The sequence below is a fragment of the Borostomias antarcticus genome (assembly GCF_949987555.1).
Source record: "Borostomias antarcticus genome assembly, contig: scaffold_69, whole genome shotgun sequence".
Taxonomy (NCBI): Eukaryota; Metazoa; Chordata; class Actinopteri; order Stomiiformes; family Stomiidae; genus Borostomias; species Borostomias antarcticus.
Window position 1 is genome coordinate 867,556 of NW_028176120.1, and position 144,179 is coordinate 1,011,734.

Sequence of the window (144,179 nt, forward strand, 5' to 3'; positions counted from 1 at the left end):
TTTCACTTCACATGACTGTAGTAGGCCATGTCCCCGCTCTGTGTGTGAAATATGGGATCTCTGAGGCTTCAGAAAGTCCTGTAATGTAATATTTAATGTACACAAAACTGTTCCCTAATGGACACAGTGTCATTTTGGGAAACCTGGCGACCTTGCAAACTTTGAGGCTCATTGTCAGTGTCTTGCCATGCACCGATGGGCACAAAAATCATGTCACACATTGTCCTCGAAGCCAACTTTAAAGCAGAAAAGGAATCAAGTGTCTAGTTGTAGCAGAAAGGTCATGACCACCATGAAATGTTGTAAAGGTCAACTGTCCACGAGGGAAGCATCGGTCCACTTGGCAAGCAATCGTCCACCCGGGAAGCATTTGTCACTTCGGGGCCCCCAGGGGGCTGTCCGCGAGGGAAGCATCTGTCCACTTGGCAAGCATCGTCCGTCCACGAGGGAAGCATTGGTCCACTTGGCAAGCAATCGTCCACGAGGGAAGCATTGGTCCACTTGGCAAGCAATCGACTGGCCACGAGGGACACATTTGTCCACTTGGCAAGCATCGTCTGTCCACGAGGGAAGCATCGGTCCACTTGGCAGGCAATCGACTGGCCACGAGGGACACATTCGTCCACTTGGCAAGCATCGTCTGTCCACGAGGGAAGCATTGGTCCACTTGGCATGCAATCGACTGTCCACGAGGGAAGCATTGGTCCACTTGGCAAGCAATCAACTGTCCACGAGGGAAGCATTGGTCCACTTGGCATGCAATCGACTGTCCACGAGGGAAGCATTGGTCCACTTGGCAAGCAATCAACTGTCCACGAGGGAAGCATTGGTCCACTTGGCAAGCATTGTCTGTCCACGAGGGAAGCATTGGTCAACTTGGCAAGCATCGACTGTCCATGGGGGGGTGCTTATCCTACACCGGGGAAACCTTTTTCCATATGGTGTACAGCAATGCACATTAGTGAGAGGGGGTTTTAGCACACACTTAGAACAGCTACAGTGGTATTGAGTTTAGTGTACCTTTGCAAAACCCAGAACCACACTGGACATCCCAAATTGGATACTTACTATCAATGTACTGAAACAAATCTGAGATATGTTTCATAACAAAAGCTGCTCTACAAGGCTCTCCTTGTCCCATTCTTGAGGGACATTCCTGAAAGGATATAGGAATGCAGAGGGTTTACAGAACCAGTGCTCTACATGCTGAAATCTGTGTTCCGAGTTGAGGGTTTGGTGCAGGTTTCAAGCCATTCTGACAATTTCTACATGAAATATGATCATTTGAAGGGTGTCCATTTGAGAAGCATTTCCCATTGAAAACATTTTCAATGCAAAAGTACCCCAAAATGACAGTTGTGTGGCACTGGCATGCTCGGTCCCAGGAGGTCCAAACCAAGCCTACTGTACTCCACTTGGGTCTGGCAACAACATACTAAAAGATCAGAGCTCACGCATGTTCAGAAAAAAAATGACTCCAATCTGACCAACTATGAAAGAGGGTGTTGCGGGCTATAAGCCTAACAGTGTCTTCGCCTAGATTTCTCAAATAAACAATCTTTTTTCCCCAAGGGACTTGGAGAGTTTTCACTTCACATGACTGTAGTAGGCCATGTCCCCGCTCTGTGTGTGAAATATGGGATCTCTGAGGCTTCAGAAAGTCCTGTAATGTAATATTTAATGTACACAAAACTGTTCCCTAATGGACAGTGTCATTTTGGGAAACCTGGCGACCTTGCAAACTTTGAGGCTCATTTTCAGTGTCTTGCCATGCACCGATGGGCACAAAAATCATGTCACACATTGTCCTCGAAGCCAACTTTAAAGCAGAAAAGGAATCAAGTGTCTAGTTGTAGCAGAAAGGTCATGACCACCATGAAATGTTGTAAAGGTCAACTGTCCACGAGGGAAGCATCGGTCCACTTGGCAAGCAATCGTCCACCCGGGAAGCATTTGTCACTTCGGGGCCCCCAGGGGGCTGTCCGCGAGGGAAGCATCTGTCCACTTGGCAAGCATCGTCCGTCCACGAGGGAAGCATTGGTCCACTTGGCAAGCAATCGTCCACGAGGGAAGCATTGGTCCACTTGGCAAGCAATCGACTGGCCACGAGGGACACATTTGTCCACTTGGCAAGCATCGTCTGTCCACGAGGGAAGCATTGGTCCACTTGGCAAGCAATCGTCTGTCCACGAGGGAAGCATTGGTCCACTTGGCAAGCAATCAACTGTTCACGAGGGAAGCATTGGTCCACTTGGCAAGCAATCGACTGTCCACGAGGGAAGCATTGGTCCACTTGGCAAGCAATCGTCCACGAGGGAAGCATCGGTCCACTTGGCAAGCAATCGACTGGCCACGAGGGAAGCATTGGTCCACTTGGCAAGCAATCGACTGTCCACGAGGGAAGCATTGGTCCACTTGGCAAGCAATCAACTGTCCACGAGGGAAGCATTGGTCCACTTGGCAAGCATTGTCTGTCCACGAGGGAAGCATTGGTCAACTTGGCAAGCATCGACTGTCCATGGGGGGGTGCTTATCCTACACCGGGGAAACCTTTTTCCATATGGTGTACAGCAATGCACATTAGTGAGAGGGGGTTTTAGCACACACTTAGAACAGCTACAGTGGTATTGAGTTTAGTGTACCTTTGCAAAACCCAGAACCACACTGGACATCCCAAATTGGATACTTACTATCAATGTACTGAAACAAATCTGAGATATGTTTCATAACAAAAGCTGCTCTACAAGGCTCTCCTTGTCCCATTCTTGAGGGACATTCCTGAAAGGATATAGGAATGCAGAGGGTTTACAGAACCAGTGCTCTACATGCTAAATCTGTGTTCCGAGTTGAGGGTTTGGTGCAGGTTTCAAGCCATTCTGACAATTTCTACATGAAATATGATCATTTGAAGGGTGTCCATTTGAGAAGCATTTCCCATTGAAAACATTTTCAATGCAAAAGTACCCCAAAATGACAGTTGTGTGGCACTGGCATGCTGGGTCCCAGCAGGTCCAAACCAAGCCTACTGTACTCCACTTGGGTCTGGCAACAACATACTAAAAGATCAGAGCTCACGCATGTTCAGAAAAAAAATGACTCCAATCTGACCAACTATGAAAGAGGGTGTTGCGGGCTATAAGCCTAACAGTGTCTTCGCCTAGATTTCTCAAATAAACAATCTTTTTTCCCCAAGGGACTTGGAGAGTTTTCACTTCACATGACTGTAGTAGGCCATGTCCCCACTCTGTGTGTGAAATATGGGATCTCTGAGGCTTCAGAAAGTCCTGTAATGTCATATTTAATGTACACAAAACTGTTCCCTAATGGACACAGTGTCATTTTGGGAAACATGGCGACCTTGCAAACTTTGAGGCTCATTTTCAGTGTCTTGCCATGCACCGATGGGCACAAAAATCATGTCACACATTGTCCTCGAAGCCAACTTTAAAGCAGAAAAGGAATCAAGTGTCTAGTTGTAGCAGAAAGGTCATGACCACCATGAAATGTTGTAAAGGTCAACCGCAATGTCAATTCGGGAAACAGAAACGCTTCCTAAATTGACGTCAATTCAGGAAACATTAATGCTTCCTTAACTGACATCACCAAATTGGACACTTCCTTTCAAAGTACAGCCTTGCACTTTACTGCGTGAGTGTTTAAGCACACCCTGAGACCAGCTAAGCTGGTCCTGAGTTAATCGGACATCAGGAAGTAACTTAACCTCACCCTGACCATATGGCAAATGGCAGCATCAATTTGGACACTTCTTATTAACTTAGAGTTTTGCACCTTGGTGTGTGGGGGTTCTAGCATACCCTGAGACTAGCTACAGTGGGCTTGAGTGTAGTGTACCTTTGCAAAAACCAGAACCGCAATGTCAATTCAGGAAACAGAAACGCTTCCTAAATTGACGTCAATTCAGGAAACATTAATGCTTCCTTAACTGACATCACCAAATTGGACACTTCCTTTCAAAGTACAGCCTTGCACTTTACTGCGTGAGTGTTTAAGCACACCCTGAGACCAGCTAAGCTGGTCCTGAGTTAATCGGACAACAGGAAGTAACTTAACCTCACCTTGACCATATGGCAAATGGCAGCATCAATTTGGACACTTTTTTATTAACTTAGAGTATTGCACCTTGGTGTGTGGGGGTTCTAGCATACCCAGAGACTAGCTACAGTGGGCTTGAGTGTAGTGTACCTTTGCAAAAACCAGAACCGCAATGTCAATTCGGGAAACAGAAACGCTTCCTAAATTGACGTCATTTCAGGAAACATTAATGCTTCCTTAACTGACATCACCAAATTGGACACTTCCTTTCAAAGTACAGCCTTGCACTTTACTGTGTGAGTGTTTAAGCACACCCTGAGACCAGCTAAGCTGGTCCTGAGTTGATTGGACCTCAGGAAGTACCCAAACCACACCTTGACCATATGGCAAATGGCAGCATCAATTTGGACACTTTTTTATTAACTTAGAGTATTGCACCTTGGTGTGTGGGGGTTCTAGCATACCCTGAGACTAGCTACAGTGGGCTTGAGTGTAGTGTACCTTTGCAAAAACCAGGACCGCAATGTCAATTCGGGAAACAGAAACGCTTCCTAAATTGACGTCAATTCAGGAAACATTAATGCTTCCTAAACTGACCTCACCAAATTGGACACTTCCCCCCTTCCAAAATGAAAACCGCTTGATCTTGGGGGCTGACGCTGAAATATGTTGATCCTTGGACACTCTAGAGCAATCTAAGTTTTGATTCATATCTGTGAGATGTTTGTAGGCCGTACGGGAAAGGCGTACAGTGCCAATAGGTTTATATGGCGGCTGTACATTCCTTTATTTCCACACTTAACGGAGAGCTAGGAGGCTGATATTCCAGTATGTTAGTGTCAACACTTGTTACTTTAACATCACCGAGCAATAGCCTCCTATACCGCACCAGTTTGGAGAAACAGGCGTGTACAGCCGCCATAGGTCGGTGTACAACCGCCATAGGTTTACATGTTAAAATTAATGAAACGTCGTAGAGCTTCACGGATGGTTTCATTTGAAAGCTAGCCTAGGAATTAGTGGGGGGAAGTTGTGGTTCTGAGTAGCTACCAACTTCTACACTGGAGATATAGCCTATCTGGCAAACGGTTATAACTTTGGTTATAACCGTTTGCCAGAAAATGGGCAAAATTAACGGAACGTCGTAGAGCTTCACGGATGGTTTCATTTGAAAGCTAGCCTAGGAATTAGTGGGGGTAGGTGGTGGTTGGGAGAGGCTATGACCTTTCATTCTGGAGATATTGCCAACCTAACCCTAACCTAACCAAAAAGCACCGCATAGACAATGCATTGACATGTATCGAAATTGGAGAAAATTAAAGGAACGTCGTAGAACTTCACGGATGGTCTCATTTGAAAGCTAGCCTAGGAATTAGTGGGATGAGGTGGTGGTTGGGAGAGGCTATGACCTTGCACTCTGGAGATATTGCCAACCTAACCCTAACCTAACCAAAAAGCACCGCATAGACAATGCATTGACATGTATCGAAATTGGAGAAAATTAAAGGAACGTCGTAGAGCTTCACGGATGGTCTCATTTGAAAGCTAGCCAAGGAATTAGTGGGATGAGGTGGTGGTTGGGAGAGGCTATGACCTTGCACTCTGGAGATATTGCCAACCTAACCCTAACCTAACCAAAAAGCACCGCATAGACAATGCATTGACATATATAGACAATGCATTGACATGTATCGAAAAATTTACAGAACGTCGTAGAGCTTCACGGATGGTCTCATTTGAAAGCTAGCCTAGGAATTAGTGGGATGAGGTGGTGGTTGGGAGAGGCTATGACCTTGCACTCTGGAGATATTGCCAACCTAACCCTAACCTAACCAAAAAGCACCGCATAGACAATGCATTGACATGTATAGACAATGCATTGACATGTATCGAGAAATTAACGGAACGTCGTAGAACTTCACGGATGGTCTCATTTGAAAGCTAGCCTAGGAATTAGTGGGATGAGGTGGTGGTTGGGAGAGGCTATGACCTTGCACTTTGGAGATATTGACCCGTACACTCACCATGCAAACCTATTGCGGCTGTACACCGACCTATGGCGGCTGTACACGCCACATTTCTCCAAAGTGGTGGGGGCTAGGAGGCTGTAAAGCGGGGGTCCTCAAGTACCAAAGGGTGGGATGAACATACTCTGAGATCAGCCTCCTAGCCCTAGCCACTTTGGAGATATTGACCTGAGACTGGCGTGTACAGCCGCCATAGGTCGGTGTACAGCCGCAATAGGTTTGCATGGTGAGTGTCCAGGCCAATATCTCCAAAGTGGCTGGGGGTAGGAGGCTCATAATGTAACCTCAGCATCCTCTTACCATAAGGGACAAGCCCTCCGAATACCGTAAGGATTGGAGAAAGTTGAATTTTACCCTCTTGGCTGCTGGAAGTCAATTTTGAGGTTTTGAGATTTTGGTCAAAAATTCAAATTGCTCGGATTGCCTCGAAACACAGCACACTTAAAGAGTACCATGGAGGTATGAACATACTGCCATATCAGCCTCCTAGCCTCTGTCACTTTGGAGATATTGACCCGTACACTCACCATGCAAACCTATTGCGGCTGTACACTGCCCTATGGCGGCTGTACACGCCTGTCTCAGGTCAATATCTCCAAAGTGGCTGGGGGTAGGAGGCTGATCTCAGAGTATGTTCATGCCACTCCTTGGTACTTGAAGACCCCCGCTGTACAGCCTCCTAGCCCCCACCGTTTTGGAGAAATGTGGCGTGTACAGCCGCCATTGCTTTTGTACACAAACCTATGGCGGCGGTACACGCCACATTTCTCCAAAGTGGTGGGGGCTAGGAGGCTAATAAGCGGGGGTCCTCAAGTACCAAAGGGTGGGATGAACATACTCTGAGATCAGCCTCCTACTCCCAACCGATCGTGAGAAACGGCCGCGTACAGCCCCCACATGTCAGTGTACACGGGTCAATATCTCCAAAGATTCTTGGTCTAGGAGGCTGATATGGCAGTATGTTCATGTCTCCATGGTGTACTGTTACTGTGCATAGGTTTCGAGCCAATCCGAGCAATTTTAATTTTAACATGTAAACCTATGGCGGTTGTACACCGACCTATGGCGGCTGTACACGCCTGTTTCTCCAAACTGGTGCATGATAGGAGGCTATCGCTCGGTGGTGTTAAAGTACCAAGTGTTGACACTAACATACTGGAATATCAGCCTCCTAGCTCTCCGTTAAGTGTGGAAATAAAGGAATGTACAGCCGCCATATAAACCTATTGGCACTGTACGCCTTTCCCGTACGGCCTACAAACATCCCACAGATATGAATCAAAACTTAGATTGCTCTAGAGTGTCCAAGGATAAACATATTTCAGCGTCAGCCCCCAAGATTAAGCGGTTTTCTTAATTGATCAAAATGATCAATTCTTGCACAGAAGGGTGTTGTACTCTAAGAGCCTGACAGTGTCCTGGTTCAAATTTGGAGATATGTGAGGATTTTTTTTTTCTAGAGGGGTTAGCTGAAATTTCTCTGCACAGTCTCGATGGACACTCACTCATGACCCACTGACCCGATTTTGAGGCCTCTAGTGCTTTCGGAACCCCCTCTGTACAGAAAAACAATGTGCGTGTACAGGCGCCATAGGAATTCGGCGGCTGTACACATTCTCCCTAAGTCGCTTCCCGTAACCCGACCGAAGGTAGCAGAGACGAAAGCTCTGCACATTCTGCAATGGCAGGGCATGCTGAGTAACTGACCCGAGTACTGTGTCTGTACTGTGCATGTAAAGGTCCTCCAGGGGCTGTGACCTTTGTTTCAAAAGGTCATGTGTACAACGGCAACAGTTTCAATGGTGAGGACATTCCTATGGCGGTTGTACACATCATCTTTTTAATTTTTAAAGGTGTTGTCAAAGCAGTAGGAGGCTGATCTCAGAGTATGTTCATCCCACCCTTTGGTACTTGAGAACCCCCGCTTTATAGCATCCTAGCCCCCACTGCTTCGGAGAAATTGTGCGTGTACAGCCGCCATACATTCCTATGGCGGCTGTACACATCATCTCCAAATTGACAGGGGCTAGGAGGCTGATATGGCAGTATGTTTATGTCTCCATGGTGTACTGTTACTGTGCATAGGTTTCGAGCAAATCGGAGCAATTTTAATTTTTACATGTAAACCTATTGCTGTTGTACACGAAAGCTGTGGCGCCTGTACACGCCTGTGTACTGTAGCGTATTAAAAGAAATCGAGCGGTCCGATCGGTCCGAAACCCGTACGGCCCTTTGTCCTCGAGGTGCCGATCACGCACGCCGGATTTCGTGCCGAACGGACCGCTCTGAATACCCCGTTCTCCGATTGGCCCATATGGGACGCTCCGATTGGTCCGCCGTACAGAGGGCCCATAGGCCCCGAGGGCCTGATCACGCTCACCGAAGGGCGTGCCGATCGGAAAACTTTGAAAATGGAGCTCTCTGATTGGTCCGAAACTCCGCACGCCGTTAGGCCACGGTCGGGCCTCCACCCTGACCGGACGTCAGCCCGATCGGTGGGGGTCAAACTCAAAACCGGCCCGAGACACTTTTGGCCACCAGGGGGCTCATCGGCGCCCTCCGGAGGGCGCACGGTTCGGATTTGGCGAGGCCACGCCCAAAAACGGCGTCCCGAGAGGTCGCGCGGTCTGGGACGCCGTTTTTGAATGAAAAGTGCCTGGGCTGTACACTCGTCCAAGGAACCTGCCTGGGTTGTACACCATTTGGGCCATTGTACTGTAAATCCCACTTCTGGACATGATCGCTACTCAAATGGACAACAAGTGTCCCATTTGGGCCATTGTACTGTAAATCCCACTTCTGGACTGAATCGCTACTCAAATGGACAATACGTTTCCCATTTGGCCCAGTGAAGAGTAAACCTCCCTTCCGGAGAGTTTACTCTTCTAGTCTAAAGTTTCCAACTTGATTAATGATACGTGACTGCCATCAGGTGGACTTAACACGTCGGTACAACAAAATAACCCAATTGGACAAATGTTTCCCAAAGACCCCCATGCAGCGCATGCCAAAGTGACGACCCCAAATCATTTGGGGACACATTTGTCCACCGTCAATGCAAATAGATACCCAAATGGACGGAACGGGGGAAGGGAATCGGTCCACGGACCGATTTTTGTCAATTTGGGAAGCATTTGGGAAGCAGCAATACCGACCGCGCCACCGGAGGGCGCCGTGGACCGTCCACCCGGGAAGCATTTGTCACTTCGGGGGGCTGTCCGCGAGGGAAGCATCTGTCCACTTGGCAAGCATCGTCCGTGCACGAGGGAAGCATTGGTCCACTTGGCAAGCAATCGTCCACGAGGGAAGCATCGGTCCACTTGGCAAGCAATCGTCCACGAGGGAAGCATCGGTCCACTTGGCAAGCAATCGTCCACGAGGGAAGCATCGGTCCACTTGGCAAGCAATCGTCCACCCGGGAAGCATTTGTCACTTCGGGGGGCTGTCCGCGAGGGAAGCATCTGTCCACTTGGCAAGCATCGTCCGTCCACGAGGGAAGCATTGGTCCACTTGGCAAGCAATCGTCCACGAGGGAAGCATCGGTCCACTTGGCAAGCAATCGACTGGCCACGAGGGACACATTCGTCCACTTGGCAAGCATCGTCTGTCCACGAGGGAAGCATTGGTCCACTTGGCATGCAATCGACTGTCCACGAGGGAAGCATTGGTCCACTTGGCAAGCAATCAACTGTCCACGAGGGAAGCATTGGTCCACTTGGCATGCAATCGACTGTCCACGAGGGAAGCATTGGTCCACTTGGCAAGCAATCAACTGTCCACGAGGGAAGCATTGGTCCACTTGGCAAGCATTGTCTGTCCACGAGGGAAGCATTGGTCAACTTGGCAAGCATCGACTGTCCATGGGGGGGTGCTTATCCTACACCGGGGAAACCTTTTTCCATATGGTGTACAGCAATGCACATTAGTGAGAGGGGGTTTTAGCACACCCTTAGAACAGCTACAGTGGTATTGAGTTTAGTGTACCTTTGCAAAACCCAGAACCACACTGGACATCCCAAATTGGATACTTACTATCAATGTACTGAAACAAATCTGAGATATGTTTCATAACAAAAGCTGCTCTACAAGGCTCTCCTTGTCCCATTCTTGAGGGACATTCCTGAAAGGATATAGGAATGCAGAGGGTTTACAGAACCAGTGCTCTACATGCTGAAATCTGTGTTCCGAGTTGAGGGTTTGGTGCAGGTTTCAAGCCATTCTGACAATTTCTACATGAAATATGATCATTTGAAGGGTGTCCATTTGAGAAGCATTTCCCATTGAAAACATTTTCAATGCAAAAGTACCCCAAAATGACAGTTGTGTGGCACTGGCATGCTCGGTCCCAGCAGGTCCAAACCAAGCCTACTGTACTCCACTTGGGTCTGGCAACAACATACTAAAAGATCAGAGCTCACGCATGTTCAGAAAAAAAATGACTCCAATCTGACCAACTATGAAAGAGGGTGTTGCGGGCTATAAGCCTAACAGTGTCTTCGCCTAGATTTCTCAAATAAACAATCTTTTTTTCCCAAGGGACTTGGAGAGTTTTCACTTCACATGACTGTAGTAGGCCATGTCCCCGCTCTGTGTGTGAAATATGGGATCTCTGAGGCTTCAGAAAGTCCTGTAATGTAATATTTAATGTACACAAAACTGTTCCCTAATGGACACAGTGTCATTTTGGGAAACCTGGCGACCTTGCAAACTTTGAGGCTCATTGTCAGTGTCTTGCCATGCACCGATGGGCACAAAAATCATGTCACACATTGTCCTCGAAGCCAACTTTAAAGCAGAAAAGGAATCAAGTGTCTAGTTGTAGCAGAAAGGTCATGACCACCATGAAATGTTGTAAAGGTCAACTGTCCACGAGGGAAGCATCGGTCCACTTGGCAAGCAATCGTCCACCCGGGAAGCATTTGTCACTTCGGGGCCCCCAGGGGGCTGTCCGCGAGGGAAGCATCTGTCCACTTGGCAAGCATCGTCCGTCCACGAGGGAAGCATTGGTCCACTTGGCAAGCAATCGTCCACGAGGGAAGCATTGGTCCACTTGGCAAGCAATCGACTGGCCACGAGGGACACATTTGTCCACTTGGCAAGCATCGTCTGTCCACGAGGGAAGCATTGGTCCACTTGGCAAGCAATCGTCTGTCCACGAGGGAAGCATTGGTCCACTTGGCAAGCAATCAACTGTCCACGAGGGAAGCATTGGTCCACTTGGCAAGCAATCGACTGTCCACGAGGGAAGCATTGGTCCACTTGGCAAGCAATCGTCCACGAGGGAAGCATCGGTCCACTTGGCAAGCAATCGACTGGCCACGAGGGAAGCATTGGTCCACTTGGCAAGCAATCGACTGTCCACAAGGGAAGCATTGGTCCACTTGGCAAGCAATCAACTGTCCACGAGGGAAGCATTGGTCCACTTGGCAAGCATTGTCTGTCCACGAGGGAAGCATTGGTCAACTTGGCAAGCATCGACTGTCCATGGGGGGGTGCTTATCCTACACCGGGGAAACCTTTTTCCATATGGTGTACAGCAATGCACATTAGTGAGAGGGGGTTTTAGCACACACTTAGAACAGCTACAGTGGTATTGAGTTTAGTGTACCTTTGCAAAACCCAGAACCACACTGGACATCCCAAATTGGATACTTACTATCAATGTACTGAAACAAATCTGAGATATGTTTCATAACAAAAGCTGCTCTACAAGGCTCTCCTTGTCCCATTCTTGAGGGACATTCCTGAAAGGATATAGGAATGCAGAGGGTTTACAGAACCAGTGCTCTACATGCTAAATCTGTGTTCCGAGTTGAGGGTTTGGTGCAGGTTTCAAGCCATTCTGACAATTTCTACATGAAATATGATCATTTGAAGGGTGTCCATTTGAGAAGCATTTCCCATTGAAAACATTTTCAATGCAAAAGTACCCCAAAATGACAGTTGTGTGGCACTGGCATGCTGGGTCCCAGCAGGTCCAAACCAAGCCTACTGTACTCCACTTGGGTCTGGCAACAACATACTAAAAGATCAGAGCTCACGCATGTTCAGAAAAAAAATGACTCCAATCTGACCAACTATGAAAGAGGGTGTTGCGGGCTATAAGCCTAACAGTGTCTTCGCCTAGATTTCTCAAATAAACAATCTTTTTTCCCCAAGGGACTTGGAGAGTTTTCACTTCACATGACTGTAGTAGGCCATGTCCCCACTCTGTGTGTGAAATATGGGATCTCTGAGGCTTCAGAAAGTCCTGTAATGTAATATTTAATGTACACAAAACTGTTCCCTAATGGACACAGTGTCATTTTGGGAAACATGGCGACCTTGCAAACTTTGAGGCTCATTTTCAGTGTCTTGCCATGCACCGATGGGCACAAAAATCATGTCACACATTGTCCTCGAAGCCAACTTTAAAGCAGAAAAGGAATCAAGTGTCTAGTTGTAGCAGAAAGGTCATGACCACCATGAAATGTTGTAAAGGTCAACCGCAATGTCAATTCGGGAAACAGAAACGCTTCCTAAATTGATGTCAATTCAGGAAACATTAATGCTTCCTTAACTGACATCACCAAATTGGACACTTCCTTTCAAAGTACAGCCTTGCACTTTACTGCGTGAGTGTTTAAGCACACCCTGAGACCAGCTAAGCTGGTCCTGAGTTAATCGGACATCAGGAAGTAACTTAACCTCACCCTGACCATATGGCAAATGGCAGCATCAATTTGGACACTTCTTATTAACTTAGAGTTTTGCACCTTGGTGTGTGGGGGTTCTAGCATACCCTGAGACTAGCTACAGTGGGCTTGAGTGTAGTGTACCTTTGCAAAAACCAGAACCGCAATGTCAATTCAGGAAACAGAAACGCTTCCTAAATTGACGTCATTTCAGGAAACATTAATGCTTCCTTAACTGACATCACCAAATTGGACACTTCCTTTCAAAGTACAGCCTTGCACTTTACTGTGTGAGTGTTTAAGCACACCCTGAGACCAGCTAAGCTGGTCCTGAGTTGATTGGACATCAGGAAGTACCCAAACCACACCTTGACCATATGGCAAATGGACGCCATCAATTTGGACACTTCTTATTAACTTAGAGTATTTTACCTTGGTGTGTGGGGGTTTTAGCATGCCCTGAGACTAGCTACAGTGGGCTTGAGTGTAGTGTACCTTTGCAAAGACCAGAACCGGAATGTCAATTTGGGAAACAGAAACGCTTCCTAAATAGACGTCAATTCAGGAAACATTAATGCTTCCTGAACTGACATCACCAAATTGGACACTTCCTTTCAAAGTACAGCCTTGCACTTTACTGTGTGAGTGTTTAAGCACACCCTGAGACCAGCTAAGCTGGTCTTGAGTTGATTGGACCTCAGGAAGTACCCAAACCACACCTTGACCATATGGCAAATGGACGCCATCAATTTGGACACTTCTTATTAACTTAGAGTATTTTACCTTGGTGTGTGGGGGTTTTAGCATGCCCTGAGACTAGCTACAGTGGGCTTGAGTGTAGTGTACCTTTGCAAAGACCAGAACCGCAATGTCAATTCGGGAAACAGAAACGCTTCCTAAATCGACGTCAATTCAGGAAACATTAATGCTTCCTTAACTGACATCACCAAATTGGACACTTCCTTTCACAGTACAGCCTTGCACTTTACTGTGTGAGTGTTTAAGCAAACCCTGAGACCAGCTAAGCTGGTCCTGAGTTAATCGGACATCAGGAAGTAACTTAACCTCACCTTGACCATATGGCAAATGGCAGCATCAATTTGGACACTTTTTTATTAACTTAGAGTATTGCACCTTGGTGTGTGGGGGTTCTAGCATACCCAGAGACTAGCTACAGTGGGCTTGAGTGTAGTGTACCTTTGCAAAAACCAGAACCGCAATGTCAATTCGGGAAACAGAAACGCTTCCTAAATTGACGTCATTTCAGGAAACATTAATGCTTCCTTAACTGACATCACCAAATTGGACACTTCCTTTCAAAGTACAGCCTTGCACTTTACTGTGTGAGTGTTTAAGCACACACTGAGATCAGCTAAGCTGGTCCTGAGTTAATCGGACATCAGGAAGTAACTTAACCTCACCTTGACCATATGGCAAATGGCAGCATCAATTTGGACACTTTTTTATTAACTTAGAGTATTGCACCTTGGTGTGTGGGGGTTCTAGCATACCCTGAGACTAGCTACAGTGGGCTTGAGTGTAGTGTACCTTTGCAAAAACCAGGACCGCAATGTCAATTCGGGAAACAGAAACGCTTCCTAAATTGACGTCAATTCAGGAAACATTAATGCTTCCTAAACTGACCTCACCAAATTGGACACTTCCCCCCTTCCAAAATGAAAACCGCTTGATCTTGGGGGCTGACGCTGAAATATGTTGATCCTTGGACACTCTAGAGCAATCTAAGTTTTGATTCATATCTGTGAGATGTTTGTAGGCCGTACGGGAAAGGCGTACAGTGCCAATAGGTTTATATGGCGGCTGTACATTCCTTTATTTCCACACTTAACGGAGAGCTAGGAGGCTGATATTCCAGTATGTTAGTGTCAACACTTGTTACTTTAACATCACCGAGCGATAGCCTCCTATACCGCACCAGTTTGGAGAAACAGGCGTGTACAGCCGCCATAGGTCGGTGTACAACCGCCATAGGTTTACATGTTAAAATTAATGAAACGTCGTAGAGCTTCACGGATGGTTTCATTTGAAAGCTAGCCTAGGAATTAGTGGGGGGAAGTTGTGGTTCTGAGTAGCTACCAACTTCTACACTGGAGATATAGCCTATCTGGCAAACGGTTATAACTTTGGTTATAACCGTTTGCCAGAAAATGGGCAAAATTAACGGAACGTCGTAGAGCTTCACGGATGGTTTCATTTGAAAGCTAGCCTAGGAATTAGTGGGGGTAGGTGGTGGTTGGGAGAGGCTATGACCTTTCATTCTGGAGATATTGCCAACCTAACCCTAACCTAACCAAAAAGCACCGCATAGACAATGCATTGACATGTATCGAAATTGGAGAAAATTAAAGGAACGTCGTAGAACTTCACGGATGGTCTCATTTGAAAGCTAGCCTAGGAATTAGTGGGATGAGGTGGTGGTTGGGAGAGGCTATGACCTTGCACTCTGGAGATATTGCCAACCTAACCCTAACCTAACCAAAAAGCACCGCATAGACAATGCATTGACATGTATCGAAATTGGAGAAAATTAAAGGAACGTCGTAGAGCTTCACGGATGGTCTCATTTGAAAGCTAGCCTAGGAATTAGTGGGATGAGGTGGTGGTTGGGAGAGGCTATGACCTTGCACTCTGGAGATATTGCCAACCTAACCCTAACCTAACCAAAAAGCACCGCATAGACAATGCATTGACATGTATAGACAATGCATTGACATGTATCGAGAAATTAACGGAACGTCGTAGAACTTCACGGATGGTCTCATTTGAAAGCTAGCCTAGGAATTAGTGGGATGAGGTGGTGGTTGGGAGAGGCTATGACCTTGCACTTTGGAGATATTGACCCGTACACTCACCATGCAAACCTATTGCGGCTGTACACCGACCTATGGCGGCTGTACACGCCACATTTCTCCAAAGTGGTGGGGGCTAGGAGGCTGTAAAGCGGGGGTCCTCAAGTACCAAAGGGTGGGATGAACATACTCTGAGATCAGCCTCCTAGCCCTAGCCACTTTGGAGATATTGACCTGAGACTGGCGTGTACAGCCGCCATAGGTCGGTGTACAGCCGCAATAGGTTTGCATGGTGAGTGTCCAGGCCAATATCTCCAAAGTGGCTGGGGGTAGGAGGCTCATAATGTAACCTCAGCATCCTCTTACCATAAGGGACAAGCCCTCCGAATACCGTAAGGATTGGAGAAAGTTGAATTTTACCCTCTTGGCTGCTGGAAGTCAATTTTGAGGTTTTGAGATTTTGGTCAAAAATTCAAATTGCTCGGATTGCCTCGAAACACAGCACACTTAAAGAGTACCATGGAGGTATGAACATACTGCCATATCAGCCTCCTAGCCTCTGTCACTTTGGAGATATTGACCCGTACACTCACCATGCAAACCTATTGCGGCTGTACACTGCCCTATGGCGGCTGTACACGCCTGTCTCAGGTCAATATCTCCAAAGTGGCTGGGGGTAGGAGGCTGATCTCAGAGTATGTTCATGCCACTCCTTGGTACTTGAAGACCCCCGCTGTACAGCCTCCTAGCCCCCACCGTTTTGGAGAAATGTGGCGTGTACAGCCGCCATTGCTTTTGTACACAAACCTATGGCGGCGGTACACGCCACATTTCTCCAAAGTGGTGGGGGCTAGGAGGCTAATAAGCGGGGGTCCTCAAGTACCAAAGGGTGGGATGAACATACTCTGAGATCAGCCTCCTACTCCCAACCGATCGTGAGAAACGGCCGCGTACAGCCCCCACATGTCAGTGTACACGGGTCAATATCTCCAAAGATTCTTGGTCTAGGAGGCTGATATGGCAGTATGTTCATGTCTCCATGGTGTACTGTTACTGTGCATAGGTTTCGAGCCAATCCGAGCAATTTTAATTTTAACATGTAAACCTATGGCGGTTGTACACCGACCTATGGCGGCTGTACACGCCTGTTTCTCCAAACTGGTGCATGATAGGAGGCTATCGCTCGGTGGTGTTAAAGTACCAAGTGTTGACACTAACATACTGGAATATCAGCCTCCTAGCTCTCCGTTAAGTGTGGAAATAAAGGAATGTACAGCCGCCATATAAACCTATTGGCACTGTACGCCTTTCCCGTACGGCCTACAAACATCCCACAGATATGAATCAAAACTTAGATTGCTCTAGAGTGTCCAAGGATAAACATATTTCAGCGTCAGCCCCCAAGATTAAGCGGTTTTCTTAATTGATCAAAATGATCAATTCTTGCACAGAAGGGTGTTGTACTCTAAGAGCCTGACAGTGTCCTGGTTCAAATTTGGAGATATGTGAGGATTTTTTTTTTCTAGAGGGGTTAGCTGAAATTTCTCTGCACAGTCTCGATGGACACTCACTCATGACCCACTGACCCGATTTTGAGGCCTCTAGTGCTTTCGGAACCCCCTCTGTACAGAAAAACAATGTGCGTGTACAGGCGCCATAGGAATTCGGCGGCTGTACACATTCTCCCTAAGTCGCTTCCCGTAACCCGACCGAAGGTAGCAGAGACGAAAGCTCTGCACATTCTGCAATGGCAGGGCATGCTGAGTAACTGACCCGAGTACTGTGTCTGTACTGTGCATGTAAAGGTCCTCCAGGGGCTGTGACCTTTGTTTCAAAAGGTCATGTGTACAACGGCAACAGTTTCAATGGTGAGGACATTCCTATGGCGGTTGTACACATCATCTTTTTAATTTTTAAAGGTGTTGTCAAAGCAGTAGGAGGCTGATCTCAGAGTATGTTCATCCCACCCTTTGGTACTTGAGAACCCCCGCTTTATAGCATCCTAGCCCCCACTGCTTCGGAGAAATTGTGCGTGTACAGCCGCCATACATTCCTATGGCGGCTGTACACATCATCTCCAAATTGACAGGGGCTAGGAGGCTGATATGGCAGTATGTTTATGTCTCCATGGTGTACTGTTACTGTGCATAGGTTTCGAGCAAATCGGAGCAATTTTAATTTTTACATGTAAACCTATTGCTGTTGTACACGAAAGCTGTGGCGCCTGTACACGCCTGTGTACTGTAGCGTATTAAAAGAAATCGAGCGGTCCGATCGGTCCGAAACCCGTACGGCCCTTTGTCCTCGAGGTGCCGATCACGCACGCCGGATTTCGTGCCGAACGGACCGCTCTGAATACCCCGTTCTCCGATTGGCCCATATGGGACGCTCCGATTGGTCCGCCGTACAGAGGGCCCATAGGCCCCGAGGGCCTGATCACGCTCACCGAAGGGCGTGCCGATCGGAAAACTTTGAAAATGGAGCTCTCTGATTGGTCCGAAACTCCGCACGCCGTTAGGCCACGGTCGGGCCTCCACCCTGACCGGACGTCAGCCCGATCGGTGGGGGTCAAACTCAAAACCGGCCCGAGACACTTTTGGCCACCAGGGGGCTCATCGGCGCCCTCCGGAGGGCGCACGGTTCGGATTTGGCGAGGCCACGCCCAAAAACGGCGTCCCGAGAGGTCGCGCGGTCTGGGACGCCGTTTTTGAATGAAAAGTGCCTGGGCTGTACACTCGTCCAAGGAACCTGCCTGGGTTGTACACCATTTGGGCCATTGTACTGTAAATCCCACTTCTGGACATGATCGCTACTCAAATGGACAACAAGTGTCCCATTTGGGCCATTGTACTGTAAATCCCACTTCTGGACTGAATCGCTACTCAAATGGACAATACGTTTCCCATTTGGCCCAGTGAAGAGTAAACCTCCCTTCCGGAGAGTTTACTCTTCTAGTCTAAAGTTTCCAACTTGATTAATGATACGTGACTGCCATCAGGTGGACTTAACACGTCGGTACAACAAAATAACCCAATTGGACAAATGTTTCCCAAAGACCCCCATGCAGCGCATGCCAAAGTGACGACCCCAAATCATTTGGGGACACATTTGTCCACCGTCAATGCAAATAGATACCCAAATGGACGGAACGGGGGAAGGGAATCGGTCCACGGACCGATTTTTGTCAATTTGGGAAGCATTTGGGAAGCAGCAATACCGACCGCGCCACCGGAGGGCGCCGTGGACCGTCCACCCGGGAAGCATTTGTCACTTCGGGGGGCTGTCCGCGAGGGAAGCATCTGTCCACTTGGCAAGCATCGTCCGTGCACGAGGGAAGCATTGGTCCACTTGGCAAGCAATCGTCCACGAGGGAAGCATCGGTCCACTTGGCAAGCAATCGTCCACGAGGGAAGCATCGGTCCACTTGGCAAGCAATCGTCCACGAGGGAAGCATCGGTCCACTTGGCAAGCAATCGTCCACCCGGGAAGCATTTGTCACTTCGGGGGGCTGTCCGCGAGGGAAGCATCTGTCCACTTGGCAAGCATCGTCCGTCCACGAGGGAAGCATTGGTCCACTTGGCAAGCAATCGTCCACGAGGGAAGCATCGGTCCACTTGGCAAGCAATCGACTGGCCACGAGGGACACATTCGTCCACTTGGCAAGCATCGTCTGTCCACGAGGGAAGCATTGGTCCACTTGGCATGCAATCGACTGTCCACGAGGGAAGCATTGGTCCACTTGGCAAGCAATCAACTGTCCACGAGGGAAGCATTGGTCCACTTGGCATGCAATCGACTGTCCACGAGGGAAGCATTGGTCCACTTGGCAAGCAATCAACTGTCCACGAGGGAAGCATTGGTCCACTTGGCAAGCATTGTCTGTCCACGAGGGAAGCATTGGTCAACTTGGCAAGCATCGACTGTCCATGGGGGGGTGCTTATCCTACACCGGGGAAACCTTTTTCCATATGGTGTACAGCAATGCACATTAGTGAGAGGGGGTTTTAGCACACCCTTAGAACAGCTACAGTGGTATTGAGTTTAGTGTACCTTTGCAAAACCCAGAACCACACTGGACATCCCAAATTGGATACTTACTATCAATGTACTGAAACAAATCTGAGATATGTTTCATAACAAAAGCTGCTCTACAAGGCTCTCCTTGTCCCATTCTTGAGGGACATTCCTGAAAGGATATAGGAATGCAGAGGGTTTACAGAACCAGTGCTCTACATGCTGAAATCTGTGTTCCGAGTTGAGGGTTTGGTGCAGGTTTCAAGCCATTCTGACAATTTCTACATGAAATATGATCATTTGAAGGGTGTCCATTTGAGAAGCATTTCCCATTGAAAACATTTTCAATGCAAAAGTACCCCAAAATGACAGTTGTGTGGCACTGGCATGCTCGGTCCCAGCAGGTCCAAACCAAGCCTACTGTACTCCACTTGGGTCTGGCAACAACATACTAAAAGATCAGAGCTCACGCATGTTCAGAAAAAAAATGACTCCAATCTGACCAACTATGAAAGAGGGTGTTGCGGGCTATAAGCCTAACAGTGTCTTCGCCTAGATTTCTCAAATAAACAATCTTTTTTCCCCAAGGGACTTGGAGAGTTTTCACTTCACATGACTGTAGTAGGCCATGTCCCCGCTCTGTGTGTGAAATATGGGATCTCTGAGGCTTCAGAAAGTCCTGTAATGTAATATTTAATGTACACAAAACTGTTCCCTAATGGACACAGTGTCATTTTGGGAAACCTGGCGACCTTGCAAACTTTGAGGCTCATTGTCAGTGTCTTGCCATGCACCGATGGGCACAAAAATCATGTCACACATTGTCCTCGAAGCCAACTTTAAAGCAGAAAAGGAATCAAGTGTCTAGTTGTAGCAGAAAGGTCATGACCACCATGAAATGTTGTAAAGGTCAACTGTCCACGAGGGAAGCATCGGTCCACTTGGCAAGCAATCGTCCACCCGGGAAGCATTTGTCACTTCGGGGCCCCCAGGGGGCTGTCCGCGAGGGAAGCATCTGTCCACTTGGCAAGCATCGTCCGTCCACGAGGGAAGCATTGGTCCACTTGGCAAGCAATCGTCCACGAGGGAAGCATTGGTCCACTTGGCAAGCAATCGACTGGCCACGAGGGACACATTTGTCCACTTGGCAAGCATCGTCTGTCCACGAGGGAAGCATTGGTCCACTTGGCAAGCAATCGTCTGTCCACGAGGGAAGCATTGGTCCACTTGGCAAGCAATCAACTGTCCACGAGGGAAGCATTGGTCCACTTGGCAAGCAATCGACTGTCCACGAGGGAAGCATTGGTCCACTTGGCAAGCAATCGTCCACGAGGGAAGCATCGGTCCACTTGGCAAGCAATCGACTGGCCACGAGGGAAGCATTGGTCCACTTGGCAAGCAATCGACTGTCCACAAGGGAAGCATTGGTCCACTTGGCAAGCAATCAACTGTCCACGAGGGAAGCATTGGTCCACTTGGCAAGCATTGTCTGTCCACGAGGGAAGCATTGGTCAACTTGGCAAGCATCGACTGTCCATGGGGGGGTGCTTATCCTACACCGGGGAAACCTTTTTCCATATGGTGTACAGCAATGCACATTAGTGAGAGGGGGTTTTAGCACACACTTAGAACAGCTACAGTGGTATTGAGTTTAGTGTACCTTTGCAAAACCCAGAACCACACTGGACATCCCAAATTGGATACTTACTATCAATGTACTGAAACAAATCTGAGATATGTTTCATAACAAAAGCTGCTCTACAAGGCTCTCCTTGTCCCATTCTTGAGGGACATTCCTGAAAGGATATAGGAATGCAGAGGGTTTACAGAACCAGTGCTCTACATGCTAAATCTGTGTTCCGAGTTGAGGGTTTGGTGCAGGTTTCAAGCCATTCTGACAATTTCTACATGAAATATGATCATTTGAAGGGTGTCCATTTGAGAAGCATTTCCCATTGAAAACATTTTCAATGCAAAAGTACCCCAAAATGACAGTTGTGTGGCACTGGCATGCTGGGTCCCAGCAGGTCCAAACCAAGCCTACTGTACTCCACTTGGGTCTGGCAACAACATACTAAAAGATCAGAGCTCACGCATGTTCAGAAAAAAAATGACTCCAATCTGACCAACTATGAAAGAGGGTGTTGCGGGCTATAAGCCTAACAGTGTCTTCGCCTAGATTTCTCAAATAAACAATCTTTTTTCCCCAAGGGACTTGGAGAGTTTTCACTTCACATGACTGTAGTAGGCCATGTCCCCACTCTGTGTGTGAAATATGGGATCTCTGAGGCTTCAGAAAGTCCTGTAATGTAATATTTAATGTACACAAAACTGTTCCCTAATGGACACAGTGTCATTTTGGGAAACATGGCGACCTTGCAAACTTTGAGGCTCATTTTCAGTGTCTTGCCATGCACCGATGGGCACAAAAATCATGTCACACATTGTCCTCGAAGCCAACTTTAAAGCAGAAAAGGAATCAAGTGTCTAGTTGTAGCAGAAAGGTCATGACCACCATGAAATGTTGTAAAGGTCAACCGCAATGTCAATTCGGGAAACAGAAACGCTTCCTAAATTGATGTCAATTCAGGAAACATTAATGCTTCCTTAACTGACATCACCAAATTGGACACTTCCTTTCAAAGTACAGCCTTGCACTTTACTGCGTGAGTGTTTAAGCACACCCTGAGACCAGCTAAGCTGGTCCTGAGTTAATCGGACATCAGGAAGTAACTTAACCTCACCCTGACCATATGGCAAATGGCAGCATCAATTTGGACACTTCTTATTAACTTAGAGTTTTGCACCTTGGTGTGTGGGGGTTCTAGCATACCCTGAGACTAGCTACAGTGGGCTTGAGTGTAGTGTACCTTTGCAAAAACCAGAACCGCAATGTCAATTCAGGAAACAGAAACGCTTCCTAAATTGACGTCATTTCAGGAAACATTAATGCTTCCTTAACTGACATCACCAAATTGGACACTTCCTTTCAAAGTACAGCCTTGCACTTTACTGTGTGAGTGTTTAAGCACACCCTGAGACCAGCTAAGCTGGTCCTGAGTTGATTGGACATCAGGAAGTACCCAAACCACACCTTGACCATATGGCAAATGGACGCCATCAATTTGGACACTTCTTATTAACTTAGAGTATTTTACCTTGGTGTGTGGGGGTTTTAGCATGCCCTATGACTAGCTACAGTGGGCTTGAGTGTAGTGTACCTTTGCAAAGACCAGAACCGGAATGTCAATTTGGGAAACAGAAACGCTTCCTAAATAGACGTCAATTCAGGAAACATTAATGCTTCCTGAACTGACATCACCAAATTGGACACTTCCTTTCAAAGTACAGCCTTGCACTTTACTGTGTGAGTGTTTAAGCACACCCTGAGACCAGCTAAGCTGGTCTTGAGTTGATTGGACCTCAGGAAGTACCCAAACCACACCTTGACCATATGGCAAATGGACGCCATCAATTTGGACACTTCTTATTAACTTAGAGTATTTTACCTTGGTGTGTGGGGGTTTTAGCATGCCCTGAGACTAGCTACAGTGGGCTTGAGTGTAGTGTACCTTTGCAAAGACCAGAACCGCAATGTCAATTCGGGAAACAGAAACGCTTCCTAAATCGACGTCAATTCAGGAAACATTAATGCTTCCTTAACTGACATCACCAAATTGGACACTTCCTTTCACAGTACAGCCTTGCACTTTACTGTGTGAGTGTTTAAGCAAACCCTGAGACCAGCTAAGCTGGTCCTGAGTTAATCGGACATCAGGAAGTAACTTAACCTCACCTTGACCATATGGCAAATGGCAGCATCAATTTGGACACTTTTTTATTAACTTAGAGTATTGCACCTTGGTGTGTGGGGGTTCTAGCATACCCAGAGACTAGCTACAGTGGGCTTGAGTGTAGTGTACCTTTGCAAAAACCAGAACCGCAATGTCAATTCGGGAAACAGAAACGCTTCCTAAATTGACGTCATTTCAGGAAACATTAATGCTTCCTTAACTGACATCACCAAATTGGACACTTCCTTTCAAAGTACAGCCTTGCACTTTACTGTGTGAGTGTTTAAGCACACACTGAGATCAGCTAAGCTGGTCCTGAGTTAATCGGACATCAGGAAGTAACTTAACCTCACCTTGACCATATGGCAAATGGCAGCATCAATTTGGACACTTTTTTATTAACTTAGAGTATTGCACCTTGGTGTGTGGGGGTTCTAGCATACCCTGAGACTAGCTACAGTGGGCTTGAGTGTAGTGTACCTTTGCAAAAACCAGGACCGCAATGTCAATTCGGGAAACAGAAACGCTTCCTAAATTGACGTCAATTCAGGAAACATTAATGCTTCCTAAACTGACCTCACCAAATTGGACACTTCCCCCCTTCCAAAATGAAAACCGCTTGATCTTGGGGGCTGACGCTGAAATATGTTGATCCTTGGACACTCTAGAGCAATCTAAGTTTTGATTCATATCTGTGAGATGTTTGTAGGCCGTACGGGAAAGGCGTACAGTGCCAATAGGTTTATATGGCGGCTGTACATTCCTTTATTTCCACACTTAACGGAGAGCTAGGAGGCTGATATTCCAGTATGTTAGTGTCAACACTTGTTACTTTAACATCACCGAGCGATAGCCTCCTATACCGCACCAGTTTGGAGAAACAGGCGTGTACAGCCGCCATAGGTCGGTGTACAACCGCCATAGGTTTACATGTTAAAATTAATGAAACGTCGTAGAGCTTCACGGATGGTTTCATTTGAAAGCTAGCCTAGGAATTAGTGGGGGGAAGTTGTGGTTCTGAGTAGCTACCAACTTCTACACTGGAGATATAGCCTATCTGGCAAACGGTTATAACTTTGGTTATAACCGTTTGCCAGAAAATGGGCAAAATTAACGGAACGTCGTAGAGCTTCACGGATGGTTTCATTTGAAAGCTAGCCTAGGAATTAGTGGGGGTAGGTGGTGGTTGGGAGAGGCTATGACCTTTCATTCTGGAGATATTGCCAACCTAACCCTAACCTAACCAAAAAGCACCGCATAGACAATGCATTGACATGTATCGAAATTGGAGAAAATTAAAGGAACGTCGTAGAACTTCACGGATGGTCTCATTTGAAAGCTAGCCTAGGAATTAGTGGGATGAGGTGGTGGTTGGGAGAGGCTATGACCTTGCACTCTGGAGATATTGCCAACCTAACCCTAACCTAACCAAAAAGCACCGCATAGACAATGCATTGACATGTATCGAAATTGGAGAAAATTAAAGGAACGTCGTAGAGCTTCACGGATAGTCTCATTTGAAAGCTAGCCTAGGAATTAGTGGGATGAGGTGGTGGTTGGGAGAGGCTATGACCTTGCACTCTGGAGATATTGCCAACCTAACCCTAACCTAACCAAAAAGCACCGCATAGACAATGCATTGACATGTATAGACAATGCATTGACATGTATCGAGAAATTAACGGAACGTCGTAGAACTTCACGGATGGTCTCATTTGAAAGCTAGCCTAGGAATTAGTGGGATGAGGTGGTGGTTGGGAGAGGCTATAACCTTGCACTTTGGAGATATTGACCCGTACACTCACCATGCAAACCTATTGCGGCTGTACACCGACCTATGGCGGCTGTACACGCCACATTTCTCCAAAGTGGTGGGGGCTAGGAGGCTGTAAAGCGGGGGTCCTCAAGTACCAAAGGGTGGGATGAACATACTCTGAGATCAGCCTCCTAGCCCTAGCCACTTTGGAGATATTGACCTGAGACTGGCGTGTACAGCCGCCATAGGTCGGTGTACAGCCGCAATAGGTTTGCATGGTGAGTGTCCAGGCCAATATCTCCAAAGTGGCTGGGGGTAGGAGGCTCATAATGTAACCTCAGCATCCTCTTACCATAAGGGACAAGCCCTCCGAATACCGTAAGGATTGGAGAAAGTTGAATTTTACCCTCTTGGCTGCTGGAAGTCAATTTTGAGGTTTTGAGATTTTGGTCAAAAATTCAAATTGCTCGGATTGCCTCGAAACACAGCACACTTAAAGAGTACCATGGAGGTATGAACATACTGCCATATCAGCCTCCTAGCCCCTGTCACTTTGGAGATATTGACCCGTACACTCACCATGCAAACCTATTGCGGCTGTACACTGCCCTATGGCGGCTGTACACGCCTGTCTCAGGTCAATATCTCCAAAGTGGCTGGGAATAGGAGGCTGATCTCAGAGTATGTTCATGCCACTCCTTGGTACTTGAAGACCCCCGCTGTACAGCCTCCTAGCCCCCACCGTTTTGGAGAAATGTGGCGTGTACAGCCGCCATTGCTTTTGTACACAAACCTATGGCGGCGGTACACGCCACATTTCTCCAAAGTGGTGGGGGCTAGGAGGCTAATAAGCGGGGGTCCTCAAGTACCAAAGGGTGGGATGAACATACTCTGAGATCAGCCTCCTACTCCCAACCGATCGTGAGAAACGGCCGCGTACAGCCCCCACATGTCAGTGTACACGGGTCAATATCTCCAAAGATTCTTGGTCTAGGAGGCTGATATGGCAGTATGTTCATGTCTCCATGGTGTACTGTTACTGTGCATAGGTTTCGAGCCAATCCGAGCAATTTTAATTTTAACATGTAAACCTATGGCGGTTGTACACCGACCTATGGCGGCTGTACACGCCTGTTTCTCCAAACTGGTGCATGATAGGAGGCTATCGCTCGGTGGTGTTAAAGTACCAAGTGTTGAAACTAACATACTGGAATATCAGCCTCCTAGCTCTCCGTTAAGTGTGGAAATAAAGGAATGTACAGCCGCCATATAAACCTATTGGCACTGTACGCCTTTCCCGTACGGCCTACAAACATCCCACAGATATGAATCAAAACTTAGATTGCTCTAGAGTGTCCAAGGATAAACATATTTCAGCGTCAGCCCCCAAGATTAAGCGGTTTTCTTAATTGATCAAAATGATCAATTCTTGCACAGAAGGGTGTTGTACTCTAAGAGCCTGACAGTGTCCTGGTTCAAATTTGGAGATATGTGAGGATTTTTTTTTTCTAGAGGGGTTAGCTGAAATTTCTCTGCACAGTCTCGATGGACACTCACTCATGACCCACTGACCCGATTTTGAGGCCTCTAGTGCTTTCGGAACCCCCTCTGTACAGAAAAACAATGTGCGTGTACAGGCGCCATAGGAATTCGGCGGCTGTACACATTCTCCCTAAGTCGCTTCCCGTAACCCGACCGAAGGTAGCAGAGACGAAAGCTCTGCACATTCTGCAATGGCAGGGCATGCTGAGTAACTGACCCGAGTACTGTGTCTGTACTGTGCATGTAAAGGTCCTCCAGGGGCTGTGACCTTTGTTTCAAAAGGTCATGTGTACAACGGCAACAGTTTCAATGGTGAGGACATTCCTATGGCGGTTGTACACATCATCTTTTTAATTTTTAAAGGTGTTGTCAAAGCAGTAGGAGGCTGATCTCAGAGTATGTTCATCCCACCCTTTGGTACTTGAGAACCCCCGCTTTATAGCATCCTAGCCCCCACTGCTTCGGAGAAATTGTGCGTGTACAGCCGCCATACATTCCTATGGCGGCTGTACACATCATCTCCAAATTGACAGGGGCTAGGAGGCTGATATGGCAGTATGTTTATGTCTCCATGGTGTACTGTTACTGTGCATAAGTTTCGAGCAAATCGGAGCAATTTTAATTTTTACATGTAAACCTATTGCTGTTGTACACGAAAGCTGTGGCGCCTGTACACGCCTGTGTACTGTAGCGTATTAAAAGAAATCGAGCGGTCCGATCGGTCCGAAACCCGTACTGCCCTTTGTCCTCGAGGTGCCGATCACGCACGCCGGATTTCGTGCCGAACGGACCGCTCTGAATACCCCGTTCTCCGATTGGCCCATATGGGACGCTCCGATTGGTCCGCCGTACAGAGGGCCCATAGGCCCCGAGGGCCTGATCACGCTCACCGAAGGGCGTGCCGATCGGAAAACTTTGAAAATGGAGCTCTCTGATTGGTCCGAAACTCCGCACGCCGTTAGGCCACGGTCGGGCCTCCACCCTGACCGGACGTCAGCCCGATCGGTGGGGGTCAAACTCAAAACCGGCCCGAGACACTTTTGGCCACCAGGGGGCTCATCGGCGCCCTCCGGAGGGCGCACGGTTCGGATTTGGCGAGGCCACGCCCAAAAACGGCGTCCCGAGAGGTCGCGCGGTCTGGGACGCCGTTTTTGAATGAAAAGTGCCTGGGCTGTACACTCGTCCAAGGAACCTGCCTGGGTTGTACACCATTTGGGCCATTGTACTGTAAATCCCACTTCTGGACATGATCGCTACTCAAATGGACAACAAGTGTCCCATTTGGGCCATTGTACTGTAAATCCCACTTCTGGACTGAATCGCTACTCAAATGGACAATACGTTTCCCATTTGGCCCAGTGAAGAGTAAACCTCCCTTCCGGAGAGTTTACTCTTCTAGTCTAAAGTTTCCAACTTGATTAATGATACGTGACTGCCATCAGGTGGACTTAACACGTCGGTACAACAAAATAACCCAATTGGACAAATGTTTCCCAAAGACCCCCATGCAGCGCATGCCAAAGTGACGACCCCAAATCATTTGGGGACACATTTGTCCACCGTCAATGCAAATAGATACCCAAATGGACGGAACGGGGGAAGGGAATCGGTCCACGGACCGATTTTTGTCAATTTGGGAAGCATTTGGGAAGCAGCAATACCGACCGCGCCACCGGAGGGCGCCGTGGACCGTCCACCCGGGAAGCATTTGTCACTTCGGGGGGCTGTCCGCGAGGGAAGCATCTGTCCACTTGGCAAGCATCGTCCGTGCACGAGGGAAGCATTGGTCCACTTGGCAAGCAATCGTCCACGAGGGAAGCATCGGTCCACTTGGCAAGCAATCGTCCACGAGGGAAGCATCGGTCCACTTGGCAAGCAATCGTCCACGAGGGAAGCATCGGTCCACTTGGCAAGCAATCGTCCACCCGGGAAGCATTTGTCACTTCGGGGGGCTGTCCGCGAGGGAAGCATCTGTCCACTTGGCAAGCATCGTCCGTCCACGAGGGAAGCATTGGTCCACTTGGCAAGCAATCGTCCACGAGGGAAGCATCGGTCCACTTGGCAAGCAATCGACTGGCCACGAGGGACACATTCGTCCACTTGGCAAGCATCGTCTGTCCACGAGGGAAGCATTGGTCCACTTGGCATGCAATCGACTGTCCACGAGGGAAGCATTGGTCCACTTGGCAAGCAATCAACTGTCCACGAGGGAAGCATTGGTCCACTTGGCATGCAATCGACTGTCCACGAGGGAAGCATTGGTCCACTTGGCAAGCAATCAACTGTCCACGAGGGAAGCATTGGTCCACTTGGCAAGCATTGTCTGTCCACGAGGGAAGCATTGGTCAACTTGGCAAGCATCGACTGTCCATGGGGGGGTGCTTATCCTACACCGGGGAAACCTTTTTCCATATGGTGTACAGCAATGCACATTAGTGAGAGGGGGTTTTAGCACACCCTTAGAACAGCTACAGTGGTATTGAGTTTAGTGTACCTTTGCAAAACCCAGAACCACACTGGACATCCCAAATTGGATACTTACTATCAATGTACTGAAACAAATCTGAGATATGTTTCATAACAAAAGCTGCTCTACAAGGCTCTCCTTGTCCCATTCTTGAGGGACATTCCTGAAAGGATATAGGAATGCAGAGGGTTTACAGAACCAGTGCTCTACATGCTGAAATCTGTGTTCCGAGTTGAGGGTTTGGTGCAGGTTTCAAGCCATTCTGACAATTTCTACATGAAATATGATCATTTGAAGGGTGTCCATTTGAGAAGCATTTCCCATTGAAAACATTTTCAATGCAAAAGTACCCCAAAATGACAGTTGTGTGGCACTGGCATGCTCGGTCCCAGCAGGTCCAAACCAAGCCTACTGTACTCCACTTGGGTCTGGCAACAACATACTAAAAGATCAGAGCTCACGCATGTTCAGAAAAAAAATGACTCCAATCTGACCAACTATGAAAGAGGGTGTTGCGGGCTATAAGCCTAACAGTGTCTTCGCCTAGATTTCTCAAATAAACAATCTTTTTTCCCCAAGGGACTTGGAGAGTTTTCACTTCACATGACTGTAGTAGGCCATGTCCCCGCTCTGTGTGTGAAATATGGGATCTCTGAGGCTTCAGAAAGTCCTGTAATGTAATATTTAATGTACACAAAACTGTTCCCTAATGGACACAGTGTCATTTTGGGAAACCTGGCGACCTTGCAAACTTTGAGGCTCATTGTCAGTGTCTTGCCATGCACCGATGGGCACAAAAATCATGTCACACATTGTCCTCGAAGCCAACTTTAAAGCAGAAAAGGAATCAAGTGTCTAGTTGTAGCAGAAAGGTCATGACCACCATGAAATGTTGTAAAGGTCAACTGTCCACGAGGGAAGCATCGGTCCACTTGGCAAGCAATCGTCCACCCGGGAAGCATTTGTCACTTCGGGGCCCCCAGGGGGCTGTCCGCGAGGGAAGCATCTGTCCACTTGGCAAGCATCGTCCGTCCACGAGGGAAGCATTGGTCCACTTGGCAAGCAATCGTCCACGAGGGAAGCATTGGTCCACTTGGCAAGCAATCGACTGGCCACGAGGGACACATTTGTCCACTTGGCAAGCATCGTCTGTCCACGAGGGAAGCATTGGTCCACTTGGCAAGCAATCGTCTGTCCACGAGGGAAGCATTGGTCCACTTGGCAAGCAATCAACTGTCCACGAGGGAAGCATTGGTCCACTTGGCAAGCAATCGACTGTCCACGAGGGAAGCATTGGTCCACTTGGCAAGCAATCGTCCACGAGGGAAGCATCGGTCCACTTGGCAAGCAATCGACTGGCCACGAGGGAAGCATTGGTCCACTTGGCAAGCAATCGACTGTCCACAAGGGAAGCATTGGTCCACTTGGCAAGCAATCAACTGTCCACGAGGGAAGCATTGGTCCACTTGGCAAGCATTGTCTGTCCACGAGGGAAGCATTGGTCAACTTGGCAAGCATCGACTGTCCATGGGGGGGTGCTTATCCTACACCGGGGAAACCTTTTTCCATATGGTGTACAGCAATGCACATTAGTGAGAGGGGGTTTTAGCACACACTTAGAACAGCTACAGTGGTATTGAGTTTAGTGTACCTTTGCAAAACCCAGAACCACACTGGACATCCCAAATTGGATACTTACTATCAATGTACTGAAACAAATCTGAGATATGTTTCATAACAAAAGCTGCTCTACAAGGCTCTCCTTGTCCCATTCTTGAGGGACATTCCTGAAAGGATATAGGAATGCAGAGGGTTTACAGAACCAGTGCTCTACATGCTAAATCTGTGTTCCGAGTTGAGGGTTTGGTGCAGGTTTCAAGCCATTCTGACAATTTCTACATGAAATATGATCATTTGAAGGGTGTCCATTTGAGAAGCATTTCCCATTGAAAACATTTTCAATGCAAAAGTACCCCAAAATGACAGTTGTGTGGCACTGGCATGCTGGGTCCCAGCAGGTCCAAACCAAGCCTACTGTACTCCACTTGGGTCTGGCAACAACATACTAAAAGATCAGAGCTCACGCATGTTCAGAAAAAAAATGACTCCAATCTGACCAACTATGAAAGAGGGTGTTGCGGGCTATAAGCCTAACAGTGTCTTCGCCTAGATTTCTCAAATAAACAATCTTTTTTCCCCAAGGGACTTGGAGAGTTTTCACTTCACATGACTGTAGTAGGCCATGTCCCCACTCTGTGTGTGAAATATGGGATCTCTGAGGCTTCAGAAAGTCCTGTAATGTAATATTTAATGTACACAAAACTGTTCCCTAATGGACACAGTGTCATTTTGGGAAACATGGCGACCTTGCAAACTTTGAGGCTCATTTTCAGTGTCTTGCCATGCACCGATGGGCACAAAAATCATGTCACACATTGTCCTCGAAGCCAACTTTAAAGCAGAAAAGGAATCAAGTGTCTAGTTGTAGCAGAAAGGTCATGACCACCATGAAATGTTGTAAAGGTCAACCGCAATGTCAATTCGGGAAACAGAAACGCTTCCTAAATTGATGTCAATTCAGGAAACATTAATGCTTCCTTAACTGACATCACCAAATTGGACACTTCCTTTCAAAGTACAGCCTTGCACTTTACTGCGTGAGTGTTTAAGCACACCCTGAGACCAGCTAAGCTGGTCCTGAGTTAATCGGACATCAGGAAGTAACTTAACCTCACCCTGACCATATGGCAAATGGCAGCATCAATTTGGACACTTCTTATTAACTTAGAGTTTTGCACCTTGGTGTGTGGGGGTTCTAGCATACCCTGAGACTAGCTACAGTGGGCTTGAGTGTAGTGTACCTTTGCAAAAACCAGAACCGCAATGTCAATTCAGGAAACAGAAACGCTTCCTAAATTGACGTCATTTCAGGAAACATTAATGCTTCCTTAACTGACATCACCAAATTGGACACTTCCTTTCAAAGTACAGCCTTGCACTTTACTGTGTGAGTGTTTAAGCACACCCTGAGACCAGCTAAGCTGGTCCTGAGTTGATTGGACATCAGGAAGTACCCAAACCACACCTTGACCATATGGCAAATGGACGCCATCAATTTGGACACTTCTTATTAACTTAGAGTATTTTACCTTGGTGTGTGGGGGTTTTAGCATGCCCTATGACTAGCTACAGTGGGCTTGAGTGTAGTGTACCTTTGCAAAGACCAGAACCGGAATGTCAATTTGGGAAACAGAAACGCTTCCTAAATAGACGTCAATTCAGGAAACATTAATGCTTCCTGAACTGACATCACCAAATTGGACACTTCCTTTCAAAGTACAGCCTTGCACTTTACTGTGTGAGTGTTTAAGCACACCCTGAGACCAGCTAAGCTGGTCTTGAGTTGATTGGACCTCAGGAAGTACCCAAACCACACCTTGACCATATGGCAAATGGACGCCATCAATTTGGACACTTCTTATTAACTTAGAGTATTTTACCTTGGTGTGTGGGGGTTTTAGCATGCCCTGAGACTAGCTACAGTGGGCTTGAGTGTAGTGTACCTTTGCAAAGACCAGAACCGCAATGTCAATTCGGGAAACAGAAACGCTTCCTAAATCGACGTCAATTCAGGAAACATTAATGCTTCCTTAACTGACATCACCAAATTGGACACTTCCTTTCACAGTACAGCCTTGCACTTTACTGTGTGAGTGTTTAAGCAAACCCTGAGACCAGCTAAGCTGGTCCTGAGTTAATCGGACATCAGGAAGTAACTTAACCTCACCTTGACCATATGGCAAATGGCAGCATCAATTTGGACACTTTTTTATTAACTTAGAGTATTGCACCTTGGTGTGTGGGGGTTCTAGCATACCCAGAGACTAGCTACAGTGGGCTTGAGTGTAGTGTACCTTTGCAAAAACCAGAACCGCAATGTCAATTCGGGAAACAGAAACGCTTCCTAAATTGACGTCATTTCAGGAAACATTAATGCTTCCTTAACTGACATCACCAAATTGGACACTTCCTTTCAAAGTACAGCCTTGCACTTTACTGTGTGAGTGTTTAAGCACACACTGAGATCAGCTAAGCTGGTCCTGAGTTAATCGGACATCAGGAAGTAACTTAACCTCACCTTGACCATATGGCAAATGGCAGCATCAATTTGGACACTTTTTTATTAACTTAGAGTATTGCACCTTGGTGTGTGGGGGTTCTAGCATACCCTGAGACTAGCTACAGTGGGCTTGAGTGTAGTGTACCTTTGCAAAAACCAGGACCGCAATGTCAATTCGGGAAACAGAAACGCTTCCTAAATTGACGTCAATTCAGGAAACATTAATGCTTCCTAAACTGACCTCACCAAATTGGACACTTCCCCCCTTCCAAAATGAAAACCGCTTGATCTTGGGGGCTGACGCTGAAATATGTTGATCCTTGGACACTCTAGAGCAATCTAAGTTTTGATTCATATCTGTGAGATGTTTGTAGGCCGTACGGGAAAGGCGTACAGTGCCAATAGGTTTATATGGCGGCTGTACATTCCTTTATTTCCACACTTAACGGAGAGCTAGGAGGCTGATATTCCAGTATGTTAGTGTCAACACTTGTTACTTTAACATCACCGAGCGATAGCCTCCTATACCGCACCAGTTTGGAGAAACAGGCGTGTACAGCCGCCATAGGTCGGTGTACAACCGCCATAGGTTTACATGTTAAAATTAATGAAACGTCGTAGAGCTTCACGGATGGTTTCATTTGAAAGCTAGCCTAGGAATTAGTGGGGGGAAGTTGTGGTTCTGAGTAGCTACCAACTTCTACACTGGAGATATAGCCTATCTGGCAAACGGTTATAACTTTGGTTATAACCGTTTGCCAGAAAATGGGCAAAATTAACGGAACGTCGTAGAGCTTCACGGATGGTTTCATTTGAAAGCTAGCCTAGGAATTAGTGGGGGTAGGTGGTGGTTGGGAGAGGCTATGACCTTTCATTCTGGAGATATTGCCAACCTAACCCTAACCTAACCAAAAAGCACCGCATAGACAATGCATTGACATGTATCGAAATTGGAGAAAATTAAAGGAACGTCGTAGAACTTCACGGATGGTCTCATTTGAAAGCTAGCCTAGGAATTAGTGGGATGAGGTGGTGGTTGGGAGAGGCTATGACCTTGCACTCTGGAGATATTGCCAACCTAACCCTAACCTAACCAAAAAGCACCGCATAGACAATGCATTGACATGTATCGAAATTGGAGAAAATTAAAGGAACGTCGTAGAGCTTCACGGATAGTCTCATTTGAAAGCTAGCCTAGGAATTAGTGGGATGAGGTGGTGGTTGGGAGAGGCTATGACCTTGCACTCTGGAGATATTGCCAACCTAACCCTAACCTAACCAAAAAGCACCGCATAGACAATGCATTGACATGTATAGACAATGCATTGACATGTATCGAGAAATTAACGGAACGTCGTAGAACTTCACGGATGGTCTCATTTGAAAGCTAGCCTAGGAATTAGTGGGATGAGGTGGTGGTTGGGAGAGGCTATAACCTTGCACTTTGGAGATATTGACCCGTACACTCACCATGCAAACCTATTGCGGCTGTACACCGACCTATGGCGGCTGTACACGCCACATTTCTCCAAAGTGGTGGGGGCTAGGAGGCTGTAAAGCGGGGGTCCTCAAGTACCAAAGGGTGGGATGAACATACTCTGAGATCAGCCTCCTAGCCCTAGCCACTTTGGAGATATTGACCTGAGACTGGCGTGTACAGCCGCCATAGGTCGGTGTACAGCCGCAATAGGTTTGCATGGTGAGTGTCCAGGCCAATATCTCCAAAGTGGCTGGGGGTAGGAGGCTCATAATGTAACCTCAGCATCCTCTTACCATAAGGGACAAGCCCTCCGAATACCGTAAGGATTGGAGAAAGTTGAATTTTACCCTCTTGGCTGCTGGAAGTCAATTTTGAGGTTTTGAGATTTTGGTCAAAAATTCAAATTGCTCGGATTGCCTCGAAACACAGCACACTTAAAGAGTACCATGGAGGTATGAACATACTGCCATATCAGCCTCCTAGCCCCTGTCACTTTGGAGATATTGACCCGTACACTCACCATGCAAACCTATTGCGGCTGTACACTGCCCTATGGCGGCTGTACACGCCTGTCTCAGGTCAATATCTCCAAAGTGGCTGGGAATAGGAGGCTGATCTCAGAGTATGTTCATGCCACTCCTTGGTACTTGAAGACCCCCGCTGTACAGCCTCCTAGCCCCCACCGTTTTGGAGAAATGTGGCGTGTACAGCCGCCATTGCTTTTGTACACAAACCTATGGCGGCGGTACACGCCACATTTCTCCAAAGTGGTGGGGGCTAGGAGGCTAATAAGCGGGGGTCCTCAAGTACCAAAGGGTGGGATGAACATACTCTGAGATCAGCCTCCTACTCCCAACCGATCGTGAGAAACGGCCGCGTACAGCCCCCACATGTCAGTGTACACGGGTCAATATCTCCAAAGATTCTTGGTCTAGGAGGCTGATATGGCAGTATGTTCATGTCTCCATGGTGTACTGTTACTGTGCATAGGTTTCGAGCCAATCCGAGCAATTTTAATTTTAACATGTAAACCTATGGCGGTTGTACACCGACCTATGGCGGCTGTACACGCCTGTTTCTCCAAACTGGTGCATGATAGGAGGCTATCGCTCGGTGGTGTTAAAGTACCAAGTGTTGAAACTAACATACTGGAATATCAGCCTCCTAGCTCTCCGTTAAGTGTGGAAATAAAGGAATGTACAGCCGCCATATAAACCTATTGGCACTGTACGCCTTTCCCGTACGGCCTACAAACATCCCACAGATATGAATCAAAACTTAGATTGCTCTAGAGTGTCCAAGGATAAACATATTTCAGCGTCAGCCCCCAAGATTAAGCGGTTTTCTTAATTGATCAAAATGATCAATTCTTGCACAGAAGGGTGTTGTACTCTAAGAGCCTGACAGTGTCCTGGTTCAAATTTGGAGATATGTGAGGATTTTTTTTTTCTAGAGGGGTTAGCTGAAATTTCTCTGCACAGTCTCGATGGACACTCACTCATGACCCACTGACCCGATTTTGAGGCCTCTAGTGCTTTCGGAACCCCCTCTGTACAGAAAAACAATGTGCGTGTACAGGCGCCATAGGAATTCGGCGGCTGTACACATTCTCCCTAAGTCGCTTCCCGTAACCCGACCGAAGGTAGCAGAGACGAAAGCTCTGCACATTCTGCAATGGCAGGGCATGCTGAGTAACTGACCCGAGTACTGTGTCTGTACTGTGCATGTAAAGGTCCTCCAGGGGCTGTGACCTTTGTTTCAAAAGGTCATGTGTACAACGGCAACAGTTTCAATGGTGAGGACATTCCTATGGCGGTTGTACACATCATCTTTTTAATTTTTAAAGGTGTTGTCAAAGCAGTAGGAGGCTGATCTCAGAGTATGTTCATCCCACCCTTTGGTACTTGAGAACCCCCGCTTTATAGCATCCTAGCCCCCACTGCTTCGGAGAAATTGTGCGTGTACAGCCGCCATACATTCCTATGGCGGCTGTACACATCATCTCCAAATTGACAGGGGCTAGGAGGCTGATATGGCAGTATGTTTATGTCTCCATGGTGTACTGTTACTGTGCATAAGTTTCGAGCAAATCGGAGCAATTTTAATTTTTACATGTAAACCTATTGCTGTTGTACACGAAAGCTGTGGCGCCTGTACACGCCTGTGTACTGTAGCGTATTAAAAGAAATCGAGCGGTCCGATCGGTCCGAAACCCGTACTGCCCTTTGTCCTCGAGGTGCCGATCACGCACGCCGGATTTCGTGCCGAACGGACCGCTCTGAATACCCCGTTCTCCGATTGGCCCATATGGGACGCTCCGATTGGTCCGCCGTACAGAGGGCCCATAGGCCCCGAGGGCCTGATCACGCTCACCGAAGGGCGTGCCGATCGGAAAACTTTGAAAATGGAGCTCTCTGATTGGTCCGAAACTCCGCACGCCGTTAGGCCACGGTCGGGCCTCCACCCTGACCGGACGTCAGCCCGATCGGTGGGGGTCAAACTCAAAACCGGCCCGAGACACTTTTGGCCACCAGGGGGCTCATCGGCGCCCTCCGGAGGGCGCACGGTTCGGATTTGGCGAGGCCACGCCCAAAAACGGCGTCCCGAGAGGTCGCGCGGTCTGGGACGCCGTTTTTGAATGAAAAGTGCCTGGGCTGTACACTCGTCCAAGGAACCTGCCTGGGTTGTACACCATTTGGGCCATTGTACTGTAAATCCCACTTCTGGACATGATCGCTACTCAAATGGACAACAAGTGTCCCATTTGGGCCATTGTACTGTAAATCCCACTTCTGGACTGAATCGCTACTCAAATGGACAATACGTTTCCCATTTGGCCCAGTGAAGAGTAAACCTCCCTTCCGGAGAGTTTACTCTTCTAGTCTAAAGTTTCCAACTTGATTAATGATACGTGACTGCCATCAGGTGGACTTAACACGTCGGTACAACAAAATAACCCAATTGGACAAATGTTTCCCAAAGACCCCCATGCAGCGCATGCCAAAGTGACGACCCCAAATCATTTGGGGACACATTTGTCCACCGTCAATGCAAATAGATACCCAAATGGACGGAACGGGGGAAGGGAATCGGTCCACGGACCGATTTTTGTCAATTTGGGAAGCATTTGGGAAGCAGCAATACCGACCGCGCCACCGGAGGGCGCCGTGGACCGTCCACCCGGGAAGCATTTGTCACTTCGGGGGGCTGTCCGCGAGGGAAGCATCTGTCCACTTGGCAAGCATCGTCCGTCCACGAGGGAAGCATTGGTCCACTTGGCAAGCAATCGTCCACGAGGGAAGCATCGGTCCACTTGGCAAGCAATCGTCCACGAGGGAAGCATCGGTCCACTTGGCAAGCAATCGTCCACGAGGGAAGCATCGGTCCACTTGGCAAGCAATCGTCCACGAGGGAAGCATCGGTCCACTTGGCAAGCAATCGTCCACCCGGGAAGCATTTGTCACTTCGGGGGGCTGTCCGCGAGGGAAGCATCTGTCCACTTGGCAAGCATCGTCCGTCCACGAGGGAAGCATTGGTCCACTTGGCAAGCAATCGTCCACGAGGGAAGCATCGGTCCACTTGGCAAGCAATCGACTGGCCACGAGGGACACATTCGTCCACTTGGCAAGCATCGTCTGTCCACGAGGGAAGCATTGGTCCACTTGGCATGCAATCGACTGTCCACGAGGGAAGCATTGGTCCACTTGGCAAGCAATCAACTGTCCACGAGGGAAGCATTGGTCCACTTGGCATGCAATCGACTGTCCACGAGGGAAGCATTGGTCCACTTGGCAAGCAATCAACTGTCCACGAGGGAAGCATTGGTCCACTTGGCAAGCATTGTCTGTCCACGAGGGAAGCATTGGTCAACTTGGCAAGCATCGACTGTCCATGGGGGGGTGCTTATCCTACACCGGGGAAACCTTTTTCCATATGGTGTACAGCAATGCACATTAGTGAGAGGGGGTTTTAGCACACCCTTAGAACAGCTACAGTGGTATTGAGTTTAGTGTACCTTTGCAAAACCCAGAACCACACTGGACATCCCAAATTGGATACTTACTATCAATGTACTGAAACAAATCTGAGATATGTTTCATAACAAAAGCAGCTCTACAAGGCTCTCCTTGTCCCATTCTTGAGGGACATTCCTGAAAGGATATAGGAATGCAGAGGGTTTACAGAACCAGTGCTCTACATGCTGAAATCTGTGTTCCGAGTTGAGGGTTTGGTGCAGGTTTCAAGCCATTCTGACAATTTCTACATGAAATATGATCATTTGAAGGGTGTCCATTTGAGAAGCATTTCCCATTGAAAACATTTTCAATGCAAAAGTACCCCAAAATGACAGTTGTGTGGCACTGGCATGCTCGGTCCCAGCAGGTCCAAACCAAGCCTACTGTACTCCACTTGGGTCTGGCAACAACATACTAAAAGATCAGAGCTCACGCATGTTCAGAAAAAAAATGACTCCAATCTGACCAACTATGAAAGAGGGTGTTGCGGGCTATAAGCCTAACAGTGTCTTCGCCTAGATTTCTCAAATAAACAATCTTTTTTCCCCAAGGGACTTGGAGAGTTTTCACTTCACATGACTGTAGTAGGCCATGTCCCCGCTCTGTGTGTGAAATATGGGATCTCTGAGGCTTCAGAAAGTCCTGTAATGTAATATTTAATGTACACAAAACTGTTCCCTAATGGACACAGTGTCATTTTGGGAAACCTGGCGACCTTGCAAACTTTGAGGCTCATTGTCAGTGTCTTGCCATGCACCGATGGGCACAAAAATCATGTCACACATTGTCCTCGAAGCCAACTTTAAAGCAGAAAAGGAATCAAGTGTCTAGTTGTAGCAGAAAGGTCATGACCACCATGAAATGTTGTAAAGTTCAACTGTCCACGAGGGAAGCATCGGTCCACTTGGCAAGCAATCGTCCACCCGGGAAGCATTTGTCACTTCGGGGCCCCCAGGGGGCTGTCCGCGAGGGAAGCATCTGTCCACTTGGCAAGCATCGTCCGTCCACGAGGGAAGCATTGGTCCACTTGGCAAGCAATCGTCCACGAGGGAAGCATTGGTCCACTTGGCAAGCAATCGACTGGCCACGAGGGACACATTTGTCCACTTGGCAAGCATCGTCTGTCCACGAGGGAAGCATTGGTCCACTTGGCAAGCAATCGTCTGTCCACGAGGGAAGCATTGGTCCACTTGGCAAGCAATCAACTGTCCACGAGGGAAGCATTGGTCCACTTGGCAAGCAATCGACTGTCCACGAGGGAAGCATTGGTCCACTTGGCAAGCAATCGTCCACGAGGGAAGCATCGGTCCACTTGGCAAGCAATCGACTGGCCACGAGGGAAGCATTGGTCCACTTGGCAAGCAATCGACTGTCCACGAGGGAAGCATTGGTCCACTTGGCAAGCAATCAACTGTCCACGAGGGAAGCATTGGTCCACTTGGCAAGCATTGTCTGTCCACGAGGGAAGCATTGGTCAACTTGGCAAGCATCGACTGTCCATGGGGGGGTGCTTATCCTACACCGGGGAAACCTTTTTCCATATGGTGTACAGCAATGCACATTAGTGAGAGGGGGTTTTAGCACACACTTAGAACAGCTACAGTGGTATTGAGTTTAGTGTACCTTTGCAAAACCCAGAACCACACTGGACATCCCAAATTGGATACTTACTATCAATGTACTGAAACAAATCTGAGATATGTTTCATAACAAAAGCTGCTCTACAAGGCTCTCCTTGTCCCATTCTTGAGGGACATTCCTGAAAGGATATAGGAATGCAGAGGGTTTACAGAACCAGTGCTCTACATGCTAAATCTGTGTTCCGAGTTGAGGGTTTGGTGCAGGTTTCAAGCCATTCTGACAATTTCTACATGAAATATGATCATTTGAAGGGTGTCCATTTGAGAAGCATTTCCCATTGAAAACATTTTCAATGCAAAAGTACCCCAAAATGACAGTTGTGTGGCACTGGCATGCTGGGTCCCAGCAGGTCCAAACCAAGCCTACTGTACTCCACTTGGGTCTGGCAACAACATACTAAAAGATCAGAGCTCACGCATGTTCAGAAAAAAAATGACTCCAATCTGACCAACTATGAAAGAGGGTGTTGCGGGCTATAAGCCTAACAGTGTCTTCGCCTAGATTTCTCAAATAAACAATCTTTTTTCCCCAAGGGACTTGGAGAGTTTTCACTTCACATGACTGTAGTAGGCCATGTCCCCACTCTGTGTGTGAAATATGGGATCTCTGAGGCTTCAGAAAGTCCTGTAATGTAATATTTAATGTACACAAAACTGTTCCCTAATGGACACAGTGTCATTTTGGGAAACATGGCGACCTTGCAAACTTTGAGGCTCATTTTCAGTGTCTTGCCATGCACCGATGGGCACAAAAATCATGTCACACATTGTCCTCGAAGCCAACTTTAAAGCAGAAAAGGAATCAAGTGTCTAGTTGTAGCAGAAAGGTCATGACCATCATGAAATGTTGTAAAGGTCAACCGCAATGTCAATTCGGGAAACAGAAACGCTTCCTAAATTGACGTCAATTCAGGAAACATTAATGCTTCCTTAACTGACATCACCAAATTGGACACTTCCTTTCAAAGTACAGCCTTGCACTTTACTGTGTGAGTGTTTAAGCACACCCTGAGACCAGCTAAGCTGGTCCTGAGTTGATTGGACATCAGGAAGTACCCAAACCACACCTTGACCATATGGCAAATGGACGCCATCAATTTGGACACTTCTTATTAACTTAGAGTATTTTACCTTGGTGTCTGGGGGTTTTAGCATGCCCTGAGACTAGCTACAGTGGGCTTGAGTGTAGTGTACCTTTGCAAAGACCAGAACCGGAATGTCAATTTGGGAAACAGAAACGCTTCCTAAACAGACGTCAATTCAGGAAACATTAATGCTTCCTGAACTGACATCACCAAATTGGACACTTCCTTTCAAAGTACAGCCTTGCACTTTACTGTGTGAGTGTTTAAGCACACCCTGAGACCAGCTAAGCTGGTCCTGAGTTGATTGGACCTCAGGAAGTACCCAAACCACACCTTGACCATATGGCAAATGGACGCCATCAATTTGGACACTTCTTATTAACTTAGAGTATTTTACCTTGGTGTGTGGGGGTTTTAGCATGCCCTGAGACTAGCTACAGTGGGCTTGAGTGTAGTGTACCTTTGCAAAGACCAGAACCGCAATGTCAATTCGGGAAACAGAAACGCTTCCTAAATCGACGTCAATTCAGGAAACATTAATGCTTCCTTAACTGACATCACCAAATTGGACACTTCCTTTCACAGTACAGCCTTGCACTTTACTGTGTGAGTGTTTAAGCAAACCCTGAGACCAGCTAAGCTGGTCCTGAGTTAATCGGACATCAGGAAGTAACTTAACCTCACCTTGACCATATGGCAAATGGCAGCATCAATTTGGACACTTTTTTATTAACTTAGAGTATTGCACCTTGGTGTGTGGGGGTTCTAGAATACCCAGAGACTAGCTACAGTGGGCTTGAGTGTAGTGTACCTTTGCAAAAACCAGAACCGCAATGTCAATTCGGGAAACAGAAACGCTTCCTAAATTGACGTCATTTCAGGAAACATTAATGCTTCCTTAACTGACATCACCAAATTGGACACTTCCTTTCAAAGTACAGCCTTGCACTTTACTGTGTGAGTGTTTAAGCACACCCTGAGATCAGCTAAGCTGGTCCTGAGTTAATCGGACATCAGGAAGTAACTTAACCTCACCTTGACCATATGGCAAATGGCAGCATCAATTTGGACACTTTTTTATTAACTTAGAGTATTGCACCTTGGTGTGTGGGGGTTCTAGCATACCCTGAGACTAGCTACAGTGGGCTTGAGTGTAGTGTACCTTTGCAAAAACCAGGACCGCAATGTCAATTCGGGAAACAGAAACGCTTCCTAAATTGACGTCAATTCAGGAAACATTAATGCTTCCTAAACTGACCTCACCAAATTGGACACTTCCCCCCTTCCAAAATGAAAACCGCTTGATCTTGGGGGTTGACGCTGAAATATGTTGATCCTTGGACACTCTAGAGCAATCTAAGTTTTGATTCATATCTGTGAGATGTTTGTAGGCCGTACGGGAAAGGCGTACAGTGCCAATAGGTTTATATGGCGGCTGTACATTCCTTTATTTCCACACTTAACGGAGAGCTAGGAGGCTGATATTCCAGTATGTTAGTGTCAACACTTGTTACTTTAACATCACCGAGCGATAGCCTCCTATACCGCACCAGTTTGGAGAAACAGGCGTGTACAGCCGCCATAGGTCGGTGTACAACCGCCATAGGTTTACATGTTAAAATTAATGAAACGTCGTAGAGCTTCCAGGTTTCATTTGAAAGCTAGCCTAGGAATTAGTGGGGGGAAGTTGTGGTTCTGAGTAGCTACCAACTTCTACACTGGAGATATAGCCTATCTGGCAAACGGTTATAACTTTGGTTATAACCGTTTGCCAGAAAATTGGCAAAATTAACGGAACGTCGTAGAGCTTCACGGATGGTTTCATTTAAAAGCTAGCCTAGGAATTAGTGGGGGTAGGTGGTGGTTGGGAGAGGCTATGACCTTTCATTCTGGAGATATTGCCAACCTAACCCTAACCTAACCAAAAAGCACCGCATAGACAATGCATTGACATGTATCGAAATTGGAGAAAATTAAAGGAACGTCGTAGAGCTTCACGGATGGTCTCATTTGAAAGCTAGCCTAGGAATTAGTGGGATGAGGTGGTGGTTGGGAGAGGCTATGACCTTGCACTCTGGAGATATTGCCAACCTAACCCTAACCTAACCAAAAAGCACCGCATAGACAATGCATTGACATGTATAGACAATGCATTGACATGTATCGAAAAATTTACGGAACGTCGTAGAGCTTCACGGATGGTCTCATTTGAAAGCTAGCCTAGGAATTAGTGGGATGAGGTGGTGGTTGGGAGAGGCTATGACCTTGCACTCTGGAGATATTGCCAACCTAACCCTAACCTAACCAAAAAGCACCGCATAGACAATGCATTGACATGTATAGACAATGCATTGACATGTATCGAGAAATTAACGGAACGTCGTAGAACTTCACGGATGGTCTCATTTGAAAGCTAGCCTAGGAATTAGTGGGATGAGGTGGTGGTTGGGAGAGGCTATGACCTTGCACTTTGGAGATATTGACCCGTACACTCACCATGCAAACCTATTGCGGCTGTACACCGACCTATGGCGGCTGTACACGCCACATTTCTCCAAAGTGGTGGGGGCTAGGAGGCTGTAAAGCGGGGGTCCTCAAGTACCAAAGGGTGGGATGAACATACTCTGAGATCAGCCTCCTAGCCCTAGCCACTTTGGAGATATTGACCTGAGACTGGCGTGTACAGCCGCCATAGGTCGGTGTACAGCCGCAATAGGTTTGCATGGTGAGTGTCCAGGCCAATATCTCCAAAGTGGCTGGGGGTAGGAGGCTCATAATGTAACCTCAGCATCCTCTTACCATAAGGGACAAGCCCTCCGAATACCGTAAGGATTGGAGAAAGTTGAATTTTACCCTCTTGGCTGCTGGAAGTCAATTTTGAGGTTTTGAGATTTTGGTCAAAAATTCAAATTGCTCGGATTGCCTCGAAACACAGCACACTTAAAGAGTACCATGGAGGTATGAACATACTGCCATATCAGCCTCCTAGCCCCTGTCACTTTGGAGATATTGACCCGTACACTCACCATGCAAACCTATTGCGGCTGTACACTGCCCTATGGCGGCTGTACACGCCTGTCTCAGGTCAATATCTCCAAAGTGGCTGGGGGTAGGAGGCTGATCTCAGATACACAAACCTATGGCGGCGGTACACGCCACATTTCTCCAAAGTGGTGGGGGCTAGGAGGCTAATAAGCGGGGGTCCTCAAGTACCAAAGGGTGGGATGAACATACTCTGAGATCAGCCTCCTACTCCCAACCGATCGTGAGAAACGGCCGCGTACAGCCCCCACATGTCAGTGTACACGGGTCAATATCTCCAAAGATTCTTGGTCTAGGAGGCTGATATGGCAGTATGTTCATGTCTCCATGGTGTACTGTTACTGTGCATAGGTTTCGAGCCAATCCGAGCAATTTTAATTTTAACATGTAAACCTATGGCGGTTGTACACCGACCTATGGCGGCTGTACACGCCTGTTTCTCCAAACTGGTGCATGATAGGAGGCTATCGCTCGGTGGTGTTAAAGTACCAAGTGTTGACACTAACATACTGGAATATCAGCCTCCTAGCTCTCCGTTAAGTGTGGAAATAAAGGAATGTACAGCCGCCATATAAACCTATTGGCACTGTACGCCTTTCCCGTACGGCCTACAAACATCCCACAGATATGAATCAAAACTTATATTGCTCTAGAGTGTCCAAGGATCAACATATTTCAGCGTCAGCCCCCAAGATTAAGCGGTTTTCTTAATTGATCAAAATGATCAATTCTTGCACAGAAGGGTGTTGTACTCTAAGAGCCTGACAGTGTCCTGGTTCAAATTTGGAGATATGTGAGGATTTTTTTTTTCTAGAGGGTTTAGCTGAAATTTCTCTGCACAGTCTCGATGGACACTCACTCATGACCCACTGACCCGATTTTGAGGCCTCTAGTGCTTTCGGAACCCCCTCTGTACAGAAAAACAATGTGCGTGTACAGGCGCCATAGGAATTCGGCGGCTGTACACATTCTCCCTAAGTCGCTTCCCGTAACCCGACCGAAGGTAGCAGAGACGAAAGCTCTGCACATTCTGCAATGGCAGGGCATGCTGAGTAACTGACCCGAGTACTGTGTCTGTACTGTGCATGTAAAGGTCCTCCAGGGGCTGTGACCTTTGTTTCAAAAGGTCATGTGTACAACGGCAACAGTTTCAATGGTGAGGACATTCCTATGGCGGTTGTACACATCATCTTTTTAATTTTTAAAGGTGTTGTCAAAGCAGTAGGAGGCTGATCTCAGAGTATGTTCATCCCACCCTTTGGTACTTGAGAACCCCCGCTTTATAGCATCCTAGCCCCCACTGCTTCGGAGAAATTGTGCGTGTACAGCCGCCATACATTCCTATGGCGGCTGTACACATCATCTCCAAATTGACAGGGGCTAGGAGGCTGATATGGCAGTATGTTTATGTCTCCATGGTGTACTGTTACTGTGCATAGGTTTCGAGCAAATCGGAGCAATTTTAATTTTTACATGTAAACCTATTGCTGTTGTACACGAAAGCTGTGGCGCCTGTACACGCCTGTGTACTGTAGCGTATTAAAAGAAATCGAGCGGTCCGATCGGTCCGAAACCCGTACGGCCCTTTGTCCTCGAGGTGCCGATCACGCACGCCGGATTTCGTGCCGAACGGACCGCTCTGAATACCCCGTTCTCCGATTGGCCCATATGGGACGCTCCGATTGGTCCGCCGTACAGAGGGCCCATAGGCCCCGAGGGCCTGATCACGCTCACCGAAGGGCGTGCCGATCGGAAAACTGTGAAAATGGAGCTCTCTGATTGGTCCGAAACTCCGCACGCCGTTAGGCCACGGTCGGGCCTCCACCCTGACCGGACGTCAGCCCGATCGGTGGGGGTCAAACTCAAAACCGGCCCGAGACACTTTTGGCCACCAGGGGGCTCATCGGCGCCCTCCGGAGGGCGCACGGTTCGGATTTGGCGAGGCCACGCCCAAAAACGGCATCCCGAGAGGTCGCGCGGTCTGGGACGCCGTTTTTGAATGAAAAGTGCCTGGGCTGTACACTCGTCCAAGGAACCTGCCTGGGTTGTACACCATTTGGGCCATTGTACTGTAAATCCCACTTCTGGACATGATCGCTACTCAAATGGACAACAAGTGTCCCATTTGGGCCATTGTACTGTAAATCCCACTTCTGGACTGAATCGCTACTCAAATGAACAATACGTTTCCCATTTGGCCCAGTGAAGAGTAAACCTCCCTTCCGGAGAGTTTACTCTTCTAGTCTAAAGTTTCCAACTTGATTAATGATACGTGACTGCCATCAGGTGGACTTAACACGTCGGTACAACAAAATAACCCAATTGGACAAATGTTTCCCAAAGACCCCCATGCAGCGCATGCCAAAGTGACGACCCCAAATCATTTGGGGACACATTTGTCCACCGTCAATGCAAATAGATACCCAAATGGACGGAACGGGGGAAGGGAATCGGTCCACGGACCGATTTTTGTCAATTTGGGAAGCATTTGGGAAGCAGCAATACCGACCGCGCCACCGGAGGGCGCCGTGGACCGTCCACCCGGGAAGCATTTCTCACTTCGGGGGGCTGTCCGCGAGGGAAGCATCTGTCCACTTGGCAAGCATCGTCCGTCCACGAGGGAAGCATTGGTCCACTTGGCAAGCAATCGTCCACGAGGGAAGCATCGGTCCACTTGGCAAGCAATCGTCCACGAGGGAAGCATCGGTCCACTTGGCAAGCAATCGTCCACGAGGGAAGCATCGGTCCACTTGGCAAGCAATCGTCCACGAGGGAAGCATCGGTCCACTTGGCAAGCAATCAACTGTCCACGAGGGAAGCATTGGTCCACTTGGCAAGCATTGTCTGTCCACGAGGGAAGCATTGGTCAACTTGGCAAGCATCGACTGTCCATGGGGGGGTGCTTATCCTACACCGGGGAAACCTTTTTCCATATGGTGTACAGCAATGCACATTAGTGAGAGGGGGTTTTAGCAAACCCTTAGAACAGCTACAGTGGTATTGAGTTTAGTGTACCTTTGCAAAACCCAGAACCACACTGGACATCCCAAATTGGATACTTACTATCAATGTACTGAAACAAATCTGAGATATGTTTCATAACAAAAGCTGCTCTACAAGGCTCTCCTTGTCCCATTCTTGAGGGACATTCCTGAAAGGATATAGGAATGCAGAGGGTTTACAGAACCAGTGCTCTACATGCTGAAATCTGTGTTCCGAGTTGAGGGTTTGGTGCAGGTTTCAAGCCATTCTGACAATTTCTACATGAAATATGATCATTTGAAGGGTGTCCATTTGAGAAGCATTTCCCATTGAAAACATTTTCAATGCAAAAGTACCCCAAAATGACAGTTGTGTGGCACTGGCATGCTCGGTCCCAGCAGGTCCAAACCAAGCCTACTGTACTCCACTTGGGTCTGGCAACAACATACTAAAAGATCAGAGCTCACGCATGTTCAGAAAAAAAATGACTCCAATCTGACCAACTATGAAAGAGGGTGTTGCGGGCTATAAGCCTAACAGTGTCTTCGCCTAGATTTCTCAAATAAACAATCTTTTTTCCCCAAGGGACTTGGAGAGTTTTCACTTCACATGACTGTAGTAGGCCATGTCCCCGCTCTGTGTGTGAAATATGGGATCTCTGAGGCTTCAGAAAGTCCTGTAATGTAATATTTAATGTACACAAAACTGTTCCCTAATGGACACAGTGTCATTTTGGGAAACCTGGCGACCTTGCAAACTTTGAGGCTCATTGTCAGTGTCTTGCCATGCACCGATGGGCACAAAAATCATGTCACACATTGTCCTCGAAGCCAACTTTAAAGCAGAAAAGGAATCAAGTGTCTAGTTGTAGCAGAAAGGTCATGACCACCATGAAATGTTGTAAAGGTCAACTGTCCACGAGGGAAGCATCGGTCCACTTGGCAAGCAATCGTCCACCCGGGAAGCATTTGTCACTTCGGGGCCCCCAGGGGGCTGTCCGCGAGGGAAGCATCTGTCCACTTGGCAAGCATCGTCCGTCCACGAGGGAAGCATTGGTCCACTTGGCAAGCAATCGTCCACGAGGGAAGCATTGGTCCACTTGGCAAGCAATCGACTGGCCACGAGGGACACATTTGTCCACTTGGCAAGCATCGTCTGTCCACGAGGGAAGCATTGGTCCACTTGGCAAGCAATCGTCTGTCCACGAGGGAAGCATTGGTCCACTTGGCAAGCAATCAACTGTCCACGAGGGAAGCATTGGTCCACTTGGCAAGCAATCGACTGTCCACGAGGGAAGCATTGGTCCACTTGGCAAGCAATCGTCCACGAGGGAAGCATCGGTCCACTTGGCAAGCAATCGACTGGCCACGAGGGAAGCATTGGTCCACTTGGCAAGCAATCGACTGTCCACAAGGGAAGCATTGGTCCACTTGGCAAGCAATCAACTGTCCACGAGGGAAGCATTGGTCCACTTGGCAAGCATTGTCTGTCCACGAGGGAAGCATTGGTCAACTTGGCAAGCATCGACTGTCCATGGGGGGGTGCTTATCCTACACCGGGGAAACCTTTTTCCATATGGTGTACAGCAATGCACATTAGTGAGAGGGGGTTTTAGCACACACTTAGAACAGCTACAGTGGTATTGAGTTTAGTGTACCTTTGCAAAACCCAGAACCACACTGGACATCCCAAATTGGATACTTACTATCAATGTACTGAAACAAATCTGAGATATGTTTCATAACAAAAGCTGCTCTACAAGGCTCTCCTTGTCCCATTCTTGAGGGACATTCCTGAAAGGATATAGGAATGCAGAGGGTTTACAGAACCAGTGCTCTACATGCTAAATCTGTGTTCCGAGTTGAGGGTTTGGTGCAGGTTTCAAGCCATTCTGACAATTTCTACATGAAATATGATCATTTGAAGGGTGTCCATTTGAGAAGCATTTCCCATTGAAAACATTTTCAATGCAAAAGTACCCCAAAATGACAGTTGTGTGGCACTGGCATGCTGGGTCCCAGCAGGTCCAAACCAAGCCTACTGTACTCCACTTGGGTCTGGCAACAACATACTAAAAGATCAGAGCTCACGCATGTTCAGAAAAAAAATGACTCCAATCTGACCAACTATGAAAGAGGGTGTTGCGGGCTATAAGCCTAACAGTGTCTTCGCCTAGATTTCTCAAATAAACAATCTTTTTTCCCCAAGGGACTTGGAGAGTTTTCACTTCACATGACTGTAGTAGGCCATGTCCCCACTCTGTGTGTGAAATATGGGATCTCTGAGGCTTCAGAAAGTCCTGTAATGTAATATTTAATGTACACAAAACTGTTCCCTAATGGACACAGTGTCATTTTGGGAAACATGGCGACCTTGCAAACTTTGAGGCTCATTTTCAGTGTCTTGCCATGCATCGATGGGCACAAAAATCATGTCACACATTGTCCTCGAAGCCAACTTTAAAGCAGAAAAGGAATCAAGTGTCTAGTTGTAGCAGAAAGGTCATGACCACCATGAAATGTTGTAAAGGTCAACCGCAATGTCAATTCGGGAAACAGAAACGCTTCCTAAATTGACGTCAATTCAGGAAACATTAATGCTTCCTTAACTGACATCACCAAATTGGACACTTCCTTTCAAAGTACAGCCTTGCACTTTACTGCGTGAGTGTTTAAGCACACCCTGAGACCAGCTAAGCTGGTCCTGAGTTAATCGGACATCAGGAAGTAACTTAACCTCACCCTGACCATATGGCAAATGGCAGCATCAATTTGGACACTTCTTATTAACTTAGAGTTTTGCACCTTGGTGTGTGGGGGTTCTAGCATACCCTGAGACTAGCTACAGTGGGCTTGAGTGTAGTGTACCTTTGCAAAAACCAGAACCGCAATGTCAATTCAGGAAACAGAAACGCTTCCTAAATTGACGTCATTTCAGGAAACATTAATGCTTCCTTAACTGACATCACCAAATTGGACACTTCCTTTCAAAGTACAGCCTTGCACTTTACTGTGTGAGTGTTTAAGCACACCCTGAGACCAGCTAAGCTGGTCCTGAGTTGATTGGACCTCAGGAAGTACCCAAACCACACCTTGACCATATGGCAAATGGACGCCATCAATTTGGACACTTCTTATTAACTTAGAGTATTTTACCTTGGTGTGTGGGGGTTTTAGCATGCCCTGAGACTAGCTACAGTGGGCTTGAGTGTAGTGTACCTTTGCAAAGACCAGAACCGCAATGTCAATTCGGGAAACAGAAACGCTTCCTAAATCGACGTCAATTCAGGAAACATTAATGCTTCCTTAACTGACATCACCAAATTGGACACTTCCTTTCACAGTACAGCCTTGCACTTTACTGTGTGAGTGTTTAAGCAAACCCTGAGACCAGCTAAGCTGGTCCTGAGTTAATCGGACATCAGGAAGTAACTTAACCTCACCTTGACCATATGGCAAATGGCAGCATCAATTTGGACACTTTTTTATTAACTTAGAGTATTGCACCTTGGTGTGTGGGGGTTCTAGCATACCCAGAGACTAGCTACAGTGGGCTTGAGTGTAGTGTACCTTTGCAAAAACCATAACCGCAATGTCAATTCGGGAAACAGAAACGCTTCCTAAATTGACGTCAATTCAGGAAACATTAATGCTTCCTAAACTGACCTCACCAAATTGGACACTTCCCCCCTTCCAAAATGAAAACCGCTTGATCTTGGGGGCTGACGCTGAAATATGTTGATCCTTGGACACTCTAGAGCAATCTAAGTTTTGATTCATATCTGTGAGATGTTTGTAGGCCGTACGGGAAAGGCGTACAGTGCCAATAGGTTTATATGGCGGCTGTACATTCCTTTATTTCCACACTTAACGGAGAGCTAGGAGGCTGATATTCCAGTATGTTAGTGTCAACACTTGTTACTTTAACATCACCGAGCGATAGCCTCCTATACCGCACCAGTTTGGAGAAACAGGCGTGTACAGCCGCCATAGGTCGGTGTACAACCGCCATAGGTTTACATGTTAAAATTAATGAAACGTCGTAGAGCTTCACGGATGGTTTCATTTGAAAGCTAGCCTAGGAATTAGTGGGGGGAAGTTGTGGTTCTGAGTAGCTACCAACTTCTACACTGGAGATATAGCCTATCTGGCAAACGGTTAAAACTTTGGTTATAACCGTTTGCCAGAAAATGGGCAAAATTAACGGAACGTCGTAGAGCTTCACGGATGGTTTCATTTGAAAGCTAGCCTAGGAATTAGTGGGGGTAGGTGGTGGTTGGGAGAGGCTATGACCTTTCATTCTGGAGATATTGCCAACCTAACCCTAACCTAACCAAAAAGCACCGCATAGACAATGCATTGACATGTATCGAAATTGGAGAAAATTAAAGGAACGTCGTAGAACTTCACGGATGGTCTCATTTGAAAGCTAGCCTAGGAATTAGTGGGATGAGGTGGTGGTTGGGAGAGGCTATGACCTTGCACTCTGGAGATATTGCCAACCTAACCCTAACCTAACCAAAAAGCACCGCATAGACAATGCATTGACATGTATCGAAATTGGAGAAAATTAAAGGAACGTCGTAGAGCTTCACGGATGGTCTCATTTGAAAGCTAGCCTAGGAATTAGTGGGATGAGGTGGTGGTTGGGAGAGGCTATGACCTTGCACTCTGGAGATATTGCCAACCTAACCCTAACCTAACCAAAAAGCACCGCATAGACAATGCATTGACATGTATAGACAATGCATTGACATGTATCGAGAAATTAACGGAACGTCGTAGAACTTCACGGATGGTCTCATTTGAAAGCTAGCCTAGGAATTAGTGGGATGAGGTGGTGGTTGGGAGAGGCTATGACCTTGCACTTTGGAGATATTGACCCGTACACTCACCATGCAAACCTATTGCGGCTGTACACCGACCTATGGCGGCTGTACACGCCACATTTCTCCAAAGTGGTGGGGGCTAGGAGGCTGTAAAGCGGGGGTCCTCAAGTACCAAAGGGTGGGATGAACATACTCTGAGATCAGCCTCCTAGCCCTAGCCACTTTGGAGATATTGACCTGAGACTGGCGTGTACAGCCGCCATAGGTCGGTGTACAGCCGCAATAGGTTTGCATGGTGAGTGTCCAGGCCAATATCTCCAAAGTAGCTGGGGGTAGGAGGCTCATAATGTAACCTCAGCATCCTCTTACCATAAGGGACAAGCCCTCCGAATACCGTAAGGATTGGAGAAAGTTGAATTTTACCCTCTTGGCTGCTGGAAGTCAATTTTGAGGTTTTGAGATTTTGGTCAAAAATTCAAATTGCTCGGATTGCCTCGAAACACAGCACACTTAAAGAGTACCATGGAGGTATGAACATACTGCCATATCAGCCTCCTAGCCCCTGTCACTTTGGAGATATTGACCCGTACACTCACCATGCAAACCTATTGCGGCTGTACACTGCCCTATGGCGGCTGTACACGCCTGTCTCAGGTCAATATCTCCAAAGTGGCTGGGGGTAGGAGGCTGATCTCAGAGTATGTTCATGCCACTCCTTGGTACTTGAAGACCCCCGCTGTACAGCCTCCTAGCCCCCACCGTTTTGGAGAAATGTGGCGTGTACAGCCGCCATTGCTTTTGTACACAAACCTATGGCGGCGGTACACGCCACATTTCTCCAAAGTGGTGGGGGCTAGGAGGCTAATAAGCGGGGGTCCTCAAGTACCAAAGGGTGGGATGAACATACTCTGAGATCAGCCTCCTACTCCCAACCGATCGTGAGAAACGGCCGCGTACAGCCCCCACATGTCAGTGTACACGGGTCAATATCTCCAAAGATTCTTGGTCTAGGAGGCTGATATGGCAGTATGTTCATGTCTCCATGGTGTACTGTTACTGTGCATAGGTTTCGAGCCAATCCGAGCAATTTTAATTTTAACATGTAAACCTATGGCGGTTGTACACCGACCTATGGCGGCTGTACACGCCTGTTTCTCCAAACTGGTGCATGATAGGAGGCTATCGCTCGGTGGTGTTAAAGTACCAAGTGTTGAAACTAACATACTGGAATATCAGCCTCCTAGCTCTCCGTTAAGTGTGGAAATAAAGGAATGTACAGCCGCCATATAAACCTATTGGCACTGTACGCCTTTCCCGTACGGCCTACAAACATCCCACAGATATGAATCAAAACTTAGATTGCTCTAGAGTGTCCAAGGATAAACATATTTCAGCGTCAGCCCCCAAGATTAAGCGGTTTTCTTAATTGATCAAAATGATCAATTCTTGCACAGAAGGGTGTTGTACTCTAAGAGCCTGACAGTGTCCTGGTTCAAATTTGGAGATATGTGAGGATTTTTTTTTTCTAGAGGGGTTAGCTGAAATTTCTCTGCACAGTCTCGATGGACACTCACTCATGACCCACTGACCCGATTTTGAGGCCTCTAGTGCTTTCGGAACCCCCTCTGTACAGAAAAACAATGTGCGTGTACAGGCGCCATAGGAATTCGGCGGCTGTACACATTCTCCCTAAGTCGCTTCCCGTAACCCGACCGAAGGTAGCAGAGACGAAAGCTCTGCACATTCTGCAATGGCAGGGCATGCTGAGTAACTGACCCGAGTACTGTGTCTGTACTGTGCATGTAAAGGTCCTCCAGGGGCTGTGACCTTTGTTTCAAAAGGTCATGTGTACAACGGCAACAGTTTCAATGGTGAGGACATTCCTATGGCGGTTGTACACATCATCTTTTTAATTTTTAAAGGTGTTGTCAAAGCAGTAGGAGGATGATCTCAGAGTATGTTCATCCCACCCTTTGGTACTTGAGAACCCCCGCTTTATAGCATCCTAGCCCCCACTGCTTCGGAGAAATTGTGCGTGTACAGCCGCCATACATTCCTATGGCGGCTGTACACATCATCTCCAAATTGACAGGGGCTAGGAGGCTGATATGGCAGTATGTTTATGTCTCCATGGTGTACTGTTACTGTGCATAGGTTTCGAGCAAATCGGAGCAATTTTAATTTTTACATGTAAACCTATTGCTGTTGTACACGAAAGCTGTGGCGCCTGTACACGCCTGTGTACTGTAGCGTATTAAAAGAAATCGAGCGGTCCGATCGGTCCGAAACCCGTACGGCCCTTTGTCCTCGAGGTGCCGATCACGCACGCCGGATTTCGTGCCGAACGGACCGCTCTGAATACCCCGTTCTCCGATTGGCCCATATGGGACGCTCCGATTGGTCCGCCGTACAGAGGGCCCATAGGCCCCGAGGGCCTGATCACGCTCACCGAAGGGCGTGCCGATCGGAAAACTTTGAAAATGGAGCTCTCTGATTGGTCCGAAACTCCGCACGCCGTTAGGCCACGGTCGGGCCTCCACCCTGACCGGACGTCAGCCCGATCGGTGGGGGTCAAACTCAAAACCGGCCCGAGACACTTTTGGCCACCAGGGGGCTCATCGGCGCCCTCCGGAGGGCGCACGGTTCGGATTTGGCGAGGCCACGCCCAAAAACGGCGTCCCGAGAGGTCGCGCGGTCTGGGACGCCGTTTTTGAATGAAAAGTGCCTGGGCTGTACACTCGTCCAAGGAACCTGCCTGGGTTGTACACCATTTGGGCCATTGTACTGTAAATCCCACTTCTGGACATGATCGCTACTCAAATGGACAACAAGTGTCCCATTTGGGCCATTGTACTGTAAATCCCACTTCTGGACTGAATCGCTACTCAAATGGACAATACGTTTCCCATTTGGCCCAGTGAAGAGTAAACCTCCCTTCCGGAGAGTTTACTCTTCTAGTCTAAAGTTTCCAACTTGATTAATGATACGTGACTGCCATCAGGTGGACTTAACACGTCGGTACAACAAAATAACCCAATTGGACAAATGTTTCCCAAAGACCCCCATGCAGCGCATGCCAAAGTGACGACCCCAAATCATTTGGGGACACATTTGTCCACCGTCAATGCAAATAGATACCCAAATGGACGGAACGGGGGAAGGGAATCGGTCCACGGACCGATTTTTGTCAATTTGGGAAGCATTTGGGAAGCAGCAATACCGACCGCGCCACCGGAGGGCGCCGTGGACCGTCCACCCGGGAAGCATTTGTCACTTCGGGGGGCTGTCCGCGAGGGAAGCATCTGTCCACTTGGCAAGCATCGTCCGTGCACGAGGGAAGCATTGGTCCACTTGGCAAGCAATCGTCCACGAGGGAAGCATCGGTCCACTTGGCAAGCAATCGTCCACGAGGGAAGCATCGGTCCACTTGGCAAGCAATCGTCCACGAGGGAAGCATCGGTCCACTTGGCAAGCAATCGTCCACGAGGGAAGCATCGGTCCACTTGGCAAGCAATCGTCCACCCGGGAAGCATTTGTCACTTCGGGGGGCTGTCCGCGAGGGAAGCATCTGTCCACTTGGCAAGCATCGTCCGTCCACGAGGGAAGCATTGGTCCACTTGGCAAGCAATCGTCCACGAGGGAAGCATCGGTCCACTTGGCAAGCAATCGACTGGCCACGAGGGACACATTCGTCCACTTGGCAAGCATCGTCTGTCCACGAGGGAAGCATTGGTCCACTTGGCATGCAATCGACTGTCCACGAGGGAAGCATTGGTCCACTTGGCAAGCAATCAACTGTCCACGAGGGAAGCATTGGTCCACTTGGCATGCAATCGACTGTCCACGAGGGAAGCATTGGTCCACTTGGCAAGCAATCAACTGTCCACGAGGGAAGCATTGGTCCACTTGGCAAGCATTGTCTGTCCACGAGGGAAGCATTGGTCAACTTGGCAAGCATCGACTGTCCATGGGGGGGTGCTTATCCTACACCGGGGAAACCTTTTTCCATATGGTGTACAGCAATGCACATTAGTGAGAGGGGGTTTTAGCACACCCTTAGAACAGCTACAGTGGTATTGAGTTTAGTGTACCTTTGCAAAACCCAGAACCACACTGGACATCCCAAATTGGATACTTACTATCAATGTACTGAAACAAATCTGAGATATGTTTCATAACAAAAGCTGCTCTACAAGGCTCTCCTTGTCCCATTCTTGAGGGACATTCCTGAAAGGATATAGGAATGCAGAGGGTTTACAGAACCAGTGCTCTACATGCTGAAATCTGTGTTCCGAGTTGAGGGTTTGGTGCAGGTTTCAAGCCATTCTGACAATTTCTACATGAAATATGATCATTTGAAGGGTGTCCATTTGAGAAGCATTTCCCATTGAAAACATTTTCAATGCAAAAGTACCCCAAAATGACAGTTGTGTGGCACTGGCATGCTCGGTCCCAGCAGGTCCAAACCAAGCCTACTGTACTCCACTTGGGTCTGGCAACAACATACTAAAAGATCAGAGCTCACGCATGTTCAGAAAAAAAATGACTCCAATCTGACCAACTATGAAAGAGGGTGTTGCGGGCTATAAGCCTAACAGTGTCTTCGCCTAGATTTCTCAAATAAACAATCTTTTTTCCCCAAGGGACTTGGAGAGTTTTCACTTCACATGACTGTAGTAGGCCATGTCCCCGCTCTGTGTGTGAAATATGGGATCTCTGAGGCTTCAGAAAGTCCTGTAATGTAATATTTAATGTACACAAAACTGTTCCCTAATGGACACAGTGTCATTTTGGGAAACCTGGCGACCTTGCAAACTTTGAGGCTCATTGTCAGTGTCTTGCCATGCACCGATGGGCACAAAAATCATGTCACACATTGTCCTCGAAGCCAACTTTAAAGCAGAAAAGGAATCAAGTGTCTAGTTGTAGCAGAAAGGTCATGACCACCATGAAATGTTGTAAAGGTCAACTGTCCACGAGGGAAGCATCGGTCCACTTGGCAAGCAATCGTCCACCCGGGAAGCATTTGTCACTTCGGGGCCCCCAGGGGGCTGTCCGCGAGGGAAGCATCTGTCCACTTGGCAAGCATCGTCCGTCCACGAGGGAAGCATTGGTCCACTTGGCAAGCAATCGTCCACGAGGGAAGCATTGGTCCACTTGGCAAGCAATCGACTGGCCACGAGGGACACATTTGTCCACTTGGCAAGCATCGTCTGTCCACGAGGGAAGCATTGGTCCACTTGGCAAGCAATCGTCTGTCCACGAGGGAAGCATTGGTCCACTTGGCAAGCAATCAACTGTCCACGAGGGAAGCATTGGTCCACTTGGCAAGCAATCGACTGTCCACGAGGGAAGCATTGGTCCACTTGGCAAGCAATCGTCCACGAGGGAAGCATCGGTCCACTTGGCAAGCAATCGACTGGCCACGAGGGAAGCATTGGTCCACTTGGCAAGCAATCGACTGTCCACAAGGGAAGCATTGGTCCACTTGGCAAGCAATCAACTGTCCACGAGGGAAGCATTGGTCCACTTGGCAAGCATTGTCTGTCCACGAGGGAAGCATTGGTCAACTTGGCAAGCATCGACTGTCCATGGGGGGGTGCTTATCCTACACCGGGGAAACCTTTTTCCATATGGTGTACAGCAATGCACATTAGTGAGAGGGGGTTTTAGCACACACTTAGAACAGCTACAGTGGTATTGAGTTTAGTGTACCTTTGCAAAACCCAGAACCACACTGGACATCCCAAATTGGATACTTACTATCAATGTACTGAAACAAATCTGAGATATGTTTCATAACAAAAGCTGCTCTACAAGGCTCTCCTTGTCCCATTCTTGAGGGACATTCCTGAAAGGATATAGGAATGCAGAGGGTTTACAGAACCAGTGCTCTACATGCTAAATCTGTGTTCCGAGTTGAGGGTTTGGTGCAGGTTTCAAGCCATTCTGACAATTTCTACATGAAATATGATCATTTGAAGGGTGTCCATTTGAGAAGCATTTCCCATTGAAAACATTTTCAATGCAAAAGTACCCCAAAATGACAGTTGTGTGGCACTGGCATGCTGGGTCCCAGCAGGTCCAAACCAAGCCTACTGTACTCCACTTGGGTCTGGCAACAACATACTAAAAGATCAGAGCTCACGCATGTTCAGAAAAAAAATGACTCCAATCTGACCAACTATGAAAGAGGGTGTTGCGGGCTATAAGCCTAACAGTGTCTTCGCCTAGATTTCTCAAATAAACAATCTTTTTTCCCCAAGGGACTTGGAGAGTTTTCACTTCACATGACTGTAGTAGGCCATGTCCCCACTCTGTGTGTGAAATATGGGATCTCTGAGGCTTCAGAAAGTCCTGTAATGTAATATTTAATGTACACAAAACTGTTCCCTAATGGACACAGTGTCATTTTGGGAAACATGGCGACCTTGCAAACTTTGAGGCTCATTTTCAGTGTCTTGCCATGCACCGATGGGCACAAAAATCATGTCACACATTGTCCTCGAAGCCAACTTTAAAGCAGAAAAGGAATCAAGTGTCTAGTTGTAGCAGAAAGGTCATGACCACCATGAAATGTTGTAAAGGTCAACCGCAATGTCAATTCGGGAAACAGAAACGCTTCCTAAATTGACGTCAATTCAGGAAACATTAATGCTTCCTTAACTGACATCACCAAATTGGACACTTCCTTTCAAAGTACAGCCTTGCACTTTACTGCGTGAGTGTTTAAGCACACCCTGAGACCAGCTAAGCTGGTCCTGAGTTAATCGGACATCAGGAAGTAGCTTAACCTCACCCTGACCATATGGCAAATGGCAGCATCAATTTGGACACTTCTTATTAACTTAGAGTTTTGCACCTTGGTGTGTGGGGGTTCTAGCATACCCTGACACTAGCTACAGTGGGCTTGAGTGTAGTGTACCTTTGCAAAAACCAGAACCGCAATGTCAATTCAGGAAACAGAAACGCTTCCTAAATTGACGTCATTTCAGGAAACATTAATGCTTCCTTAACTGACATCACCAAATTGGACACTTCCTTTCAAAGTACAGCCTTGCACTTTACTGTGTGAGTGTTTAAGCACACCCTGAGACCAGCTAAGCTGGTCCTGAGTTGATTGGACATCAGGAAGTACCCAAACCACACCTTGACCATATGGCAAATGGACGCCATCAATTTGGACACTTCTTATTAACTTAGAGTATTTTACCTTGGTGTGTGGGGGTTTTAGCATGCCCTGAGACTAGCTACAGTGGGCTTGAGTGTAGTGTACCTTTGCAAAGACCAGAACCGGAATGTCAATTTGGGAAACAGAAACGCTTCCTAAATAGACGTCAATTCAGGAAACATTAATGCTTCCTGAACTGACATCACCAAATTGGACACTTCCTTTCAAAGTACAGCCTTGCACTTTACTGTGTGAGTGTTTAAGCACACCCTGAGACCAGCTAAGCTGGTCTTGAGTTGATTGGACCTCAGGAAGTACCCAAACCACACCTTGACCATATGGCAAATGGACGCCATCAATTTGGACACTTCTTATTAACTTAGAGTATTTTACCTTGGTGTGTGGGGGTTTTAGCATGCCCTGAGACTAGCTACAGTGGGCTTGAGTGTAGTGTACCTTTGCAAAGACCAGAACCGCAATGTCAATTCGGGAAACAGAAACGCTTCCTAAATCGACGTCAATTCAGGAAACATTAATGCTTCCTTAACTGACATCACCAAATTGGACACTTCCTTTCACAGTACAGCCTTGCACTTTACTGTGTGAGTGTTTAAGCAAACCCTGAGACCAGCTAAGCTGGTCCTGAGTTAATCGGACATCAGGAAGTAACTTAACCTCACCTTGACCATATGGCAAATGGCAGCATCAATTTGGACACTTTTTTATTAACTTAGAGTATTGCACCTTGGTGTGTGGGGGTTCTAGCATACCCAGAGACTAGCTACAGTGGGCTTGAGTGTAGTGTACCTTTGCAAAAACCAGAACCGCAATGTCAATTCGGGAAACAGAAACGCTTCCTAAATTGACGTCATTTCAGGAAACATTAATGCTTCCTTAACTGACATCACCAAATTGGACACTTCCTTTCAAAGTACAGCCTTGCACTTTACTGTGTGAGTGTTTAAGCACACCCTGAGATCAGCTAAGCTGGTCCTGAGTTAATCGGACATCAGGAAGTAACTTAACCTCACCTTGACCATATGGCAAATGGCAGCATCAATTTGGACACTTTTTTATTAACTTAGAGTATTGCACCTTGGTGTGTGGGGGTTCTAGCATACCCTGAGACTAGCTACAGTGGGCTTGAGTGTAGTGTACCTTTGCAAAAACCAGGACCGCAATGTCAATTCGGGAAACAGAAACGCTTCCTAAATTGACGTCAATTCAGGAAACATTAATGCTTCCTAAACTGACCTCACCAAATTGGACACTTCCCCCCTTCCAAAATGAAAACCGCTTGATCTTGGGGGCTGACGCTGAAATATGTTGATCCTTGGACACTCTAGAGCAATCTAAGTTTTGATTCATATCTGTGAGATGTTTGTAGGCCGTACGGGAAAGGCGTACAGTGCCAATAGGTTTATATGGCGGCTGTACATTCCTTTATTTCCACACTTAACGGAGAGCTAGGAGGCTGATATTCCAGTATGTTAGTGTCAACACTTGTTACTTTAACATCACCGAGCGATAGCCTCCTATACCGCACCAGTTTGGAGAAACAGGCGTGTACAGCCGCCATAGGTCGGTGTACAACCGCCATAGGTTTACATGTTAAAATTAATGAAACGTCGTAGAGCTTCACGGATGGTTTCATTTGAAAGCTAGCCTAGGAATTAGTGGGGGGAAGTTGTGGTTCTGAGTAGCTACCAACTTCTACACTGGAGATATAGCCTATCTGGCAAACGGTTATAACTTTGGTTATAACCGTTTGCCAGAAAATGGGCAAAATTAACGGAACGTCGTAGAGCTTCACGGATGGTTTCATTTGAAAGCTAGCCTAGGAATTAGTGGGGGTAGGTGGTGGTTGGGAGAGGCTATGACCTTTCATTCTGGAGATATTGCCAACCTAACCCTAACCTAACCAAAAAGCACCGCATAGACAATGCATTGACATGTATCGAAATTGGAGAAAATTAAAGGAACGTCGTAGAACTTCACGGATGGTCTCATTTGAAAGCTAGCCTAGGAATTAGTGGGATGAGGTGGTGGTTGGGAGAGGCTATGACCTTGCACTCTGGAGATATTGCCAACCTAACCCTAACCTAACCAAAAAGCACCGCATAGACAATGCATTGACATGTATCGAAATTGGAGAAAATTAAAGGAACGTCGTAGAGCTTCACGGATGGTCTCATTTGAAAGCTAGCCTAGGAATTAGTGGGATGAGGTGGTGGTTGGGAGAGGCTATGACCTTGCACTCTGGAGATATTGCCAACCTAACCCTAACCTAACCAAAAAGCACCGCATAGACAATGCATTGACATGTATAGACAATGCATTGACATGTATCGAGAAATTAACGGAACGTCGTAGAACTTCACGGATGGTCTCATTTGAAAGCTAGCCTAGGAATTAGTGGGATGAGGTGGTGGTTGGGAGAGGCTATAACCTTGCACTTTGGAGATATTGACCCGTACACTCACCATGCAAACCTATTGCGGCTGTACACCGACCTATGGCGGCTGTACACGCCACATTTCTCCAAAGTGGTGGGGGCTAGGAGGCTGTAAAGCGGGGGTCCTCAAGTACCAAAGGGTGGGATGAACATACTCTGAGATCAGCCTCCTAGCCCTAGCCACTTTGGAGATATTGACCTGAGACTGGCGTGTACAGCCGCCATAGGTCGGTGTACAGCCGCAATAGGTTTGCATGGTGAGTGTCCAGGCCAATATCTCCAAAGTGGCTGGGGGTAGGAGGCTCATAATGTAACCTCAGCATCCTCTTACCATAAGGGACAAGCCCTCCGAATACCGTAAGGATTGGAGAAAGTTGAATTTTACCCTCTTGGCTGCTGGAAGTCAATTTTGAGGTTTTGAGATTTTGGTCAAAAATTCAAATTGCTCGGATTGCCTCGAAACACAGCACACTTAAAGAGTACCATGGAGGTATGAACATACTGCCATATCAGCCTCCTAGCCCCTGTCACTTTGGAGATATTGACCCGTACACTCACCATGCAAACCTATTGCGGCTGTACACTGCCCTATGGCGGCTGTACACGCCTGTCTCAGGTCAATATCTCCAAAGTGGCTGGGGGTAGGAGGCTGATCTCAGAGTATGTTCATGCCACTCCTTGGTACTTGAAGACCCCCGCTGTACAGCCTCCTAGCCCCCACCGTTTTGGAGAAATGTGGCGTGTACAGCCGCCATTGCTTTTGTACACAAACCTATGGCGGCGGTACACGCCACATTTCTCCAAAGTGGTGGGGGCTAGGAGGCTAATAAGCGGGGGTCCTCAAGTACCAAAGGGTGGGATGAACATACTCTGAGATCAGCCTCCTACTCCCAACCGATCGTGAGAAACGGCCGCGTACAGCCCCCACATGTCAGTGTACACGGGTCAATATCTCCAAAGATTCTTGGTCTAGAAGGCTGATATGGCAGTATGTTCATGTCTCCATGGTGTACTGTTACTGTGCATAGGTTTCGAGCCAATCCGAGCAATTTTAATTTTAACATGTAAACCTATGGCGGTTGTACACCGACCTATGGCGGCTGTACACGCCTGTTTCTCCAAACTGGTGCATGATAGGAGGCTATCGCTTGGTGGTGTTAAAGTACCAAGTGTTGACACTAACATACTGGAATATCAGCCTCCTAGCTCTCCGTTAAGTGTGGAAATAAAGGAATGTACAGCCGCCATATAAACCTATTGGCACTGTACGCCTTTCCCGTACGGCCTACAAACATCCCACAGATATGAATCAAAACTTAGATTGCTCTAGAGTGTCCAAGGATCAACATATTTCAGCGTCAGCCCCCAAGATTAAGCGGTTTTCTTAATTGATCAAAATGATCAATTCTTGCACAAAAGGGTGTTGTACTCTAAGAGCCTGACAGTGTCCTGGTTCAAATTTGGAGATATGTGAGGATTTTTTTTTTCTAGAGGGGTTAGCTGAAATTTCTCTGCACAGTCTCGATGGACACTCACTCATGACCCACTGACCCGATTTTGAGGCCTCTAGTGCTTTCGGAACCCCCTCTGTACAGAAAAACAATGTGCGTGTACAGGCGCCATAGGAATTCGGCGGCTGTACACATTCTCCCTAAGTCGCTTCCCGTAACCCGACCGAAGGTAGCAGAGACGAAAGCTCTGCACATTCTGCAATGGCAGGGCATGCTGAGTAACTGACCCGAGTACTGTGTCTGTACTGTGCATGTAAAGGTCCTCCAGGGGCTGTGACCTTTGTTTCAAAAGGTCATGTGTACAACGGCAACAGTTTCAATGGTGAGGACATTCCTATGGCGGTTGTACACATCATCTTTTTAATTTTTAAAGGTGTTGTCAAAGCAGTAGGAGGCTGATCTCAGAGTATGTTCATCCCACCCTTTGGTACTTGAGAACCCCCGCTTTATAGCATCCTAGCCCCCACTGCTTCGGAGAAATTGTGCGTGTACAGCCGCCATACATTCCTATGGCGGCTGTACACATCATCTCCAAATTGACAGGGGCTAGGAGGCTGATATGGCAGTATGTTTATGTCTCCATGGTGTACTGTTACTGTGCATAGGTTTCGAGCAAATCGGAGCAATTTTAATTTTTACATGTAAACCTATTGCTGTTGTACACGAAAGCTGTGGCGCCTGTACACGCCTGTGTACTGTAGCGTATTAAAAGAAATCGAGCGGTCCGATCGGTCCGAAACCCGTACGGCCCTTTGTCCTCGAGGTGCCGATCACGCACGCCGGATTTCGTGCCGAACGGACCGCTCTGAATACCCCGTTCTCCGATTGGCCCATATGGGACGCTCCGATTGGTCCGCCGTACAGAGGGCCCATAGGCCCCGAGGGCCTGATCACGCTCACCGAAGGGCGTGCCGATCGGAAAACTTTGAAAATGGAGCTCTCTGATTGGTCCGAAACTCCGCACGCCGTTAGGCCACGGTCGGGCCTCCACCCTGACCGGACGTCAGCCCGATCGGTGGGGGTCAAACTCAAAACCGGCCCGAGACACTTTTGGCCACCAGGGGGCTCATCGGCGCCCTCCGGAGGGCGCACGGTTCGGATTTGGCGAGGCCACGCCCAAAAACGGCGTCCCGAGAGGTCGCGCGGTCTGGGACGCCGTTTTTGAATGAAAAGTGCCTGGGCTGTACACTCGTCCAAGGAACCTGCCTGGGTTGTACACCATTTGGGCCATTGTACTGTAAATCCCACTTCTGGACATGATCGCTACTCAAATGGACAACAAGTGTCCCATTTGGGCCATTGTACTGTAAATCCCACTTCTGGACTGAATCGCTACTCAAATGAACAATACGTTTCCCATTTGGCCCAGTGAAGAGTAAACCTCCCTTCCGGAGAGTTTACTCTTCTAGTCTAAAGTTTCCAACTTGATTAATGATACGTGACTGCCATCAGGTGGACTTAACACGTCGGTACAACAAAATAACCCAATTGGACAAATGTTTCCCAAAGACCCCCATGCAGCGCATGCCAAAGTGACGACCCCAAATCATTTGGGGACACATTTGTCCACCGTCAATGCAAATAGATACCCAAATGGACGGAACGGGGGAAGGGAATCGGTCCACGGACCGATTTTTGTCAATTTGGAAAGCATTTGGGAAGCAGCAATACCGACCGCGCCACCGGAGGGCGCCGTGGACCGTCCACCCGGGAAGCATTTGTCACTTCGGGGGGCTGTCCGCGAGGGAAGCATCTGTCCACTTGGCAAGCATCGTCCGTCCACGAGGGAAGCATTGGTCCACTTGGCAAGCAATCGTCCACGAGGGAAGCATCGGTCCACTTGGCAAGCAATCGTCCACGAGGGAAGCATCGGTCCACTTGGCAAGCAATCGTCCACGAGGGAAGCATCGGTCCACTTGGCAAGCAATCGTCCACGAGGGAAGCATCAGTCCACTTGGCAAGCAATCAACTGTCCACGAGGGAAGCATTGGTCCACTTGGCAAGCATTGTCTGTCCACGAGGGAAGCATTGGTCAACTTGGCAAGCATCGACTGTCCATGGGGGGGTGCTTATCCTACACCGGGGAAACCTTTTTCCATATGGTGTACAGCAATGCACATTAGTGAGAGGGGGTTTTAGCACACCCTTAGAACAGCTACAGTGGTATTGAGTTTAGTGTACCTTTGCAAAACCCAGAACCACACTGGACATCCCAAATTGGATACTTACTATCAATGTACTGAAACAAATCTGAGATATGTTTCATAACAAAAGCTGCTCTACAAGGCTCTCCTTGTCCCATTCTTGAGGGACATTCCTGAAAGGATATAGGAATGCAGAGGGTTTACAGAACCAGTGCTCTACATGCTGAAATCTGTGTTCCGAGTTGAGGGTTTGGTGCAGGTTTCAAGCCATTCTGACAATTTCTACATGAAATATGATCATTTGAAGGGTGTCCATTTGAGAAGCATTTCCCATTGAAAACATTTTCAATGCAAAAGTACCCCAAAATGACAGTTGTGTGGCACTGGCATGCTCGGTCCCAGCAGGTCCAAACCAAGCCTACTGTACTCCACTTGGGTCTGGCAACAACATACTAAAAGATCAGAGCTCACGCATGTTCAGAAAAAAAATGACTCCAATCTGACCAACTATGAAAGAGGGTGTTGCGGGCTATAAGCCTAACAGTGTCTTCGCCTAGATTTCTCAAATAAACAATCTTTTTTCCCCAAGGGACTTGGAGAGTTTTCACTTCACATGACTGTAGTAGGCCATGTCCCCGCTCTGTGTGTGAAATATGGGATCTCTGAGGCTTCAGAAAGTCCTGTAATGTAATATTTAATGTACACAAAACTGTTCCCTAATGGACACAGTGTCATTTTGGGAAACCTGGCGACCTTGCAAACTTTGAGGCTCATTGTCAGTGTCTTGCCATGCACCGATGGGCACAAAAATCATGTCACACATTGTCCTCGAAGCCAACTTTAAAGCAGAAAAGGAATCAAGTGTCTAGTTGTAGCAGAAAGGTCATGACCACCATGAAATGTTGTAAAGGTCAACTGTCCACGAGGGAAGCATCGGTCCACTTGGCAAGCAATCGTCCACCCGGGAAGCATTTGTCACTTCGGGGCCCCCAGGGGGCTGTCCGCGAGGGAAGCATCTGTCCACTTGGCAAGCATCGTCCGTCCACGAGGGAAGCATTGGTCCACTTGGCAAGCAATCGTCCACGAGGGAAGCATTGGTCCACTTGGCAAGCAATCGACTGGCCACGAGGGACACATTTGTCCACTTGGCAAGCATCGTCTGTCCACGAGGGAAGCATTGGTCCACTTGGCAAGCAATCGTCTGTCCACGAGGGAAGCATTGGTCCACTTGGCAAGCAATCAACTGTCCACGAGGGAAGCATTGGTCCACTTGGCAATCAATCGACTGTCCACGAGGGAAGCATTGGTCCACTTGGCAAGCAATCGTCCACGAGGGAAGCATCGGTCCACTTGGCAAGCAATCGACTGGCCACGAGGGAAGCATTGGTCCACTTGGCAAGCAATCGACTGTCCACGAGGGAAGCATTGGTCCACTTGGCAAGCAATCAACTGTCCACGAGGGAAGCATTGGTCCACTTGGCAAGCATTGTCTGTCCACGAGGGAAGCATTGGTCAACTTGGCAAGCATCGACTGTCCATGGGGGGGTGCTTATCCTACACCGGGGAAACCTTTTTCCATATGGTGTACAGCAATGCACATTAGTGAGAGGGGGTTTTAGCACACACTTAGAACAGCTACAGTGGTATTGAGTTTAGTGTACCTTTGCAAAACCCAGAACCACACTGGACATCCCAAATTGGATACTTACTATCAATGTACTGAAACAAATCTGAGATATGTTTCATAACAAAAGCTGCTCTACAAGGCTCTCCTTGTCCCATTCTTGAGGGACATTCCTGAAAGGATATAGGAATGCAGAGGGTTTACAGAACCAGTGCTCTACATGCTAAATCTGTGTTCCGAGTTGAGGGTTTGGTGCAGGTTTCAAGCCATTCTGACAATTTCTACATGAAATATGATCATTTGAAGGGTGTCCATTTGAGAAGCATTTCCCATTGAAAACATTTTCAATGCAAAAGTACCCCAAAATGACAGTTGTGTGGCACTGGCATGCTGGGTCCCAGCAGGTCCAAACCAAGCCTACTGTACTCCACTTGGGTCTGGCAACAACATACTAAAAGATCAGAGCTCACGCATGTTCAGAAAAAAAATGACTCCAATCTGACCAACTATGAAAGAGGGTGTTGCGGGCTATAAGCCTAACAGTGTCTTCGCCTAGATTTCTCAAATAAACAATCTTTTTTCCCCAAGGGACTTGGAGAGTTTTCACTTCACATGACTGTAGTAGGCCATGTCCCCACTCTGTGTGTGAAATATGGGATCTCTGAGGCTTCAGAAAGTCCTGTAATGTAATATTTAATGTACACAAAACTGTTCCCTAATGGACACAGTGTCATTTTGGGAAACATGGCAACCTTGCAAACTTTGAGGCTCATTTTCAGTGTCTTGCCATGCACCGATGGGCACAAAAATCATGTCACACATTGTCCTCGAAGCCAACTTTAAAGCAGAAAAGGAATCAAGTGTCTAGTTGTAGCAGAAAGGTCATGACCACCATGAAATGTTGTAAAGGTCAACCGCAATGTCAATTCGGGAAACAGAAACGCTTCCTAAATTGACGTCAATTCAGGAAACATTAATGCTTCCTTAACTGACATCACCAAATTGGACACTTCCTTTCAAAGTACAGCCTTGCACTTTACTGCGTGAGTGTTTAAGCACACCCTGAGACCAGCTAAGCTGGTCCTGAGTTAATCGGACATCAGGAAGTAACTTAACCTCACCCTGACCATATGGCAAATGGCAGCATCAATTTGGACACTTCTTATTAACTTAGAGTTTTGCACCTTGGTGTGTGGGGGTTCTAGCATACCCTGAGACTAGCTACAGTGGGCTTGAGTGTAGTGTACCTTTGCAAAAACCAGAACCGCAATGTCAATTCAGGAAACAGAAACGCTTCCTAAATTGACGTCAATTCAGGAAACATTAATGCTTCCTTAACTGACATCACCAAATTGGACACTTCCTTTCAAAGTACAGCCTTGCACTTTACTGTGTGAGTGTTTAAGCACACCCTGAGACCAGCTAAGCTGGTCCTGAGTTGATTGGACATCAGGAAGTACCCAAACCACACCTTGACCATATGGCAAATGGACGCCATCAATTTGGACACTTCTTATTAACTTAGAGTATTTTACCTTGGTGTGTGGGGGTTTTAGCATGCCCTGAGACTAGCTACAGTGGGCTTGAGTGTAGTGTACCTTTGCAAAGACCAGAACCGGAATGTCAATTTGGGAAACAGAAACGCTTCCTAAATAGACGTCAATTCAGGAAACATTAATGCTTCCTGAACTGACATCACCAAATTGGACACTTCCTTTCAAAGTACAGCCTTGCACTTTACTGTGTGAGTGTTTAAGCACACCCTGAGACCAGCTAAGCTGGTCCTGAGTTGATTGGACCTCAGGAAGTACCCAAACCACACCTTGACCATATGGCAAATGGACGCCATCAATTTGGACACTTCTTATTAACTTAGAGTATTTTACCTTGGTGTGTGGGGGTTTTAGCATGCCCTGAGACTAGCTACAGTGGGCTTGAGTGTAGTGTACCTTTGCAAAGACCAGAACCGCAATGTCAATTCGGGAAACAGAAACGCTTCCTAAATCGACGTCAATTCAGGAAACATTAATGCTTCCTTAACTGACATCACCAAATTGGACACTTCCTTTCACAGTACAGCCTTGCACTTTACTGTGTGAGTGTTTAAGCAAACCCTGAGACCAGCTAAGCTGGTCCTGAGTTAATCGGACATCAGGAAGTAACTTAACCTCACCTTGACCATATGGCAAATGGCAGCATCAATTTGGACACTTTTTTATTAACTTAGAGTATTGCACCTTGGTGTGTGGGGGTTCTAGCATACCCAGAGACTAGCTACAGTGGGCTTGAGTGTAGTGTACCTTTGCAAAAACCAGAACCGCAATGTCAATTCGGGAAACAGAAACGCTTCCTAAATTGACGTCATTTCAGGAAACATTAATGCTTCCTTAACTGACATCACCAAATTGGACACTTCCTTTCAAAGTACAGCCTTGCACTTTACTGTGTGAGTGTTTAAGCACACCCTGAGACCAGCTAAGCTGGTCCTGAGTTGATTGGACATCAGGAAGTACCCAAACCACACCTTGACCATATGGCAAATGGACGCCATCAATTTGGACACTTCTTATTAACTTAGAGTATTTTACCTTGGTGTGTGGGGGTTTTAGCATGCCCTGAGACTAGCTACAGTGGGCTTGAGTGTAGTGTACCTTTGCAAAGACCAGAACCGGAATGTCAATTTGGGAAACAGAAACGCTTCCTAAATAGACGTCAATTCAGGAAACATTAATGCTTCCTGAACTGACATCACCAAATTGGACACTTCCTTTCAAAGTACAGCCTTGCACTTTACTGTGTGAGTGTTTAAGCACACCCTGAGACCAGCTAAGCTGGTCCTGAGTTGATTGGACCTCAGGAAGTACCCAAACCACACCTTGACCATATGGCAAATGGACGCCATCAATTTGGACACTTCTTATTAACTTAGAGTATTTTACCTTGGTGTGTGGGGGTTTTAGCATGCCCTGAGACTAGCTACAGTGGGCTTGAGTGTAGTGTACCTTTGCAAAGACCAGAACCGCAATGTCAATTCGGGAAACAGAAACGCTTCCTAAATCGACGTCAATTCAGGAAACATTAATGCTTCCTTAACTGACATCACCAAATTGGACACTTCCTTTCACAGTACAGCCTTGCACTTTACTGTGTGAGTGTTTAAGCAAACCCTGAGACCAGCTAAGCTGGTCCTGAGTTAATCGGACATCAGGAAGTAACTTAACCTCACCTTGACCATATGGCAAATGGCAGCATCAATTTGGACACTTTTTTATTAACTTAGAGTATTGCACCTTGGTGTGTGGGGGTTCTAGCATACCCAGAGACTAGCTACAGTGGGCTTGAGTGTAGTGTACCTTTGCAAAAACCAGAACCGCAATGTCAATTCGGGAAACAGAAACGCTTCCTAAATTGACGTCATTTCAGGAAACATTAATGCTTCCTTAACTGACATCACCAAATTGGACACTTCCTTTCAAAGTACAGCCTTGCACTTTACTGTGTGAGTGTTTAAGCACACCCTGAGATCAGCTAAGCTGGTCCTGAGTTAATCGGACATCAGGAAGTAACTTAACCTCACCTTGACCATATGGCAAATGGCAGCATCAATTTGGACACTTTTTTATTAACTTAGAGTATTGCACCTTGGTGTGTGGGGGTTCTAGCATACCCTGAGACTAGCTACAGTGGGCTTGAGTGTAGTGTACCTTTGCAAAAACCAGGACCGCAATGTCAATTCGGGAAACAGAAACGCTTCCTAAATTGACGTCAATTCAGGAAACATTAATGCTTCCTAAACTGACCTCACCAAATTGGACACTTCCCCCCTTCCAAAATGAAAACCGCTTGATCTTGGGGGCTGACGCTGAAATATGTTGATCCTTGGACACTCTAGAGCAATCTAAGTTTTGATTCATATCTGTGAGATGTTTGTAGGCCGTACGGGAAAGGCGTACAGTGCCAATAGGTTTATATGGCGGCTTTACATTCCTTTATTTCCACACTTAACGGAGAGCTAGGAGGCTGATATTCCAGTATGTTAGTGTCAACACTTGTTACTTTAACATCACCGAGCGATAGCCTCCTATACCGCACCAGTTTGGAGAAACAGGCGTGTACAGCCGCCATAGGTCGGTGTACAACCGCCATAGGTTTACATGTTAAAATTAATGAAACGTCGTAGAGCTTCATGGATGGTTTCATTTGAAAGCTAGCCTAGGAATTAGTGGGGGGAAGTTGTGGTTCTGAGTAGCTACCAACTTCTACACTGGAGATATAGCCTATCTGGCAAACGGTTATAACTTTGGTTATAACCGTTTGCCAGAAAATGGGCAAAATTAACGGAACGTCGTAGAGCTTCACGGATGGTTTCATTTGAAAGCTAGCCTAGGAATTAGTGGGGGTAGGTGGTGGTTGGGAGAGGCTATGACCTTTCATTCTGGAGATATTGCCAACCTAACCCTAACCTAACCAAAAAGCACCGCATAGACAATGCATTGACATGTATCGAAATTGGAGAAAATTAAAGGAACGTCGTAGAACTTCACGGATGGTCTCATTTGAAAGCTAGCCTAGGAATTAGTGGGATGAGGTGGTGGTTGGGAGAGGCTATGACCTTGCACTCTGGAGATATTGCCAACCTAACCCTAACCTAACCAAAAAGCACCGCATAGACAATGCATTGACATGTATAGACAATGCATTGACATGTATCGAGAAATTAACGGAACGTCGTAGAACTTCACGGATGGTCTCATTTGAAAGCTAGCCTAGGAATTAGTGGGATGAGGTGGTGGTTGGGAGAGGCTATGACCTTGCACTTTGGAGATATTGACCCGTACACTCACCATGCAAACCTATTGCGGCTGTACACCGACCTATGGCGGCTGTACACGCCACATTTCTCCAAAGTGGTGGGGGCTAGGAGGCTGTAAAGCGGGGGTCCTCAAGTACCAAAGGGTGGGATGAACATACTCTGAGATCAGCCTCCTAGCCCTAGCCACTTTGGAGATATTGACCTGAGACTGGCGTGTACAGCCGCCATAGGTCGGTGTACAGCCGCAATAGGTTTGCATGGTGAGTGTCCAGGCCAATATCTCCAAAGTGGCTGGGGGTAGGAGGCTCATAATGTAACCTCAGCATCCTCTTACCATAAGGGACAAGCCCTCCGAATACCGTAAGGATTGGAGAAAGTTGAATTTTACCCTCTTGGCTGCTGGAAGTCAATTTTGAGGTTTTGAGATTTTGGTCAAAAATTCAAATTGCTCGGATTGCCTCGAAACACAGCACACTTAAAGAGTACCATGGAGGTATGAACATACTGTCATATCAGCCTCCTAGCCCCTGTCACTTTGGAGATATTGACCCGTACACTCACCATGCAAACCTATTGCGGCTGTACACTGCCCTATGGCGGCTGTACACGCCTGTCTCAGGTCAATATCTCCAAAGTGGCTGGGGGTAGGAGGCTGATCTCAGAGTATGTTCATGCCACTCCTTGGTACTTGAAGACCCCCGCTGTACAGCCTCCTAGCCCCCACCGTTTTGGAGAAATGTGGCGTGTACAGCCGCCATTGCTTTTGTACACAAACCTATGGCGGCGGTACACGCCACATTTCTCCAAAGTGGTGGGGGCTAGGAGGCTAATAAGCGGGGGTCCTCAAGTACCAAAGGGTGGGATGAACATACTCTGAGATCAGCCTCCTACTCCCAACCGATCGTGAGAAACGGCCGCGTACAGCCCCCACATGTCAGTGTACACGGGTCAATATCTCCAAAGATTCTTGGTCTAGGAGGCTGATATGGCAGTATGTTCATGTCTCCATGGTGTACTGTTACTGTGCATAGGTTTCGAGCCAATCCGAGCAATTTTAATTTTAACATGTAAACCTATGGCGGTTGTACACCGACCTATGGCGGCTGTACACGCCTGTTTCTCCAAACTGGTGCATGATAGGAGGCTATCGCTCGGTGGTGTTAAAGTACCAAGTGTTGACACTAACATACTGGAATATCAGCCTCCTAGCTCTCCGTTAAGTGTGGAAATAAAGGAATGTACAGCCGCCATATAAACCTATTGGCACTGTACGCCTTTCCCGTACGGCCTACAAACATCCCACAGATATGAATCAAAACTTAGATTGCTCTAGAGTGTCCAAGGATCAACATATTTCAGCGTCAGCCCCCAAGATTAAGCGGTTTTCTTAATTGATCAAAATGATCAATTCTTGCACAGAAGGGTGTTGTACTCTAAGAGCCTGACAGTGTCCTGGTTCAAATTTGGAGATATGTGAGGATTTTTTTTTTCTAGAGGGGTTAGCTGAAATTTCTCTGCACAGTCTCGATGGACACTCACTCATGACCCACTGACCCGATTTTGAGGCCTCTAGTGCTTTCGGAACCCCCTCTGTACAGAAAAACAATGTGCGTGTACAGGCGCCATAGGAATTCGGCGGCTGTACACATTCTCCCTAAGTCGCTTCCCGTAACCCGACCGAAGGTAGCAGAGACGAAAGCTCTGCACATTCTGCAATGGCAGGGCATGCTGAGTAACTGACCCGAGTACTGTGTCTGTACTGTGCATGTAAAGGTCCTCCAGGGGCTGTGACCTTTGTTTCAAAAGGTCATGTGTACAACGGCAACAGTTTCAATGGTGAGGACATTCCTATGGCGGTTGTACACATCATCTTTTTAATTTTTAAAGGTGTTGTCAAAGCAGTAGGAGGCTGATCTCAGAGTATGTTCATCCCACCCTTTGGTACTTGAGAACCCCCGCTTTATAGCATCCTAGCCCCCACTGCTTCGGAGAAATTGTGCGTGTACAGCCGCCATACATTCCTATGGCGGCTGTACACATCATCTCCAAATTGACAGGGGCTAGGAGGCTGATATGGCAGTATGTTTATGTCTCCATGGTGTACAACAGCAATAGGTTTACATGGTGAGTGTACGGGTCAATATCTCCAAAGATTCTTGGTCTAGGAGACTGATATTGCAGTATGTTCATGTCTCCATGGTGTACTGTTACTGTGCATAGGTTTCGAGCCAATCCGAGCAATTTTAATTTTAACATGTAAACCTATTGCGGTTGTACACCGACCTATGGCGGCGGTACATGCCACATTTCTCCAAAGTGGTGGGGGCTAGGAGGCTATAAAGCAGGGGTCCTCAAGTACCAAAGGGTGGCATGAACATACTCTGAGATCAGCCTCCTACTCCCAACCAATCATGAGAAACAGCCGCGTACAGCCGCCACAGGTCGGTGTACAACAGCAATAGGTTTACATGGTGAGTGTACGGGTCAATATCTCCAAAGATTCTTGGTCTAGGAGGCTGATATTGCAGTATGTTCATGTCTCCATGGTGTACTGTTACTGTGCATAGGTTTCGAGCCAATCCGAGCAATTTTATTTTAACATGTAAACCTATTGCGGTTGTACACCGACCTATGGCAGCGGTACACGCCACATTTCTCCAAAGTGGTGGGGGCTAGGAGGCTATAAAGCGGGGGTCCTCAAGTACCAAAGGGTGGCATGAACATACTCTGAGATCAGCCTCCTACTCCCAACTAATCATGAGAAACAGCCGCGTACAGCCGCCACAGGTGGGTGTACAACAGCAATAGGTTTACATGGTGAGTGTACGGGTCAATATCTCCAAAGATTCTTGGTCTAGGAGACTGATATTGCAGTATGTTCATGTCTCCATGGTGTACTGTTACTGTGCAGAGGGTTGAGTTGATTCAAGCAATTTTAATTTTAACATGTAAACCTATTGCGGTTGTACACCGACGTATGGCGGCGGTAAACGCCACATTTCTCCAAAGTGGTGGGGGCTAGGAGGCTATGAAGCGGGGGACCTCAAGTAGCAAAGGGTGGCATTAATATACTCTGAGATCAGCCTCCTACTCCCAACCAATCATGAGAAACAGCCGCGTACAGCCGCCACAGGTCGGTGTACAACAGCAATAGGTTTACATGGTGAGTGTACGGGTCAATATCTCCAAAGATTCTTGGTCTAGGAGGCTGATATTGCAGTATGTTCATGTCTCCATGGTGTACTGTTACTGTGCATAAGTTTCGAGCCAATCCGAGCAATTTTAATTGTAACATGTAAACCTATTGCGGTTGTACACCGACCTATGGCGGTGGAACACGCCACATTTCTCCAAAGTGGTGGGGGCTAGGAGGCTATAAAGCGGGGGTCCTCAAGTACCAAAGGGTGGCATGAACATACTCTGAGATCAGCCTCCTACTCCCAACCGTACAGCCGCCACAGGTCGGTGTACAACAGCAATAGGTTTACATGGTGAGTGTACGGGTCAATATCTCCAAGGATTCTTGGTCTAGGAGGCTGATATTGCAGTATGTTCATGTCTCCATGGTGGACTGTTACTGTGCATAGGTTTCGAGCCAATCCGAGCAATTTTAACATGTAAACTTATTGCGGTTGTACACCGACCTATGGCGGCGGTACACGCCACATTTCTCCAAAGTGGTGGGGGCTAGGAGGCTATAAAGCGGGAATCCTCAAGTACCAAAGGGTGGCATGAACATACTCTGAGATCAGCCTCCTACTCCCAACCAATCATGAGAAACAGCCGCGTACAGCCGCCACAGGTCGGTGTACAACAGCAATAGGTTTACATGGTTAGTGTACGGGTCAATATCTCCAAAGATTATTGGTCTAGGAGGCTGATATTGCAGTATGTTCATGTCTTCATGGTGTACAGTTACTGTGCATAGGTTTCGAGCCAATCCGAGCAATTGTTATTTTAACATGTAAACCTATTGCGGTTGTACACCGACCTATGGCGGCGGTACACGCCACATTTCTCCAAAGTGGTGGGGGCCAGGAGGCTATAAAGCCGGAATCCTCAAGTACCAAAGGGTGGCATGAACATACTCTGAGATCAGCCTCCTACTCCCAACCAATCATGAGAAACAGCCGCGTACAGCCGCCACAGGTCGGTGTACAACAGCAATAGGTTTACATGGTTAGTGTACGGGTCAATATCTCCAAAGATTCTTGGTCTAGGAGGCTGATATTGCAGTATGTTCATGTCTCCATGGTGTACTGTTACTGTGCATAAGTTTCGAGCCAATCCGAGCAATTTTAATTGTAACATGTAAACCTATTGCGGTTGTACACCGACCTATGGCGGTGGAACACGCCACATTTCTCCAAAGTGGTGGGGGCTAGGAGGCTATAAAGCGGGGGTCCTCAAGTACCAAAGGGTGGCATGAACATACTCTGAGATCAGCCTCCTACTCCCAACTAATCATGAGAAACAGCCGCGTACAGCCGCCACAGGTCGGTGTACAACAGCAATAGGTTTACATGGTGAGTGTACGGGTCGATATCTCCAAAGTGTCTTGGGGTAGGAGGTTGATATGGCAGTAGGTTTATGTCTCCATGGTGTACTGTTACTGTGCAGAGGGTTGAGTTGATTCAAGCAATTTTTATTTTAACATGTAAACCTATTGCGGTTGTACACCGACCTATGGCGGCGGTACACGCCACATTTCTCCAAAGTGGTGGGGGCTAGGAGGCTATAAAGCGGGGGTCCTCAAGTACCAAAGGGTGGCATGAACATACTCTGAGATCAGCCTCCTACTCCCAACCAATCATGAGAAACAGCCGCGTACAGCCGCCACAGGTGGGTGTACAACAGCAATAGGTTTACATGGTGAGTGTACGGGTCAATATCTCCAAAGATTCTTGGTCTAGGAGGCTGATATTGCAGTATGTTCATGTCTCCATGGTGTACTGTTACTGTGCATAGGTTTCGAGCCAATCCGAGCAATTTTAATTTTAACATGTAAACCTATTGCGGTTGTACACCGACCTATGGCGGGGGTACACGCCACATTTCTCCAAAGTGGTGTGGGCTAGGAGGCTATAAAGCAGGGGTCCTCAAGTACCAAAGGGTGGCATGAACATACTCTGAGATCAGCCTCCTACTCCCAACCAATCATGAGAAACAGCCGCGTACAGCCGCCACAGGTCGGTGTACAACAGCAATAGGTTTACATGGTTAGTGTATGTGTCAATATCTCCAAAGATTATTGGTCTAGGAGGCTGATATTGCAGTATGTTCATGTCTTTATGGTGTACAGTTACTGTCTATAGGTTTCGAGCCAATCCGAGCAATTTTTATTTTTACATGTAAACCTATTGCGGTTGTACACCGACCTATAGCGGCGGTACACGCCACATTTCTCCAAAGTGGTGGGGGCTAGGAGGCTATAAAGCGGGGGTCCTCAAGTACCAAAGGGTGGCATGAACATACTCTGAGATCAGCCTCCTACTCCCAACCAATCATGAGAAACAGCCGCGTACAGCCGCCACAGGTGGGTGTACAACAGCAATAGGTTTACATTGTGAGTGTACGGGTCAATATCTCCAAGGATTCTTGGTCTAGGAGGCTGATATGGCAGTATGTTCATGTCTCCATTGTGTACTGTTACTGTGCATAGGTTTCGAGCCAATCCGAGCAATTTTAATTTTAACATGTAAACCTATTGCGGTTGTACACCGACCTATGGCGGCGGTATACGCCACATTTCTCCAAAGTGGTGGGGGCTAGGAGGCTATAAAGCAGGGGTCCTCAAGTACCAAAGGGTGGCATGAACATACTCTGAGATCAGCCTCCTACTCCCAACCAATCATGAGAAACAGCCGCGTACAGCCGCCACAGGTCGGTGTACAACAGCAATAGGTTTACATGGTGAGTGTACGGGTCGATATCTCCAAAGTGTCTTGGGGTAGGAGGTTGATATGGCAGTAGGTTTATGTCTCCATGGTGTACTGTTACTGTGCAGAGGGTTGAGTTGATTCAAGCAATTTTTATTTTAACATGTAAACCTATTGCGGTTGTACACCAACCTATGGCGGCGGTACACGCCACATTTCTCCAAAGTGGTGGGGGCTAGGAGGCTATAAAGCGGGGGTCCTCAAGTACCAAAGGGTGGCATGAACATACTCTGAGATCAGCCTCCTACTCCCAACCAATCATGAGAAACAGCCGCGTACAGCCGCCACAGGTGGGTGTACAACAGCAATAGGTTTACATGGTGAGTGTACGGGTCAATATCTCCAAAGATTCTTGGTCTAGGAGGCTGATATTGCAGTATGTTCATGTCTCCATGGTGTACTGTTACTGTGCATAGGTTTCGAGCCAATCCGAGCAATTTTAATTTTAACATGTAAACCTATTGCGGTTGTACACCGACCTATGGCGGCGGTACACGCCACATTTCTCCAAAGTGGTGGGGGCTAGGAGGCTATAAAGCGGGGGTCCTCAAGTACCAAAGGGTGGCATGAACATACTCTGAGATCAGCCTCCTACTCCCAACTAATCATGAGAAACAGCCGCGTACAGCCGCCACAGGTCGGTGTACAACAGCAATAGGTTTACATGGTGAGTGTACGGGTCGATATCTCCAAAGTGTCTTGGGGTAGGAGGTTGATATGGCAGTAGGTTTATGTCTCCATGGTGTACTGTTACTGTGCAGAGGGTTGAGTTGATTCAAGCAATTTTTATTTTAACATGTAAACCTATTGCGGTTGTACACCAACCTATGGCGGCGGTACACGCCACATTTCTCCAAAGTGGTGGGGGCTAGGAGGCTATAAAGCAGGGGTCCTCAAGTACCAAAGGGTGGCATGAACATACTCTGAGATCAGCCTCCTACTCCCAACCAATCATGAGAAACAGCCGCGTACAGCCGCCACAGGTGGGTGTACAACAGCAATAGGTTTACATGGTGAGTGTACGGGTCAATATCTCCAAAGATTCTTGGTCTAGGAGGCTGATATTGCAGTATGTTCATGTCTCCATGGTGTACTGTTACTGTGCATAGGTTTCGAGCCAATCCGAGCAATTTTAATTTTAACATGTAAACCTATTGCGGTTGTACACCGACCTATGGCGGGGGTACACGCCACATTTCTCCAAAGTGGTGGGGGCTAGGAGGCTATAAAGCAGGGGTCCTCAAGTACCAAAGGGTGGCATGAACATACTCTGAGATCAGCCTCCTACTCCCAACCAATCATGAGAAACAGCCGCGTACAGCCGCCACAGGTCGGTGTACAACAGCAATAGGTTTACATGGTGAGTGTACGGGTCAATATCTCCAGAGTAAAAGGTCATAGCCTCTCCCACCCACCTCATCCCACTAATTCCTAGGCTAGCTTTCAAATGAGACCATCCGTGGAGCTCTACGACGTTCCGTTAATTTTTCGATACATGTCAATGCATTGTCTATGCGGTGCTTTTTGGTTAGGTTAGGGTTAGGTTGGCAATATCTCCAAAGTGTCTTGGGGTAGGAGGTTGATATGGCAGTAGGTTCATGTCTCCATGGAGTACTGTTACTGTGCAGAGGGTTGAGTTGATTCAAGCAATTTTTATTTTAACATGTAAACCTATTGCGGTTGTACACCGACCTATGGCGGCGGTACACGCCACATTTCTCCAAAGTGGTGGGGGCTAGGAGGCTATAAAGCAGGGGTCCTCAAGTACCAAAGGGTGGCATGAACATACTCTGAGATCAGCCTCCTACTCCCAACCAATCATGAGAAACAGCCGCGTACAGCCGCCACAGGTCGGTGTACAACAGCAATAGGTTTACATGGTGAGTGTACGGGTCGATATCTCCAAAGTGTCTTGGGGTAGGAGGTTGATATGGCAGTAGGTCTATGTCTCCATGGTGTACTGTTACTGTGCAGAGGGTTGAGTTGATTCAAGCAATTTTAATTTTATCATGTAAACCTATTGCGGTTGTACACCGACCTATGGCGGAGGTAAACGCCACATTTCTCCAAAGTGGTGGGGGCTAGGAGGCTATGAAGCGGGGGACCTCAAGTAGCAAAGGGTGGCATTAATATACTCTGAGATCAGCCTCCTACTCCCAACCAATCATGAGAAACAGCCGCGTACAGCCGCCACAGGTCGGTGTACAACAGCAATAGGTTTACATGGTGAGTGTACGGGTCGATATCTCCAAAGTGTCTTGGTCTAGGAGGCTGATATTGCAGTATGTTCATGTCTCCATGGTCTACTGTTACTGTGCATAGGTTTCGAGCCGATCCGAGCAATTTTAATTGTAACATGTAAACCTATTGCGGTTGTACACCGACCTATGGCGGTGGATCACGCCACATTTCTCCAAAGTGGTGGGGGCTAGGAGGCTATAAAGCGGGGGTCCTCAAGTACCAAAGGGTGGCATGAACATACTCTGAGATCAGCCTCCTACTCCCAACCGTACAGCCGCCACAGGTCGGTGTACAACAGCAATAGGTTTACATGGTGAGTGTACGGGTCAATATCTCCAAAGATTCTTGGTCTAGGAGGCTGATATTGCAGTATGTTCATGTCTCCATGGTCTACTGTTACTGTGCATAGGTTTCGAGCCAATCCAAGCAATTTTAATTGTAACATGTAAACCTATTGCGGTTGTACACCGACCTATGGCGGTGGATCACGCCACATTTCTCCAAAGTGGTGGGGGCTAGGAGGCTATAAAGCGGGGGTCCTCAAGTACCAAAGGGTGGCATGAACATACTCTGAGATCAGCCTCCTACTCCCAACCGTACAGCCGCCACAGGTCGGTGTACAACAGCAATAGGTTTACATGGTTAGTGTACAGGTCAATATCTCCAAAGATTATTGGTCTAGGAGGCTGATATTGCAGTATGTTCATGTCTTCATGGTGTACAGTTACTGTGCATAGGTTTCGAGCCAATCCGAGCAATTTTTATTTTAACATGTAAACCTATTGCGGTTGTACACCGACCTATGGCGGCGGTACACGCCACATTTCTCCAAAGTGGTTGGGGCTAGGAGGCTATAAAGCGGGGGTCCTCAAGTACCAAAGGGTGGCATGAACATACTCTGAGATCAGCCTCCTACTCCCAACCAATCATGAGAAACAGCCGCGTACAGCCGCCACAGGTCGGTGTACAACAGCAATAGGTTTACATGGTGAGTGTACAGATGTGGGAAGTTAGAAATGTCACATGCTGCAGCATTTCACGTCGCGGTATTTGGCAGGGAAATCCCGTTGGAAGTCTCGTGGGATTTCAGACGGGTGTTATTTCGTTTTAGTGATGCACCACCGCCAGGTGGCGTCTTTGAGTAGATTTAGCAGGCTGGGCTCTGTTTTTCTCCTATAGTCTACGAATGAAGCATCATTAAGTTTCACATTCTTTAATTTAAATGCTCTGTTGTAAAGCACTTTGAGCTGAATTTATCTGTTTGAAAGGTGCTATACAAATAACGTTTAATTGTTATTATTACCTTGTTCTCAAACCCATGTTTTCTCCATCTGGATGTAATTTAATTATTACGAACACCTATATCTAGGCCTACAGTAGCCTATCTATCTCGGTAACTGACGTCGGGTCAAGACGTGGTGGCTGTTAGGTCAAATGCGCAAAATAACAGTATTGTAAATATATTTGTAAGTAAAGATATGGTGAACGTGGGGGTTTTGCGTTTTGTTTCTGGAACGCATTCTACTCGTAAACCCCGGAAGTAAATTTGAAGACGGGGCACCAGCTAATGTAGCCAAGTCTGAGCGCAGTAGGCTATATGGCTTCAGCACGATACAAAGAAAAAATAAGCTTGATCGACTTGTGGATCCATACAAAATTGACATAGTCGCCATGAGTAAAGATCACTCATTGCCAATCATATCTGGACATTAACTATCTTGTGTATAGATAGCGGCAGGTTTGACAGTGAGTGCCTTCACATGCACAATATAGGCTACACAATATTTTGTTATTTGAATGATCTTGAATATATATATATTCAAGATCATTCAAATAAGAAAATATCGTGTATGTTTTTATTTATTTATACCGGCCGCCAGTCGTTCCATGAACGGCTATAGGGAATGCGCAGTTTCGCGCTTGCTACAGCCTATTATATGCACAGTTTTTGCGCTACGTAGGCTATTATACATAATTATTATTCATTGGGGGAGCTTGGACTCGCTGGGGACTGGTGGAGAGATGCAGAGCCTCCCCAGACGCGACATCTCCAGTTGGCTGAAGAGCTGCGCGCTCTGGCTCCGGCTGCGCCCCTTGCAGTGTCCACAGAAGAATACCCCCACCAAAATACCTGCATGGTGAAGACAAGCTGCCGAACTGTCTACCAATGCATGAAGTGCCCCTAGCTGTCTGTGAGATGCTATAGCAGAGGATATGTGCGAAGTGTATTTGAGCTGCCGCCTCAACCGTGCGTAAGAGCAGAGCGCATCAACTCGTGTATAGCTACAACTAGTAGCCCATAGCCATTAAAACGGCTTATTGTTTTATTCATATATCAACTAGATAATTCGATAATAATGAGTAGCCTAGTAGGCATAAATTAATTCAATAGGGCCAAATAAGCCTTAAGTTGTAGCCTAGGCTACAGAACAATCACAAGACGCATAGGCCTAGCCTATCGTAAAAAGCGTTCTCATAGGCCTATATTAACTTAGATAATTATTAATTATGCTCAGGTCATAATGTCCGTTGAAAATAATTCCCTCTAAGCAGAATTTGAATTGTATTAAAATAGGCTAAAATTAAATTTCCACATATTCTGATTCCTTCTAGGTCTATATAAAAAAAAACTTTTTTTTAAAGTGTAGCCTAGGCTATAGGCTTCTGCGATGAACAAAACAGCCACAATGTAGCCTGCTTAGCGAGCGAGAGGGCAGTCTACCATAAAGTGTAGGCTATAGCCTAAACATAATGTAATATATCTAGACTACATGCATTGTGGTATTTCTTTATATAGGCCAGCCTGCAATTGTTTCTCAATAAACAGTTATGTCATCCTCTGAGTCAGAATGTAGGCTAATAGACCGGCAGCTCTAAATGCCTTCCCAATCAATGAGACATGGTTGTAAAAATGATGTTTTATTGATGAAAAGGGTAAAACTTAAAAACATGGAGAGTCATTGCATTGATCGATGCAGTCCGTTCAAATAGGCATCAAAAGATAAAGAAGGCCCATTTAAAATGACCAATTACATCTTCAAATCTTCAGCCTAACCAACTGGACCACTCCAATGAATGTTGAACGTAGCCTACTTTTATTCTTTAGGTTTCACAGAATCGGCCTACAATGTCCACACATGCATGCGCCATCTGACTAGCTCGTCACTCGCCAGCGAACCTGGACTAGACTATTGTAACCCCCCCCTCCCCCCCAAATGCTTTTATATTCAAATAAACTGGATGAACCGGTTTCCTAGCCCTGGATTGTGGGGAGGGGGGTAGCCTGCGTTAGCGGGTGCTTTGCCATGACCGGCCATTGAATTCGCTAGTTTGATTGATAGATGGATTTAACGTCCAAAGTAGATTGTGCAAGTATTGTATAGGCCCATGTGTAAGAGATGAATGGCTGTAACCATGAACTCAGCCAGAGGTAGGCCCTACTGTAGATTATCAGCATTATCACCAGTCTCAATTTATGTCTCAATTTATGTGTTGCCATTCATTTAAACCACCATCTCATCTAGACTACTTCTGTTGCTGCATTTTGACATTTATGCTTTCATGATTTTAGAGCGCAATAAACATTTTCCACGATTCCAATAAGTCCATCCATTCATCCAACTTTGTGCTGAGCGCAGCGCAGGCTGGTAGCCTACTGTCAAGGATCACGACTGATGCACTCCCTTAACACGTCTCGCAACTTCACAGACCATCAAGAGAATTTCAATATGAAAGACCTTGGGATTCCAGGAGTCAAGGCCGTTTCAGACGGGGAGCGACATTCCGCCTGCGTTCTCGCTCGGAGCGGGGGACGCACGCGTCCTGCGCGCAGCGGGGAAAGCTGACTACAATTCAGCTCTTGTCGCGGGCGGGCGCGCAGCCTAGTTCCATATGAGAACACTCCTCGGTCCAAGTCCGTATAGTAGATCAGCCTGTGTACTTTCAACGAATGTATTATTAGACATAATATCATAATAATATATATAGCCAACGACCTCCTGAGCTGCGTGTCTGATGGTCTCAGGGCTAAAGAGACCGCGCGTCGTTCCTCACCCTAACTATTGGCATGCTATCAATGAAAGAAAATACATTGTAAATAAACATGGTTTTAGGCTATTGTTTTTATGTAGGCCTATAGGTTAAGCTATTTGTGTTCATAAGGTAACGTCATTGTAGGCTACCTATAGCCTATAATCAAATTGACTGGAACCAGGGGGTTTGACAAAGGTTAAGAGGCAAAATAATTTGTCTTGACTGCATTCAAGATGTATCTTTCACATTAAAACTACATACAAAGCTGACCAATAGCATTAGAAAGATCTCTTCGAGAGCTTTCATTTCACCTGTTCATTCTGCCCAAATGTCACTCGCGCACCCCTCTGGTTCTAAGCCCCGCCACGGTCTCCTGTCATTTCTCCCTGGCTTGCAGGCACGACTTGCTCGCACGAAACTTGAAACCTATGTTATCATGTAGCCAGTAGATATGCTAAGAAAATTGCATATGTTTGCAAACTAAAACAAGTGAACACAATTTTACAATCGAAAAATGCTTATGAGACCATTATTTTAGGTATATGGGGCAAAAGTAGTTTCTCTTCCTGCTTCTGCCTAAGCCCTCCAAAATACCACAACACAACGGTGTCATGTTTTACCGAAGGAGAAGTGAAGAAGACGGTAGCTAGCAGACAGCACTAAAGTTGACAAAATCACACTTGCACATCATTAGAATTCCAACCATTTATATGGGATTTATCATTCAACTAAACATGGAACCTGAATACTACCTGATATTTCAACCTGCTGCCATCAGTGATCGGCGCGTCTGCTTGTTTGAGTCATGAATATCTTACACAGTTACATTCCATGTAGTGTCCCAAAACTGTTAAATCATTCCCCATGTAGTTCACTATGAGTCGCACTCAATACATCCATGGTAATAGGGAATAGGGAGTGAGTGAACCATTTCAAACACATCTCTGGTCATCTCCGTTAGCCATCTTACTCGTCCTGATGCCATGTTCCATATGAGAACACTCAGCCTAATGTATTAAACTTCTACTTGTCCCGACAGTTAACAGATATAGACCCGGCGACATTTACAGAGATAGAAACTATAAATAGATAGGCTTTGTTCGTAATAATTAAATTACAACCAGACAGAGAAGGGGTTTGAGAACGGTAGACTCATCTAATGTGCGAGATGAGCTACAGCAATGGGTCAATGAGTGGTATTACTGCGCCCCTATGGGCAGGCGAGCGGTGGTGCGGAATGACGTAAAGTGCCTGTTAGAATACCGCGGGTCAAGTTACATTCTTATGTTCCCACATCTGTACGGGTCAATATCTCCAAAGATTCTTGGTCTAGGAGGCTGATATTGCAGTATGTTCATGTCTTCATGGTGTACTGTTACTGTGCATAGGTTTCGAGCCAATCCGAGCAATTTTAATTTTAACATGTAAACCTATTGCGGTTGTACACCGACCTATGGCGGCGGTACACGCCACATTTCTCCAAAGTGGTGGGGGCTTGGAGGCTATAAAGCGGGGGTCCTCAAGTACCAAAGGGTGGCATGAACGAACTCTGAGATCAGCCTCCTACTCCCAACCAATCATGAGAAACAGCCGCGTACAGCCGCCACAGGTCGGTGTACAACAGCAATAGGTTTACATGGTGAGTGTACGGGTCAATATCTCCAGAGTAAAAGGTCATAGCCTCTCCCAACCACCACCTCATCCCACTAATTCCTAGGATAGCTTTCAAATGAGACCATCCGTGAAGCTCTATGACGTTCCGTTAATTTTTCGATACATGTCAATGCATTGTCTATGCGGTGCTTTTTGGTTAGGTTAGGGTTAGGTTGGCAATATCTCCAAAGTGTCTTGGGGTATGAGGTTGATATGGCAGTAGGTTCATGTCTCCATGGAGTACTGTTACTGTGCAGAGGGTTGAGTTGATTCAAGCAATTTTAATTTTATCATGTAAACCTATTGCGGTTGTACACCGACCTATGGCGGCGGTACACGCCACATTTCTCCAAAGTGGTGGGGGCTAGGAGGCTATAAAGCGGGGGTCCTCAAGTACCTAATGGTGGCATGAACATACTCTGAGATCAGCCTTCTACTCCCAACCAATCATGAGAAACAGCCGTGTACAGCCGCCACAGGTGGGTGTACAACAGCAATAGGTTTACATGGTGAGTGTACGGGTCAATATCTCCAAAGATTCTTGGTCTAGGAGGCTGATATTGCAGTATGTTCATGTCTTCATGGTGTACAGTTACTGTGCATAGGTTTCGAGCCAATCCGAGCAATTTTTATTTTAACATGTAAACCTATTGCGGTTGTACACCGACCTATAGCGGCGGTACACGCCACAGTTCTCCAAAGTGGTGGGGGCTAGGAGGCTATAAAGCGGGGGTCCTCAAGTACCAAAGGGTGGCATGAACATACTCTGAGATCAGCCTCCTACTCCCAACCAATCATGAGAAACAGCCGCGTACAGACGCCACAGGTCGGTGTACAACAGCAATAGGTTTACATGGTGAGTGTACGGGTCAATATCTCCAGAGTAAAAGGTCATAGCCTCTCCCAACCACCAACTCATCCCACTAATTCCTAGGATAGCTTTCAAATGAGACCATCCGTGAAGCTCTACGACGTTCCGTTAATTTTTCGATACATGTCAATGCATTGTCTATGCGGTGCTTTTTGGTTAGGTTAGGGTTAGGTTGGCAATATCTCCAAAGTGTCTTGGGGTAGGAGGTTGATATGGCAGTAGGTTCATGTCTCCATGGTGTACTGTTACTGTGCAGAGGGTTGAGTTGATTCAAGCAATTTTAATTTTATCATGTAAACCTATTGCGGTTGTACACCGACCTATGGCGGCGGTACACGCCACATTTCTCCAAAGTGGTGGGGGCTAGGAGGCTATAAAGCGGGGGTCCTCAAGTACCAAAGGGTGGCATGAACATACTCTGAGATCAGCCTCCTACTCCCAACCAATCATGAGAAACAGCCGCGTACAGCTGCCACAGGTCGGTGTACAACAGCAATAGGTTTACATGGTGAGTGTACAGGTCAATATCTCCAAAGATTCTTGGTCTAGGAGGCTGATATTGCAGTATGTTCATGTCTCCATGGTGTACTGTTACTGTGCATAGGTTTCGAGCCAATCCGAGCAATTTTTATTTTAACATGTAAACCTATTGCGGTTGTACACCGACCTATAGCGGCGGTACACGCCACATTTCTCCAAAGTGGTGGGGGCTAGGAGGCTATAGAGCGGGGGTCCTCAAGTACCAAAGGGTGGCATGAACATACTCTGAGATCAGCCTCCTACTCCCAACCAATCATGAGAAACAGCCGCGTACAGCTGCCACAGGTCGGTGTACAACAGCAATAGGTTTACATGGTGAGTGTACGGGTCAATATATCCAGAGTGAAAGGTCATAGCCTCTCCCAACCACCACCTCATCCCACTAATTCCTAGGATAGCTTTCAAATGAGACCATCCGTGAAGCTCTACGACGTTCCGTTAATTTTTCGATACATGTCAATGCATTGTCTATGCGGTGCTTTTTGGTTAGGTTAGGGTTAGGTTGGCAATATCTCCAAAGTGTCTTGGGGTAGGAGGTTGATATGGCAGTAGGTTCATGTCTCCATGGAGTACTGTTACTGTGCAGAGGGTTGAGTTGATTCAAGCAATTTTAATTTTATCATGTAAACCTATTGCGGTTGTACACCGACCTATTGCGGCGGTACACGCCACATTTCTCCAAAGTGGTGGGGGCTAGGAGGCTATAAAGCGGGGGTCCTCAAGTACCAAAGGGTGGCATGAACATACTCTGAGATCAGCCTCCTACTCCCAACCAATCATGAGAAACAGCCGCGTACAGACGCCACAGGTCGGTGTACAACAGCAATAGGTTTACATGGTGAGTGTACGGGTCAATATCTCCAAGGATTCTTGGTCTAGGAGGCTGATATTGCAGTATGTTCATGTCTCCATGGTGGACTGTTACTGTGCATAGGTTTCGAGCCAATCCGAGCAATTTTAATTTTAACATGTAAACTTATTGCGGTTGTACACCGACCTATGGCGGCAGTACACGCCAGATTTCTCCAAAGTGGTGGGGGCTAGGTGGCTATAAAGCGGGAATCCTCAAGTACCAAAGGGTGGCATGAACATACTCTGAGATCAGCCTCCTACTCCCAACCAATCATGAGAAACAGCCGCGTACAGCCGCCACAGGTCGGTGTACAACAGCAATAGGTTTACATGGTTAGTGTACGGGTCAATATCTCCAAAGATTCTTGGTCTAGGAGGCTGATATTGCAGTATGTTCATGTCTTCATGGTGTACAGTTACTGTGCATAGGTTTCGAGCCAATCCGAGCAATTTTAATTTTAACATGTAAACCTATTGCGGTTGTACACCGACCTATGGCGGCGATACATGCCACATTTCTACAAAGTGGTGGGGGCCAGGAGGCTATAAAGCCGGAATCCTCAAGTACCAAAGGGTGGCATGAACATACTCTGAGATCAGCCTCCTACTCCCAACCAATCATGAGAAACAGCCGCGTACAGCCGCCACAGGTCGGTGTACAACAGCAATAGGTTTACATGGTTAGTGTACGGGTCAATATCTCCAAAGATTCTTGGTCTAGGAGGCTGATATTGCAGTATGTTCATGTCTCCATGGTGGACTGTTACTGTGCATAGGTTTCGAGCCAATCCGAGCAATTTTAATTTTAACATGTAAACTTATTGCGGTTGTACACCGACCTATGGCGGCGGTACACGCCACATTTCTCCAAAGTGGTGGGGGCTAGGAGGCTATAAAGCGGGAATCCTCAAGTACCAAAGGGTGGCATGAACATACTCTGAGATCAGCCTCCTACTCCCAACCAATCATGAGAAACAGCCGCGTACAGCCGCCACAGGTCGGTGTACAACAGCAATAGGTTTACATGGTTAGTGTACGGGTCAATATCTCCAAAGATTATTGGTCTAGGAGGCTGATATTGCAGTATGTTCATGTCTTCATGGTGTACAGTTACTGTGCATAGGTTTCGAGCCAATCCGAGCAATTTTTATTTTAACATGTAAACCTATTGCGGTTGTACACCGACCTATGGCGGCGGTACACGCCACATTTCTCCAAAGTGGTGGGGGCTAGGAGGCTATAAAGCGGGGGTCCTCAAGTACCAAAGGGTGGCATGAACATACTCTGAGATCAGCCTCCTACTCCCAACCAATCATGAGAAACAGCCGCGTACAGCCGCCACAGGTCGGTGTACAACAGCAATAGGTTTACATGGTGAGTGTACGGGTCAATATCTCCAAAGATTATTGGTCTAGGAGGCTGATATTGCAGTATGTTAATGTCTTCATGGTGTACTGTTACTGTGCATAGGTTTCGAGCCAATCCGAGCAATTTTAATTGTAACATGTAAACCTATTGCGGTTGTACACCGACCTATGGCGGTGGAACACGCCACATTTCTCCAAAGTGGTGGGGGCTAGGAGGCTATAAAGCGGGAATCCTCAAGTACCAAAGGGTGGCATGAACATACTCTGAGATCAGCCTCCTACTCCCAACCGTACAGCCGCCACAGGTCGGTGTACAACAGCAATAGGTTTACATGGTGAGTGTACGGGTCAATATCTCCATGGATTCTTGGTCTAGGAGGCTGATATTGCAGTATGTTCATGTCTTCATGGTGTACTGTTACTGTGCATAGGTTTCGAGCCAATCCGAGCAATTTTAATTTTAACATGTAAACCTATTGCGGTTGTACACCGACCTATGGCGGCGATACATGCCACATTTCTCCAAAGTGGTGGGGGCTAGGAGGCTATAAAGCCGGAATCCTCAAGTACCAAAGGGTGGCATGAACATACTCTGAGATCAGCCTCCTACTCCCAACCAATCATGAGAAACAGCCGCGTACAGCCGCCACAGGTCGGTGTACAACAGCAATAGGTTTACATGGTGAGTGTACGGGTCAATATCTCCAAAGATTATTGGTCTAGGAGGCTGATATTGCAGTATGTTCATGTCTTCATGGTGTACTGTTACTGTGCATAGGTTTCGAGCCAATCCGAGCAATTTTAATTGTAACATGTAAACCTATTGCGGTTGTACACCGACCTATGGCGGCGGTACACGCCACATTTCTCCAAAGTGGTGGGTGCTAGGAGGCTATAAAGCGGGGGTCCTCAAGTACCAAAGGGTGGCATGAACATACTCTGAGATCAGCCTCCTACTCCCAACCAATCATGAGAAACAGCCGCGTACAGCCGCCACAGGTGGGTGTACAACAGCAATAGGTTTACATGGTGAGTGTACGGGTCAATATCTCCAAAGATTCTTGGTCTAGGAGGCTGATATTGCAGTATGTTCATGTCTCCATGGTGTACTGTTACTGTGCATAGGTTTCGAGCCAATCCGAGCAATTTTAATTTTAACATGTAAACCTATTGCGGTTGTACACCGACCTATGGCGGCGGTACACGCCACATTTCTCCAAAGTGGTGGGGGCTAGGAGGCTATAAAGCAGGGGTCCTCAAGTACCAAAGGGTGGCATGAACATACTCTGAGATCAGCCTCCTACTCCCAACCAATCATGAGAAACAGCCGCGTACAGCCGCCACAGGTCGGTGTACAACAGCAATAGGTTTACATGGTGAGTGTACGGGTCAATATCTCCAAAGATTCTTGGTCTAGGAGGCTGATATTGCAGTATGTTCATGTCTCCATGGTGTACTGTTACTGTGCATAGGTTTCGAGCCAATCCGAGCAATTTTAATTTTAACATGTAAACCTATTGCGGTTGTACACCGACCTATGGCGGCGATACATGCCACATTTCTCCAAAGTGGTGGGGGCTAGGAGGCTATAAAGCCGGAATCCTCAAGTACCAAAGGGTGGCATGAACATACTCTGAGATCAGCCTCCTACTCCCAACCAATCATGAGAAACAGCCGCGTACAGCCGCCACAGGTCGGTGTACAACAGCAATAGGTTTACATGGTGAGTGTACGGGTCAATATCTCCAAAGATTATTGGTCTAGGAGGCTGATATTGCAGTATGTTCATGTCTTCATGGTGTACTGTTACTGTGCATAGGTTTCGAGCCAATCCGAGCAATTTTAATTGTAACATGTAAACCTATTGCGGTTGTACACCGACCTATGGCGGTGGAACACGCCACATTTCTCCAAAGTGGTGGGGGCTAGGAGGCTATAAAGCGGGGGTCCTCAAGTACCAAAGGGTGGCATGAACATACTCTGAGATCAGCCTCCTACTCCCAACCAATCATGAGAAACAGCCGCGTACAGCCGCCACAGGTCGGTGTACAACAGCAATAGGTTTACATGGTTAGTGTACGGGTCAATATCTCCAAAGATTATTGGTCTAGGAGGCTGATATTGCAGTATGTTCATGTCTTCATGGTGTACAGTTACTGTCTATAGGTTTCGAGCCAATCCGAGGAATTTTTATTTTTACATGTAAACCTATTGCGGTTGTACACCGACCTATGGCGGAGGTACACGCCACATTTCTCCAAAGTGGTGGGGGCTAGGAGGCTATAAAGCGGGGGTCCTCAAGTACCAAAGGGTGGCATGAACATACTCTGAGATCAGCCTCCTACTCCCAACCAATCATGAGAAACAGCCGCGTACAGCCGCCACAGGTGGGTGTACAACAGCAATAGGTTTACATGGTGAGTGTACGGGTCAATATCTCCAAGGATTCTTGGTCTAGGAGGCTGATATGGCAGTATGTTCATGTCTCCATGGTGTACTGTTACTGTGCATAGGTTTCGAGCCGATCCGAGCAATTTTAATTTTAACATGTAAACCTATTGCGGTTGTACACCGACCTATGGCGGCGGTACATGCCACATTTCTCCAAAGTGGTGGGGGCTAGGAGGCTATAAAGCAGGGGTCCTCAAGTACCAAAGGGTGGCATGAACATACTCTGAGATCAGCCTCCTACTCCCAACCAATCATGAGAAACAGCCGCGTACAGCCGCCACAGGTCGGTGTACAACAGCAATAGGTTTACATGGTGAGTGTACGGGTCAATATCTCCAAAGATTCTTGGTCTAGGAGGCTGATATTGCAGTATGTTCATGTCTCCATGGTGTACTGTTACTGTGCATAGGTTTCGAGCCAATCCGAGCAATTTTAATTTTAACATGTAAACCTATTGCGGTTGTACACCGACCTATGGCGGCGGTACACGCCACATTTCTCCAAAGTGGTGGGGGCTAGGAGGCTATGAAGCGGGGGTCCTCAAGTACCAAAGGGTGGCATGAACATACTCTGAGATCAGCCTCCTACTCCCAACTAATCATGAGAAACAGCCGCGTACAGCCGCCACAGGTCGGTGTACAACAGCAATAGGTTTACATGGTGAGTGTACGGGTCGATATCTCCAAAGTGTCTTGGGGTAGGAGGTTGATATGGCAGTAGGTTTATGTCTCCATGGTGTACTGTTACTGTGCAGAGGGTTGAGTTGATTCAAGCAATTTTTATTTTAACATGTAAACCTATTGCGGTTGTACACCGACCTATGGCGGCGGTACACGCCACATTTCTCCAAAGTGGTGGGGGCTAGGAGGCTATAAAGCGGGAGTCCTCAAGTACCAAAGGGTGGCATGAACATACTCTGAGATCAGCCTCCTACTCCCAACCAATCATGAGAAACAGCCGCGTACAGCCGCCACAGGTGGGTGTACAACAGCAATAGGTTTACATGGTGAGTGTACGGGTCAATATCTCCAAAGATTCTTGGTCTAGGAGGCTGATATGGCAGTATGTTCATGTCTCCATGGTGGACTGTTACTGTGCATAGGTTTCGAGCCGATCCGAGCAATTTTAATTTTAACATGTAAACCTATTGCGGTTGTACACCGACCTATGGCGGCGGTACACGCCACATTTCTCCAAAGTGGTGGGGGCTAGGAGGCTATAAAGCAGGGGTCCTAAAGTACCAAAGGGTGGCATGAACATACTCTGAGATCAGCCTCCTACTCCCAACCGTACAGCCGCCACAGGTCGGTGTACAACAGCAATAGGTTTACATGGTGAGTGTACGGGTCAATATCTCCAAGGATTCTTGGTCTAGGAGGCTGATATTGCAGTATGTTCATGTCTCCATGGTGGACTGTTACTGTGCATAGGTTTCGAGCCAATCCGAGCAATTTTAATTTTAACATGTAAACTTATTGCGGTTGTACACCGACCTATGGCGGCAGTACACGCCACATTTCTCCAAAGTGGTGGGGGCTAGGAGGCTATAAAGCGGGAATCCTCAAGTACCAAAGGGTGGCATGAACATACTCTGAGATCAGCCTCCTACTCCCAACCAATCATGAGAAACAGCCGCGTACAGCCGCCACAGGTCGGTGTACAACAGCAATAGGTTTACATGGTTAGTGTACGGGTCAATATCTCCAAAGATTATTAATCTAGGAGGCTGATATTGCAGTATGTTCATGTCTTCATGGTGTACAGTTACTGTGCATAGGTTTCGAGCCAATCCGAGCAATTTTTATTTTAACATGTAAACCTATTGTGGTTGTACACCGACCTATGGCGGCGGTACACGCCACATTTCTCCAAAGTGGTGGGGGCTAGGAGGCTATAAAGCGGGGGTCCTCAAGTACCAAAGGGTGGCATGAACATACTCTGAGATCAGCCTCCTACTCCCAACCAATCATGAGAAACAGCCGCGTACAGCCGCCACAGGTCGGTGTACAACAGCAATAGGTTTACATGGTGAGTGTACGGGTCAATATCTCCAAAGATTCTTGGTCTAGGAGGCTGATATTGCAGTATGTTCATGTCTTCATGGTGTACTGTTACTGTGCATAGGTTTCGAGCCAATCCGAGCAATTTTAATTTTAACATGTAAACCTATTGCGGTTGTACACCGACCTATGGCGGTGGAACACGCCACATTTCTCCAAAGTGGTGGGGGCTAGGAGGCTATAAAGCGGGGGTTCTCAAGTACCAAAGGGTGGCATGAACATACTCTGAGATCAGCCTCCTACTCCCAACCGTACAGCCGCCACAGGTCGGTGTACAACAGCAATAGGTTTACATGGTGAGTGTACGGGTCAATATCTCCAAGGATTCTTGGTCTAGGAGGCTGATATTGCAGTATGTTCATGTCTCCATGGTGGACTGTTACTGTGCATAGGTTTCGAGCCAATCCGAGCAATTTTAATTTTAACATGTAAACTTATTGCGGTTGTACACCGACCTATGGCAGCAGTACACGCCACATTTCTCCAAAGTGGTGGGGGCTAGGAGGCTATAAAGCGGGAATCCTCAAGTACCAAAGGGTGGCATGAACATACTCTGAGATCAGCCTCCTACTCCCAACCAATCATGAGAAACAGCCGCGTACAGCCGCCACAGGTCGGTGTACAACAGCAATAGGTTTACATGGTTAGTGTACGGGTCAATATCTCCAAAGATTATTGGTCTAGGAGGCTGATATTGCAGTATGTTCATGTCTTCATGGTGTACAGTTACTGTGCATAGGTTTCGAGCCAATCCGAGCAATATTTATTTTAACATGTAAACCTATTGCGGTTGTACACCGACCTATGGCGGCGGTACACGCCACATTTCTCCAAAGTGGTGGGGGCTAGGAGGCTATAAAGCGGGGGTCCTCAAGTACCAAAGGGTGGCATGAACATACTCTGAGATCAGCCTCCTACTTCCAACCAATCATGAGAAACAGCCGCGTACAGCCGCCACAGGTCGGTGTACAACAGCAATAGGTTTACATGGTGAGTGTACGGGTCAATATCTCCAAAGATTCTTGGTCTATGAGGCTGATATTGCAGTATGTTCATGTCTCCATGGTGGACTGTTACTGTGCATAGGTTTCGAGCCAATCCGAGCAATTTTAATTTTAACATGTAAACTTATTGCGGTTGTACACCGACCTATGGCGGCAGTACACGCCACATTTCTCCAAAGTGGTGGGGGCTAGGAGGCTATAAAGCGGGAATCCTCAAGTACCAAAGGGTGGCATGAACATACTCTGAGATCAGCCTCCTACTCCCAACCAATCATGAGAAACAGCCGCGTACAGCCGCCACAGGTCGGTGTACAACAGCAATAGGTTTACATGGTTAGTGTACGGGTCAATATCTCCAAAGATTATTGGTCTAGGAGGCTGATATTGCAGTATGTTCATGTCTTCATGGTGTACAGTTACTGTGCATAGGTTTCGAGCCAATCCGAGCAATTTTTATTTTAACATGTAAACCTATTGCGGTTGTACACCGACCTATGGCGGCGGTACACGCCACATTTCTCCAAAGTGGTGGGGGCTAGGAGGCTATAAAGCAGGGGTCCTCAAGTACCAAAGGGTGGCATGAACATACTCTGAGATCAGCCTCCTACTCCCAACCAATCATGAGAAACAGCCGCGTACAGCCGCCACAGGTCGGTGTACAACAGCAATAGGTTTACATGGTGAGTGTACGGGTCAATATCTCCAAAGATTCTTGGTCTAGGAGGCTGATATTGCAGTATGTTCATGTCTTCATGGTGTACTGTTACTGTGCATAGGTTTCGAGCCAATCCGAGCAATTTTAATTTTAACATGTAAACCTATTGCGGTTGTACACCGACCTATGGCGGCGATACATGCCACATTTCTCCAAAGTGGTGGGGGCTAGGAGGCTATAAAGCCGGAATCCTCAAGTACCAAAGGGTGGCATGAACATACTCTGAGATCAGCCTCCTACTCCCAACCAATCATGAGAAACAGCCGCGTACAGCCGCCACAGGTCGGTGTACAACAGCAATAGGTTTACATGGTGAGTGTACGGGTCAATATCTCCAAAGATTATTGGTCTAGGAGGCTGATATTGCAGTATGTTCATGTCTCCATGGTGTACTGTTACTGTGCATAGGTTTCGAGCCAATCCGAGCAATTTTAATTGTAACATGTAAACCTATTGCGGTTGTACACCGACCTATGGCGGTGGAACACGCCACATTTCTCCAAAGTGGTGGGGGCTAGGAGGCTATAAAGCGGGGGTCCTCAAGTACCAAAGGGTGGCATGAACATACTCTGAGATCAGCCTCCTACTCCCAACCAATCATGAGAAACAGCCGCGTACAGCCGCCACAGGTCGGTGTACAACAGCAATAGGTTTACATGGTTAGTGTACGGGTCAATATCTCCAAAGATTATTGGTCTAGGAGGCTGATATTGCAGTATGTTCATGTCTTCATGGTGTACAGTTACTGTGCATAGGTTTCGAGCCAATCCGAGCAATTTTAATTTTAACATGTAAACTTATTGCGGTTGTACACCGACCTATGGCGGCGGTACACGCCACATTTCTCCAAAGTGGTGGGGGCTAGGAGGCTATAAAGCGGGAATCCTCAAGTACCAAAGGGTGGCATGAACATACTCTGAGATCAGCCTCCTACTCCCAACCAATCATGAGAAACAGCCTCGTACAGCCGCCACAGGTCGGTGTACAACAGCAATAGGTTTACATGGTGAGTGTACGGGTCAATATCTCCAAAGATTCTTGGTCTAGGAGGCTGATATTGCAGTATGTTCATGTCTCCATGGTGTACTGTTACTGTGCATAGGTTTCGAGCCAATCCGAGCAATTTTAATTTTAACATGTAAACCTATTGCGGTTGTACACCGACCTATGGCGGCGGTACACGCCACATTTCTCCAAAGTGGTGGGGGCTAGGAGGCTATAAAGCAGGGGTCCTCAAGTACCAAAGGGTGGCATGAACATACTCTGAGATCAGCCTCCTACTCCCAACCAATCATGAGAAACAGCCGCGTACAGCCGCCACAGGTCGGTGTACAACAGCAATAGGTTTACATGGTGAGTGTACGGGTCAATATCTCCAAGGATTCTTGGTCTAGGAGGCTGATATTGCAGTATGTTCATGTCTTCATGGTGTACAGTTACTGTGCATAGGTTTCGAGCCAATCCGATCAATTTTTATTGTAACATGTAAACCTATTGCGGTTGTACACCGACCTATGGCGGTGGAACACGCCACATTTCTCCAAAGTGGTGGGGGCTAGGAGGCTATAAAGCGGGGGTTCTCAAGTACCAAAGGGTGGCATGAACATACTCTGAGATCAGCCTCCTACTCCCAACCGTACAGCCGCCACAGGTCGGTGTACAACAGCAATAGGTTTACATGGTGAGTGTACGGGTCAATATCTCCAAAGATTATTGGTCTAGGAGGCTGATATTGCAGTATGTTCATGTCTTCATGGTGTACTGTTACTGTGCATAGGTTTCGAGCCAATCCGAGCAATTTTAATTGTAACATGTAAACCTATTGCGGTTGTACACCGACCTATGGCGGTGGAACACGCCACATTTCTCCAAAGTGGTGGGGGCTAGGAGGCTATAAAGCGGGGGTTCTCAAGTACCAAAGGCTGGCATGAACATACTCTGAGATCAGCCTCCTACTCCCAACCGTACAGCCGCCACAGGTCGGTGTACAACAGCAATAGGTTTACATGGTGAGTGTACGGGTCAATATCTCCAAGGATTCTTGGTCTAGGAGGCTGATATTGCAGTATGTTCATGTCTCCATGGTGGACTGTTACTGTGCATAGGTTTCGAGCCAATCCGAGCAATTTTGATTTTAACATGTAAACTTATTGCGGTTGTACACCGACCTATGGCAGCAGTACACGCCACATTTCTCCAAAGTGGTGGGGGCTAGGAGGCTATAAAGCGGGAATCCTCAAGTACCAAAGGGTGGCATGAACATACTCTGAGATCAGCCTCCTACTCCCAACCAATCATGAGAAACAGCCGCGTACAGCCGCCACAGGTCGGTGTACAACAGCAATAGGTTTACATGGTTAGTGTACGGGTCAATATCTCCAAAGATTATTGGTCTAGGAGGCTGATATTGCAGTATGTTCATGTCTTCATGGTGTACAGTTACTGTGCATAGGTTTCGAGCCAATCCGAGCAATTTTTATTTTAACATGTAAACCTATTGCGGTTGTACACCGACCTATGGCGGCGGTACACGCCACATTTCTCCAAAGTGGTGGGGGCTAGGAGGCTATAAAGCGGGGGTCCTCAAGTACCAAAGGGTGGCATGAACATACTCTGAGATCAGCCTCCTACTCCCAACCAATCATGAGAAACAGCCGCGTACAGCCGCCACAGGTCGGTGTACAACAGCAATAGGTTTACATGGTGAGTGTACGGGTCAATATCTCCAAAGATTCTTGGTCTAGGAGGCTGATATTGCAGTATGTTCATGTCTTCATGGTGTACTGTTACTGTGCATAGGTTTCGAGCCAATCCGAGCAATTTTAATTTTAACATGTAAACCTATTGCGGTTGTACACCGACCTATGGCGGCGATACATGCCACATTTCTCCAAAGTGGTGGGGGCTAGGAGGCTATAAAGCCGGAATCCTCAAGTACCAAAGGGTGGCATGAACATACTCTGAGATCAGCCTCCTACTCCCAACCAATCATGAGAAACAGCCGCGTACAGCCGCCACAGGTCGGTGTACAACAGCAATAGGTTTACATGGTGAGTGTACGGGTCAATATCTCCAAAGATTATTGGTCTAGGAGGCTGATATTGCAGTATGTTCATGTCTCCATGGTGTACTGTTACTGTGCATAGGTTTCGAGCCAATCCGAGCAATTTTAATTGTAACATGTAAACCTATTGCGGTTGTACACCGACCTATGGCGGTGGAACACGCCACATTTCTCCAAAGTGGTGGGGGCTAGGAGGCTATAAAGCGGGGGTCCTCAAGTACCAAAGGGTGGCATGAACATACTCTGAGATCAGCCTCCTACTCCCAACCAATCATGAGAAACAGCCGCGTACAGCCGCCACAGGTCGGTGTACAACAGCAATAGGTTTACATGGTGAGTGTACGGGTCAATATCTCCAAAGATTCTTGGTCTATGAGGCTGATATTGCAGTATGTTCATGTCTCCATGGTGGACTGTTACTGTGCATAGGTTTCGAGCCAATCCGAGCAATTTTAATTTTAACATGTAAACTTATTGCGGTTGTACACCGACCTATAGCGGCAGTACACGCCACATTTCTCCAAAGTGGTGGGGGCTAGGAGGCTATAAAGCGGGAATCCTCAAGTACCAAAGGGTGGCATGAACATACTCTGAGATCAGCCTCCTACTCCCAACCAATCATGAGAAACAGCCGCGTACAGCCGCCACAGGTCGGTGTACAACAGCAATAGGTTTACATGGTTAGTGTACGGGTCAATATCTCCAAAGATTATTGGTCTAGGAGGCTGATATTGCAGTATGTTCATGTCTTCATGGTGTACAGTTACTGTGCATAGGTTTCGAGCCAATCCGAGCAATTTTTATTTTAACATGTAAACCTATTGCGGTTGTACACCGACCTATGGCGGCGGTACACGCCACATTTCTCCAAAGTGGTGGGGGCTAGGAGGCTATAAAGCAGGGGTCCTCAAGTACCAAAGGGTGGCATGAACATACTCTGAGATCAGCCTCCTACTCCCAACCAATCATGAGAAACAGCCGCGTACAGCCGCCACAGGTCGGTGTACAACAGCAATAGGTTTACATGGTGAGTGTACGGGTCAATATCTCCAAAGATTCTTGGTCTAGGAGGCTGATATTGCAGTATGTTCATGTCTTCATGGTGTACTGTTACTGTGCATAGGTTTCGAGCCAATCCGAGCAATTTTAATTTTAACATGTAAACCTATTGCGGTTGTACACCGACCTATGGCGGCGATACATGCCACATTTCTCCAAAGTGGTGGGGGCTAGGAGGCTATAAAGCCGGAATCCTCAAGTACCAAAGGGTGGCATGAACATACTCTGAGATCAGCCTCCTACTCCCAACCAATCATGAGAAACAGCCGCGTACAGCCGCCACAGGTCGGTGTACAACAGCAATAGGTTTACATGGTGAGTGTACGGGTCAATATCTCCAAAGATTATTGGTCTAGGAGGCTGATATTGCAGTATGTTCATGTCTCCATGGTGTACTGTTACTGTGCATAGGTTTCGAGCCAATCCGAGCAATTTTTATTTTAACATGTAAACCTATTGCGGTTGTACACCGACCTATGGCGGCGGTACACGCCACATTTCTCCAAAGTGGTGGGTGCTAGGAGGCTATAAAGCGGGGGTCCTCAAGTACCAAAGGGTGGCATGAACATACTCTGAGATCAGCCTCCTACTCCCAACCAATCATGAGAAACAGCCGCGTACAGCCGCCACAGGTGGGTGTACAACAGCAATAGGTTTACATGGTGAGTGTACGGGTCAATATCTCCAAGGATTCTTGGTCTAGGAGGCTGATATTGCAGTATGTTCATGTCTCCATGGTGGACTGTTACTGTGCATAGGTTTCAAGCCAATCCGAGCAATTTTAATTTTAACATGTAAACTTATTGCGGTTGTACACCGACCTATGGCGGCGGTACACGCCACATTTCTCCAAAGTGGTGGGGGCTAGGAGGCTATAAAGCGGGAATCCTCAAGTACCAAAGGGTGGCATGAACATACTCTGAGATCAGCCTCCTACTCCCAACCAATCATGAGAAACAGCCGCGTACAGCCGCCACAGGTCGGTGTACAACAGCAATAGGTTTACATGGTTAGTGTACGGGTCAATATCTCCAAAGATTATTGGTCTAGGAGGCTGATATTGCAGTATGTTCATGTCTTCATGGTGTACAGTTACTGTGCATAGGTTTCGAGCCAATCCGAGCAATTTTAATTTTAACATGTAAACTTATTGCGGTTGTACACCGACCTATGGCGGCGGTACACGCCACATTTCTCCAAAGTGGTGGGGGCTAGGAGGCTATAAAGCGGGAATCCTCAAGTACCAAAGGGTGGCATGAACATACTCTGAGATCAGCCTCCTACTCCCAACCAATCATGAGAAACAGCCTCGTACAGCCGCCACAGGTCGGTGTACAACAGCAATAGGTTTACATGGTTAGTGTACGGGTCAATATCTCCAAAGATTATTGGTCTAGGAGGCTGATATTGCAGTATGTTCATGTCTTTATGGTGTACAGTTACTGTGCATAGGTTTCGAGCCAATCCGAGCAATTTTAATTTTAACATGTAAACCTATTGCGGTTGTACACCGACCTATGGCGGCGGTACACGCCACATTTCTCCAAAGTGGTGGGTGCTAGGAGGCTATAAAGCGGGGGTCCTCAAGTACCAAAGGGTGGCATGAACATACTCTGAGATCAGCCTCCTACTCCCAACCAATCATGAGAAACAGCCGCGTACAGCCGCCACAGGTGGGTGTACAACAGCAATAGGTTTACATGGTGAGTGTACGGGTCAATATCTCCAAAGATTCTTGGTCTATGAGGCTGATATTGCAGTATGTTCATGTCTCCATGGTGTACTGTTACTGTGCATAGGTTTCGAGCCAATCCGAGCAATTTTAATTTTAACATGTAAACCTATTGCGGTTGTACACCGACCTATGGCGGCGGTACACGCCACATTTCTCCAAAGTGGTGGGGGCTAGGAGGCTATAAAGCAGGGGTCCTCAAGTACCAAAGGGTGGCATGAACATACTCTGAGATCAGCCTCCTACTCCCAACCAATCATGAGAAACAGCCGCGTACAGCCGCCACAGGTCGGTGTACAACAGCAATAGGTTTACATGGTGAGTGTACGGGTCAATATCTCCAAAGATTCTTGGTCTAGGAGGCTGATATTGCAGTATGTTCATGTCTCCATGGTGTACTGTTACTGTGCATCGGTTTCGAGCCAATCCGAGCAATTTTAATTTTAACATGTAAACCTATTGCGGTTGTACACCGACCTATGGCGGCGATACATGCCACATTTCTCCAAAGTAATGGGGGCTAGGAGGCTATAAAGCCGGAATCCTCAAGTACCAAAGGGTGGCATGAACATACTCTGAGATCAGCCTCCTACTCCCAACCAATCATGAGAAACAGCCGCGTACAGCCGCCACAGGTCGGTGTACAACAGCAATAGGTTTACATGGTGAGTGTACGGGTCAATATCTCCAAAGATTATTGGTCTAGGAGGCTGATATTGCAGTATGTTCATGTCTTCATGGTGTACTGTTACTGTGCATAGGTTTCGAGCCAATCCGAGCAATTTTAATTGTAACATGTAAACCTATTGCGGTTGTACACCGACCTATGGCGGTGGAACACGCCACATTTCTCCAAAGTGGTGGGGGCTAGGAGGCTATAAAGCGGGGGTCCTCAAGTACCAAAGGGTGGCATGAACATACTCTGAGATCAGCCTCCTACTCCCAACCAATCATGAGAAACAGCCGCGTACAGCCGCCACAGGTCGGTGTACAAAAGCAATAGGTTTACATGGTTAGTGTACGGGTCAATATCTCCAAAGATTATTGGTCTAGGAGGCTGATATTGCAGTATGTTCATGTCTTCATGGTGTACTGTTACTGTGCATAGGTTTCGAGCCAATCCGAGCAATTTTTATTTTAACATGTAAACCTATTGCGGTTGTACACCGACCTATGGCGGCGGTACACGCCACATTTCTCCAAAGTGGTGGGTGCTAGGAGGCTATAAAGCGAGGGTCCTCAAGTACCAAAGGGTGGCATGAACATACTCTGAGATCAGCCTCCTACTCCCAACCAATCATGAGAAACAGCCGCGTACAGCCGCCACAGGTGGGTGTACAACAGCAATAGGTTTACATGGTGAGTGTACGGGTCAATATCTCCAAAGATTCTTGGTCTAGGAGGCTGATATTGCAGTATGTTCATGTCTCCATGGTGTACTGTTACTGTGCATAGGTTTCGAGCCAATCCGAGCAATTTTAATTTTAACATGTAAACCTATTGCGGTTGTACACCGACCTATGGCGGCGGTACACGCCACATTTCTCCAAAGTGGTGGGGGCTAGGAGGCTATAAAGCAGGGGTCCTCAAGTACCAAAGGGTGGCATGAACATACTCTGAGATCAGCCTCCTACTCCCAACCAATCATGAGAAACAGCCGCGTACAGCCGCCACAGGTCGGTGTACAACAGCAATAGGTTTACATGGTGAGTGTACGGGTCAATATCTCCAAAGATTCTTGGTCTAGGAGGCTGATATTGCAGTATGTTCATGTCTCCATGGTGTACTGTTACTGTGCATAGGTTTCGAGCCAATCCGAGCAATTTTAATTTTAACATGTAAACCTATTGCGGTTGTACACCGACCTATGGCGGCGATACATGCCACATTTCTCCAAAGTGGTGGGGGCTAGGAGGCTATAAAGCCGGAATCCTCAAGTACCAAAGGGTGGCATGAACATACTCTGAGATCAGCCTCCTCCTCCCAACCAATCATGAGAAACAGCCGCGTACAGCCGCCACAGGTCGGTGTACAACAGCAATAGGTTTACATGGTGAGTGTACGGGTCAATATCTCCAAGGATTCTTGGTCTAGGAGGCTGATATTGCAGTATGTTCATGTCTCCATGGTGGACTGTTACTGTGCATAGGTTTCGAGCCAATCCGAGCAATTTTAATTTTAACATGTAAACTTATTGCGGTTGTACACCGACCTATGGCGGCGGTACACGCCACATTTCTCCAAAGTGGTGGGGGCTAGGAGGCTATAAAGCGGGAATCCTCAAGTACCAAAGGGTGGCATGAACATACTCTGAGATCAGCCTCCTACTCCCAACCAATCATGAGAAACAGCCGCGTACAGCCGCCACAGGTCGGTGTACAACAGCAATAGGTTTACATGGTTAGTGTACGGGTCAATATCTCCAAAGATTATTGGTCTAGGAGGCTGATATTGCAGTATGTTCATGTCTTCATGGTGTACAGTTACTGTGCATAGGTTTCGAGCCAATCCGAGCAATTTTTATTTTAACATGTAAACCTATTGCGGTTGTACACCGACCTATGGCGGCGGTACACGCCACATTTCTCCAAAGTGGTGGGGGCTAGGAGGCTATAAAGCGGGGGTCCTCAAGTACCAAAGGGTGGCATGAACATACTTTGAGATCAGCCTCCTACTCCCAACCAATCATGAGAAACAGCCGCGTACAGCCGCCACAGGTCGGTGTACAACAGCAATAGGTTTACATGGTGAGTGTACGGGTCAATATCTCCAAGGATTCTTGGTCTAGGAGGCTGATATTGCAGTATGTTCATGTCTCCATGGTGGACTGTTACTGTGCATAGGTTTCGAGCCAATCCGAGCAATTTTAATTTTAACATGTAAACCTATTGCGGTTGTACACCGACCTATGGCGGCGGTACACGCCACATTTCTCCAAAGTGGTGGGGGCTAGGAGGCTATAAAGCAGGGGTCCTCAAGTACCAAAGGGTGGCATGAACATACTCTGAGATCAGCCTCCTACTCCCAACCAATCATGAGAAACAGCCGCGTACAGCCGCCACAGGTCGGTGTACAACAGCAATAGGTTTACATGGTGAGTGTACGGGTCAATATCTCCAAGGATTCTTGGTCTAGGAGGCTGATATTGCAGTATGTTCATGTCTCCATGGTGTACTGTTACTGTGCATAGGTTTCGAGCCAATCCGAGCAATTTTAATTTTAACATGTAAACTTATTGCGGTTGTACACCGACCTATGGCGGCGGTACACGCCAAATTTCTCCAAAGTGGTGGGGGCTAGGAGGCTATAAAGCGGGAATCCTCAAGTACCAAAGGGTGGCATGAACATACTCTGAGATCAGCCTCCTACTCCCAACCAATCATGAGAAACAACCGCGTACAGCCGCCACAGGTCGGTGTACAACAGCAATAGGTTTACATGGTTAGTGTACGGGTCAATATCTCCAAAGATTCTTGGTCTAGGAGGCTGATATTGCAGTATGTTCATGTCTCCATGGTGTACTGTTACTGTGCATAGGTTTCGAGCCAATCCGAGCAATTTTAATTTTAACATGTAAACCTATTGCGGTTGTACACCGACCTATGGCGGCGGTACACGCCACATTTCTCCAAAGTGGTGGGGGCTAGGAGGCTATAAAGCAGGGGTCCTCAAGTACCAAAGGGTGGCATGAACATACTCTGAGATCAGCCTCCTACTCCCAACCAATCATGAGAAACAGCCGCGTACAGCCGCCACAGGTCGGTGTACAACAGCAATAGGTTTACATGGTGAGTGTACGGGTCAATATCTCCAAAGATTATTGGTCTAGGAGGCTGATATTGCAGTATGTTCATGTCTCCATGGTGTACTGTTACTGTGCATAGGTTTCGAGCCAATCCGAGCAATTTTAATTTTAACATGTAAACTTATTGCGGTTGTACACCGACCTATGGCGGCGGTACACGCCACATTTCTCCAAAGTGGTGGGGGCTAGGAGGCTATAAAGCGGGAATCCTCAAGTACCAAAGGGTGGCATGAACATACTCTGAGATCAGCCTCCTACTCCCAACCAATCATGAGAAACAGCCTCGTACAGCCGCCACAGGTCGGTGTACAACAGCAATAGGTTTACATGGTTAGTGTACGGGTCAATATCTCCAAAGATTATTGGTCTAGGAGGCTGATATTGCAGTATGTTCATGTCTTTATGGTGTACAGTTACTGTGCATAGGTTTCGAGCCAATCCGAGCAATTTTAATTTTAACATGTAAACCTATTGCGGTTGTACACCGACCTATGGCGGCGGTACACGCCACATTTCTCCAAAGTGGTGGGTGCTAGGAGGCTATAAAGCGGGGGTCCTCAAGTACCAAAGGGTGGCATGAACATACTCTGAGATCAGCCTCCTACTCCCAACCAATCATGAGAAACAGCCGCGTACAGCCGCCACAGGTGGGTGTACAACAGCAATAGGTTTACATGGTGAGTGTACGGGTCAATATCTCCAAAGATTCTTGGTCTATGAGGCTGATATTGCAGTATGTTCATGTCTCCATGGTGTACTGTTACTGTGCATAGGTTTCGAGCCAATCCGAGCAATTTTAATTTTAACATGTAAACCTATTGCGGTTGTACACCGACCTATGGCGGCGGTACACGCCACATTTCTCCAAAGTGGTGGGGGCTAGGAGGCTATAAAGCAGGGGTCCTCAAGTACCAAAGGGTGGCATGAACATACTCTGAGATCAGCCTCCTACTCCCAACCAATCATGAGAAACAGCCGCGTACAGCCGCCACAGGTCGGTGTACAACAGCAATAGGTTTACATGGTGAGTGTACGGGTCAATATCTCCAAAGATTCTTGGTCTAGGAGGCTGATATTGCAGTATGTTCATGTCTCCATGGTGTACTGTTACTGTGCATCGGTTTCGAGCCAATCCGAGCAATTTTAATTTTAACATGTAAACCTATTGCGGTTGTACACCGACCTATGGCGGCGATACATGCCACATTTCTCCAAAGTAATGGGGGCTAGGAGGCTATAAAGCCGGAATCCTCAAGTACCAAAGGGTGGCATGAACATACTCTGAGATCAGCCTCCTACTCCCAACCAATCATGAGAAACAGCCGCGTACAGCCGCCACAGGTCGGTGTACAACAGCAATAGGTTTACATGGTGAGTGTACGGGTCAATATCTCCAAAGATTATTGGTCTAGGAGGCTGATATTGCAGTATGTTCATGTCTTCATGGTGTACTGTTACTGTGCATAGGTTTCGAGCCAATCCGAGCAATTTTAATTGTAACATGTAAACCTATTGCGGTTGTACACCGACCTATGGCGGTGGAACACGCCACATTTCTCCAAAGTGGTGGGGGCTAGGAGGCTATAAAGCGGGGGTCCTCAAGTACCAAAGGGTGGCATGAACATACTCTGAGATCAGCCTCCTACTCCCAACCAATCATGAGAAACAGCCGCGTACAGCCGCCACAGGTCGGTGTACAAAAGCAATAGGTTTACATGGTTAGTGTACGGGTCAATATCTCCAAAGATTATTGGTCTAGGAGGCTGATATTGCAGTATGTTCATGTCTTCATGGTGTACAGTTACTGTGCATAGGTTTCGAGCCAATCCGAGCAATTTTTATTTTAACATGTAAACCTATTGCGGTTGTACACCGACCTATGGCGGCGGTACACGCCACATTTCTCCAAAGTGGTGGGTGCTAGGAGGCTATAAAGCGAGGGTCCTCAAGTACCAAAGGGTGGCATGAACATACTCTGAGATCAGCCTCCTACTCCCAACCAATCATGAGAAACAGCCGCGTACAGCCGCCACAGGTGGGTGTACAACAGCAATAGGTTTACATGGTGAGTGTACGGGTCAATATCTCCAAAGATTCTTGGTCTAGGAGGCTGATATTGCAGTATGTTCATGTCTCCATGGTGTACTGTTACTGTGCATAGGTTTCGAGCCAATCCGAGCAATTTTAATTTTAACATGTAAACCTATTGCGGTTGTACACCGACCTATGGCGGCGGTACACGCCACATTTCTCCAAAGTGGTGGGGGCTAGGAGGCTATAAAGCAGGGGTCCTCAAGTACCAAAGGGTGGCATGAACATACTCTGAGATCAGCCTCCTACTCCCAACCAATCATGAGAAACAGCCGCGTACAGCCGCCACAGGTCGGTGTACAACAGCAATAGGTTTACATGGTGAGTGTACGGGTCAATATCTCCAAAGATTCTTGGTCTAGGAGGCTGATATTGCAGTATGTTCATGTCTCCATGGTGTACTGTTACTGTGCATAGGTTTCGAGCCAATCCGAGCAATTTTAATTTTAACATGTAAACCTATTGCGGTTGTACACCGACCTATGGCGGCGATACATGCCACATTTCTCCAAAGTGGTGGGGGCTAGGAGGCTATAAAGCCGGAATCCTCAAGTACCAAAGGGTGGCATGAACATACTCTGAGATCAGCCTCCTACTCCCAACCAATCATGAGAAACAGCCGCGTACAGCCGCCACAGGTCGGTGTACAACAGCAATAGGTTTACATGGTGAGTGTACGGGTCAATATCTCCAAAGATTATTGGTCTAGGAGGCTGATATTGCAGTATGTTCATGTCTTCATGGTGTACTGTTACTGTGCATAGGTTTCGAGCCAATCCGAGCAATTTTAATTGTAACATGTAAACCTATTGCGGTTGTACACCGACCTATGGCGGTGGAACACGCCACATTTCTCCAAAGTGGTGGGGGCTAGGAGGCTATAAAGCGGGGGTCCTCAAGTACCAAAGGGTGGCATGAACATACTCTGAGATCAGCCTCCTACTCCCAACCAATCATGAGAAACAGCCTCGTACAGCCGCCACAGGTCGGTGTACAACAGCAATAGGTTTACATGGTTAGTGTACGGGTCAATATCTCCAAAGATTATTGGTCTAGGAGGCTGATATTGCAGTATGTTCATGTCTTTATGGTGTACAGTTACTGTGCATAGGTTTCGAGCCAATCCGAGCAATTTTAATTTTAACATGTAAACCTATTGCGGTTGTACACCGACCTATGGCGGCGGTACACGCCACATTTCTCCAAAGTGGTGGGTGCTAGGAGGCTATAAAGCGGGGGTCCTCAAGTACCAAAGGGTGGCATGAACATACTCTGAGATCAGCCTCCTACTCCCAACCAATCATGAGAAACAGCCGCGTACAGCCGCCACAGGTCGGTGTACAACAGCAATAGGTTTACATGGTGAGTGTACGGGTCAATATCTCCAAAGATTCTTGGTCTAGGAGGCTGATATTGCAGTATGTTCATGTCTCCATGGTGTACTGTTACTGTGCATAGGTTTCGAGCCAATCCGAGCAATTTTTATTTTAACATGTAAACCTATTGCGGTTGTACACCGACCTATAGCGGCGGTACATGCCACATTTCTCCAAAGTGGTGGAAGCTAGGAGGCTATAAAACGGGGGTCCTCAAGTACCAAAGGGTGGCATGAACATACTCTGAGATCAGCCTCCTACTCCCAACCAATCATGAGAAACAGCCGCGTACAGCCGCCACAGGTCGGTGTACAACAGCAATAGGTTTACATGGTGAGTGTACGGGTCAATATCTCCAGAGTAAAAGGTCATAGCCTCTCCCAACCACCAACTCATCCCACTAATTCCTAGGCTAGCTTTCAAATGAGACCATCCGTGGAGCTCTACGACGTTCCGTTAATTTTTCGATACATGTCAATGCATTGTCTATGCGGTGCTTTTTGGTTAGGTTAAGGTTAGGTTGGCAATATCTCCAAAGTGTCTTGGGGTAGGAGGTTGATATGGCAGTAGGTTCATGTCTCCATGGAGTACTGTTACTGTGCAGAGGGTTGAGTTGATTCAAGCAATTTTAATTTTATCATGTAAACCTATTGCGGTTGTACACCGACCTATTGCGGCGGTACACGCCACATTTCTCCAAAGTGGTGGGGGCTAGGAGGCTATAAAGCGGGGGTCCTCAAGTACCAAAGGGTGGCATGAACATACTCTGAGATCAGCCTCCTACTCCCAACCAATCATGAGAAACAGCCGCGTACAGCCGCCACAGGTCGGTGTACAACAGCAATAGGTTTACATGGTGAGTGTACAGGTCAATATCTCCAAAGATTCTTGGTCTAGGAGGCTGATATTGCAGTATGTTCATGTTTCCACGGTGTACTGTTACTGTGCATAGGTTTCGAGCCAATCCGAGCAATTTTTATTTTAACATGTAAACCTATTGCGGTTGTACACCGACCTATAGCGGCGGTACACGCCACATTTCTCCAAAGTGGTGGGGGCTAGGAGGCTATAAAGCGGGGGTCCTCAAGTACCAAAGGGTGGCATGAACATACTCTGAGATCAGCCTCCTACTCCCAACCAATCATGAGAAACAGCCGCATACAGCCGCCACAGGTCGGTGTACAACAGCAATAGGTTTACATGGTGAGTGTACGGGTCAATATATCCAGAGTGAAAGGTCATAGCCTCTCCCAACCACCACCTCATCCCACTAATTCCTAGGATAGCTTTCAAATGAGACCATCCGTGAAGCTCTACGACGTTCCGTTAATTTTTCGATACATGTCAATGCATTGTCTATGCGGTGCTTTTTGGTTAGGTTAGGGTTAGGTTGGCAATATCTCCAAAGTGTCTTGGGGTAGGAGGTTGATATGGCAGTAGATTCATGTCTCCATGGAGTACTGTTACTGTGCAGAGGGTTGAGTTGATTCAAGCAATTTTAATTTTATCATGTAAACCTATTGCGGTTGTACACCGACCTATGGCGGCGGTACACGCCACATTTCTCCAAAGTGGTGGGGGCTAGGAGGCTATAAAGCGGGGGTCCTCAAGTACCAAAGGGTGGCATGAACATACTCTGAGATCAGCCTCCTACTCCCAACCAATCATGAGAAACAGCCGCGTACAGCCGCCACAGGTCGGTGTACAACAGCAATAGGTTTACATGGTGAGTGTACAGGTCAATATCTCCAAAGATTCTTGGTCTAGGAGGCTGATATTGCAGTATGTTCATGTCTCCATGGTGTACTGTTACTGTGCATAGGTTTCGAGCCAATCCGAGCAATTTTTATTTTAACATGTAAACCTATTGCGGTTGTACACCGACCTATAGCGGCGGTACACGCCACATTTCTCCAAAGTGGTGGGGGCTAGGAGGCTATAAAGCGGGGGTCCTCAAGTACCAAAGGGTGGCATGAACATACTCTGAGATCAGCCTCCTACTCCCAACCAATCATGAGAAACAGCCGCATACAGCCGCCACAGGTCGGTGTACAACAGCAATAGGTTTACATGGTGAGTGTACGGGTCAATATCTCCAGAGTAAAAGGTCATAGCCTCTCCCAACCACCACCTCATCCCACTAATTCCTAGGATAGCTTTCAAATGAGACCATCCGTGAAGCTCTACGACGTTCCGTTAATTTTTCGATACATGTCAATGCATTGTCTATGCGGTGCTTTTTGGTTAGGTTAGGGTTAGGTTGGCAATATCTCCAAAGTGTCTTGGGGTAGGAGGTTAATATGGCAGTAGGTTCATGTCTCCATGGAGTACTGTTACTGTGCAGAGGGTTGAGTTGATTCAAGCAATTTTAATTTTATCATGTAAACCTATTGCGGTTGTACACCGACCTATTGCGGCGGTACACGCCACATTTCTCCAAAGTGGTGGGGGCTAGGAGGCTATAAAGCGGGGGTCCTCAAGTACCAAAGGGTGGCATGAACATACTCTGAGATCAGCCTCCTACTCCCAACCAATCATGAGAAACAGCCGCGTACAGCCGCCACAGGTCGGTGTACAACAGCAATAGGTTTACATGGTGAGTGTACAGGTCAATATCTCCAAAGATTCTTGGTCTAGGAGGCTGATATTGCAGTATGTTCATGTCTCCATGGTGTACTGTTACTGTGCATAGGTTTCGAGCCAATCCGAGCAATTTAAAGTTTATCATGTAAACCTATTGCGGTTGTACACCGACCTATGGCACCGGTACACGCCACATTTCTCCAAAGTGGTGGGGGCTAGGAGGCTATAAAGCGGGGGTCCTCAAGTACCAAAGGGTGGCATGAACATACTCTGAGATCAGCCTCCTACTCCCAACCAATCATGAGAAACAGCCGCGTACATCTGCCACAGGTCGGTGTACAACAGCAATACCCAGATAGCAAAAGACATTGATTCAACGTTGGATTTTGGTCAAATTGGTTCTTTTTGGTTGAGGTTGAAAGATCTATGTTAATTCAATGTTTTATTACAGATACCATTTCAACGATTGAAAAAGTGTTGTTGAATCAATTTAATATAGATGTTGGTTTTTCAATGTTGAAATGCCCTACAATGAATTGACATTGTTTCAATGTGTGGTGCTCCCTCCACCTTGCGCAGCTCGCGAGACCAACCAGATCTCACGGGACTTGAGGTCCCCAAACTTTTGCATTTAATGTTCCAACGGCCATTTATTTTCCCCATACGAAGAGGAGTCAAAGAAATCACAAATCCGTAAGAAATCTCTACCATCCTTCAGAAATGACATCAAATTTGGTCTGATACAGTCAAGATAAAGCATTATATGGAATATTTGGGTAAAATTGTGCATAGATGACTTTGTTGTGCGTTTTTGGTCAGCTAACAGTGGTATCCTCTAACCAGCCTTCTTGGTTGCTAACTTGGCTTTAGCTAGTAAAGTTAAAGCTTCATATAGGATATTTAGATACAATTGTTGCATAGATATATATGCTGATATATATTTTTACTGTTGGTTTATGCATCATATTTATTCTGCTTTGTTTCCTCTAATTTCAGGATTTTACTACAAGTCAAGGGGATTCACTACAAGGCCAAGTAATATAATTAGCACCACCTCTCTTTACCTCTTTTAATCAGCATCAGCCCAGCACCAGGTCAGTCCAGCCCCAGCTCAGCTCAGGTCAGCCCAACCCCAGCTCAGGTCAGCCCAGCCCCAACCTAGACCCAGCTCAGGTCAGCCCAGCCCAGCCCTAACCTAGCCCCAGCTCAGGTCAGCCCAGCCCCAACCTAACCCTAGCCCCAGCTCAGCTCAGCTCAGGTCAGCCCAGCCGCAACCCAGCCCCAGCTCAGGTCAGCCCAGCCCCAGCTCAGGTCAGTCCAGTCCAGCCCTGCATAGCTCATATGCAGTAGCATACTGGCAGCCCAGGTCAGCCCAGTCCAGCTGAGGTCAGCCCAGCCCAGGTCAGCCCAGCCCAGTACTTCCCCGGTCAGCCCAGTACAGCCCAGGTCAGCCCAGCCCAGGTCAGTCCAGCAATTTGTTAGCGACCTGAAAAAAAATGTACTGGCTAGTGGCGTTGTTCATAATGGTAAGAGATTGAAAGTACTGGTTTCCTCATTTGTGTGTGATGCTCCAGCCAGAGCCTTCGTTAAGAATGTCAAGTCACATAATGGCTATTCAGGATGCGACAAGTGTGATCAATACGGTCTGTGGAGGAAGAAAATGACTTATCCTGAAACAAATGTCAGGCTCAGGACAGACTCGAGTTATTGTGATATGACTGATGAGGAACATCACTTGAAACAAACACTCAGTCCTTTAACAGGAACAGTAAAGATGGTTTCTTCATTTCCAATTGATTATATGCACCTCTGTTGTCTTGGGGTGATGAGAAAACAGTTGAATATGTGGTTAAAGGGCAATCTAGCCACTAGGCTTCCTTCACAAACTGTTAACAGTATATCAAGCAAACTGCGGGGGTTACATTCCCACACCCCTTGTGAATTCAATCGCAAGCCAAGAGGTTTGAATGAGCTGGATCGTTGGAAAGCTACAGAGCTCCGATCCTTCATATTGTACTGGGGCCCTGTAGTTCTGAAGGATTGTCTTCCCAGTGAGCTTTATGACAACTTCATGTTGTTTTCAGTGGCCATGTATTTGTTTTTGTCTCCTGGAATTTCTGGCCAAAAATGGTTGAATTTGCGCATAGATTGATGATTTCCTTTGTGGAACACTTTGGACAGTTATATGGCAGGGATGAGATTGTGTTCAGTGTACACCAGCTTATACATTTAGCCGATGAATACAAGCAATTTGGATCTTTAGATAATGTTTCAGGATTCCCTTTTGAGAATTATCTTGGCCAAATAAAGCATATTTTACGCAAGCCACACCAACCTCTACAACAGGTGGTCAAAAGGTTGTCAGAACAGACACATTTTGAGGTTCCATTATCAACAGATGAACCAGTCTTACAGAACATTCATACTGATGGTCCACTCCCCCAATATTTCAGTGTTGCTGTACAGTACACAAAGGTCTCCAGTAGTCGTTTTAGCTTGTCTACAAAGCAGGGGGATAATTGTATTGAGGTGGGAGATTCTATTGCAGTAGTGCAGAATATAGTCCAGGCAGAAGATACAGACTATGTGATGTACAAAAGGTTCAGACACCAAGAATCATATTACACATATCCCTGTGAGTCCTCATGCATAGGTACATACAAGGTTAGAGAGTTGCGTGACAATATTGGGGTTGGTAAACTTGGTTGTATCAAACGTAAATGTGTTCTGTATCCAGAGTCAGAGGGAAATGGCCTCATCGCTATTCCAATAGCTCATATGCAGTAGCATGCCGGCGGCCCAGCCCAGTAAAGTCCAGCCAAGCCCAGTCAGTCCAGCCAAGCCCAGTCAGTCCAGTGAAGCCCAGTCAGTCCAGCCAAGCCCAGTCAGTCCAGCCAAGCCCAGTCAGTCCAGCCAAGCCCAGTCAGTCCAGCCAAGCCCAGTCAGTCCAGCCAAGCCCAGTCAGTCCAGTGAAGCCCAGTCAGTCCAGCCAAGCCCAGTCAGTCCAGCCAAGCCCAGTCAGTCCAGCCAAGCCCAGTCAGTCCAGTGAAGCCCAGTCAGTCCAGCCAAGCCCAGTCAGTCCAGCCAAGCCCAGTCAGTCCAGCCAAGCCCAGTCAGTCCAGTGAAGCCCAGTCAGTCCAGCCAAGCCCAGTCAGTCCAGTGAAGCCCAGTCAGTCCAGCCCAGCCAAGCCCAGTCCACGTCAAGCCCAGCTCAGCCCAGCCCAGCGAGTTAATGACATTTGATGAGCAGTTTTTTTGGTTATTTTGATTTTGTATACAGAATGGAAAGTGAGGTGGTGCTTTGGGCTGTTGCACTATTTCCAAATGGCGGAGCTGCAACAGTTCTTGCCAGCTGGTTCAATCCAAAAGAAGGTACATTGTTATGGCCCCCCAGAAACATAAATTATTCGAAGGCCCTTAAGGAACATATGACGCCCCATAAAGGATGGACCACATATGAGAATGTCCGGCTCTTGATGACTTGTGGTAAGTAGTCATTGCATTACTATTGTCTGATGTGAATTGTTCCATATCTAGGCTTGTCAATTCAATTTGTGACAATGACTACTTATTAAGAAATGTCATACTGTTATTTTCTGCTTGTTCTTTTACAGACTCATTTGAAAAGGCCAAACGAAATGAAGAAAAGTATGTGAATACTGGATGTCCAACCACTGATCTGGACTCGGAGGACGAAGCAGATGCACGTGGGAAAAGAAGAGTAAGGTACAGTTGAATTCCTCAACCAAATGTGTTTAATGTATTGGTTAATTAGCCTACACCTATACGCTTTGTGGTGAGTGTCCACCCTGAGATTAAGAGGTCAGGTTCGATATCCGGCCTGATTTTAACTCAATAGACACCTTATCAGACAACGTCACACTGATAAGAACCAGTATGCGTGCACAGGCTGGAACCAAAAGAACCCAACCGCTCACAAGATGCAATGGAAAAGTGGTCACAGCACCCCCAGTGTAGAGGAAGAAGGCTTAGGATGTTTACTTTGATTGTTCCCTCCTGAAATATATAATCCTTGGTTTCTGTTGTGTGTAAACAATAAGTTAAAAATAAGTTCAAACCCCGCCTCCAGTCGCTGTCAATAGCCGAGACATACGGAGGGAGCGCTTCACTTCACCATGGCACCAGAGTCTGCTTGCTTTCCCAGTTCCGTGCGTGATGGTTTTGTGTGCAGAGAACGGCCGAGAATAGCAGACCTACAAGCTCACAACAGTCGCATCCACGGTGTGTTGTGAGCTTGTACATCGTCGATTCTCGGCGCGCAACACCATTGTGCAGCACCTGTCCAGTCAACATACAGGAGGAGGTTGAATGAACTGAAACCAGCTCTCCCTAAAACAGGCTTGGGGATCTGTTGGGACATGCATGCAACCGGCACTTGCGCGTCCAATCTCAATGTTTTTAAACCAATAATTGGTCTATTCTTCCCTGCTTGGCACTCAGACTCAAGGGTTGGATTGGATGTCAGTCCTGTGTTAGACTAGTGTCATGTCTGTGTACTTGAACATCAAGCTGCCTCATTCTACAGAAACAGGCCATGAGCTCCTGACATGGGCTCCTTATTTCAATTGCTGGGAATGTTGAATGTTTATTTTTTTATTTTCCAGGCCAAATCCTGTGTACATGGATGAGGAGCAAGAAACAGGCAGTGTCAAGAGAATGTGTCAAGCCACCTGATGTCCATTTTCCAGGAACAGTGGTGACACCTATCAGTTATGGCACTAACTGCTACACCTACTGTAGCCTACATATTGTCATGTATAATTCCACTTGTTACTACAGTGCTGCAAGAATCCAGCCAGTACCCCTCAGCACCAACCCCAAAGGCAAGCAGTGGTATGTCATAACTAATTAAATGGCAGAAACAAAATGTAATTGCATGTGAGCTTTAATTTACAAGCATTTAGTTCCTCCGTCAAAAACATCAGTCATGTGATATGTGTTCAAAAGCATCCATTATTCATGTCTTTTGTTCCCTTTTAGCCTCTGGAGGAAGCAACTCGGAGGACGTTCCATCATTTGGCCAGGCTAATAATGGTAAGGGGACCACTTCACACTACTACCTCCGGATTGACAGTATGTAAATGTCCATTGTCCGAGTTACAGCATTCATAGTTCATGTTTTGTATTCTCTCATTGTAGGCTTATGTGGAAGCTACTTGGCCGAGTTGGGGTCAGTGGACCTCTGTAATGATGGTAAGTAGACCAATGGTTTAAGTCAGCGTACACTCATGTACTGTAGCTGCCATATGACCAACGTTTCAGTCTGTCCGCCAACTCTTTTATTCTTTTATAGTGTTTGTGTAGTTGACCAGCACCTCCTAATGACAGGTGTGTGTTGCAACTTGCAACCCTCGTTATTAAGTAGACCAATAGGCTATTATGTGGACTTTTTATGTTAGGTGGTAAACTATTATTTTAATTACTCACTCAGTATTCAAGTGTGTTCATCCCACAGGCCTCCTTTATCTAAAGTTGGAAAGTAACCCTATGGAGCTAGGTACAATTGCCATATGGTGCTCATGGATAATAACTTTGATAGTGTTCATTTGCCTTATTTTGTTATTTCTGTCTATTTCTCTAGGAACGCCAAAATGTAACGCCAGCCCCAACGCCAGAGGAGGGAAGGAGGACGGGGGGAGAATAGGAGGGAGGGAAGGAAGACAGGAGGGAGGGAAGGAGGGACAGGGAGGGAGGAGAGGGATGGAGGATAAGAGGGAGAGGAGGGAGGACAGGAGAGAGGGAGAGGAGTAGTGAGGGAGAGGAAGGGATTTTGGCAAATTCTTTGGGGGCGCTACCCACACGTTTAGCTGTGTTGCTCATTCCACAAATGCACAATCCTTACAAGTTGTACCTCGTTGTAAAGGTGACTAAAAATGCTTTCCAACGGTATAAAATACAACACCAATTGCTATTACTAAAGGGGAGAAATGATTGACTGAAATAATGTTTCCGAACTTTTTTGAAGAGCTTACATATAACTTACACAAATGGTGTAAATGGTGAATCTATCCTTGAAATTTAATGTAAAACCAATTCTTTTTTTCCCCCAAGACATTGCTGCCATGAGAAACACAAAGATTCTTACGGAGCTATGTATGGAGGTGAAGCAGATCTCACGTGACATTCAGTTTATAAAGACTGAGATTGCTAACTGAATATTCATGGAGCTGGACCAGTGTCACCGAGAGAAGACAACTTCCCCATCGTGCTGCCACTCACCAACGAGGAGCAGTTTGATGAGGCTGAAGCTGCTCTGAGGGAGGAAGCAGTCCGTCGAAAGATGGTGAACAACTTAAAATTCATTACATTTGTAATTATTTATAAATGAGTAGATACTCTGTGCATTTACATAGTACTCTGTAGCACACTAACCATTTTCTCTCTAATCTGTTAAGATTACGCGCCTGGCATTAGTTGGAGGGACCAACTCTGAAAACATGATCCGACGAATGCTATCCGCTGCCATGACAAACACTCTAGCCTGCATTTTTAACTGGGTGGGAAAGGGAGAGAAGAGGGCCTTCAAGGACACACTGATGCAGGACTGCATGTTTGGTGAGCCTGCACCTCAAAATACTAGTATTAGTACTTTACTCCTCTGAGACACAGAGAGTAGACAGAATTGAGTATTAGGGCCCATTCATACTCTACATATTCATACTCTACGCATATTCTACATAAGCGCAAGCAATGCAAGCTTCGCAAGGCTACGCAAGACTTCCTTGCGTGTGTAATGCCGAAATTTGTCACTTGATGCAAGCACAAATGCAATTCCTTGTGTTTCCGATAGGGATGCTAAACTTTCACCATGGTTTTCGCCGTATAGACCTATTTGCCCCCCCTGCTGGACTGGTGATATATTACATCTGACAATACACACAAGCTCAGAGTCGTATTGGAGCTTACGCTCATAACGTAGCTTGCGTTGCTTACGTGAGTATGAATCAGGCCTTGGTGTGAATCAATTATATGAAGATAGGCTTGAGGGTGGGTTGATGGGTGAATTGCTCAATTAAGGCCGCCTGAAAATCTAGTACACTAAACAGTACACACTGGAACGCATCCACTGCAGCTTTCTTCTCCCTATTATTATAATTAAAAATAACTAAATTGTAACTTCTTTTTTTTTTTCAGTTGCTGCTCGTCAATTTGACCGCAGGCTGACGGAATTGACTTACAGGGATGGAGTGCAGAAGTGGCTGCGTTACGCACCAGAGAGGAATGGCGGGGTACGACGGAAAGAGAAGTCTAAGAGTTAAAAGGACTAGGTATAATTCCTTCAGATTAAGTTCATACCTGTTGATCTGTGATTTAGCTGCTCTCTCCCGTCCTTTCACACTTTCTACTGTTTCGAGTGGGTTTGTTATTTTTTGTTCATGTCGTCTTATTCTGCACGACGGCCTTTCTGAGTATGACAACCCTGTTTGCAGATGCCAGGTTTTTGTGTCCCCTGGAGTTTCAGGAAATGTTTTGTGTGAATGTTGTGTGCTTAAGTGTACAAACGATGTACAATGTTCATATAATTGAAACAAAGTACTGTAATAAATAACTGAATGAGTAATGGGCTCTTTTTTTGTTCATAGAGCATTGTATAAGATATCTTGGTCGGTTCCCTGTAGTGTCTCAGATGTAGTAGCCGGATGTACGTGCCATATACAAGCGCAAGCTACTTGTGACTATAGAAAGCAAGAAACTGGGTATGGAAAGCACGAGATTGGAAATGGAATATAAGCGGCACTAATAAAGGTCAAGCTAGAGATGAGAAAGCTGAAACAGGATGAAAGTAAATTCGAACACTATAAAATTATTGATTACTAGTTATTTTGAATAACATTGTTTCAATGTATAATGCAATGCATAATATAGTTTAATCAATGTTGATGCAATTCTACATTCTTTCAATGTTGATCATATCGTCATTGAATCAAGGTTGATTCATTGTCGGGATTGATTGAAAATTCAATGTTCTTTCAATGTTGATCATAGCAAACACTTTCAATGTTATTTTCAATGTCTGACATCAATGTTGATCTCAATCTTCAGCGTGACAATATCTCAATGTTGATTCAATGACTTTTTGCTATCTGGGTAGAACACCAACAACAACAACATCTGACTCTCCATCTCTACTGGTACACTAGAATAACAAAAACAACATCTGACTCCATATCTACTGGTACACTAGAATACCAACAACAACATCTGACTCCATCTCTATTAGTACACTAGAATACCAACAACAACATCTGACTCCATATCTACTGGTACACTAGAATACCAACAACAACATCTGACTCCATCTCTACTGGTACACTAGAATACCAACAACAACATCTGACTCCATATCTACTGGTACACTAGAATACCAACAACAACATCTGACCCCATCTCTACTGGTACACTAGAACACCAACAACAACATCTGACTCCATATCTACTGGTACACTAGAACACCAACAACAACATCTGACTCCATATCTACTGGTACACTAGAACACCAACAACAACAACATCTGACTCCATCTCTACTGGTACACTAGAACACCAACAACAACAACAACATCTGACTCTCCATCTCTACTGGTACACTAGAACACCAACAACAACATCTGACTCCATCTCTACTGGTACACTAGAACACCAACAACAACATCTGACCCCATCTCTACTGGTACACTAGAATACCAACAACAACATCTGACTCCATCTCTACTAGTACACTAGAACACCACCAACAACATCTGACTCCATCTCTGCTGGTACACTAGAACACTAACAACAACAACATCTGACTCTCCATCTCTACTGGTACACTAGAACACCAACAACAACATCTGACCCCATCTCTACTGGTACACTAGAATACCAACAACAACATCTGACTCCATCTCTACTGGTACACTAGAATACCAACAACAACAACATCTGACCCCATCTCTACTGGTACACTAGAACACCAACAACAACAACATCTGACTCCATCTCTACTGGTACACTAGAATACCACCAACAACAACATTTGACCCCATCTCTACTGGTACACTAGAATACCAACAACAACATCTGACTCCATCTCTACTGGTACACTAGAATACCAACAACAACAACATCTGACTCCATCTCTACTGGTACACTAGAATACCAACAACAACAACAACATCTGACTCCATATCTACTGGTACACTAGAATACCAACAACAACATCTGACTCCATATCTACTGGTACACTAGAATACCAACAACAACATCTGACTCCATCTCTACTGGTACACTAGAATACCAACAACAACAACATCTGACTCCATCTCTACTGGTACACTAGAATACCAACAACAACATCTGACTCCATCTCTACTGGTACACTAGAATACCAACAACAACAACATCTGACCCCATCTCTACTGGTACACTAGAATACCAACAACAACATCTGACTCCATATCTACTGGTACACTAGAATACCAACAACAACATCTGACTCCATCTCTACTGGTACACTAGAATACCAACAATAACATCTGACTCTCCATCTCTACTGGTACACTAGAATACCAACAACAACATCTGACTCCATCTCTACTGGTACACTAGAACACCAACAACAACAACATCTGACCCCATCTCTACTGGTACACTAGAATACCAACAACAACAACAACATCTGACTCCATCTCTACTGGTACACTAGAATACCAACAACAACAACATCTGACCCCATCTCTACTGGTACACTAGAATACCAACAACAACAACATCTGACCCCATCTCTACTGGTACACTAGAACACCAACAACAACAACATCTGACTCCATCTCTACTGGTACACTAGAATACCACCAACAACAACATTTGACCCCATCTCTACTGGTACACTAGAATACCAACAACAACATCTGACTCCATCTCTACTGGTACACTAGAATACCAACAACAACAACATCTGACTCCATCTCTACTGGTACACTAGAATACCAACAACAACAACAACATCTGACTCCATATCTACTGGTACACTAGAATACCAACAACAACATCTGACTCCATATCTACTGGTACACTAGAATACCAACAACAACAACATCTGACTCCATCTCTACTGGTACACTAGAATACCAACAACAACATCTGACTCCATCTCTACTGGTACACTAGAATACCAACAACAACAACATCTGACCCCATCTCTACTGGTACACTAGAATACCAACAACAACATCTGACTCCATATCTACTGGTACACTAGAATACCAACAACAACATCTGACTCCATCTCTACTGGTACACTAGAATACCAACAATAACATCTGACTCTCCATCTCTACTGGTACACTAGAATACCAACAACAACATCTGACTCCATCTCTACTGGTACACTAGAACACCAACAACAACAACATCTGACCCCATCTCTACTGGTACACTAGAATACCAACAACAACAACAACAACAACATCTGACTCTATCTCTACTGGTACACTAGAATACCAACAACAACAACATCTGACCCCATCTCTACTGGTACACTAGAATACCAACAACAACATCTGACTCCATATCTACTGGTTCACTAGAATACCAACAACAACATCTGACTCCATATCTACTGGTACACTAGAATACCAACAACAACAACATCTGACCCCATCTCTACTGGTACACTAGAACACCAACAACAACATCTGACTCCATCTCTACTGGTACACTAGAATACCAACAACAACATCTGACCCCATCTCTACTGGTACACTAGAACACCAACAACAACAACATCTGACTCCATCTCTACTGGTACACTAGAATACCAACAACAACAACATCTGACTCCATCTCTACTGGTACACTAGAATACCAACAACAACAACAACATCTGACTCCATATCTACTGGTACACTAGAATACCAACAACAACATCTGACTCCATATCTACTGGTACACTAGAATACCAACAACAACAACAACATCTGACTCCATCTCTACTGGTACACTAGAATACCAACAACAACATCTGACTCCATCTCTACTGGTACACTAGAATACCAACAACAACAACATCTGACTCCATCTCTACTGGTACACTAGAATACCAACAACAACATCTGACTCCATCTCTACTGGTACACTAGAATACCAACAACAACAACATCTGACTCCATATCTACTGGTACACTAGAATACCAACAACAACATCTGACTCCATCTCTACTGGTACACTAGAATACCAACAATAACATCTGACTCTCCATCTCTACTGGTACACTAGAATACCAACAACAACATCTGACTCCATCTCTACTGGTACACTAGAACACCAACAACAACAACATCTGACCCCATCTCTACTGGTACACTAGAATACCAACAACAACAACAACATCTGACTCCATCTCTACTGGTACACTAGAATACCAACAACAACAACATCTGACCCCATCTCTACTGGTACACTAGAATACCAACAACAACAACATCTGACCCCATCTCTACTGGTACACTAGAACACCAACAACAACAACATCTGACTCCATCTCTACTGGTACACTAGAATACCACCAACAACAACATTTGACCCCATCTCTACTGGTACACTAGAATACCAACAACAACATCTGACTCCATCTCTACTGGTACACTAGAATACCAACAACAACAACATCTGACTCCATCTCTACTGGTACACTAGAATACCAACAACAACAACAACATCTGACTCCATATCTACTGGTACACTAGAATACCAACAACAACATCTGACTCCATATCTACTGGTACACTAGAATACCAACAACAACAACATCTGACTCCATCTCTACTGGTACACTAGAATACCAACAACAACATCTGACTCCATCTCTACTGGTACACTAGAATACCAACAACAACAACATCTGACCCCATCTCTACTGGTACACTAGAATACCAACAACAACATCTGACTCCATAGCTACTGGTACACTAGAATACCAACAACAACATCTGACTCCATCTCTACTGGTACACTAGAATACCAACAATAACATCTGACTCTCCATCTCTACTGGTACACTAGAATACCAACAACAACATCTGACTCCATCTCTACTGGTACACTAGAACACCAACAACAACAACATCTGACCCCATCTCTACTGGTACACTAGAATACCAACAACAATAACAACAACATCTGACTCTATCTCTACTGGTACACTAGAATACCAACAACAACAACATCTGACCCCATCTCTACTGGTACACTAGAATACCAACAACAACATCTGACTCCATATCTACTGGTTCACTAGAATACCAACAACAACATCTGACTCCATATCTACTGGTACACTAGAATACCAACAACAACAACATCTGACCCCATCTCTTCTGGTACACTAGAACACCAACAACAACATCTTACTCCATCTCTACTGGTACACTAGAATACCAACAACAACATCTGACCCCATCTCTACTGGTACACTAAAACACCACCAACAACAACAACATCTGACTCCATATCTACTGGTACACTAGAATACCAACAACAACAACATCTGACTCCATATCTACTGGTACACTAGAATACCAACAACAACAACATCTGACTCCATCTCTACTGGTACACTAGAATACCAACAACAACATCTGACCCCATCTCTACTGGTACACTAGAACACCAACAGCAACAACATCTGACTCCATCTCTACTGGTACACTAGAATACCAACAACAACATCTGACCCCATCTCTACTGGTACACTAGAATACCAACAACAACAACATCTGACTCCATCTCTACTGGTACACTAGAATACCAACAACAACAACATCTGACCCCATCTCTACTGGTACACTAGAACACCAACAACAACAACATCTGACTCCATCTCTACTGGTACACTAGAATACCACCAACAACAACATTTGACCCCATCTCTACTGGTACACTAGAATACCAACAACAACATCTGACTCCGTCTCTACTGGTACACTAGAATACCAACAACAACAACATCTGACTCCATCTCTACTGGTACACTAGAATACCAACAACAACAACAACATCTGACTCCATATCTACTGGTACACTAGAATACCAACAACAACATCTGACTCCATATCTACTGGTACACTAGAATACCAACAACAACAACATCTGACTCCATCTCTACTGGTACACTAGAATACCAACAACAACATCTGACTCCATCTCTACTGGTACACTAGAATACCAACAACAACAACATCTGACCCCATCTCTACTGGTACACTAGAATACCAACAACAACATCTGACTCCATATCTACTGGTACACTAGAATACCAACAACAACATCTGACTCCATCTCTACTGGTACACTAGAATACCAACAATAACATCTGACTCTCCATCTCTACTGGTACACTAGAATACCAACAACAACATCTGACTCCATCTCTACTGGTACACTAGAACACCAACAACAACAACATCTGACCCCATCTCTACTGGTACACTAGAATACCAACAACAACAACAACATCTGACTCCATCTCTACTGGTACACTAGAATACCAACAACAACAACATCTGACCCCATCTCTACTGGTACACTAGAATACCAACAACAACAACATCTGACCCCATCTCTACTGGTACACTAGAACAACAACAACATCTGACTCCATCTCTACTGGTACACTAGAATACCACCAACAATAACATTTGACCCCATCTCTACTGGTACACTAGAATACCAACAACAACATCTGACTCCATCTCTACTGGTACACTAGAATACCAACAACAACAACATCTGACTCCATCTCTACTGGTACACTAGAATACCAACAACAACAACAACATCTGACTCCATATCTACTGGTACACTAGAATACCAACAACAACATCTGACTCCATATCTACTGGTACACTAGAATACCAACAACAACAACATCTGACTCCATCTCTACTGGTACACTAGAATACCAACAACAACATCTGACTCCATCTCTACTGGTACACTAGAATACCAACAACAACAACATCTGACCCCATCTCTACTGGTACACTAGAATACCAACAACAACATCTGACTCCATATCTACTGGTACACTAGAATACCAACAACAACATCTGACTCCATCTCTACTGGTACACTAGAATACCAACAATAACATCTGACTCTCCATCTCTACTGGTACACTAGAATACCAACAACAACATCTGACTCCATCTCTACTGGTACACTAGAACACCAACAACAACAACATCTGACCCCATCTCTACTGGTACACTAGAATACCAACAACAATAACAACAACATCTGACTCTATCTCTACTGGTACACTAGAATACCAACAACAACAACATCTGACCCCATCTCTACTGGTACACTAGAATACCAACAACAACATCTGACTCCATATCTACTGGTTCACTAGAATACCAACAACAACATCTGACTCCATATCTACTGGTACACTAGAATACCAACAACAACAACATCTGACCCCATCTCTACTGGTACACTAGAACACCAACAACAACATCTTACTCCATCTCTACTGGTACACTAGAATACCAACAACAACATCTGACCCCATCTCTACTGGTACACTAAAACACCACCAACAACAACAACATCTGACTCCATATCTACTGGTACACTAGAATACCAACAACAACAACATCTGACTCCATATCTACTGGTACACTAGAATACCAACAACAACAACATCTGACTCCATCTCTACTGGTACACTAGAATACCAACAACAACATCTGACCCCATCTCTACTGGTACACTAGAACACCAACAGCAACAACATCTGACTCCATCTCTACTGGTACACTAGAATACCAACAACAACATCTGACCCCATCTCTACTGGTACACTAGAATACCAACAACAACAACATCTGACTCCATCTCTACTGGTACACTAGAATACCAACAACAACAACATCTGACCCCATCTCTACTGGTACACTAGAACACCAACAACAACAACATCTGACTCCATCTCTACTGGTACACTAGAATACCACCAACAACAACATTTGACCCCATCTCTACTGGTACACTAGAATACCAACAACAACATCTGACTCCATCTCTACTGGTACACTAGAATACCAACAACAACAACATCTGACTCCATCTCTACTGGTACACTAGAATACCAACAACAACAACAACATCTGACTCCATCTCTACTGGTACACTAGAATACCAACAACAACAACATCTGACTCCATCTCTACTGGTACACTAGAATACCAACAACAACAACAACATCTGACTCCATATCTACTGGTACACTAGAATACCAACAACAACATCTGACTCCATATCTACTGGTACACTAGAATACCAACAACAACAACATCTGACTCCATCTCTACTGGTACACTAGAATACCAACAACAACATCTGACTCCATCTCTACTGGTACACTAGAATACCAACAACAACAACATCTGACCCCATCTCTACTGGTACACTAGAATACCAACAACAACATCTGACTCCATATCTACTGGTACACTAGAATACCAACAACAACATCTGACTCCATCTCTACTGGTACACTAGAATACCAACAATAACATCTGACTCTCCATCTCTACTGGTACACTAGAATACCAACAACAACATCTGACTCCATCTCTACTGGTACACTAGAACACCAACAACAACAACATCTGACCCCATCTCTACTGGTACACTAGAATACCAACAACAATAACAACAACATCTGACTCTATCTCTACTGGTACACTAGAATACCAACAACAACAACATCTGACCCCATCTCTACTGGTACACTAGAATACCAACAACAACATCTGACTCCATATCTACTGGTTCACTAGAATACCAACAACAACATCTGACTCCATATCTACTGGTACACTAGAATACCAACAACAACAACATCTGACCCCATCTCTACTGGTACACTAGAACACCAACAACAACATCTTACTCCATCTCTACTGGTACACTAGAATACCAACAACAACATCTGACCCCATCTCTACTGGTACACTAAAACACCACCAACAACAACAACATCTGACTCCATATCTACTGGTACACTAGAATACCAACAACAACAACATCTGACTCCATATCTACTGGTACACTAGAATACCAACAACAACAACATCTGACTCCATCTCTACTGGTACACTAGAATACCAACAACAACATCTGACCCCATCTCTACTGGTACACTAGAACACCAACAGCAACAACATCTGACTCCATCTCTACTGGTACACTAGAATACCAACAACAACATCTGACCCCATCTCTACTGGTACACTAGAATACCAACAACAACAACATCTGACTCCATCTCTACTGGTACACTAGAATACCAACAACAACAACATCTGACCCCATCTCTACTGGTACACTAGAACACCAACAACAACAACATCTGACTCCATCTCTACTGGTACACTAGAATACCACCAACAACAACATTTGACCCCATCTCTACTGGTACACTAGAATACCAACAACAACATCTGACTCCATCTCTACTGGTACACTAGAATACCAACAACAACAACATCTGACTCCATCTCTACTGGTACACTAGAATACCAACAACAACAACAACATCTGACTCCATATCTACTGGTACACTAGAATACCAACAACAACATCTGACTCCATATCTACTGGTACACTAGAATACCAACAACAACAACATCTGACTCCATCTCTACTGGTACACTAGAATACCAACAACAACATCTGACTCCATCTCTACTGGTACACTAGAATACCAACAACAACAACATCTGACCCCATCTCTACTGGTACACTAGAATACCAACAACAACATCTGACTCCATATCTACTGGTACACTAGAATACCAACAACAACATCTGACTCCATCTCTACTGGTACACTAGAATACCAACAATAACATCTGACTCTCCATCTCTACTGGTACACTAGAATACCAACAACAACATCTGACTCCATCTCTACTGGTACACTAGAACACCAACAACAACAACATCTGACCCCATCTCTACTGGTACACTAGAATACCAACAACAACAACAACAACAACATCTGACTCTATCTCTACTGGTACACTAGAATACCAACAACAACAACATCTGACCCCATCTCTACTGGTACACTAGAATACCAACAACAACATCTGACTCCATATCTACTGGTTCACTAGAATACCAACAACAACATCTGACTCCATATCTACTGGTACACTAGAATACCAACAACAACAACATCTGACCCCATCTCTACTGGTACACTAGAACACCAACAACAACATCTGACTCCATCTCTACTGGTACACTAGAATACCAACAACAACATCTGACCCCATCTCTACTGGTACACTAGAACACCAACAACAACAACATCTGACTCCATCTCTACTGGTACACTAGAATACCAACAACAACAACATCTGACTCCATCTCTACTGGTACACTAGAATACCAACAACAACAACAACATCTGACTCCATATCTACTGGTACACTAGAATACCAACAACAACATCTGACTCCATATCTACTGGTACACTAGAATACCAACAACAACAACAACATCTGACTCCATCTCTACTGGTACACTAGAATACCAACAACAACATCTGACTCCATCTCTACTGGTACACTAGAATACCAACAACAACAACATCTGACTCCATCTCTACTGGTACACTAGAATACCAACAACAACATCTGACTCCATCTCTACTGGTACACTAGAATACCAACAACAACAACATCTGACTCCATATCTACTGGTACACTAGAATACCAACAACAACATCTGACTCCATCTCTACTGCTACACTAGAATACCAACAATAACATCTGACTCTCCATCTCTACTGGTACACTAGAATACCAACAACAACATCTGACTCCATCTCTACTGGTACACTAGAACACCAACAACAACAACATCTGACCCCATCTCTACTGGTACACTAGAATACCAACAACAACAACAACATCTGACTCCATCTCTACTGGTACACTAGAATACCAACAACAACAACATCTGACCCCATCTCTACTGGTACACTAGAATACCAACAACAACAACATCTGACCCCATCTCTACTGGTACACTAGAACACCAACAACAACAACATCTGACTCCATCTCTACTGGTACACTAGAATACCACCAACAACAACATTTGACCCCATCTCTACTGGTACACTAGAATACCAACAACAACATCTGACTCCATCTCTACTGGTACACTAGAATACCAACAACAACAACATCTGACTCCATCTCTACTGGTACACTAGAATACCAACAACAACAACAACATCTGACTCCATATCTACTGGTACACTAGAATACCAACAACAACATCTGACTCCATATCTACTGGTACACTAGAATACCAACAACAACAACATCTGACTCCATCTCTACTGGTACACTAGAATACCAACAACAACATCTGACTCCATCTCTACTGGTACACTAGAATACCAACAACAACAACATCTGACCCCATCTCTACTGGTACACTAGAATACCAACAACAACATCTGACTCCATAGCTACTGGTACACTAGAATACCAACAACAACATCTGACTCCATCTCTACTGGTACACTAGAATACCAACAATAACATCTGACTCTCCATCTCTACTGGTACACTAGAATACCAACAACAACATCTGACTCCATCTCTACTGGTACACTAGAACACCAACAACAACAACATCTGACCCCATCTCTACTGGTACACTAGAATACCAACAACAATAACAACAACATCTGACTATCTCTACTGGTACACTAGAATACCAACAACAACAACATCTGACCCCATCTCTACTGGTACACTAGAATACCAACAACAACATCTGACTCCATATCTACTGGTTCACTAGAATACCAACAACAACATCTGACTCCATATCTACTGGTACACTAGAATACCAACAACAACAACATCTGACCCCATCTCTACTGGTACACTAGAACACCAACAACAACATCTTACTCCATCTCTACTGGTACACTAGAATACCAACAACAACATCTGACCCCATCTCTACTGGTACACTAAAACACCACCAACAACAACAACATCTGACTCCATATCTACTGGTACACTAGAATACCAACAACAACAACATCTGACTCCATATCTACTGGTACACTAGAATACCAACAACAACAACATCTGACTCCATCTCTACTGGTACACTAGAATACCAACAACAACATCTGACCCCATCTCTACTGGTACACTAGAACACCAACAGCAACAACATCTGACTCCATCTCTACTGGTACACTAGAATACCAACAACAACATCTGACCCCATCTCTACTGGTACACTAGAATACCAACAACAACAACATCTGACTCCATCTCTACTGGTACACTAGAATACCAACAACAACAACATCTGACCCCATCTCTACTGGTACACTAGAACACCAACAACAACAACATCTGACTCCATCTCTACTGGTACACTAGAATACCACCAACAACAACATTTGACCCCATCTCTACTGGTACACTAGAATACCAACAACAACATCTGACTCCATCTCTACTGGTACACTAGAATACCAACAACAACAACATCTGACTCCATCTCTACTGGTACACTAGAATACCAACAACAACAACAACATCTGACTCCATATCTACTGGTACACTAGAATACCAACAACAACATCTGACTCCATATCTACTGGTACACTAGAATACCAACAACAACAACATCTGACTCCATCTCTACTGGTACACTAGAATACCAACAACAACATCTGACTCCATCTCTACTGGTACACTAGAATACCAACAACAACAACATCTGACCCCATCTCTACTGGTACACTAGAATACCAACAACAACATCTGACTCCATATCTACTGGTACACTAGAATACCAACAACAACATCTGACTCCATCTCTACTGGTACACTAGAATACCAACAATAACATCTGACTCTCCATCTCTACTGGTACACTAGAATACCAACAACAACATCTGACTCCATCTCTACTGGTACACTAGAACACCAACAACAACAACATCTGACCCCATCTCTACTGGTACACTAGAATACCAACAACAACAACAACATCTGACTCCATCTCTACTGGTACACTAGAATACCAACAACAACAACATCTGACCCCATCTCTACTGGTACACTAGAATACCAACAACAACATCTGACTCCATCTCTACTGGTACACTAGAACACCAACAACAACATCTGACCCCATCTCTACTGGTACACTAGAACACCAACAACAACATCTGACTCCATCTCTACTGGTACACTAGAATACCAACAACAACATCTGACTCCATATCTACTGGTTCACTAGAATACCAACAACAACAACATCTGACCCCATCTCTACTGGTACACTAGAACACCAACAACAACATCTGACTCCATCTCTACTGGTACACTAGAATACCAACAACAACATCTGACCCCATCTCTACTGGTACACTAAAACACCACCAACAACAACAACATCTGTCTCCATATCTACTGGTACACTAGAATACCAACAACAACAACATCTGACTCCATATCTACTGGTACACTAGAATACCAACAACAACAACATCTGACTCCATCTCTACTGGTACACTAGAATACCAACAACAACATCTGACCCCATCTCTACTGGTACACTAGAACACCAACAACAACAACATCTGACTCCATCTCTACTGGTACACTAGAATACCAACAACAACATCTGACCCCATCTCTACTGGTACACTAGAATACCAACAACAACAACATCTGACTCCATATCTACTGGTACACTATAATACCAACAACAACAACATCTGACTCCATATCTACTGGTACACTAGAATACCAACAACAACAACATCTGACTCCATCTCTACTGGTACACTAGGATACCAACAACAACATCTGACTCCATATCTACTGGTACACTAGAATACCAACAACAACATCTGACTCCATATCTACTGGTACACTAGAATACCAACAACAACAACATCTGACTCCATCTCTACTGGTACACTAGAATACCAACAACAATATCTGACTCCATCTCTACTGGTACACTAGAATACCAACAACAACAACATCTGACTCCATCTCTACTGGTACACTAGAATACCAACAACAACATCTGACTCCATCTCTACTGGTACACTAGAATACCAACAACAACAACATCTGACTCCATATCTACTGGTACACTAGAATACCAACAACAACATCTGACTCCATCTCTACTGGTACACTAGAATACCAACAATAACATCTGACTCTCCATCTCTACTGGTACACTAGAATACCAACAACAACATCTGACTCCATCTCTACTGGTACACTAGAACACCAACAACAACAACATCTGACCCCATCTCTACTGGTACACTAGAATACCAACAACAACAACAACATCTGACTCCATCTCTACTGGTACACTAGAATACCAACAACAACAACATCTGACCCCATCTCTACTGGTACACTAGAATACCAACAACAACAACATCTGACCCCATCTCTACTGGTACACTAGAACACCAACAACAACAACATCTGACTCCATCTCTACTGGTACACTAGAATACCACCAACAACAACATTTGACCCCATCTCTACTGGTACACTAGAATACCAACAACAACATCTGACTCCATCTCTACTGGTACACTAGAATACCAACAACAACAACATCTGACTCCATCTCTACTGGTACACTAGAATACCACCAACAACAACATTTGACCCCATCTCTACTGGTACACTAGAATACCAACAACAACATCTGACTCCATCTCTACTGGTACACTAGAATACCAACAACAACAACAACATCTGACTCCATATCTACTGGTACACTAGAATACCAACAACAACATCTGACTCCATATCTACTGGTACACTAGAATACCAACAACAACAACATCTGACTCCATCTCTACTGGTACACTAGAATACCAACAACAACAACATCTGACTCCATCTCTACTGGTACACTAGAATACCAACAACAACATCTGACTCCATCTCTACTGGTACACTAGAATACCAACAACAACAACATCTGACCCCATCTCTACTGGTGCACTAGAATACCAACAACAACATCTGACTCCATATCTACTGGTACACTAGAATACCAACAACAACATCTGACTCCATCTCTACTGGTACACTAGAATACCAACAACAACAACATCTGACCCCATCTCTACTGGTACACTAGAACAACAACAACATCTGACTCCATCTCTACTGATACACTAGAACACCAACAACAACAACATCTGACCCCATCTCTACTGGTACACTAGAATACCAACAACAACAACAACATCTGACTCCATCTCTACTGGTACACTAGAATACCAACAACAACAACATCTGACCCCATCTCTACTGGTACACTAGAATACCAACAACAACAACATCTGACCCCATCTCTACTGGTACACTAGAACAACAACAACATCTGACTCCATCTCTACTGGTACACTAGAATACCACCAACAACAACATTTGACCCCATCTCTACTGGTACACTAGAATACCAACAACAACATCTGACTCCATCTCTACTGGTACACTAGAATACCAACAACAACAACATCTGACTCCATCTCTACTGGTACACTAGAATACCAACAACAACAACAACATCTGACTCCATATCTACTGGTACACTAGAATACCAACAACAACATCTGACTCCATATCTACTGGTACACTAGAATACCAACAACAACAACAACATCTGACTCCATCTCTACTGGTACACTAGAATACCAACAACAACATCTGACTCCATCTCTACTGGTACACTAGAATACCAACAACAACAACATCTGACCCCATCTCTACTGGTACACTAGAATACCAACAACAACATCTGACTCCATATCTACTGGTACACTAGAATACCAACAACAACATCTGACTCCATCTCTACTGGTACACTAGAATACCAACAATAACATCTGACTCTCCATCTCTTCTGGTACACTAGAATACCAACAACAACATCTGACTCCATCTCTACTGGTACACTAGAACACCAACAACAACAACATCTGACCCCATCTCTACTGGTACACTAGAATACCAACAACAACAACAACATCTGACTCCATCTCTACTGGTACACTAGAATACCAACAACAACAACATCTGACCCCATCTCTACTGGTACACTAGAATACCAACAACAACATCTGACTCCATCTCTACTGGTACACTAGAACACCAACAACAACATCTGACCCCATCTCTACTGGTACACTAGAACACCAACAACAACATCTGACTCCATCTCTACTGGTACACTAGAATACCAACAACAACATCTGACTCCATATCTACTGGTTCACTAGAATACCAACAACAACAACATCTGACCCCATCTCTACTGGTACACTAGAACACCAACAACAACAACATCTGTCTCCATATCTACTGGTACACTAGAATACCAACAACAACAACATCTGACTCCATATCTACTGGTACACTAGAATACCAACAACAACAACATCTGACTCCATCTCTACTGGTACACTAGAATACCAACAGCAACATCTGACCCCATCTCTACTGGTACACTAGAACACCAACAACAACAACATCTGACTCCATCTCTACTGGTACACTAGAATACCAACAACAACATCTGACCCCATCTCTACTGGTACACTAGAATACCAACAACAACAACATCTGACTCCATATCTACTGGTACACTATAATACCAACAACAACAACATCTGACTCCATATCTACTGGTACACTAGAATACCAACAACAACAACATCTGACTCCATCTCTACTGGTACACTAGGATACCAACAACAACATCTGACTCCATCTCTACTGGTACACTAGAATACCAACAACAACATCTGACTCCATCTCTACTGGTACACTAGAACACCACCAACAACAACAACATCTGACTCCATCTCTACTGGTACACTAGAATACCAACAACAACATCTGACTCCATCTCTACTGGTACACTAGGATACCAACAACAACATCTGACTCCATCTCTACTGGTACACTAGAACACCACCAACAACATCTGACTCCATCTCTACTGGTACACTAGAACACCAACAACAACATCTGACTCCATCTCTACTGGTACACTAGAATACCAACAACAACATCTGACTCCATATCTACTGGTTCACTAGAATACCAACAACAACAACATCTGACCCCATCTCTACTGGTACACTAGAACACCAACAACAACAACATCTGTCTCCATATCTACTGGTACACTAGAATACCAACAACAACAACATCTGACTCCATCTCTACTGGTACACTAGAATACCAACAACAACAACATCTGACCCCATCTCTACTGGTACACTAGAATACCAACAACAACAACATCTGACCCCATCTCTACTGGTACACTAGAACACCAACAACAACAACATCTGACTCCATCTCTACTGGTACACTAGAATACCACCAACAACAACATTTGACCCCATCTCTACTGGTACACTAGAATACCAACAACAACATCTGACTCCATCTCTACTGGTACACTAGAATACCAACAACAACAACATCTGACTCCATCTCTACTGGTACACTAGAATACCAACAACAACAACAACATCTGACTCCATATCTACTGGTACACTAGAATACCAACAACAACATCTGACTCCATATCTACTGGTACACTAGAATACCAACAACAACAACATCTGACTCCATCTCTACTGGTACACTAGAATACCAACAACAACATCTGACTCCATCTCTACTGGTACACTAGAATACCAACAACAACAACATCTGACCCCATCTCTACTGGTACACTAGAATACCAACAACAACATCTGACTCCATATCTACTGGTACACTAGAACACCAACAACAACAACATCTGACTCCATCTCTACTGGTACACTAGAATACCAACAATAACATCTGACTCCATCTCTACTGGTACACTAGAATACCAACAACAACATCTGACTCCATCTCTACTGGTACACTAGAATACCAACAATAACATCTGACTCTCCATCTCTACTGGTACACTAGAATACCAACAACAACATCTGACTCCATCTCTACTGGTACACTAGAACACCAACAACAACAACATCTGACCCCATCTCTACTGGTACACTAGAATACCAACAACAACAACAACAACATCTGACTCTATCTCTACTGGTACACTAGAATACCAACAACAACAACATCTGACCCCATCTCTACTGGTACACTAGAATACCAACAACAACATCTGACTCCATATCTACTGGTTCACTAGAATACCAACAACAACATCTGACTCCATATCTACTGGTACACTAGAATACCAACAACAACAACATCTGACCCCATCTCTACTGGTACACTAGAACACCAACAACAACATCTTACTCCATCTCTACTGGTACACTAGAATACCAACAACAACATCTGACCCCATCTCTACTGGTACACTAAAACACCACCAACAACAACACCATCTGACTCCATATCTACTGGTACACTAGAACACCAACAGCAACAACATCTGACTCCATCTCTACTGGTACACTAGAATACCAACAACAACATCTGACCCCATCTCTACTGGTACACTAGAATACCAACCACAACAACATCTGACTCCATCTCTACTGGTACACTAGAACACCAACAACAACAACATCTGACTCCATCTCTACTGGTACACTAGAACACCAACAACAACAACATCTGACTCCATCTCTACTGGTACACTAGAATACCAACAACAACAACATCTGACCCCATCTCTACTGGTACACTAGAACACCAACAACAACAACATCTGACTCCATCTCTACTGGTACACTAGAATACCACCAACAACAACATTTGACCCCATCTCTACTGGTACACTAGAATACCAACAACAACATCTGACTCCATCTCTACTGGTACACTAGAATACCAACAACAACAACAACATCTGACTCCATATCTACTGGTACACTAGAATACCAACAACAACATCTGACTCCATATCTACTGGTACACTAGAATACCAACAACAACAACATCTGACTCCATCTCTACTGGTACACTAGAATACCAACAACAACAACATCTGACTCCATCTCTACTGGTACACTAGAATACCAACAACAACATCTGACTCCATCTCTACTGGTACACTAGAATACCAACAACAACAACATCTGACCCCATCTCTACTGGTGCACTAGAATACCAACAACAACATCTGACTCCATATCTACTGGTACACTAGAATACCAACAACAACATCTGACTCCATCTCTACTGGTACACTAGAATACCAACAACAACAACATCTGACCCCATCTCTACTGGTACACTAGAACAACAACAACATCTGACTCCATCTCTACTGGTACACTAGAACACCAACAACAACAACATCTGACCCCATCTCTACTGGTACACTAGAATACCAACAACAACAACAACATCTGACTCCATCTCTACTGGTACACTAGAATACCAACAACAACAACATCTGACCCCATCTCTACTGGTACACTAGAATACCAACAACAACAACATCTGACCCCATCTCTACTGGTACACTAGAACAACAACAACATCTGACTCCATCTCTACTGGTACACTAGAATACCACCAACAACGACATTTGACCCCATCTCTACTGGTACACTAGAATACCAACAACAACATCTGACTCCATCTCTACTGGTACACTAGAATACCAACAACAACAACATCTGACTCCATCTCTACTGGTACACTAGAATACCAACAACAACAACAACATCTGACTCCATATCTACTGGTACACTAGAATACCAACAACAACATCTGACTCCATATCTACTGGTACACTAGAATACCAACAACAACAACATCTGACTCCATCTCTACTGGTACACTAGAATACCAACAACAACATCTGACTCCATCTCTACTGGTACACTAGAATACCAACAACAACAACATCTGACCCCATCTCTACTGGTACACTAGAATACCAACAACAACATCTGACTCCATATCTACTGGTACACTAGAATACCAACAACAACATCTGACTCCATCTCTACTGGTACACTAGAATACCAACAATAACATCTGACTCTCCATCTCTACTGGTACACTAGAATACCAACAACAACATCTGACTCCATCTCTACTGGTACACTAGAACACCAACAACAACAACATCTGACCCCATCTCTACTGGTACACTAGAATACCAACAACAACAACAACATCTGACTCCATCTCTACTGGTACACTAGAATACCAACAACAACAACATCTGACCCCATCTCTACTGGTACACTAGAATACCAACAACAACATCTGACTCCATCTCTACTGGTACACTAGAACACCAACAACAACATCTGACCCCATCTCTACTGGTACACTAGAACACCAACAACAACATCTGACTCCATCTCTACTGGTACACTAGAATACCAACAACAACATCTGACTCCATATCTACTGGTTCACTAGAATTCCAACAACAACAACATCTGACCCCATCTCTACTGGTACACTAGAACACCAACAACAACAACATCTGTCTCCATATCTACTGGTACACTAGAATACCAACAACAACAACATCTGACTCCATATCTACTGGTACACTAGAATACCAACAACAACAACATCTGACTCCATCTCTACTGGTACACTAGAATACCAACAACAACATCTGACCCCATCTCTACTGGTACACTAGAACACCAACAACAACAACATCTGACTCCATCTCTACTGGTACACTAGAATACCAACAACAACATCTGACCCCATCTCTACTGGTACACTAGAATACCAACAACAACAACATCTGACTCCATATCTACTGGTACACTATAATACCAACAACAACAACATCTGACTCCATATCTACTGGTACACTAGAATACCAACAACAACAACATCTGACTCCATCTCTACTGGTACACTAGGATACCAACAACAACATCTGACTCCATCTCTACTGGTACACTAGAATACCAACAACAACATCTGACTCCATCTCTACTGGTACACTAGAACACCACCAACAACAACAACATCTGACTCCATCTCTACTGGTACACTAGAATACCAACAACAACATCTGACTCCATCTATACTGGTACACTAGGATACCAACAACAACATCTGACTCCATCTCTACTGGTACACTAGAACACCACCAACAACATCTGACTCCATCTCTACTGGTACACTAGAACACCAACAACAACATCTGACTCCATCTCTACTGGTACACTAGAATACCAACAACAACATCTGACTCCATATCTACTGGTTCACTAGAATACCAACAACAACAACATCTGACCCCATCTCTACTGGTACACTAGAACACCAACAACAACAACATCTGTCTCCATATCTACTGGTACACTAGAATACCAACAACAACAACATCTGACTCCATATCTACTGGTACACTAGAATACCAACAACAACAACATCTGACTCCATCTCTACTGGTACACTAGAATACCAACAACAACATCTGACCCCATCTCTACTGGTACACTAGAACACCAACAACAACAACATCTGACTCCATCTCTACTGGTACACTAGAATACCAACAACAACATCTGACCCCATCTCTACTGGTACACTAGAATACCAACAACAACAACATCTGACTCCATCTCTACTGGTACACTATAATACCAACAACAACAACATCTGACTCCATATCTACTGGTACACTAGAATACCAACAACAACAACATCTGACTCCATCTCTACTGGTACACTAGGATACCAACAACAACATCTGACTCCATCTCTACTGGTACACTAGAATACCAACAACAACATCTGACTCCATCTCTACTGGTACACTAGAACACCACCAACAACAACAACATCTGACTCCATCTCTACTGGTACACTAGAATACCAACAACAACATCTGACTCCATCTCTACTGGTACACTAGGATACCAACAACAACATCTGACTCCATCTCTACTGGTTCACTAGAATACCAACAACAACAACATCTGACCCCATCTCTACTGGTACACTAGAACACCAACAACAACAACATCTGTCTCCATATCTACTGGTACACTAGAATACCAACAACAACAACATCTGACTCCATATCTACTGGTACACTAGAATACCAACAACAACAACATCTGACTCCATCTCTACTGGTACACTAGAATACCAACAACAACATCTGACCCCATCTCTACTGGTACACTAGAATACCAACAACAACATCTGACTCCATATCTACTGGTTCACTAGAATACCAACAACAACAACATCTGACCCCATCTCTACTGGTACACTAGAACACCAACAACAACATCTGACTCCATCTCTACTGGTACACTAGAATACCAACAACAACATCTGACCCCATCTCTACTGGTACACTAAAACACCACCAACAACAACAACATCTGTCTCCATATCTACTGGTACACTAGAATACCAACAACAACAACATCTGACTCCATATCTACTGGTACACTAGAATACCAACAACAACAACATCTGACTCCATCTCTACTGGTACACTAGAATACCAACAACAACATCTGACCCCATCTCTACTGGTACACTAGAACACCAACAACAACAACATCTGACTCCATCTCTACTGGTACACTAGAATACCAACAACAACATCTGACCCCATCTCTACTGGTACACTAGAATACCAACAACAACAACATCTGACTCCATATCTACTGGTACACTATAATACCAACAACAACAACATCTGACTCCATATCTACTGGTACACTAGAATACCAACAACAACAACATCTGACTCCATCTCTACTGGTACACTAGGATACCAACAACAACATCTGACTCCATATCTACTGGTACACTAGAATACCAACAACAACATCTGACTCCATATCTACTGGTACACTAGAATACCAACAACAACAACATCTGACTCCATCTCTACTGGTACACTAGAATACCAACAACAATATCTGACTCCATCTCTACTGGTACACTAGAATACCAACAACAACAACATCTGACTCCATCTCTACTGGTACACTAGAATACCAACAACAACATCTGACTCCATCTCTACTGGTACACTAGAATACCAACAACAACAACATCTGACTCCATATCTACTGGTACACTAGAATACCAACAACAACATCTGACTCCATCTCTACTGGTACACTAGAATACCAACAATAACATCTGACTCTCAATCTCTACTGGTACACTAGAATACCAACAACAACATCTGACTCCATCTCTACTGGTACACTAGAACACCAACAACAACAACATCTGACCCCATCTCTACTGGTACACTAGAATACCAACAACAACAACAACATCTGACTCCATCTCTACTGGTACACTAGAATACCAACAACAACAACATCTGACCCCATCTCTACTGGTACACTAGAATACCAACAACAACAACATCTGACCCCATCTCTACTGGTACACTAGAACACCAACAACAACAACATCTGACTCCATCTCTACTGGTACACTAGAATACCACCAACAACAACATTTGACCCCATCTCTACTGGTACACTAGAATACCAACAACAACATCTGACTCCATCTCTACTGGTACACTAGAATACCAACAACAACAACATCTGACTCCATCTCTACTGGTACACTAGAATACCAACAACAACAACAACATCTGACTCCATATCTACTGGTACACTAGAATACCAACAACAACATCTGACTCCATATCTACTGGTACACTAGAATACCAACAACAACAACATCTGACTCCATCTCTACTGGTACACTAGAATACCAACAACAACATCTGACTCCATCTCTACTGGTACACTAGAATACCAACAACAACAACATCTGACCCCATCTCTACTGGTACACTAGAATACCAACAACAACATCTGACTCCATATCTACTGGTACACTAGAACACCAACAACAACAACATCTGACTCCATCTCTACTGGTACACTAGAATACCAACAATAACATCTGACTCCATCTCTACTGGTACACTAGAATACCAACAACAACATCTGACTCCATCTCTACTGGTACACTAGAATACCAACAATAACATCTGACTCTCCATCTCTACTGGTACACTAGAATACCAACAACAACATCTGACTCCATCTCTACTGGTTCACTAGAATACCAACAACAACAACATCTGACCCCATCTCTACTGGTACACTAGAACACCAACAACAACAACATCTGTCTCCATATCTACTGGTACACTAGAATACCAACAACAACAACATCTGACTCCATATCTACTGGTACACTAGAATACCAACAACAACAACATCTGACTCCATCTCTACTGGTACACTAGAATACCAACAACAACATCTGACCCCATCTCTACTGGTACACTAGAACACCAACAACAACAACATCTGACTCCATCTCTACTGGTACACTAGAATACCAACAACAACATCTGACCCCATCTCTACTGGTACACTAGAATACCAACAACAACAACATCTGACTCCATATCTACTGGTACACTATAATACCAACAACAACAACATCTGACTCCATATCTACTGGTACACTAGAATACCAACAACAACAACATCTGACTCCATCTCTACTGGTACACTAGGATACCAACAACAACATCTGACTCCATCTCTACTGGTACACTAGAATACCAACAACAACATCTGACTCCATCTCTACTGGTACACTAGAACACCACCAACAACAACAACATCTGACTCCATCTCTACTGGTACACTAGAATACCAACAACAACATCTGACTCCATCTCTACTGGTACACTAGGATACCAACAACAACATCTGACTCCATCTCTACTGGTTCACTAGAATACCAACAACAACAACATCTGACCCCATCTCTACTGGTACACTAGAACACCAACAACAACAACATCTGTCTCCATATCTACTGGTACACTAGAATACCAACAACAACAACATCTGACTCCATATCTACTGGTACACTAGAATACCAACAACAACAACATCTGACTCCATCTCTACTGGTACACTAGAATACCAACAACAACATCTGACCCCATCTCTACTGGTACACTAGAATACCAACAACAACATCTGACTCCATATCTACTGGTTCACTAGAATACCAACAACAACAACATCTGACCCCATCTCTACTGGTACACTAGAACACCAACAACAACATCTGACTCCATCTCTACTGGTACACTAGAATACCAACAACAACATCTGACCCCATCTCTACTGGTACACTAAAACACCACCAACAACAACAACATCTGTCTCCATATCTACTGGTACACTAGAATACCAACAACAACAACATCTGACTCCATATCTACTGGTACACTAGAATACCAACAACAACAACATCTGACTCCATCTCTACTGGTACACTAGAATACCAACAACAACATCTGACCCCATCTCTACTGGTACACTAGAACACCAACAACAACAACATCTGACTCCATCTCTACTGGTACACTAGAATACCAACAACAACATCTGACCCCATCTCTACTGGTACACTAGAATACCAACAACAACAACATCTGACTCCATATCTACTGGTACACTATAATACCAACAACAACAACATCTGACTCCATATCTACTGGTACACTAGAATACCAACAACAA